The following is a 138475-nucleotide window of genomic DNA, read 5'->3' on the forward strand; positions in this document are numbered from 1 at the left end:
CTTGTTCGCGAACGCTCGTTAAAATTCGCGAACATGTTCGTGTTCACTCGATTATTAAACGAACACAAAAATTCGTTCGTGTTCGTTCGTTTAAGGCTTTCGAACGAGCCTTTAACGAACACGAACGAGCCGAAACGAACCGAGCTAACGAACAGTTCGGTTCGTTTAACAGCTCTAAAAAAAAATACCTGCAAATGAACACCCTCAATTCTGCAAACTCTACCCACCAGGGTTGGTGTATTTTTTTTTTCAGGGATACGATAAATGCTATTATACACCTGCTCCTACTCTACATTAAGAGGAAAGGGTGGATTCAAGGTGGTTAATGAAAAAAACAAAAGAGGTTGGTAGATATAAACAAATCAAAATGACAACTGGATATTATTTGGATACAAATTTTACCTAGTGTGTTGAACTAGAGGATGGATTGGAAGGAGATATGTATTGACTACATTCGATGTATTTGTGTGAATTTATTATCGGTATACAAAACTAATTTGTATAATTGAGGAAGTTAAATATATGGTGAGGCAAAATTTGGTGCATGAATTATCCAAATGAATGAGACTAATTGTTTTGTAGCATGAATTTTTTTCCTCCAAATTATAGGCATTTGAACCCTACGCCCAGAAGTATCATAAGAATTTAAATTAATTTTATATACACTATCATGGTACATGATAAATGTTCAAAATTTAAATTTAAAATTTAAAATTTGTTTATATATCATGTATCCAATCGTTGTGACAGTGTTTATATTGTTAGTTTATATAAGATTACTCTAAAAAATTTATGTAATAGTAATTTGATTAAAGTTGTATGTGTGTATGTATATATATATAGACACTAATACATAATTTGTATGTAGGTTTTTCGATTGTAACTAATTTCTTTAAAAAAAAGTTTATTTATTTATTTATTTATTATTATTATTATTTTTGCTCTACGGGCTCAAGTATAGAAGAACTAAACAGGACGTTGTCGTTTTTTGAAGTCAATTGGATTAAGTAAAACTAAATAAACACCTGAACTCCGGCCGCCACTTCCCCCGTCACTCGACTTATAGTCCTCCCGCCTCTCAGGGAAGACGTCGGCGACGATGAAGTTCCGGTACGCCATGGTATGCTCGTCGAATCAGAACCGGAGCATGGAGGCTCACTCGCTCTTCAAGAGAGAGGGCTTCGACGTCTCCTCTTACGGAACTGGTCAACACGTTAAGCTCCCCGGTCCTTCCCTCAGAGAACCCAATGTCTACGACTTCGGCACCCCTTACAAACACATGTTCGATGATCTACGACGCAAAGACCCCGACTTGTCCGTATTTCTCCTGTTCCTTTTTTTCAATTACTCCCCTCCCACCCCACCTTTTTAGCTGCAAGGTTTTCTTTTTTTTTTTTTTGTATTTTTTCCCACCTATACAGTTCATTTTTTCCGATAATTCGTTCTAATTGAGCTTAATGATGCTAAGCTTTAGTTGTTTGATGTTTACCAATTTATTCTGTATTACCTGAAAGAAAAGTAAAAAAAAAAATTAATTTGGTTATATTAGGAGCAGTGGCCTTAATTTTTACTGTCTCGTACAATTGGGGTAGGTATAGGGCTTTAATTAGAGTGGAGTGGTCGTCTTTACATGAATTTATTGTGTACTTTGCTAGCATGAATTTGTGTGTTCTATGAGGGAATTGTGGCTGATAATTGTCGACGCCGTTGGTCCATTATGATTTTTGTTGCTTTATTTATTTAAGTAGGGAAATCTTTTGAACATTTTAGAAAATTGGTTATGCTATCTCTTGGGTTTTTTGTTGGCTTTTTTGGATAAATGAGTGAAGGAATTTTTAGTCTTGACTCTTAAGCCACAGTTTTTATGGGTTTGAGTTTAAATTGACGTTAATTGGGTAATGTGAAAATTCTATATAATTTTGAATCGAATGTTGAGAACTATTGGATGTTTTCCAGGTATAAGCGAAACGGGATATTGCCAATGCTTAAGAGGAACTTGGCTGTAAAATCAGCTCCTCAGAGATGGCAAGAGAATGCAGCTGATGGCTCCTTTGATGTTGTGCTTACGTTTGAGGAAAAAGTTTTTGACATGGTTATTGAAGGTTGGTTTGCTTAATATTATGAGAGTCCCTTGCATGTAACATAATATGTTAATCAGTTGTCAAATCTATTAAGTTTTTGAAATTGATTGATCTGTGGAACTACTGCCCTGTTATCTAGGATGACAAGTATTTAAATGTGTTGAAGAATTTTGATACCTGGCAAAGTTCAATGAAATAACAATTTGGTTGGCTGCTTATAGCTGGATCGGATTAAGTTTTTGAAATTGATTGATCTGTGGAACTACTGCCCTGTTATCTAGGATGACAAGTATTTAAATGTGTTGAAGAATTTTGATACCTGGCAAAGTTCAATGAAATAACAATTTGGTTGGCTGCTTATAGCTGGATCGGAAACACATGAGTTTTGACTTGTGGTCTAAACTGCATTAAATAACAAGTACTTAACAGACAAAATTGGTACAATAACCCCTGGAAAGCATATACCTTTGATAATTTGACATCTAGGAGTTGTTCTAGATATGTTCAACTTTTTGCTTAAATTGTCATACTTATTCTGCCATTATATGGGACTTGTTTGAATGTACCATAAGGTGCTTGCATAGAACTCTGTTTAATCATTTCCAAACTTTGCATTTGTTTGCTGATTTGCTTCTTATATCCTAGTGTTTTTCTTTCATTATACTTCAGATCTTCACAACCGAAATCATGTTCTCATGAAGCCTGTGTTGGTAATCAACTTGGAAGTAAAAGACAATCATGAGGAAGCAGCCATTGGAGCTAGGCTTGCTTTGCTTTTGTGTCAGGAAGTAAGCTTCTATAATAGACTACTGTCTCCTCTGTTCTAATTGTCTGGTACTTCTAATTATATATTCATTTTTCTTTATTTCCGTGTCAGTTCAGGGAACTGTTAATTTTTTGTATTTTTGGCCCATTCTGTCAGTCCCTTGGATGGAAAGAACATGTTCAGTAATCTTTTATTTTCGTTTTCTAGTCAATTAGCTTTCTTTCTGTGTTATTGTTGCTCTTTCTGAAATTGAATAATAGAAGTGCTGCAATTTTTCCTATCACAGGAAACCATCTTAGTACTTGGATCTTTGGCATAGTTTTCTATAACGAGTAAATCTTGTGGGAAAGCTGGTTCTGTTTTCTGTCTAAATTTTTTTCAGTTCATTGAGAGCTTTTCACACTATATAAAAACACTGTCATTAAGAAATTATTAGATCCGCAATAAGTAATGGCTGAAAACAAGGTTGTCCATAGTTCTGAACTGAAGAACTTGCAACTCACATGTTAAGCTATTTTATTCATTTTACCCTTTTCTCCTGTATTGGTGTCCAAACCTAACTGTTTTTACATGAGCTGCATGTGCATATGAATCGCTTCAGGAAACACGAAGCTGTGGCCATAATTACTTCTCTTTTTGACACTGCATGGGTGAGGAATCCATTGAGCGTGACGCCATGTAAGAACAAAATATGTGCATTTTGCTGCAGATTTGAACTTATTGCCAAAAAAAAAGTCATTAACTTGTTTGGATTGCAATTTAGGAATTTCTGGATTCATGTCTTCTTTATTTGCTATTTAATCATTCCAAGCGGGTTGTTTGTTCATGCTATGTCAATATGATTCCCAATTATGCATCACTCTTTCAAGTTTCATTGAACTTTCGCTTCCTTTTTATGTGTGCTTCTCTGTGCAGCTTGAATCTTTTGAGGCTTGGGAGGAATCAATCAATATGTGCTTGCTCACGCTATAGTTATATGAAAACCCAATCATGCATTATTACTCTTTCAGGTCCCACTGAATTGTTGTATACTACTTCTCTGTGCAGCTTGAATCCACTGAGGCTTGGGAGGAATCAATTGATGATCTTATCACTAACTTTGAGAGACAACATCGAAGGAAGCTTTTATACAGTGTTTCCTATTATTAATTTTGACCCCTAATTATTGGAGGAGGAATTTTTTGTAGATTGACCTGAAGTTGAAATTTGTTGATATGCCAATGATGGCCTTACTCAAGAGTTGTTTTGGTTGTCATAGCTTTGGATACAATAGGAAGCTCCCCTTTCTCCACTCCCCACTCTTTGTCTCTTTGGATTCTCATCTGCTACTTATGGCGTTGTACCATTTTTAAGTGTACTTGTTTTTTTTTTTTCCATCTATTTGCTTTCTTCCAAAACCGAGGTTCAGCATTCGGTTGCCCTTTGTAAGTTGTAACTAACTAATTTCTTGATTGAATACATAGCCAAAAATTTCTTACCTTTTATTAATAGCCAAAAAAAAAAAAAAAACTAATACGTACAATTGGCCTCCAATTTCAGGTAGCCTTTGAAAATGGTTCGATAAAATAGTCAAATTATATGTAATACAAGAGCAATTAAGTACTTAACATTGCATAAAAAAAAAAAAAAAAAACTGGCTGTGGCTGAGTTTTTTTTTATAATAGAATGTAGGTGTTTTTGCTTGGCATGTTTGCACAGACAAAATTCGCAAATACAATAACCTGATATAATTGTACAGAAAATATATCAAAAAATAATTTAAAAAAAAATAATGTGTTTTTTGTGCACGGAACATATCTATCCAGAAAAAATAAAATAAAATGTAGTTGCTCCATTCCATATACTTGGAAATTGCGACACCCGAAATCGCTGGCCCAGAAGCACGACTCAAATGGAGATAGGCAAAGTCGCTGCCCGATGAGCACGACTCTTTGGTGTCAGCTGATTTAAGAGCCTCACTTCCAGTTGCGCGTTGATTCAAATCTCCGGAAATGGGCGAAGACGAAGCCATTGCCAAGTCTTCTGAGGATCAAAACGACGACGGAGTAAGCGAATCGAAGGCCGTTCCAGTAGAAGATAAAGAAAGCATAAACGACGAAAATGTGGAGAAGTTTCTGGATTCCATGGATGACTACTTAATCCTCGTCGATTCCTTGTCCTCCATTCTTCGCCAGGTAAAACATCAGCTTCACTAATTTTATTATTGCGAAAATGTAAATTGCGATTATAGTCGATAAGTTCACAAGATATCAGTGGATATAATCGCCGTTCCTTCTGAGAGCAAAATTTTAGCAGGATTAAGAGAGTGTAATTTTATTTTAGGAGATCGATGCATTGAAGCAATCTTTAATTTGGTAATTTGAATTTGATATTTAGTCATGTAAGAATAATTTGGTGATTTGACTATAAATAATCACTTCGAATAGTAGCTTCTGAAGTTTGAAATTTTTTTTTTAATCTTTTTTTGGGGGTAAAATTGAGTTTGAAGGATGGTTTTTCCTAAAGAACTATTAAATGTAAAAGATAAAGGATTGCCTAGGAAGATAATTAATTAGGTGAGCCGCTTCTTTCTACATTTTGGGCCCAGAAGAAAAAAGGTTGTTATTCTCTCACAGGGATGGTTAGAATTGGCGAGTGCTCGGCATTCCATGGGAGCGTCACGCATAAGTGCGTCTTCCTATGACATGAAGTACCATTCAGCTGCTACTACATTGCAACTGCAGCATGAAACTGGTACGTTGATGCTTCTTATTAATTATTTTAGTATAGTTGATTTTTTTTTTTTCTCTTTTGTAGGGCACAAAAGTAGCAGGAGTTTTTGATTGGTGATTCTAATGCTAAAATTGCTCATTTTTACGTCATTTTCTTGCTTATATTAGACAGAATTTTGAATGGGAATCTGACTTGATTCAGCTTTAATTTTTGTTGTTGCTAGCTAGCTCTGATGTAGGGCAACCGCATTTTGTGTTGCGCAAATGGGAATCCTCGGATAGTCCTAAAAAAGATCCTTCGGATAGTCCAACAAGAGATCCTTGCGAAGCAAAACTTGAGGAGGATAAATGGGTACAGAGTGTATCTAGTGGTCTAAGGATCAGGACCAAGGGAACATCCGAAAGTTCTGGTAAATGCTTTTCTGTGTAAGGAGATATAATTGACAATACAACTCATACATTTGAGTAAAATCGTTGTTCAGAAGTCATTTCTAATTTCTGCAATGATTGTCTTTTAACCAAGTAGATTGGTCTGTAAAAGTTATCTAAGGCGTTTTAGACAGCGTGTGTCCTTATTTTTCTTTTTGTAGTCAGCATTATAAACATATACTGAGACTCTGCTTTTTTTTTCATTTTTTCCTTCTTGTCTGGGTCCAAAGAGAGTAGGGAGAAAAAGGCGGAAAATACTGGATCTCCACTTTCTGTTGATGGCCATGTAAGTGTCTATATTACTACCAATCCCTTGTATTGAGTAATGTGAGTTCACAGGTACAGGTGTAATGTAGCTCTAGTCTTATGGTGACAAATTTTCTTTTAAAGAAGATATTTACTTCTTTTGTGTGTACTAGTTTCTTCATGGTAGTGCTATGTTAACACTATTATGGGCTTAATTCAGATCCCTTGACAAAATTTTTAAGTTCATGGAAACTTTTGTGTGTGTAGAAGATCTTTGGCTTATAGGATCATCCATCAATCTCATTTCTTCTCTTTCAGGCTCAAAAAGAACGACTCAAGGCACTCTCCATGTTTGGAGCATTGGCTCCTCCTAAACTTCGAGCTGCCCAACTTTCATTTGAGACAGGTAGGGGGAGGAAAATATATAACAGGAAGCTACAATAAGACAAAAAGGAAATGATGCTTTTATTTCTTTATGCAATGCTTTTTGTTATTTTAAGTTATGTATATGAGCTTTGTTTACATCTGGGAATACTTTGCCTTTGTTTCTTTCAGTAGTCTGTGACCTATGTGGACTTGCCTCAAACACCTGTAGCCCTTGGGTAAAATTTTTCACTTTTTTGGAAACCAAGGGCAGTGAAGGAGCTGTTTCTGATTAATGCTCGACTCTTGGACTTTGGATTAAAAAAAAGTCCTTAGTATGACAGTGTCTACTCATTTAACTTGATCCATTATGAAGTGCTTGTGCTGTATTAGTTGAAGATATGGTTGTGAAATTTTTCTCTTCTAATCACTAATGGACACCTTGCATCTTTCTTGTGCTATGCTATCTTGAAAAAATGTCAAACCAAGACCCTCTTTGTCCAGGTGATAGATATTCAACTCACTGCTAGTTCATGGACACTTTTCCACCAAGTGCCCCTTCTCCTATTCCCTTTGCATTCGATTTCATATTTATGTCCTTTTCATATATGCGCAGCCCTGGAAACACTTGCAGATATAGCAAATGTGCGAGCGTCATTGCTACGTGCTTATGAACAAGTGCAAAAAGAGATGGAGAGCCCCATACAGTGATGAAAAGTTAGTTCACAACCAATGCAGCCTTGTGTTCCTCAAATACATGTTTGTGACTGGAAAAAGATTGTTTTGTAGTTAATTGATTAGTCTATGGATTTTCTTAGGTAAAAGAAACAAGTATAGGGCTTCTTAAATGGTCTTTTTCTGCAGGAAGTGATGACAGCTTTTGATGTGTTGTAATCTTGATGGTAAACCACTATTGTATGCTGTATCCATTTTCCATTTTAAATGGGAAATGAATACTGCAAATTGATTGTGTACATCCTTTTGTTACCATCAAAGTATTAAATTAATGAGAGAATGCTTCAAGGTTGTTTGATGAGCGTACAAGATTAGATATTGACTTTATTTCATATTGTTGTTAGTTCAGACTATTTTGCACCCGCTGTTTTCTCTTGGCAGTGAACTGCTTGCTTATTCTGAACAATATATTGTTTATGAATTGTGGCTTTAGGATAATTTGTTGCACAAAACTAATGGTGGTTCTGGAGTTGGCAGGTGGACTCGAACAACCACGTATGTCAGAAGGCTTTCTAAGTCGAGACGATGCTATCTAGTTCAGAAATGACGAGAGATCCATAACAGAGAACTCTAGCCATCAACATATGTCCTCAAAGCATCTAATCCAAGACCAGTTACTGTAAGTTAGTGAAGGATCTTAAGCATGTTCGCTAGAAAGTTTCACTAATGAAATTTAAAGCTCTGTCGTCCATGCCAGAGTTGGAGATTATAGAAGCAAAGAGGGTATGCAGTCCTAGAGGACTCATACACCCTTTCCTGACTCTTTGGCCCTGGCCCTGGCTCTGGCTCTTGCTCATGCATAAGAAATGGTTCGTACCTCTTCCCAGTGCTGTTGTAGTCCGAAAAATGACATCAAGATGAGGGTATTGCAAGAAAAGTATCTAAAGCTATTTGAGAGAGGAGGGAAGCCTATCCCTTCCAGCAAGGAATTATAAGGAACATTAATTAAGACTTGGAAGGGGTGATAGGTAAGGCCCGTGAGGCAATGCGCTGGAGAGAGAGAGAATCTCAACTACGAATAGCAAAACAAACTCGTGAAGTGAAGACTCCCAATATCCGCCTCTCACTTGCAAAACTTCTTCCTTTTTTTTTTATCCTTCTTCCTTCTACTGCGGGAGTTTTTGTTGGGAAATAGAAATAATTTAGGCAACATAAAAATAAGGCGAGCAATAGTGGGGCCAAACAGGTTTTAAATCCCACGCCTCTCATGCTTTTTGAAAAAAAAAAAAAAAAAAAAAAGAGTTCAGCAATAGTAGATATTGTTGTCAAGAGCCAAACTCACAGAATGATCTCTATTCGTTTAGACTTGATAGTTTCAAGAAACATGATTCTGAAACATTTTAAATACGTTTGTCAATCATTTTATTTATTTCACGTACGCATTTATTAATGCGCTGTCATTTGAAACAATGATGTCCAATTATCACTATATGACTAAATCACGTTCTTGTAGAAGGAAATCAGCAATTGTACATTTGGCACAAGTGATGCTTCAATTAGGCCGCAAGTTTTTATTATTTTGCTCATTGTCTTTATCCTATCATGTAATTGTAGCTGATATTAAATTTTAATTTTTGACTCGATGTGTATTTGATTCTCATTGTTTTTATATCCCCAAAACTCAATACCCCTTCCCTTCCTTTAACATAAATTTTAGAATAAATATAAACACGGGATCTTCTACCATGTGCTGTACCACATTTGTGGTGTATCTCATGAGTTTTTTCTTTTTCCTTTTTTTTTTCACATTCTTGTTTCGACAATAATGTCATTTACCACAATCACAGCCACGTTGTACAATTTCCCATGTAAGTACTTCGAAAAAAAATTTATAGACAATTTTAACAATTTGATCTTTGAAAAATAAAAATGATTATGAAAGATCAGGGTTGAAAACTACCGTTATTTGCCAGATATCCTAAGAGCACCTCCAATGGCAACATCGGTTAAAATTTCATGGTGCAAGTTAACGTTCAATTTTTTTTTTTAACGTTCAATTTTTGGTTCTCTCTATATAAATACACAAGAAATTTTTTTTCCATATCTCATTATCCTATTCTATTATTTTCCAAATTATCCAAATTTCTCATTTTCTGGTATTCTTATAAATGTGCAAAATTATGCATATCCCCTAATTTTATCCACTTCCAACCATCCATCAAATTTCCAAAACCCATCAAATTTTCCATATCCAATTCCCATGTATCCACCACCTACTTATTTTAATCCGACCATGAAAAATCACTACACATCATACTATTATATCCTTGGTATGGATTGTGGGGGTTCAAAAACTCCGTCAAAGATAAGGACGTTGGCCAGCAAGAAAATGCAACACCAAGGAAATCAATGTCGGGCTCTCAATTTCCACCGCATTCAACACAACGTATGGTGGAAAATATTATTCTCGCGAATGAGGTGGTGGAAGAACCCGAATGAGGTGGTGGAAGAACCCGATTGTTAACGCATTCCATGGAGATGATGACAAGATGCTTGCAAGTGCTTGATTTATAATTTTCAAATGCAGCATTGTGGGTAACTTAAAAAATAATGAAATTATTTTTAAAAAAAATTATATTATTTATTTAAGAGATATGAGTTGTGTATTATTAAAATAAAAATTTGATTTAATTATGAATCCATACTATGATACTTTGTGGAGTGTAATTTATTATAAGTTAGAATGCTGATATAACACGTCGATCACACCCGAATGCCCTAAGCACGACGAATTGTCGAAGTCGAACACATACTGACAGGCAAATCTATGATTCACCTCCCTTTGACTTGTGACCGCTGTCACATCGGATCCTCTCAGGTTTCCGTTCCTTACTTCGCTCCTTTATTTCCGCTTCCCCTCGTGCGAAGAAAAAATCCAAAACAGCAACAAAACTATACTTTTCCACAATCAACCAACCTCAAACCACCACCCCTTTAATTAATCTTTCCTCCAGTTTTAAATGGTACTTTCTAACCAACGGACCCCATTTGATCAATTTTCCAACCCCATCTCCATCACCATCGATCATTCTGGGAAAAAAATACTAAATATGGCCGACCAAGAATCAACACCTGGAGAATCATCGTTGGAAATGCACCCAGCTTAATCAAATTTTCTCTCTTCACAAACAATGGCCGCTGCAGAGTTGAAAAATCAAGAATCATCACCAGCATCATCAGCGGAATTGTCCGAATCAGATGCTACTACTGGTGCTAGTACTAACAAATGGGAGGAGCTTCTCCGGAAAATGCTACCGGCCGGAGCTCCGGTACCGGACGAGGACCACCTAGACTACTCTATTACAGTAGAATATCAGGGTCCTCCTCCTTGCTTACCTTCTTCTACTTGTATTAGTATTCCTAAACCTCTCAAGTTTTCCTCATCATTTAAAACCCATAATTCCCTTTTGATTTCTCGTAAAAATAGTAACTTAGTTTCTAGCATTGCTCGAAATCGTGATAGTTCTGATGAAAAATCAAGAAGCTCCTTTTCATCTTCCTCTGTACCCGGTAATTTTCTGTTTAGTAGTTGTGATACTAAGGTTGATGACGGTAAATCTGTAGATTTTTCGGCTAATTTTGATACTAATGATAGAATTGATAAGGGAAAGATTGGAGCAAAAGTTAAGCGTTGCAGTAGGTGCGGAGAAGGGGGGTGGTTGATTTTGATTAGGGAGAAGAGGGAAGTGTGTATGGTGTGTGGTGCAGAGTACTGTAGGCATTGTGTACTGAAAGCAATGGGTTCAATGCCTGAGGGAAGGAAGTGTGTGGGGTGCATTGGCAAGCGGATTGATGAGGCAAATAGGGAAAAATTGGGGAGGTGCTCGAGGTTGCTGGCTAGTATTTGTAGTCCTTTGGAAATAAGCCACATTATGAAGGCAGAGAAAGAATGTTCTGCTAATCAGATTCGTTCTGAACAGGTTGTGGTCAATGGCAGGCCGTTGAAGGAAGAGGAGTTGGTGGAGGTTATGGGATGTGCCCATCCTCCATGTGATTTGAGACCAGGGCGGTATTGGTACGACAATGATTCTGGACTTTGGGGCAAGGTGAAGAAAATGAGTTTGATTTTTGGTATATTTGTCGTCGTATATGAGATATGATGTTTTGGCTGATTACTATTGTTTGTTGATACAGGATGGAGAGAAACCAGTTAGCTTTATAAGTGCAAATTTGAAAGTTGGTGGAAAGCTTCTGAATAATGCCAGTAATGGGAATACAAAGGTTTATATTAATGGCCGAGAGATCACAAAACCTGAGCTCAGAATACTGAAGGTATGGTCGATACACTGGATAGCGTGGTATTTGTCATTTAGGGGTGGATTATTTTCTTTCTATTCTTTCCCAGTTGTTGCAAATTAGTACGGCTTCGCTTTGGATTCTAGTGACCAACTGAATAGCTCTTGGTACATAGTCAGCTTTATACACAGTTTAACATTTACAATTGAAGTTTTATCACCTATACAATCTTGTTTACTCTTCTGGCTTCGTGGAAGTGCACTATCTATCTGACAAGATTGGTCTTGGTCATTCCTTTAGAGGGCTCTTGAATATAGCAATTTGAGTAAGAAGTGAGAGAAGTTTAAATAATGTCTGGATGCATTCCAGTGAGCAGTATTTTCTCATGCTTTAAATTCTTAAATTGTACAGAATATTTTTCTACAAATTAATTATTTAATCAAACATGACTAATTTCTGCTAACTTTTTTAATAAAAAAATTTGGTTATTGGTGAGCTTCCTTCATTGACTATTGCCATGAGATAAAGCTCTTAGCTGCAATGCATCACTACTATTGTCATGAGATAAAGCTCTTTGCTGCAATGCATCACTAAGCACCACATTTTCCTATGAAATTCTCGGATTTGATGGTTAGATATATGTAATACACCTAACATTTAGAAGTTTTGCTTCCGTTACATCCATAGTATATGAGGCTTAAACTAGAAGAACGTCCCTTGATTCCTTACTCTGCCCAGCCTCCCTTTGCCTTCTATCCTCATAGATTGAATTTCTTTCTTAGAATTTGTTTCCATGGCTTACTCTGGTGTATTTATCATAAAGAGGGGGAAACCCTAGGCCTCATGCTCCTAAAACTTGATTTGTGTTCTTCTGTTTTTTTCAGCTAGCCAATGTACAATGTCCTCGTGGTACTCACTTTTGGTTGTATGAGGATGGTAGCTATGAAGAAGAAGGCCAAAAAAACATCAGAGGAAACATATGGGAAAAGGTTCTCTCATCACCTATGGAAAAATATTTTTTTTCTTCATGTTAATTTTCATAATATGCTGGTTAAAGGTGACAAAATTAATAGTTATGAGTTGAAGTGGGTTTTTTTTAGGCAGGCGACCACACGTCTGATTTGTTCATTATTGTCGTTGCCTGTACCATTTGGAAATGCTCGTTGGGCCAAGGAAGATCAGACTACTTTTTCAGGTAGACCTGTGGGTAAGTACTTGGAGCCAGGGAAAGTTCATAAACTTCTGCTCTTGGGGTTGAAGGGCTCTGGGACAAGCACTATCTTCAAGCAGGTGTTCTCCACATTTAATTCTGTAATATTATTGTTTGTTTATTTACAATTAATCTTTTTACTTGTTTTAGGTATCCGTGATCAATCTTACAATCACAGAAGTTAATGATTCTCCCAATTTTGAACATTTCATTGTCTTCTTGTATTTATTCTAGTCAAAGGCATAATGTGAAGTAAAACTCAGGAAGATGGTGTTTCATTCATCAGTCATATTATTCTTTGTTTATTTACAATTAATCTTTTTTACTTGTTTTAGGTATTTGCGATGAATCTTATAATCACAGAAGTTAATGATTACCTCAATTTTGAACATTTTATTGTCTTCTTGTATTTGTTCTAGTCAAAGGCATAATGTGAAGTAAAACTCATGAGGTTGGTGTTTCATTCATCACCCAAATCTGACTTACAACAGAAATAGAATTCTTCAACTAAGGGAGCAGGAAAGACCTATTACAATGTAAACTCTATATATTGCAACTTTGAATGTCTTTATTCTAAGTTTTAATAGGGAATGCAAAATGGCTTATGTTTGTTCTCTTGTTATTTTTGTGCTACATGAGAATCAGTTTAGTATTGAAGTTTTTGATGGGGACTTGGTCATTACAAGAAAAAAATAGATTCAGCACCTTGCAGAGGATTAGTTTGCCTCAATAGGTTATACACATGAAGCTAGGAGCTTCCTGGTGGTTTTTCTGTTCCTCTTACCAGTATACTGCTCTTCCTTTTTTCTGTGCCCCACCTACTGGTCCTGCAAGAACTGCTATAATTGATAGACATAAAATTTGGCATTAGTTTGCTTCCTAGCTTCTATTGTTTCTTGGCGAGGCCTCTGGCATTCTACCAAATATCACGATACCTTCATTCAGAATTTTCAAGTTCCTTTCTCAAGGAATTGTTTTCTCAGTGTGCATCAGTTGTATATCGTATAGTTGTTTGGTTCTACCTAAGGCAGACATGCTTAAGAGTAGGACTGTTAGCCTAAATTTGGTACTCTCTGTGTTTCCACGCTTTTTTGACTTATATGCCTTCTATGATTTTTCATGTAATAGATGAAGTTCATATATGGAAACCAATTCAGTGCTCAAGAACTACAAGATATCAAACTTCTGATTCAAAGTAACGTATACAGATACTTGAGTGTCTTGCTTGAGGGGCGAGAACGCTTTGAAGATGAGGCCCTTTTGGCAGAAAAGGCTCAGGGTTTGACTGCTGAAGAGTCCCTCCATTCCAGTGCTGGTATGTCTTTTTCTTTTTCAGGGTTCTTTAAAAAAATAAGCATCACATGTTTGAAGATGCACATTCACTTTGCTGAATGCCTAGTGGACTCTTTTTCCACTGATGGTGGCCTTGATGTTTCATCTTGTCAAGCTATAACCATCATAAATGTTAAAAAGGTCCAGACATCCATCCATGAGGTTCACAGCTTTGGCAGTATCCTTAACCTAAGATAGTTTTTTTTTTTTTTTTGATTCAACTTGAACTGATCTTCTAGTTGTCTAACAAAGTTAGATCTTTCTAGGTGGTATTTTGCCTGATAGACAAAGAAAGTCTGTGTATTCAATCGAAAAAAGGTTGAGGAATTTTTCTGACTGGTTGTTGGACACCGTGGCTAGAGGAGATTTGGATACTTTCTTCCCTGCAGCAGCACGCGAGTATGCTCCTATTGCAGATGAAGTTTGGAAGGATCCTGCCATTCAGGAAACTTACAAACGAAGGGAGGAACTTCACTGTCTCCCAGATGTTGCAAAATATTTCTTAGATCGGGTATGATAAATTCTTTGGTCTGTTTGTGACATGATCTTTGAGTAAATCTGTGACATCAAACCATGACTCCAACTTTAAAAATTTACTTTTTCTTTTTCTTGATTTACATGTTGGTAGATGCACATTTTAGTTGTAGGAATTAGGGACTTTTATTATACCAGCTTAAACACTAATACTAATCTTTTTCTGGTTCTGTAAAATTTATTGGTTCACTTGACTGCTAATATCTCTTTTTTCCAATTTTTTGCGTTAAGTTGCATGAAATTCCCCAGTTCATCTGTGTCAGAACTTCTTGTACTTTTTTTAATTGCTTTGTTATAGACTTTACCGTTCCCTTGGTAGAGGTTACCAGAATCATGGTGCTTCAAGCATGCCATAATTCATTTGCTCATATTAATTTTGATATCCTTTTCTTATTATATACCAGTGATCTTCAAATGAAGAAATCATCTCATTATATGTTCTTAGGCTACTTTCATTAACTGAAGGAGTGCTGAATTGGTCATCAATCTGGAGCAATTTCCTTGGTAGAAATTTACTACCTATTGATTTATTTATCAATAGTATGTTTAGCAATATTTTCTTAACCTGATATTAAATGAAGTTACAATTGGCACATTTTTCCTCAAATGATTCCCTGATATTATGCTGCTTAAAAGCAAATCAAATTGTAACATTCCTTGCATTGGTTACTGACACTGAAATCAGTGAGATGGTCACGGTAGATAATGAGGTTTGAATGGTGAATAAAAACAAAATTTTGCACAGCGACTGGATGTTCGGTTGGCTTAAGCAAGAGGGAAGTAAAACCTTCTTTTCCAATGTTTAGGTACTGCTTTTGTAATGCTCGGCAAAAGCAATTTCTTGAGCAATGCTTTTGTAATGCTTGGCAGAAGCAATTTCTCTAATAAATAGATACGGAAGTCTGACTTGTCTTGAGTATTAAGGAAGAGTTTGAGCATTAAGTAGTTCCAGCAAAATAGTCTGAACCATGTGAGTTCCCTATCTTAAATGATTTTAAACAAGAAGGAAGCAGAGAACATATATGTGAGTTCCCTATCAAGACCTTCTGTCATCCCATCTGCCTAATTCAGAGTACATTCAAAGTTATTACATGACCTGGATTGGATCTCGTGATAACCAAGAGCTCCAGTCCAAATTGGTCTGCACTTTTTGATTTGAAAATTAACTACTCTGTATCTCAAAACCTACTGGTCTATGACATTTGACAGGCCATTGAGATATCAAGTAATGAATATGAACCTTCAGAAGAAGATATTTTGAATGCTGAAGGAGTCATTCCAAACAATGGTCTTGCCCTGTTTGAATTCTCATCAGATGATCACAGTACCATGTCGGAAACAGGCAATGACAACTCTGAAGTACACCCTCCATCATCCAAGTAATCCCCTCGAGAAGTTCTTTTATATGGTAACAAAATTCTTTTTGACATTACTGCTTCTTCTGAGATAATCTCTCTTGTTTTCTTTTACAAATTTATTCAGGTATCAACTGATCCGTATCAGTTCCAAGGGATTGCTTGACAGCAGCAAATGGCTTGAAATGTTTGAAGGTTTTAGAGCCCTAGTCTACTGTGTTTCCTTGAGTGATTATGACCAGATGGTGGCTCATGATACTTGTCCTTTCTCCAACAAATTGTTGGCAAGTAGATATTTGTTCGAGAGTTTAGCGAGACATCCTTCCTTTGAGGACATCCCTTTTGTGCTTCTCCTAAACAAGTATGATGCCTTCGAGGAGAAAATCAACCTGGTTCCGTTATCAGTTTGTGAGTGGTTCTCTGACTTCAGCCCTTCGAAACCTCATCACAACAGTCAATCCCTGGCACATCAAGCTTATTACTACATTGCTGTCAAATTCAAGTTGCTCTATACTTCAATCACCGGAAAGAAGCTCTTTGTCAGGCAGACCAATGGTCGTGATAGTGAATCAGTTCATGATGCTTTCAAGTACATACGAGAAATCATCAAGTGGGATGAGGAGGCTAGAAATGTTTATGGGATTTACGAGAACAATTCATTTTATAGTCCAGAAAGGAGTTCATCTCCTAATATTAGGGGAGGCTGAGACTTTAAAACTGTACAGAAATGTCTGGCTCAGCCCTTGAGAATTCAAGGAGACCAGTTGACGAGTTCATCATATTGTTCAAAAGAAGAACGTTCGTGCCCCAACCTTTATTAGTTGACAAGTTCATATTGTTCGGGAGTTTTACTGCATTCCCCCATCTAGGCCTGTCAACGGGTCGGGTCTAGACCCGGATCCGGACCGGATCCGTGAAATTATTGCGGGTATGGGTAGGGATTTAATTCCGTTTTCCGGATCCGGATCCGGATCCGTTTTGTCAAACAAAAAAACGGGTCGGATACGGAATATAGTATTCCGGCCCGTATTAGACCCGGATCCGGATATAAATGAATTAATAATTTTAAATATATATATTTATCAATATAATTTGATTAGAGTGATGTATTTTAATAAAGTTAATTTGATTTCTTTTCTTATTTGGTTTTTTCTTTGCATTAGTTAAAAATTAGTTTACAAATATATTTTTTTTCATTTTTATTAGAAATTATAAATTTTGCTAAATTTGTTCGGGTAGACCCGGATCCGGATCCGGGACCCGCCGGACCCGCCGGATCCGGATCCGGAACATAGAATAAAAGACCCGTCGGGTAAACGGGTCGGATCCGGGTCCGGCATAGTAATTCGGGTCCGGGTCCGGAATAATGAATTCCGGCCCGGACCCGGCCCGTTGACAGCCCTACCCCCATCATTCATGAAGAATAAAAGCCCGGATTCAGAGTTCCCTAAATTTTAATATAAAGTCATTGAATAAATAAATCATTCTGGCCCACGAAGACACAGAATCGAGAAAAAAGATGCAATGAAACAAGTTTCCGTCGTGGGTCAGGTGTTAAAAAGCCTCCCAATGAACTGTAAATGAAAGCTTTCAAGCGAATTAGGAAACGATAGACAAACTCTTCCATTACAAGCATTCCTGGGTAGGGGATGCTAAAGAAGTGAAGGCACTGAAAAAGAAAAGAAACTGGCTAACGTACAGTAGAAATTTATTTGTTTACTGTTATGATGACCCGTGCATAATTTGGTTGGTAGACTAGTTCTATTTGCCAGCATTTTGCATATCAAGTTTGCCAGTAGAGCTTTTATTTTCCGCATCATGCTTCCTTCGTTAATCCAGAAACAGGAGAAAGCATGAAGATGGCATTATCGCTAAGACACAGTGAATTGACAACGAACAGTACACAACTGACTCTGGTGCTCTAGTCACCAGTGATGTCGAGTTTCAGACCTCAATGCCCGATTAAAGGGAGATTTAGCACAAAAATTTCAATTCAAGAAACCTACTGAATACCGCTGTAATAATAGTAGTATAGCATGGGAATTTCTTAATTGTAAATCTGTAGTTCCACAGAGCTGGAAGAAGCCTGAAATGTTCCCATCTAAGCTGAAGTAGAGCGTGGCATGATAAGCTATTCATCTTTGTACCTCCTCTCTACCTCCTCCATGCTCTGGATGTCCTTGTAATACTTGCAAATGCGGTAGATACACCTGCACAGATACGAGGAAGAAAAGGGAATGACTTCACCGCTGAAGAGAAACAGAGAAGGACACAACAAAAACATGGAGCAAGGTTCAGGGGGTGCTGTATGCACCAATACAGGAGGACAGCTGCAGCACACAGAATCACATTCCTTTGAGCCTTGTAGATCTGCAGAAACCAAAAAATCCACAAATTAGAGATCCAAAAGAAACTGGCTTCTTCTGGGGAAAGTGTAAGCATACATGGAGCTTCTTTGAGCGGTAATGCACACTCATACAAAAGCACACGGAGACACACACACACACAGAGCGTGTGTTACAGTAGGTTATGTTCACCAAACAGCTAACACATAGGCCAATTACACTACAAAAAGCAATTGAAGCAATTGAAGTAATCTAAGTGGATCAAAAACAATCCGAGGAAACTCAGGCAAACCAAAAGCATTTCAGCATGAAAGTACTGGAGTTTATTGCCATAAGAAAATAATGGCAGGTCCAGATTTTAGAACATTATGGACCAAGATGTGCACAAGTTTCGGTGCCAGGGAACAACGTAGGAGACCTAATGAAAACTTGGTGGTGGTTTACATGGGATCAAATCCTCATTTGTCATCAAACACTAGCACAAATTAGTGTTACCGGAAAGACAACAAATTCATAAAACTTTCAGGCACCCTTAATAGGTAGTTTTTGCACATTCATCAGAAACAAATTCACATATGATGTTCTAGTCCATCAGTGCTATCTGAAATACTATCGAAGCTTGATCAGTGCCAATGTAGAACCAAATGGTGTGACAGCCATTGGAATACAGACTAGGACACCAATCCATCAGGAACAAGAGAAAATTAGTGACATGTGAGGGACAAGGCAACCTGAACCCTGCCTAAAACTCATTTAAATAGTCAATAATTCTTAAAGACATTTCATATTTACATATAAATAAAAATTTTCCAATTAATGTATAACTTGGTGGATCACATCATGACCAGTACAGGGTAGAGGTAGTATGAACCACAATGAAAAGCTGCTCTTCGAATCTTGGCGAATGTACTTTACCCCTTCTTGGTCTTGAATTAGTCAATTCTATTTTCAATGCAGCTTTGAGTGAAACAGCCGTAAAAAATGAAAAGTGAAGAATCAAGATTTTTCTCAGCCTACAGCAACATCACTGTTAGTCCACTTCATTGCATGACATACCTCATGCTCTCCTATACCACCGCAATGAATCTTAAATGCTTCACTCTCTTTCAACACTTACTAATCTAATATATACAAAAAATAAATAAATAAATAAACAAATAAAACCCAGTTCCACATTATGACATTTACATGCTTTAGAGAATCTACATAATCCGATTTCCAGATAACAGAGACCCAATTTCCAGAAAGAACTACATCTATCGCTCCTCCTAACACTCTACCACTCAATTCCAAAATTCAAGTCAGTCGTCCGGCAAAAGAGGCTCCCACAGAGAACTCCTAAAACCAAATGTCCCAAAAAGCTGATCAAATGATATACAACAAACAAACTGCAACCAACAAAATTAAAAGAAACCTAAAATTTCCCATCCACTATAAACCCATTTGGTCAATAAATTCTCACATTCCAAGCAATCACATCCAATCTAGTAAACCAAGTATAACAGCCCACAAATGGCGCAAGTAAAACAAACACTCATATCCAATCTAGTCTTCAAAGTAAATTCATTAAAAAAAAAAAAACATTGTTACCGATTTCTCATAGCGATCCCTCTCAGAAGCAGTGCAGGTCTCTCCAGTACACATCAATCTGTGCTCTTGCTTCCAGTATATATCTATCAACATTTTCAAAATAAAATTGAAAAATAAATAACCCGAAATATATAAGCTCAGTGGAAGCAAATAAAAACTAAAAGCGAGTACGAAATTATAAGCAAATAAAACTGCTAAACAAATGAGAACAAAGCCCTCACCCATGAGCTGGAAAACGGAGAAGGGGACGATGAAGAGTGAAGGCTGAAGGACAAGGGAAACAAGGGATACCATCTTTGATTTTATGAGCTTCGGCGTCGGTACAGTTAAAAGGATCGCCGTCGCCGCCTCCGCCGCGACAACGTACGTCAGAATAATCCATTGCAGAGCCATTTTCCACTTCGATTTTTTCTTTTTCTTTTATTTGGTCTGTTTTGGGTTTTTGGGATTTGCTTCGCTTGCTTAATAGCCAAGTGTAGAAGAAGGTTCTTTAGACTTTGCAAGATTAGAATCATAAAAAGAGCCAAAATAATAATAATGGGAAAATAAAAATAATAAATGATAAAGAGATGAAGGATAGTATGGGCCTTATTGCCTAAAGGGAGTGGGGATCGAGCTTGCTTCAAATAGAGCTTGTCCACTGAGCTTGTTGGGCCTAGGGACTCAGTTCTGCTCCACATAAGAAGCAACCTTCAAAAGATGGCTAGTACTTGGGCTCGTAATTGGGTGTGGAATAAGCACTGACAAGCCACCCGGCCCAGTTATTTCTTATTTATGTTTTTGCCGTTAATTATACCGTGTTGTAAAAGATTATTGGACAATTAGTATCACTAATTTTCATAGTGAACGTTATGAGAGAATATTATTGGAATTCAATTGTGGATGTCATATGAATAATTGTAGGACCAAATTATACATTGAACTTGAAACTTAACCTCTGTCCGTGAAAAATCGGAATATATTATGTGTTTCGATAGGAGATTATTTGGAATAATTTTTTTAAAAAAATTTGCTGTAGTACTTTTTTTTTTTTTTTTAAGGTATGTAAAATAAAAATGTAAGTTAAAAATGTGTTTATGATGCAAAGGGACAGATTTAGTGAACAATAGTCCCTATTTGCTGTATTTCTTTTAGTCCAACTGAAGCCCTTCACTATCGGCACATTACGTCCCTAGCAGGCTGGTAGCCTCCTAAGTAGTAAATATATTATTGCTTTTGTCTTTTTGTAAATATTGCTCTTGATGGCTATATATAAACGTATGCCATCCTACGAAAAAGATGATAAAAATCTTTGACAAGAAACTGATACGTTTTAATTTTTTTTCCAGAATTTCACTCCATGCAAAATCAGAATGAAGACAAGTACCAACTGCATTGTCAACGAAGAACAAACGAGGAGTTTATCCTAAGAAGTCAAAAGTGTTACTTCTCACATCATTCAATGGGCAAGCAGTTTTCCTGGTAAGCACTTTTAAAATTATAGACCAAGTCATGGATGATAACATGTTTCTGGATTCTTTAACCTTCTACTTCTTGATTTGTTTGCCAGGTACCCAGCAAAAGTCTGAGACAGGGCAGCGGTCGAGGGGAATTGAAGAAGGATATTTGACTTCTGTTGATGCTTCTGTTTTTATGACCAAATCATACATACTCTAGTATTAATTTTTGACTACCATGTCTAACTACTTTTGCTGATGTTTTTGATGTGGACGGAAATCTTCTTCTTATATACGCTATCTTACTCGAGACGATACTTGATCAAAAAATAAAAAATAAAAAATTCCCGTCAATATAAATTGACTCAATTAGTAAATACGAATTATTTTTTTCATAAAAAAATTGTATGTTCGAATCTCACTGTTACCGTGCGTGTGAGGATTGTGTCAGTGAATAATTTGAAAGGACCCCTGCAGGCGACTTGGCAATTGCTTTGGCTATGGTTTCATGGTGGTAAGTTACCCAAGTCCAGTCCAACTTTTTTTTTTCTACCCCAAAAAGACCCAAAAAAAAAATTTTTTTTTTCTCAAGCAATGATGGTTTATTAATTAATGGGAGCTCATTAATTCGATTTGTTCCTTTTTTTTGGGATTAATAACCCGAGTTTTATGACTCATTAAATAATCCTTATCAAGATGAACAAAGTCAGCCTAAAGCCAGCTCAATCCACTGATACACATTAAGCTCCTGTAAACAGCCGCGTTGAAACTGGGGGATTGACTCGGCCAAACCTCAAAAGTCAGCCATCCAACTTGGCCGTACTCACTATACCAACCTTAATTGCTCCAACCTGAACAATAACTCTCCCTTCCTATATTTCAGACGACCAAAATGGGGAGGATAGACAATGCCCCATCTCCCAAAATGAAGCATTTCAGCCACCCTCACGAGCTAGAGCTATGGAGCGGCACTACTTCTTTCCAATCTCATCAGCGAACCCTAATGCCAACAGACTCAACAACAACGACGACAATTCTTCGTTGTTCAGCTTGCCAACTTCCATCAACCGAAAACATGTACATTTGTCGCCCCTGCAACTTTTCTCTCCATTTAAGCTGTGCCCAATTTCCTCGAGTCTTCAACCACCCCGCCCACAAGAACCACGTCCTCACCCTCCTCCCTGTCGCTGCATATGCCGGGGGCATATTCAACTGCGATGCGTGTAACCGACGAGGCAATGGGTTCAGCTACCATTGTGGCAGCTGTGAATACGATCTTCATGTTTTGTGTGCTTCTAAGCCATTAAGGTTCACTCACCCGTCCCATTTTTGCGAACTTGAGCTCACTTTTACAAACCCTTATGGAAATGCCAAAGGGTTCTCTTGCGATGTTTGCCACAAGTTTGGATCAAAACAATGGCTTTATAGGTGCAGTGCATGTGAGTTTGATGTCCATTTGGATTGCACCACCGTCCCGACCCCGACGACGACCGCGCCGACACAAGTAAGTGCCCCAACGTCGTCGTTCGGGACGGTGGTTCAATTTCAAGGTCAGGGCATGACACCAACACCTACGCCTACGCCTGCCGGTGCACCCGTAAGTGCACCGGCATCCGCAATGGCGAGTCATTTTCCAGAGCATCAAGGACCGTTTCCTACTCGGTATATCCATAGCCAAGTCGGCTTAGGTCAATCGGCCGAACCAACCCATCAACAGTACATGCATAGCGCAAGAATGGTTGCAGTTGCAGATAACAGTACCCACCGACCACAGATGGGGCCGACAGATATGGCCTTGATGGGGGATATGGCCTTGATGGGGGTGGGCCCGGTTTTGAGTGGGCCACCGATAGCGGGGCCTGATGTTTCAATGCCCAGTGCAAGTACGGGGCAATTGGGGAACTATTGGCCAATGGGGCAGGTTATGGATGGGCCACCACTTGTGAGGCCTAATGTTTTGATGCATAGTGCAAGTGCGGGGCAGTTGGGCTATGTTTCGCCGGTGGGACATACGACGAGTGGCCTGATGAATTCTGCGATGCAAGGAATTGTCGAAGGTGGAGGACAACAGGTGGGGCAAAATTTGGTGCAAGGTGTGATTGGTGGTGGCGGCAGCGGCGGTGGCGGCGATGGTGGTTGGGGAGGGGATGGAACTTCCATCCCTGGGAGCCTGTTTGAAGACTCATTGTATACACAAAATTAGGAACTTATTTTTTTGGAAAAGTAAAGAAGAATTTTAGCCTAGAAAGTTTTTCTTTTTTCTGAAAGAAAAGTAGTTGTCCATTTAGTATGAAAATAAATGTTCCAAGAGGCCAAGTAAGGAATAAATTAAAGTACAGAGGATAAACATTTAATAGACAGATAATTGATAGGACACCTATTAATGCTACAAGGAAAAACAAATGATGTGATAGATACAACCCAAACTATTATTGTTGGAGCAGCTATCTTTTTGGCAACTTGTAAATAACCAAACTATTCTTATCAATGAAGTGTGAAAAATACAAAATTCAATACATGCTAGTCAACTACCACTAAATATTGAAGCATGAAATAGAACGAAAATGTGCCTGTATGTATACGATACAATTTGAAAGCAGCAGGGCTACAAGAATAATAGACATACAAGATTGGTACGGGCTAAATCCACACCCCTACGCTCTAAATCCATACCGCTAATGCATTAATGACTTGTATTACGAGCACTAAAAGTATTATTAAAAGTTATATCAAGTGTAGAATTAGGTTTCAGTGATATGGATTTAGCATCATCGAGAGAGATTTTACACGTTTAAATCTTAAAAGGCATAGTTAAAAGAGTGGAGCCATCTTTTTTACAATTTTTTGACAACTACAAAATAAACAGAACAAAATTTTAGTTTTCCAATATTACTTCACTTTTGCAAACCCCAAAAAAAAAACCCAAAAAACACAAAAGTGTTAAAACATATTTCACAAGCTACTATTATTATACTACTTCTACTAAATTTTGTTTTCTTAATATTAAACTTTATTTGTGTGTCCAGCCACAAAATTGCAAGTGAACCAGTGAAAATTTGACCATGTACTTCCTCTGCGAATCTTATACATAGAGGAATCTAATATCTTGTAACCTTAAGCATACTTTTGAGCGCTTTGCAATTTTATTCTATTACTTGACGTGATAACTACTACACATCATAAATCACAAGCTGTATCAATTTGTTATTTTTATAATTTTTGTAACATGGAAGAAACTGGTGCGCGTCTAGTAAAGTTGTGAGTTGTCACAAAAATCCACAAACCATGTATTGTAATTTGTAAGTTGAAACTAAAATTATTGCATCCCGAACAAAGGTCTTGGTTCTACTACTGCATGGTTTATGTACGTTTATCTATGGTGCTTCATTAACTAGAAACAAATTTTGATTATCAGAGATCATTCTAACATCAAGAATTTTGCCACCATTTTCTGATAATATGCAGGAACCATTGTGAACTTTCAATTGTTCCTTTGCGGTTCTAATGAGATCATCCATATTCTGTGGAACCCATATAACAACTCCAGTTCTTCTGCCATCTAAATTATCCCAGGGATGAGAGGGGAACACTGTACATTTCCTTTGTTCTTGCTCTATTATAACTGAGCCTGCAAAGGAGCAAAGAAAGATTGGATGAACAACATAGAATTACACTTAAAATCAAAATTATGAGAGAGAGATCCTGATAAGGTACTTACTAAAATTTGGTTATTGCATCACCTTGGTTTCTTTCAGAGGATTCAGAAAATTCTGATAACTGAGCACGCTTTGCATTCTCCAGCAGATTAATTAGGCTCTTGTTTCCACCCACTCGGGCTTCATCTACTGGAGTTTTGCCCCATCTGCAAACAACACATTGCCCCAACTAGCATTACCGATTTGAGAGATGACAAAACTGATATCAGAAGACAGCATTTGTAAGTTAGGGGAAACATGGATGCCCTACAGGCAGAGATCAATACACTGTGTTGCAGCCAGGTTACTTGAGTATGAACTTGCCACCAAAAATAATACTATCTTTAATTTGCATATATTTTGTTGCCGGAGTTGTTCAAAAGGGCTATAGCATTAGCAGGAGTTCTGCATTAGTCATTTTAGTAATTCTCTAAGGTTGGTTGCGACGAGAACCAACTTACAACTGATTTTGAAAAGAATGGATACCGTTTAACGTGCCAAGAAGCTGTCAGAAAAATAATAGATGGTTTATTAATAGCTGAAATGCTGAATACTAGATGGCAAAGCCAAGCTTTGAGGACATGTTAGGCATTTGTTTGAAAAGCAGATTCTGTTCGATGAGTGATTTAGTCTATGGATTGACAATGCTTTTTGTTGGGATCATTCTAGATTAGTGAAGTATGTAGCTCAAGACGAACTTGTGTCTTACCTGTCTACTGAAAGGACACTGGCTCCAGCTTCTAAAAGTAAGACTGATGCTGGATATAACCCTTCTGATGCAGCAATGTGCAGTGGTGTCCTCATGTCAAAATTTTTGGCATTAGGATTTGCACCATTGAACAATAGTCGCTTCAGAAATTCTAATTCTCTGCTTGCAACTGCCTCACAGAGAAAAGTTCCAACATGATCTAGCATTAGTGTTGCCCCAGCATTGACGAGCAAGGAAGCCACTTCATCGTGCTCATTCCTGACTGCTTCCAGCAGCGGGGTGTTTCCGAAATAATCTGAGGCAAGATTTGAGCTAAAATGAGTTTCCCTTTCTTCAATCTTTCATAACAAAACTACGACAATTGCGAAAGGAACATTTGCAAGAAGCTCACCTTTGGCATTGACATTTGCAGCCTTTTCAATAAGGAACTGAGCTATATCTTCATAACCCTTCCGAGCAGCAACGTGCTGTCACGAAAACATGCAATATTTTTTCAAGTCATACATATATCATTATCAGAGTCCTTTGATTGCCCAATAAAGTTGCTTTCTAGTTGACGACGCTGGAAATTTCGCAAGAAAAGCCTCGCGAAGTAACAGATAACAAGTTAGTAAAAATCAACATACAAGGAAAACGCAAACTCTTGTTGGCTTCTGATAAGGTTATGAAATCCAGGACAGAGAAGATTCCAATTATACAATATTGTGATATCAGGGCATTTCGGTGTTAACTTGACATACCAGAGGTGACCTATCATTGTAATCAGACATATTTGGATCTGCTCCTGCTCCAATAAAACACCGTAGTCGATAAAGATCTCCATCATATGTAGCACAGTTTAATTTCATGGCCAACTCAGATTCATGTTTTGCAATATGAAGTGTGGTCTTAGATTCCTTTATGATATTTTCTATGTTTGATTCCTTCCCCTGAACATCAAAGACAATACAAAATGTTAAATTCTTCTTTCAATATTTAGAGAATTCCCGGAAAACAAAATGCAGAATTTGGGATCTCTTATAGGCAGACTAAATACTCTCCTAAAACTAACACGCATGCCGGTTCCAAACAGCAGAATCAGGGAAAAAAAAATCATGAACATACCTCAAATGGGAAAGCATGAAGCCGTGTTAAGAACATACCTCAAGGAGATTATTGATGATTATCCGGCCATCAAGAAAGTATGTATCAAGGATATCCAGGAAATGCTGCTTGTCAATTCGCAGTAGTCTACATAATTGAACAACTCGGATTGTGTATGGTATTGGGACATTACAAAGAACCGAAACTTCACCAAATGTACTGTGAGTTTCAAGACTCAAGAGTGGTTCCTCTCTTTCGTTTTCATATCTTCGAACTTCATCCTACAAAACGTAAGACTCTGTTGATAAAGGATATAAAAACTATCTTTTGAGAGAAATTTGAAGGTTTCTTGTCGCATAGCCTGACTTAAATGCCATGACTCTTCCTTGTATTAGGCATGCTATTTAGAGTACTGGCGTATGGGATTTGTATATATTGATGATACCTTTCTGCAAAATGCAGATTGTCAATATCAACATAACACTATAACTTGCAAATTATCTCTTATTTGCTCATTGAATTTGAAGGTAAGAGGCACTTTTTTCCCACATGCACTATATACGCTGGCAAACTCACACAAAAATCCAGCTGGCTATTTCATATTTACTTCTATTTCATCCGTGATCATATATACGTGAAATGAGTACAAATGATAAATTGCTGAACAGTAAAAGCCATACCAGTTTCCCGTGACAAATGAAGTACAGTTGATCAGCCATACTTCCTTGTTCTATAATCAGTTCTCCTGGAAGGAAAAATTCTTCATGGACATTGAGGGCCTGCAGGATCAAAGAAGTGAGAAATGCTAATTTCCCCAAACTTCACACAGAGATTGTTTTTTATCTCCTCCATTTAACAAAGATTTTGCTTCCACTAAGCTATTATGTGAACGCAAAGAAAGCAGACAGATTAGGCCTTTGAGCCCAAAGAGATTAGAAACACATTGCAAAAAATTATACTTTTACCTCCAAGTGTCCTACAATCTCAGAACGCTGATTTTTCATGGTAATTTTCGAAGGGTTTCGTTCTGTCAATCATCATTTTTCCAATATTCAACAGCTATAAGTGACTAGTGATTGTCAGAGAGAGGGCATATTAGAACTGCACGAGACACCACTTCGAAGATGTAGAATGACAGGACATTTGTAGCATTTGTAATTTTGTATAATAGCATACAATCTAGAGAACTTGACTTACTATATGATTGATAATCTCATCCGAGCATCCTTTGAGAAGAGGAACCTTTCTAATATACGGCTCATATGACTTTTGTGAAACCTGTAAAAGAGAAACTGTTTTTGTCAACAATCATTTAAGCTCAAGACATGCAGTTTATCAGTTTTGGACATGACTTCATGCGTTACACATACAAGTTGCCGAACAATGTCAAGAATAGAGATATGGTTTGGACGATCTAAAGTCTTAGGACAGGTAATTGAGGCTTTTAGTGATGAAACAAACTGCAGATACCTTAGTCCTGATAGATACCGGAAGATCCTGAAGAGCAGAAGCACTAGTATAACCACTCTCGTATTGTAATCGAACATGTCTTTCTATCTCCATTCTTAGGTCCTTTCCGAGCCTGTTTCTGTTCATGAAACTAATGAGATCAGCCATTGCATCCCTGAATCTCTCAGTTTTGGATCCTTTCACTATCAATGCTGTCATGTTACCCAGCAAATAAGCCCCCAGAATCATGTCAAAAGAAACATATATCATGACAAATATCATTTCTTTTGTGTTGACAGCATGAATATCCCCATAACCTGTGGCACAAGTGACAAAAGAAGGATTTAGGTCAGTAAGTCCATGCAGAGAACAACATGAGCAAGCTTGATAAAGGAAAAGCAACACTAAGGTTTACAATTCAAAAGAGGTAGTAAAACTACAAGCCAAAGTGAATACGTTCAGATGAACTAGCAGTAGATCAGAACGTTTAACCAACTACTCAAGAAAATGCATGATATACTTAATACACGGCATTACTATTCAATGAGATGAAGAAAGAAAACCAAGAGGGTAGCATACCAACAGTAACCATAGTAACAATAGCAAAGTAAAGTGAGGTTATATAACGGGTCCAAAGATCAATCTCTCTGAAGTGTGTATATTTGTAGCTTCCCATTTGTAAACTTCCTATCCATGTATAACCTTCCTCTGATGGAGGCAGAGTGGTAGCAAGATAGTAAAAGATGCAGGCAGCCGTATGTGTGCAATATAACTCAACAACAAAAAGGTTTATGATCCTGGCGAAAAGATAATTGATGCGGATGTCTTTCTCAAGCTTTTTAAAAAAATCTGTCACTCTAAGCGCCCTGCTAAGCCTGATCCATAGCAGGTACCTGACTGGCTCCTTTCTCCCAGAAGCCTAATCATAAAAATAGGTTACTGTGATCAGTGTATATATGCATGATGGCTCCAAATATATAATGCTCAACATTGCAACAAGCTTTATGAGTATGAGGATCATTAATATTAGTAAACTGCAACATCCCGATCTGCTTCAGATTGGTCAAAACGTGGTCCTATTTTAGGTTCAAAATCATTTGGATACGAAAATCAAGTAATTAAACTTGGAAATCTAGCAACAAAATCAGTTCAGGAATCAAAAGTTCTATTGGTTAAATGAACAAGTTCAAAAGTATTAACAGAACTTATAATCACCTACTAATGGAGAAAGAAAAAATGTAGAAATTAAGGGGAAAAAAGAACACACAATAAGAGGATCGCAAATATATATGCAATAGATGAATTACTGAGTTAGTTATTACCTTGAAAATGTAGTCCCATGGAAAGCAACCAAGAAGATCAAGCATAAACTGGGATTTCAAGTAGCTGCGTGAATGTTGCAGTTCATCATATTACTACATACACAAATAAAGCTAATTCAAAGTGATCAAATAAATGTACTTTGATGCATTTCATGGTTGACAAGTGAAAATTCGTTTTATCTCAGTCTGTTCAGCTGTCTTATTAATAAACGTGCTTGCTTCAGATCTGACAGTTCAATGATTGCCAAGCGGGGCTATATATAAATTTGGAATTCATTATATAGGTAATGCAGAAAGGAAAAAGAAGCTCCAGGAGAAAATGATATTGCAAAAAATGCAGAATTACTTATATGCACTGTAAGTGCTTAGAACTAACCGTATAGCAATGCGGCTGTGACTATAGACCATGCAATGAGAGTGTGGTTGTCTGTAGGCAACAAAGAAGCGTACGACAATATCTATAAGGAAAGCAAATTGTCCAGCAATGTCTAGAAGAAAGAGGTTCTCAGGAAGACCTCTGAAGAAGGCAAATTCCAGGGGTGTGAAGAAGGATGAGTACACTGCCCATAACAATATGAAGTGTGTCCACAATTGATACCACCTGCATTGAATTTGTTACCTTAGCTTCCTATTTGGTTTAAAGACAAAAGATGATGAGAATGATTTAGTTTAAACAAAACAAAACAAACATGGAAAATGGAAGTTCAAAATGCCAAAGCAAAGCTTTGCATCTGAGTTTACAATACTTTGATCAACCTCACTTTAAAGCAAATCACCTTGAGAATTTAGGGCCTGAACCATTCTTCTCTATATGGAAAGTATGAGATTCAGAAAGGGCGGCATTGCACTCAAGAAGGTCAAGAAAAAAAATCAGATTTGTTGCCAAAAAAATTTTGTTCCCAGAAAATATTTCCGAAATAGTCTAGTTTTACAGTTTCCGACCAGATCAGTAGTTCGAATGGTTCAAAATCAAGCGTACATTTGCACGTACACTCAACCATGCAAAAGGTGAGCAATGACTCAGAGTTTGCTAGACACACATATGTATCAGATTTACATATGTTGTCTGCCTCCGTGAATGCAATTGCAATGTTTATAAAAACATCTGCATAACAAATTCCAATTTCGAACTAATCCTAGAGTTACTCCGTCTATCAAAACTATTAACAATTGTATCTACCCAAGTCTTAAGTTGATATTGCATATTTTTCCACAACAAATTGAGGTGTTTGGTGTGATGTGACCTCGTATGAGCCTCGTATTATCCAGAACAGTTGCTTTCCCCACTTTTAAGGACTACTAATATTTAAGACCACAAAATCATCCGCCATCCACTACCACCATACAGGCGAAGTTAAGATGTCTACAAAGTACATATCATATATCTCCACCACACAAGCCCAATTGCAGAAACTTGAACCCTCCAAAAAAATATTAAAACGATAAGCACACAACAGAAAAAGTTAGATCATACCTGTTGTTAGGCTCAATGACAAATCCATGAGAATGGCCTCTACCTCTTGTGGTGATTTCTCTTCCATTTCCACTTCTACTGTTAATGGACTGATCAAGTCCAGAGCAATTCCAAATCAACCTGAAATAGTTCTTCCAAGTAGATTCGGTGGACTCCTGAAGGTCCTCCACTTCAAACTCTTCATCTTCTGACTCAGCACTTTTACCACCTCTACCTATTCCACTGCTACTCTGCATTTCCATATATCACAGCTTTCCTACTTCTTGGACGACAAAAAAAATATATATATATATATATATGGAAACTCCTTATTAAACTGATTGTGCAACCCAAGAATGCCTGAACCAACCATAAATATGTGAATATCAATGCATTGCAGTACCAGGAATATATCCTGGCTTATCATGATTGAGTTTCCTTTTCACTGACTCGACAGGCGATAATGAAAATGCCTACGTTGTTTTGAGCCCATGATTCTACATTCATGGTGTCGGACTACGTTACACTTTTCTTGTGGTGGTTAAAGAATACATGAATAGCCTAGTCTGGACTCTGGACAAGGAATAAAATCTTGATAAGTCAATAATGTTTTCTTTTGTTTCTTTTTCAAAAAAATTCCTTCCATTTTTCTTCATTTGTGCAGTAAAAAGGAATATCAAGATCAAGTAAACCAGCTTAAAGTGATTCCTCGAAGGTGCTATTTAAGTAAAGGGCTCAAGCTTGGATTCTCTTCTCCTAATAGCAAAGACAATGGATTCCATTTGTATTCTGAACAAAAAAAAAAAAAAAAAGGTAAATCATAAAATAGTTGGTAAGGCACACTCACGGTGTGCTTGCAACTAATAAAAACACACTATTCTATAAAAATAATAATTATTTATATGAAATTAATTTTAAATTTATGCAGAGAATTTAAGAAAATAAAAATGTATGGAAGGGATAGCGATCCAATAATTACTTATAACTATTAATAAAATTTAAGAGTTTTTATTAGGTAGTTATTAGTTTAGTGTAGGTTGAAGCTTCCGGTTGTTTGTCTAGTAACTATACTCTTCTAAGTAATCTGCTAGAACAGTCTAATAATTAGTCCACTGTCTCAAATTATAAGGAGTATAGAGTTAATTAGTTATTAAGAAAGTTCTATAACCGACTTTAGGCAACTATAAATATAATAAAGAGGAGTTAGATTATTTAGAACAATTGAGGTAAGTTGGCTCTTTTGTGTAATGCATTGTGCTGTTGACCATTACAAGCATGGAGTGGAATAACTGTGGCTCTGAACCAAGTCAGAATAATTTAGAGAATAACTACTCTGCTTTAACAAAGCCAAAAGAACTGTATATTCAGACTACCTTCCTGGTCAACCTCTGTGAACCTGTTATGAATAATTCACAAAGTCATGGGCCAGTCTGGTGAGGGCAGCGAGTGCAATTTGGAGACCTCCACTCCGTGTGTGGGTGCGCGCGCGCGTGTGAGTTTTTTTAATACTAGTAAAATTTACATATATATATGTAAATTATTTATGTTTATTATTTTATTATTTATTTAAAAATTAATATTTTACAAACTTGACTCGGTTCAAATTTGAGACTAAACTCAAACTCAACTCGACTTAAATTTGAGATCGAGTTTGAGTTTTATATTGAGAGTTCGTTGAATTAAACTCGAGTTCAGTAAAATTAAATCGAGATTCGATTCGATTAGGTCAAAACTCAATTTAACTTAGCTTCTTTGCAACCCTAGTTTAGCCCTACAAACGAGATATTGAAACTTAGATGAAATCTAAGCATTTCAGATTTCAATTGCTGTCATTATTCGTCTTCTATTTTTCTTTTTATTGCCCCAAAAAAAAAAAAGCAGAAGGTTCTATTTCGCTTACTGCCATTTTACAATTCTTGCTGGCTAAAATCATTAACTGTTACAATTCAGCCACATTTTCTTTGCTCTTTTTTTTTTTTTTTTTTTTGAAAGCTTCAATCACATTTTCAATGCCATTTTTTTCCTCATTAATCATCCTGCCCATTCTTTAAGGATTATTTGCATTTTCCTCATTCCCAAGTTAGTATTCGTACGCTGTGGTCACCACCATCCTTTGATGGTGATTTTGTCCTGATCGATCAAAGTAAAATATGTGCCATACTTTTTTGGACTTGTATCAAAACGCAATCTTTGAAGTTAAAGAAAGAATTAGAAGCTTTCAAGAACCTTTGGGATTGCATTAGGGTTTTGAACTCCAAACTCTTCTTTGGTTCTTCTTAAAGCCCAGTTATTAATACTTGACACAGAGTTTTGAAATCTCAGTCAATACTTGATAGAGGTCACAGTCACACACCTAGGAAAGAATGCCAAAATTGAAATCTTGACCTCATTTCAAGTTCATTAGAGACCAAAGAAGAGCATGGGAAATTCACTGAATCCGTCACTATAAATAATTTACAACACCAAAGTGAAGATTAATTGGCAAATCAAAGCAGTTTTGCAACTTTACGGCACGATTAGATATCTTGATAAATTGTCTGTTTTCACCAGCTTATTGGTTGTAAATGTTCTTCATCATTGATTGGCATAAGGGACAGGCTCCAATCCCTCCACCTTCTTCTTCTTTCTTGGCCCCAATCCTCTCCGGAAAAATCACACATTTTCAATGCCATTCTGTCTCATCAATCATTCCACTCATCTTTTCAAATTGTCATTATTGGCAGATTCCTTTGTATCCCCAGCTGTGGTCACCATTTTGTTGATGGTGATTTTGTCCAGAATATAGCACTGATTTTTTTTTCTGGTAACAATAACAATTGTATAATTTTTTTTATGCTTAAGTTTGTGTGTTAGGCAGCAATAAGTATGCAAACTTGATTAAATCAAGAGAATGTTATAACACCATCCTTGATTTTTTTTTGCTACATATAGAATTTGAACCCCCCACTTACCGGGGCCAAGGAGGGACTTAAGTACGCAACGGATCTTCTGTCTCAAATTTTGTGCCATTTTTTGTCCCACTTTTTATTATATTGCTATTTCTCCTTCATAAATATCATGTTTTAGTTCTTTTTTATTTTCTTAAGATCCAATAACTATTAATTCAGTAAAAAAATAATACAACAGTTTCAAAAAAGCAATATATAATAGAAAATTAAAAAATACAACAGAAAATGCATAAAAGATCTCATTTTTTATGCATTTTGATTTTTTGAATTTGTTAAATTTTGTGTATTACTGAATTAATAGTTATTGGATTTTAAGAAAACAAAAAAGAACTAAAACATGATATTTATGAAAAAAAAATAGTAATATAATAAAAAATGGGACAGTGTGGGACAGAAGATCCGTTGCGACTTAAGTCAAGAGCTTGGCTCAGTGGTTCAGAGTACAGCGCTGATCGATCAGCAAAGTCCGTTGCATGTTAGTACTGATTCTGCCATACCCTTTAGGACTGCTTTGTAAATGTTGAGTTTTTTTTTTCTTTGAAACAAAAAAACTATGAATTTAAAGAAACAATTTACTACTAATACACTTTCAGCTGCATTTGGGTATGCAAATTGCAAAAGAAAGTTCACTTTTATGTACTTTGCAAATTGCACCTACTTATACGTGAATAAGCTGCCACCTACATCCGGGGAAACTCAATGCTCTAAAACTTAAAAAGCTTCTGTAGTTAAGATGACTTTTAGGAAGGGTCGGTACCTAAAATTTATTGTAGGGGGCTGGAGATATCTTAAGAAACAATTAAGAACTCAAAATTATAATCAAGATATTGTTTGCCATCCATCCACTTTGATTGTTGTGCTCCCCCTTTTACCTGTTTTTATTGGTTCTCAACATCACACTATGATTTCAGCACAAGGAAATCTCTTCATATTTCTTCTATCGACCATACCAGTGCAATATCAGCCAAAACATGGCACTTCCTCTGCTCAACCTAAAAGAGAAAAATCCAGACGATCTAGGAGACGCACAACTCAGGTTGCTAGGGGTGTGCATCGAATTCGAAATCGGTAATTCAAAAGTTTGAATTCAAAATTTTCAAAATTTTGATATCTGATAATTCGATCGAATTCATCAATTTCGAATTCGAATTTGTAAATTTATATAATATTCCGATTTCACCGAATTCGGAAAAATTTATATATTATTATATAATATAAAATTTATATAATATAATATTATATTATTATATTATATAAATTTTATATTATATTATATTATATAAATTTTATATTATATGTATAAAAAATATATTTATATATTAAAAACGAATTTGAAATCGGAATTCGAATTCCGATTTCGAAATTGAAAATTCCGATTTGGAAAACTCCATTACCGAATTTGAACCAAATTCGAAATATATGAATTCGGAAAACCTGAATTCAATTTCAATTTTTGATTTACCGATTTCGAAAATTCCCTCGATTTTGTACACCCCTACAGGTTGCAACCACAAAATTATTACTGTCCATCCGATTAGGACCAGTAACTAACTGGCGAATTCAACCGTGTCCAAGTGCCAACCATTTGTCTGCTGGTCACCCTTTCATCAAGGAAGATCAAAGTGCTCTTGTTTCTGATTTAGACCATGATTCAATTTCCATCCCCTTTCCAATAATGCAATCATTCCATTTCCTTTCCAATAATGCAGGTTCATTTGGTTCAAGAATCTCGAAACGCATAGGTTCTGAATTCTAATCCCATGTCGCGCCTCCTCATTTATTATTAAATCTCATTCCACCAAGCTCACTGTCAAAAAGAAAAATTGGTTCAAGAAAACCAATTAGCAACGGATATAACTTCTATACAAGCTAGTGTGGTGGTGTCAACCTAATCCCAACTGTCCTCTAGATTGTTGTTACCTGCAAGATATAAATTGTTTCCAATTGCCACCTAATCCCAATTGTAGGAAACGTCTTTAATTGCTGATGGTTCAAGAAATTCGTCAGTGACATGCCACAAGCAAACATTTTTAGTGCATTTTACACTGAAAATGCATAAAAATTCATTGAAAACATGCCCTCTCGGGCTAACACAAGCAAATAGGCAACAATTATGGAGAAAGGGAAAAAACAACTTAGGTCCAACAACATAAAAGCTTGACAAGGATGGGGAGCTGCATTTTGCCCAAATTAATCCTAGTTGCATGCGTGGCCCTACTGAGTCACTATTTTAGCAGTACTGCTGCAACTGTGGCGTGGCAGCTACAAACAACAATTAGGCAGGCGTCTTCTTAGAAGGATCAGAATTCAAAACCCAAAATAAATCAAAAGGCTTTGGAATTAGAGATCTTATAAATAAATTCTACATTTGAAATTTAATCGTACTTAACGGAATCCGGCAAGTTTAAAGGGCGAAACCGTCATTTTCGTTAAATTTAACGAATTCTGTTAGTTTACAATTTAGTTCAAAATATGAGGCGTCATTTTGTATATTTTAAATCTACGCTAGATTTTTCTGTGTATTAGGTATACTACCGGGGACTTTTTTGTTTTCAACCCTTAGTCATATCATACTGCATATGCATATTATATACTACTGTGTTTTTCAGTGAAACAAAGTTGAATTGTCTCTGTTCAATGAATAGCTGACCAGATTAGCCTGGAATCAATGGGTTGCGACAGATTCATCAAATTAGCCGCCTCTGTCCTTTTTCCATTATATATATTCAGTTAGTTTCTACAAAATTTGTATTGAGGATAAATTAGTTTATCTTGTGATTTAATTCTAATCATTTATTTAATCCAATATACGTTGCATGATGTCAGGCCTAACGACAAATCTGACACGCACAAACAAAATACAATTGAAATTCAGAGAAGAAGGTTTAATATGACGGAACAAGTTTTAATCAGTATGCATCATCATCTGATTACTTTTCCATAACATGCTTAGTGCTCTTTAGATTAAATCTAAAAGGGGGGGAAAAAAGAAAAAAAGAGTGATGTTGATTGGGCCAACCTAGTAAAGGATTTAGGTATTTATTAGGTGGAATAAAGAAAAACCGTTCCAAGTTTCCAACCCCCTTCCTCAATTATTAACGTTCATTTAATTCAAATTTGATCAGAGGCAGGCCAGCCATGGTAAGTGACTTGGTTAGTACCAAAATCAGGCAGTCATGTCAAGACAAACCACTTGTTTACTTGTTTTGGGGGAAGGGGGTCGCCACAGAAATCATCCACTTGCTTAATAATAACATTATAATACTAGCTCTTACCAAAAGAAAATTCCTTGTTTGGATTGCAACTTTTCGTCGGAAAATTACGTTATTTTTCGTGATCACATTTCTCTATTACCTTTTTCCCTCACATATATTAAATCGTTACAGTAATTTTTCCATGAAAAATCATGAAAAATACAATCCAAACACAACCTAAAAGTATAATAGCACTACAAATTAATTAGCTAGCCCCCTTTTCTTTGCATCAATCCAGTTGGCTTCATCACATGTGACAGGCACACAGAAAGATGTGGATGGTTACTTATTAGTGAATCCATCAACAAAAGGGTAATAATTTAATCTCGTCGGTCATTAAACTATTTTATACGAAAAATGATGATTTGATAGTCAAAAATAGATACAGAAGAAATAATTTAGTGATCGGCCAGATTTTTAACGAACCCGTGATACAACTACAAGGAAAATGTTTGTAGCTCCCCTAATTATTTTATATTATGCACTTGGATAAGAACCAAATGATGGCTAACTGCAATAGTAATGATGAATTTATTCTTGTTCAGACACTAAATAAAAGACTTGACCTCTACTGCACGTAATTACCTATTGCCCATAATCCAAGAAAGTATTCTTCCGTATATAAGCCCTTAAAGAAGACACTAAATGATGGCTTGTGCATTTTTTTTTTTTTTAAAAAAGAAATTTTTAATGTTGCAAGACCTAAATTTTGGGAAGCATTATAATATTGGCTTTGTTTGGATTGGAATGAGGATATAGAATTCCATTAGTCAGTCCTCAAATCAAAAAAGTATAGCATTTGATTTTTGTTCAAGTTATCGTAAATAAGTATTTTGTACATGTCAAGTAAAAATGTACAAATTTGAGATTATGAAGAATCAAGAAAACAGACAAGAATTCTCACCTAAACGTATATCTCATCATCCAAATAGTAGGATGTAGGACCCTTCTCCGCTCTATCCACACACCTTCCTTCCCTTTGATATCTTTACAACACGTGCTTTCCTTCTCCACTTATATAAACACCCACTTTTCCATTCCTCTAACGACTAATCAATCCAAAACCTTCTGCTCCGCTGCTCTAGTGTATAGTATCCTAATGGCCTTGGTTAAAGACCGCCGCCAATTGAATCTCCGCCTTCCACTGCCAGAACATTCCGAACGCCGCCCTCGATTTCCTTTACCGCTCCCTCCTTCCTCCCTCTCCACCACCGCAACCACCAACACCACAACAACAGCATCAACCACCACCACCATCACCGCTGCCGACATCGAAAAAGTCCAAGTCCTAGGCCACGGTAACGGTGGCACCGTATATAAAGTTCGTCACAAACGGACATCAGCCACTTATGCTCTAAAAGTCGTCCATGGCGATAGCGACCCCATAAACCGTCGCCAAATCCTCAGTGAAATCTCAATTCTCCGCCGGACGGACTCTCCGTACGTGGTGAAATGTCATGGAGTCTTGGAAAAATGGGGTGGGGATATCGCGATTTTAATGGAGTTCATGGACAAAGGCACTCTAGAGAGCCTAGTAAAATCTGGAGTCCTTTTTTCGGAACAAATGGTCGCTAAAATAGCATATCAGGTGGTGCAGGGGCTGGAACATTTGCATGCTCGCAAAATCATTCACAGAGATTTGAAGCCATCAAACCTACTAGTCAACGAACAGATGCAAGTCAAAATCGCGGATTTTGGTGTCAGCAAAATTATGTGCAGAACTTTGGACCCCTGCAATTCCTATGTGGGCACTTGTGCTTACATGAGCCCGGAAAGATTTGATCCCGATACTTATGGAAACGATGGGACTTACAATGGATATGCAAGCGACATATGGAGCTTAGGATTGACTCTGTTGGAGTTATATATGGGACATTTTCCATACTTGCCTGAAGGACAGAGGCCGGACTGGGCGACATTAATGTGTGCTATATGCTTTGGCGAGCCTCCGAGCTTGCCAGAATATGTCTCTAAAGAGTTCAGGAGCTTTATTGGGTGTTGTTTGCAGAAAGATTCAAGTAAAAGATGGACTGCCACTCAGCTTTTGTCCCACCCTTTTTTGCAAAACATAAAGGGTTGAATCTGGTTTAGGAATCTGCAATTTTGTGACGAAATCTGCAGAGTCTCAGACTCTCAGCTTGCTGCAGCTTGTACAGACGAGATCGATGGAACTTTTTTTGTTTTTGTTTCATTGTATATTCTTTCTCCTCAGCCTTTTGTAGGTATAGAAATTGCTCCATTTCAACAGTAAATCTGCTGTTAGAAATTGGGATGTTTAATTGATTAAGTTCGTTCCTTCGTTTCAATAAATTCATTTCTTCTTTCCATTTGGTGAAGAATCAGTCAATCAAGAGCATACCCTGTTGATGTTCTTTAATTTTCTCGATCATTTGAGTTTTTACCAAGACGTACAAGATATAACTCACATGTCAGTAGTGCATTGGCAACAAAAGACGAATCATTGGATCAGGAAGCACTAGATCAAGAGTAGCATTAGAGTAAAAATCTTGATATTGAATTTTTTCTGGATTGAGTTACGTGGTTATGTAAACTTATGGTGGCTGTTTTCCGAAAAACTAGGCAAGAAATTGACAAAACGAGGCTCCAAGCAATATCGACGGGTCACCTAAAGTTTACCAAATGCTATTATTAAAAATATATGGAAAGTTACACATTATGACTTCCTTAGCAGAAAGAACTATAAACAAACAAGAAGTGGGCTTTCAAGTTGATGTTTCTAGGAGGATTCCAAATTTCTTGAACCTCACTAAAAGCTTCTGGCCCTTCCTTTTCCTTTCCAGCTCCGTGAAGGGGATAGATGCAGTTCAATATTTATTGCTTATAAGATCTGGTTACATCAACAAATTTTTTATTATTGAGTAAGCATTGGATATCAGTATCAGTAGCATAATCTCCAAAGAAACTTGATGTATGGGAATATATTATAATATGTGATATGGGGCTAATCATTTCAACATATAGTAGTGTAATTTAACAAAAGACCGTTTCCTTACCATGTCCATGGATGCAAGCTGCAAGTCAAGACAGAGTCTTGCAACCATTTTTACTACCGCCAAATGAGCAATCTCACCACAAAAAGGAAAGGATTAATTTCATCTTGCACCCTTTAATTATATTTGAATTCTGATTTTGATCTCTTAGATTTCAAAATGGGACACTTTAGTTTTTAAAATATAAAATTTATCCCATTTAAGTAAAATCATTGATGAAAGCAAGGTGGATTTTATATTTAAATGAGAAAAAATTTATAATTTTGAAGACTAAAGTGGGATAAAGCTTATATTTCGAGAATTAAAGTGGGACTAATTTTATACTTCAATGACTAAAGTGCTTCACTTTAAAACTTAGAAACTAAAGCAAAAAATTTGAGAATAGTTTTTTTTTATCTTTTGTTTTTCTTTTATGTAACGGTACATCTAGTTTAATTTAACATACTCTTACTCCTATTCAGGGGTGGGGGTGGAGGGGAGGGGGCGGAACTTACTCTAGAGGGTGGCCCCATAGTTGTCAAAATCGCGATCCGGATCGTAGGATCGTACGATCCTACGATCCGGATAATCAAAATCGATCCGGATCGTATGCAGAATCGCAAATCATATTAATTTTTTGCAGGATCGCATAGAATCGTAGCAGGATCGTGCAGGATCGTGCAGGATCGTAGGATCGTAGGATCGGTAGGATCGTACGATCCTACAATTTTTTTGTAAATTTGTGAAATACGAAGCTCCATTTTACAAATAAATGAAAATATTTGTGGTATATTTGTAATTTATTAAAGAATTGCAACCTTTAATTGCAATTAAGAGCTTTTGGTAGGATCTTACGATTCTACGATCCGATCCTACGATCCGATCCTGTGAAACTAAAATCGATCCTACGTAGGATCCCGATTTTACAAACCTTGGGTGGCCCAACTGAGTCGGGGACGGGAAATCTGATGGGGACTGAACCACCATCAGATCAGACGGGTGCGTGGTGCACCCGTATGAATTTAGAACAAATCTCATATAGAGGCATATTGGTGGGAGGCAAGGTTTGAACTCTTAACCTTCCACTTCACAATTAATGTGGAGGTCAAACTCCTAAAATTCAAGAATAGTCGAAGAGTGCAAAGTGAAATTAACCCTTTTCAGTATTACCACCCCAAAAAGAAAGAGGTTGGGGGAAATACAAAAGCATTCATCTTGGAAAAAGTTTTAGATAATAACCGATGCAGCTTCCTCTGCTTTCCTAATCTAGGTGATAGCCACCAATCTAATTTAAGAATAATCAAATCACATTAAATCAAATTAAACCACATGGCCCACGTGCAATTCTAGGTTAGATGCGGTCGGCCAATTCAACAAGTATTTCTCAGCTTCCTTATCAGTTCCGCCAGTTGCGTATTTCCTTTTATGATTATTACCCCAATGGCCATCTCAGCAGCTAACTTGAGCCAAAACTTTGCCCCGTTGCTCTCCTAGCAATAGAAATTTGTCATATGACCAAGCCGCAAGCCCTTAATAACTACTACATAATACTTCCTCCGTCCCACTTTGATAGTCTTATTTTCCTTTTTCGTCGGTCCCAAATTATAGTCCACTTTCCCATTAAAAAATATAGTAATCTTTTAAATTGTCTAAAATACCCTTATTAAATATCTTGTTATTAATACATTGTTATTAAATACTAACCCACTACATTGAATACATTGAGTTTTTCCAATACTAACCCATTAGCTGTAACTAATATTAATTGGCACTCTTCGTGATTAGCATAAGGGTATTTTAGAAAATTATTAATCTAAATTTATGTTTCCAACCAAATTAATTACACTTTCTTAATCTGTGTGAAAAAAAAATCAAGACTAACAAAACGGGACGGAGGGAGTAATAATGTTCAGCATTTCTATTCGAGTTTTGAACTCTATATTAAATTCTAGGTTCACTTCTTCACTTACTTTTTCTCTTTTAAAAAATGGGTTGAAATTCAGATGAACATAATAGTCGCAAGCTGTGTTCAGTGTTGATGGTGATCTATTATTCAATAATGTATTAGTACAAAATTGAGAATCATTCTTGTTGAACCAATTACGCTCAAGTCTTCCAATACAATTTATAAACAGATATTTACTTATGAAATTTATAAACAGATATTGATTTATGAATCATCAAAGGGTTGTAACTGAATGGCATATATGTAGTACTCGTGTAAATTTTGCTACTTGTGACTTTTGACTAATTATATGTATTCGTCTCCTAACTTTTCTTTTTCCGGAAAAATTCGGACAAATACCATTTTTTTTTTCTGCTCAAGGGAGAGTCCGGGTCCTAGAGGGGAGAAGGGAAAGGTAAGAATTTGAAAGTCGAACCAATATTCATATTCATGGGTATCTTACTAATATTCATATTCGTGGAGTTTGATTTAGTGGCCATAAATTTCAATTAACCATATGATATGGTTCCATCTGGCCTTGTTCGTTCTCGATTGTTTTAGATTTTATAAAATTTGACTATGAAAAATGTTTATAGAGAATAATCAGAATCAGTAAAAGTTACTCATTGGGTGACTATATATTTTATCTTTTTTGTCATTAAAAAAAACTTGTAATCAAAATACAAAAACAGTGGAAAACATCACAAAAATCGATTTTTTAAAATTAAATCTATAATCAATTAAAATAAACAAACGAGAACGAGTCGATAAGATTCTTAACTACATTGTGTAAGTAATTGGTACAATCTAGCATGATGAGATGGGATAGGTACAAACTCAAGTGGGCATTTCTTGATGGGTTCCTAAAGTAGGAATAGCACAAGTGGGGCTTCTATAATTGTTTTATTAGCTCGCAGCGAAAATGATGGAAAGATGAGTCACCATTCGCCACGCCAGCCAAATTAGCAGTATTGAAAGGCAGCCTAAGCGATCCGTCTTGCAAGAGACCATGCTGATGCATGAATGTGACCACGTCTGCTTTCAAGCAAACAATCAAACAAAGAAGGTGTTAAGATCCAAGGGTCCACTGCATGATGTCATACGTCAACGTCGTTTTCTTCCGTTAACTACCTGTAGAGGCTAATGAGGTCAAGTTAATTAGGTGGAAAGCATCATATAATGGTATCTTCTTCTCTTTTTTTTTTTTTTCTTGTTTTGTAGGGCAACCGATAAAACCAGCACACTCACCAAAGCTAATATATGATTTATTATATGATGAAAACTCATACACTATATCTAGAGAATTTCAAAAAACACTAAGGCCCCCTTTGGCAAGCGAATTTTTTAGGTGTTTTTCTAAAATTTTACTGTAATATATACTGTAGAAGTTTTTTAAAAAATTTTTGAAATATATAGTTTAAAAACTTTGAAAAGTTTTTTGAGATTACTATGGTTAAAGTTTTTAAAAAACTTGTAGCAGACAGATTTGGCAAAAAACTTGCCTGCCAAACAAAACCTAAGTATTGTAGAATAATACTTTTAAAAGTGAGGTGTTTCTTCAATAAAAAATGTTGTAGTAGATCATGAGACTTCCATTTCAACCTTAATTACAAAATTAATCAACATTTTATCGAGCTCTAATGGCACTATGTAATGTATCACATCTAATCGTATCATTTGTACCACTAATTAATTCAGATTATGTCTTATTTTTAAAATGGTTTTGCCCCTTTAAACAAATTCTCTAACGATAAACATCCATTCATATGATTTATTTTTATTCAATATACAAGGAGTATTTACTTAGCCAAAGTGTTTTGAAAAGCATTAAAATATGTATGATGGGAGGATGTGTTTTCTTCTTTGTGGCAATTATATGATATTGGACATTCATGTCTTTGAAACACCAAAATCCATGTTTATCCAACCAACCAATGTACTTGGCAACCATATTCGCCATTTAAATCCAAACACAAATTCAATCCATGAATGTTTAGTGAAAACTATATAGTATTTATTAGTAGAAGTGACACTCTATATAGAGAAGTGACTCAATGAGATCGATCATGTTTGTGAAATTGAATAGAGAATGGTTGGCAAGAGAAAAAGAAAGATCTCAAAGAAAAGAAAAAAAAGAAGGTACTTGATTCAAATCCTCTTTTTTTTTGGTCATTTCCGATTCTTAAATTTCACCTCACTTTTGTTAAGAAAAATATATTGGGAAATCTATTTTTTTTTTGTATTTTTTTTAAAAAAAACGGCTGCTTGGTTCCTTGCATCTGCGCGTGATTAAAAATCATCATAAGAGTGAAAACGACGGCCACTATTTAGTAGAACTATACGTATACGTATACGCATTAGATAATTCTAGTATGCGTCTCGCCCCACACCTCATTTTCTTCTGCATTTATTTTTCAATCGACACAGCATTTTATAGACTGAATAGTTAGCTCACTGTCCTTTTCACCACACCATTTTATATTTGTTCTGTTGGGCTGCAGAATATGAAGTCCAACTAAAAGAGCCTGGACTGATAATGAGATCAAGTTAGTTGATAAGAAGAATATGGGCCCAATATTAGATTGTTCTTAAGACTCAAGTTAACTAGACACATTAGTTAATCCACCTTGAAATTTTTTATTCGACTCTCAAATTCTCTTCCTTCTTCTCTCTTCTTGCATGTAAGATTTAGAGTCTTTCTTTGAATCAACAACAATAATGATAATAGTAATCGAACAACTATATGACAATTAAGAGAGGAAGTTTGAGATTGTTTGTGTGTAATTATCATGTGCATACATACGATATGGGGTTCTGGGCCAATGGCTCAGTGGCTACCAGGGAGGGACTTAAGTCCCTCCTTGGACTGTTGGTGAGGTTTGAACCCTCACCAGTAGCGAAAAAAATTTAAAGATTGTGTCATAGCACTCCCTTGATTTAGTTGGGTTTGTATACCCACTAACCCCTACAACAGCCTCCGTTGATTCAGTGGCTACCAGAGAGGGACTTAAGTCCCTCCTTGGACTGTTGGTGAGGTTTGAACCCTCACCAGTAGCGAAAAAAATTTAAAGATTGTGTCATAGCACTCCCTTGATTTAGTTGGGTCTGTATACCCACTAACCCCTACAACAGCCTCCGTTGCTGACCAAAAAAATATATATATGGGGTTCAGAAGACAAAATTGTTTCAAGCACGGACGGAATCGGAAACGGCCATGGACCATCAATATCTGCTTTAGACAGTTAATATTAGATGTCCGCACCTTAATCTACATATGTGTTTGCCTTTTGATCATTATCACCGTTTATCAATTTTTCTTTTCAGTTCATTTCATTTTAGCACTCCAAAGGAATTCAGAAAATGTAATTGGAAAGTGAAAAGGAAAGAATATACTGGTCCTACCCCCGTTACTAGTCGTATATAAGGTGATATGAATGAAAGGGACATGAATCCAGAAGGGAAGCCCAGATTTAATGATTTTCTGACAATTCATGCGCCTCATTTAATGATTTTTTTGGAACAGGTCTACAGATAGACGACTAGAGTTGAACTGCCCTCATTTAATGATTTTTTTGGAACAGGTCTACAGATAGACGACTAGAGTTGACTCTTTTGCAGCCACACTTACCGACACATATAGGATTTCAGGATTTAACTAATGGAGTATTATTTAACAGTAGTAATCTTGTAGAGGTTTTAATTTACTCACGTTTGTTACTCTTCTTGTACTTTCTGTAGCCTATTCTCACTTTCTTTTAATAAAATTAACACACGAAACTCTTGTTCATGACTATCTTCAGACAACAGTTGCACAAACGCTTGCTCTTCATTTGCCTTGAGTCAGCCCGTGCTTGCAGAACTAAAGAAATTAAAGAGTAGTCATTTTGAGTGTGAATTAATCTATTCTACGCTGGCTGACAGTATATATATATTTGCGAGTTTGAATGCATGACGATTAATTTTAATTTTAATTCTAAATTTCAAATTTTGAATATGTAACATGCATTTACTCGTGCTATTATATATCAGCATAGAAAAGACTTGTGCTTATGTACGTGCTTACGGCCTACCTATCCATATCAAATCAAACAAAGTTACTATGTTAATAACATTCAAAATGATTTGGTTATTCAACAGCCTTCATTTAATTCTGTCTAGCATGTACCATTTTTTTGGAGGGGCATGAGATGGTTTTTGATGAGGTGCTGGTGTAATTGCACCTGTAGGGTAGGCATGTTGGTTTAGTTGCGCTGGTGAGAGGTGGTGCAATGATAGAAGTAGAAAGAAAAATAATAGTAAAGGAGAGGGCTCTTAAAATTCTTTTCATTATAAGTTTAGGATTCGAATGTTATACTCCCTCCCTTTTTTTATAACTGTCGTTTAAGGAATTTGCTTTTCAGTACTTTTATCTGTCGTTTTACTATCCCTATGCAGCATTTATTATTTTTTCACATTTTTACCCTTTTATCTCTCTTACTCCTAGTAATTATTGCTTCTCTCTGCCCTTCCATATTCTTTCTTCTTTTCTCACAGTATGTTGAACCCCTTTGTTCTTCTCCATCACCGCCTCCCTCCGCATCAAGAATTTGAATGGACCAAGAATTTGAAGATGAGTTAATTAAACAAGTGGTTGAAGATTCTTTTGAAGAAACAAGAGAGGATGAAGATGCAGAAGTTGAAGTCGAATGTGCCAAAATAAATAAAGCTCCATTATGTATTGATTTGAATGAACCTGCAAAGTTTGATTTTGACTTGAACAAAATCCCTGATGAAATAGGAGAAGAAGTCGCAGAAAAATAATTTGAAGAAGTGGTCAAGATCATGTTAAAAATTTATCTTCCCAATTTCTACTAGCTTGTGATCGGAAGGGTGGCTCTGATCAACTATGGCAAGGAATACGGAAAGCTCATCGTCATCGTCGACGTCATCGATATGGGTTAAGCTCCTTTGCATCCTTTTCAACTTCCAAGAATGATCCAAGTCTTTTTGATGAGTTGATACCCTCATGGGTCATACGGCTGAAACATTATTCAGATAATTGAGAACTTCTTGAACCACATGGAGATCACATTTCAATTGATCGGGAAGCTGACCTTGCCTTTCTAACATTGCTTTCTTCATGTGCATGAGTTTATACCTGTTGCAGCCTTTCGCTTTCATAACTTCTGTCATGCATGACTGTAAGGTTAAAAATATCCTGTTAACCTTTGTTGTTGGATAGTTTTCGTATGCCTTAGCAACAGCTCCAATAAGCTCATCAAAAGTTTTAGTTGACTCCCTATCTTTTATTGCCTGAATAGCACTAAAAAATCCAAGATCCAAAATATTTAAATCTGGAGAGTTTGGAGGTTGACGCATCAAACGAATATCGAAACCATCTTGCGTAGCCGCTTGAACAAATTCAGATAAAAAATTTAGGTGAAATCCTTATAGCCTCTCAAAATATTTGGTGGGAGTTAAAAATGTTTAAAATTTCAGATAAAAAATTTAGGTGAAAATTTTTGGTGGGAAAGTTTTTCATTTTAGAAACATTTAGTTTCATTTTAGAAACATTTAGTTTGGTGAGAGTTAGTTTGCATTGCAAACAGCACCATTTAATACAGTGAGAGAAAACATGGTGAATGAAATAATTAATAAGGGTATAAAAGGGAAGTGGTGTATAGATTTAAGCAATGAAAATTTTTCTTAATTGACGTGCAATTCCTTAAACGCCAGTTATAAAAAATGGGAGGGAGTATTTAACAGTTGTAGGTCGGAAAGATATGAGGAGCGATAGGAGTGTAAAAAACAAAACACACACACACACACAGAGACACGATGGGGGCAAATTACAGACCTAGTGTAGTTATAATGAATGAGGACTCTTCGGTGTAAATAGGCAACTGGGAATCAATCCAAAAATCAGCGCGAACAGTCACAAATTGCCTGAATATTGTCAGACTTTTGGATCTAAATAAGTGGATGCAATTTTGTTGTTTTTGGCTGTTAACGAACTTCTATTAATATGTAGAAATCAGTACACAGGGGGTAGAACCTAAAGTACATCCACACAGATACACTATGCAATGACACTACTGAAACAAAGCTAAAACAGCATCCTCAGAAGAACATGATCCAATAGCCAGAAGGATTGAATGAGAGTCCCCACTCCCTACTCAACAGCTGGCTCCCAATTTACCCTGGTTCCCTTGATTTTGATCCACTCCAAGGCGCAACATGCTGCACTTTATCCAATAACATGCCCCAGAGTCACATTAGTGGAAGGAGTAGCTTGAGATCTCAGAGTCATGGAGACGAGTCGAGTATCACTGAGCAATTTGGCATACAATATGAAAGTCACAAACAGCATTGAACGTGAAACCCTTTTATTTCTAACCATTTGCCGCTGACTGGGCTCAAACTCAAAATCTCACCGTCATGGAGACGATTCCAGAAACCCAACTAGCTTATTGGCATGCAACATGAAAGTTACTTGCATATAATTACACACCCAAAGAACTTCCCATACGAATACTTGGTAATTAAGGTCTAACAAAATATAATAGCAACAGAAATACTAGAATTCAGGCTCTCTGCAATGGCAGGTGTATTTCAGAGGGTTTTCACCCTAGATACTCGTTTCTGTGGAGGATTTAATTTGAGTCTTAAAAGCCAAAGACGCTGATAAGTGAATCCCATATGCTACTGCTATCCACATAACCATAACCGCTCCCCTGATCACCTCCAATAACATTGCCAAGTATGGCCTGCCCCACAAAGCTCCCTAGGCGTAGTCCAATAACTTCAGCAATCCTTTGAGCCAAAGCAGTCCCCAGACCAGTTGGACGCCATGGTCCAACCACGCCTCGCACGGGACTTGGGTTGTTCGAGCAGCAGCTCAAATGGACATCAAAGTTACACGCACTACATCTATAATGCCACACATTAGACGGTATGAACATGCGGCAAATGTTGCAGGTAGTAGTAACAAAAGGGGCTTCGAAGGTGAGTGAAAGACGGCAGGGATGGGACTGGTGGGTGAAGTTGGAGGGCATATGAGCACATATAGCATGAAGATCATAGGAACAGTGGCTGCAATGGTAGTTGAAGCCCCTACCCGGTTTGCCGCAGGCGTTGCACTTGAATTGGCCGGTGGGATATGCAGCGGTAGAGAGGAGGGTGAGGGGGTGGTTGCCGTGGGCGGGGTGGGTGATGGAGTTTCGGAATTGAGAGCAGCACAAATGGAGGCAGCCCAAATGGAGCATGAAGTTGCATGGCCTGCAAATGCATATTTGTCCGGATGGTGCAAGTTCGCAACATGAACAAAGGGTTGGTGGATTTGTTAGGCCTTGTGGAGATTGAAAAGTCGAGAGCTCCAACGGATGAGGATGGCTAAAGTGCTGGATAAATCTGTGAGCACCAGCCATTCTATTCTCGACACTAGGAAAAATTATGAATGAACGGCGAAGGCTGCCAAGGAATGAGTTCAACATATATAGGGGAGAAAAGCCCCACTATGACTATAGAGCCCCTGACCAACCCTCACTCTAAAAAATCCTGAAACGTGTAACAACTCAATTAGGAAACCAGCACCCCTTAGGTTGTAGGTTTCATGAGGTGGGAAATAAATCCAAGGTAAACTTGTTTCTAATTTTGATAGCGTGAAAGGTTTATATGTCTAAAAGATACTTTTTTTTCTCCTTTACATTTTACAAACGCGCAAAACCTCTTGATAATCGCAAGTAGAAACCATTTAAAAGATGTTCCATCTTTTTTGACTGTAACCACTCTCAAAAAATTGCACACACGTCAGCTCATATATAAACTGTTAAATAGACAATTTATATTTTTCAATCATCTTTTGTTTTCACACTTGTATACATTAGAAAAGAAAAGGGAGAGACTCGTACACGATGCTAATGAGTGTAATGAGATGCCAAAGTTTCAGCCAGCAGCTCCATGCTAGACAACGCATACAATTCTCATCTTTGTCTTAAATCCCAAATAATAAATTAAAACATTAGCGATTCTCATAACTGTTTGTCGTAATTCAGATTCAGAAGATATTCATTTTCATCTTCATTGGTTCTACGGTAGAACTTCTACCTCCCTTCTTCTCCGACTACATACAGCTACTAGAATACAAAAAACAGTTAGCAATATATGGAAGATGGTATCTCGAGGTAAAATTGGGCCATTTAGAACCTAAGAATCGTCACATTTTTTCCATTAAAAACTAACACAAAAAATGTAAGTTTGACTGTAAATGTGTAAATTATCCGTATTAGTAATCTTTTCTCTTCCTTTCTTTTCGACTACTCCCAAGTAATATGAAAGAATCAAGAGATTTGCTGCAACTACAGGTGAGCATAAAATTAGTTAACTGTATTTTCAATCAAATTAAATAAATTTGGTCGATCAAATTCATGTATTTGATTTTGGGTTTTAACCCAATCTCGATTTCATTTTTTTTATTATCTAGTTTTTGCATTGCTTAGCTTACTATGGATACATGCATATGTACATTACACACAATTGAAGGAAAGTACTATAATGCAAGCTTCCATCATGATGCCATAATTTTTTTTTTTTGTTGGAAACGACAACTGTTATATAACCTATTTATCCTAAATTAAAGGGGAGGGGGAATCTAAAGAGACTTTGTGTTAGGGGCTAGTAGGTACACAGACCTTATTAAACTAAGGGAGTGATTTGACACAATCTTTGAATTTTTTTGGCTGTAAATAGGATTTGAAACCTCACCTATAACCTAAGCAGAGTCTTAAGACCCACCACCTTGGTGGCTACTGAGCTTAGCTCAGTGGTTTCAAGATGCCATAGTTGGGCTTCCACAAATTCAGCTGGGAGCAGATTTCATGTGCCAACAGGCTCTATTCGAGTTGTTTCAAAAATTTGTTACACATCCAATTTGATGTCAAGGAATTCGGAAGTTATATCTCTATATTCTCTGTGTCCATGGAAAAATAAAAGATTTGTCGATAACTAGCTCATAGTTTTATTTCCCCTACCTATGAGGCATTGATGTTTACTTTTGACACCAATTGACTTTTTGAATTTAATATATCGCAAAAAAAAATAAAAAAAAAAGAATTTAATATATCGCAATGAGTCTTGTAGCACACAAAATATTTTGTAATGATCATTTTAGTACTTAACGTTTGAAAGTAACAAACACACAAAAAAAAAAAAAAAGAAGAGAGAATACATATATATATATATATAATTAGAAAGAAGTATATAGTTATTTTTTAATACCATTAAGTATTGTCGGTCCGGCTACCTCGCGAGACTTTAATGATTCGAAGCAAGCATGGCGTAGTTGTCTTTGGGAATTTGCATGTGATGGGAAGAATAACTCTTGTATTTTCACTATTTTGTATATGTGATCGAGCTGCTACACTATATTTTATTTTGGTAAATAAATTATTGGGTTAATTGCATTTGTCCTCCTAAAGTATGCAATTTTAGCACTTTGTCAATTTTTTTTTTGAAGTGTAAATTAGAGGTTTCAAATCCAAGATCTTTCACGTGTACTCTCTCTCTTCGTACTATCTAATCCATCCTTCCTCTGCAACACATGGTCACCTGATAATTGTAATATCTAAAACTTTTAATTTCTCAATAAATAGTGCAATAACCTATTAATCGAGTAAATTTATCAAGTCTTTGACAAGTAAAAGTGTCATTAACCATGCGTTTGTGCCAATGTGTTTGCGAGAGAGAGAGAGAGAGGGGTGCATTGTTTATGAATCTTCCAAATTCCCCTTTCAGAATAATGACCTAACTATAATTTATTTTCTCACTTAATATCTCAAAGTTTGTGTTTTCTATAAAGAAATAATAATCTAATTTGTAGAGTAACCATAAAATAGTGATTAAGTGGGTACTCTGAAAAGAGCAATATGCTTAATTCACAAAATTATGGTTACTTATTGTCTTTAACTCATAAGAGGTGCCAAATATTCAGTGATGTTCAAGTTGCCAAAAAAAAAAAGTCCATTGAAGAAGGGCAAGAAAGAAAAAGTACAAGAAATAATGGGAAAATTTTGAAAGAAAGGAGAATAGAAATGTCAAGATATTTTTTTTATGAAGCTCAGGGGAGTCTATTGATACAAAAAAAATAATGGGGGGCATTTTAGAAACAGGGGTGATACCGGAAGGGGTTTAGAGTAATCACCTTTTTGTCTCTTTGTCCAACTCAACGACTACCTCATCTGTCAACTTATCCAATTAAATATTTCATTAAATCAAACTCTGTTGTTTTTAAATTTTGAGAGATCATTAGATTAATTATCACGCAAACAATTATGACTTAAAAAAATATGGTTAATCATACTTAATTCCCTTAAGGCAGCTCCAATTTTTCACTTTATCCCTAACTTTTTTGTTCTCTCACTTTGTCCTCCATTAGATAAAATTACCCCTCTATTATCCTAAATTCTTTTTTTTCCTCTCTCTTTGGTATTTTTTTTTCTTTCCCCTATTTCTCTCCTTTATTTTCTTTGTCTCTTTCTTCTTTCTTTACTTCTTGCTCTTTCCCACAAGAAACTTCATCTTAATGATTAAAGCTAAAAAAAAAGGAATTGCAAATATTTATTTTCTCCTCAAATGGTCATTAAATATTCAAACCTCTTCCCAAAATAGCATTTTTTGACTTTTTAATTCTTTTGCCTTTTCCCCTTCCTATCACAATTTCTCATTTTATTTTCAAAAAAAAATCGCAAGATGAATTTGTGACTTGATGAATGATCATTAATTACAATTTGTGACACATGGTATTGTATACAAAATTGAGATTAACATTTGATGTCTTTCGAAGCTTCACCTATATACTGGATTTTAAACTCCAGAAAAAGTTTTATGTTGAGATAAAAAAGTTTTATGGTAAGAAGGATGAAAGAGAGAAGAAAAAAGAAAGAGAAAAAGAAATAAAGTAGAAAAAAAGAATAAATGAAAAGTCAAAATAATTGAAGAATAATGACAAAAATGACAAAATAATTTTATGACAAAAATGACAAAATAATTGAAGAATAATTTTATCCTACAAGGGATTAAATGACAAAAATGAGAAACAGGACGAGGGGATTAATTATAATTAGGGTTAATTACATTTACCTCCCCTAAGGTTTGACCATATTACCAGTCAATCCCTGTAATTTGTCTAAATAACGGTCTCACCCTTTGAATGATCAAACATTTAACAAAAACCCCCTTAATGCCGAAAATGCCCCTTTTGAGGCCATATTGCATTAAAAAAAGAACATATTTTTATTTATTAACCTTCAAGTAATCCAAAAAAATAGAAAAAGTTTTTGCTTATTATTTTATAAAAATCATATCTTTGCTTCCATAAATAGTTTTGAATCAATAGTTATTTTAAATCTTAAAAATGAATATTAAAAATTAGATAAATTGAAAGAAAAATAAAAAAGAAGCAATTATTTTAAATCCTCAAGTATGGTTCGAATTTGTGGTTCAAGACATGTTGCGGAGAGCACAAGGCATGCTTTCCTCAATTTGAACCATACTTCAGGAATTAAAATAATTTCTTCTTTTTTTTATTTTTCTTTCAATTTATCTAATTTTTCATATTCATTTTTAAGATTTAAAATAATTATTGATTCAAAACTATTTATGGAAGCAAAGATATGATTTTTATAAAATAATAAGCAAAAAACTTTTTTGTATTTTTTTGGATTGCTTCAGGATTAATAAAATAAAAATATGTTCTTTTTTTAATGTAACATAGCCTCAATAAGGGCATTTTCGGCATTAAGGGGGTTTTTGTTAAATGTTTGATCATTCAAAGGGTGAGACCGTTATTTGGACAAATTATAGGGATTGATTGGTAATATGGTCAAACCTCAGGGGAGGTAAATGTAATTAACCCTTATAATTAACCCCTTAAACTGAGATGCCAACCCCTGCCAGCATTTCTAGCACTATGACGTAATGCGATTCTCGTCTTTGTCTCGAATTCCTATCCAATCCCAATAATTTACTTCTTTATTTCTTCAGAGTTTTATTAAAGTAATAAATTCAGATTCCACAGATATTCATTTTCATCTTCATCCACCGCCTTATTACTATATAAGAAAAGAAACCCGAAACAGCGAAAGAATACCAAGCTAACGAGAAAAAAAAAAAGGGAAAGCTTCAATTCCTTCTTGGATATGGCGTCTCTCAGCGGCTTGACTCAGCAAATCAGCAACAGGAACTCGGTGGTCGAGTTACCGATGACTCATCGGCCACGGCTGCATAATTCGATCAAGAAGAGCTGCAGAGTTGGGTTCCGGGTCATGGCTTCTGAGAACAATGCTAGCACTTCTGAACTGGATCTTAGTGTAACTGTAAACGGGTTGAAAATGCCCAACCCCTTTGTTATTGGGTCTGGTCCGCCTGGAACTAATCTTGCCGTTATGAGGAAAGCTTTTGATGAAGGCTGGGGAGCTGTCATCGCCAAAACGGTAACTTTTTCTATTTTTCTTGAATACAAGTTCTGTCTTCTTATGCCTGTATTCTTTTAATTTCTTTTCCTTTTCAATCAGCATTTTTTGTTCTTAAATATGATTACAAAAGATGTAATTTTGTAGCTTCTTAATTGATAGTTTTTTATTTGAAAAGGACTAACTGAAATAGTAAAATATGGTTTTAAGCGGGCTTGATCCAGTTCATCACTCCAATGGTGTTCAAGCTGAACTTGAGATGGAGGTTGTACTTATGATCCAGACAAAAACGAAGAATTTATGGTTAGTTGGAGATAAGGTTCCATAGAATTTCAAGAAGCCACGTAGAAAGTTCACGGCCCTTCAACTACATTATCAAACTATGGTTTGATTCATGTTCAGAAAATAAGATAAGAAAGAAGGCTGAAGAACACAATTTTCTTTTCATATACGGTAGAGTTTTAGTTGGACAAGCATGAAATTATTAGTTTTAGCTAAATTAGGTTTGTTCATGTAAAATGTTTGATTGCTGCGGAATCTTCTTCTGATAATAGTTTACTATCATTGATTAGTTCTGCACCCAGTAAGAGAAAGATTCATGAAATCAGACGTATATATTTGATTTACTGGTGATGTTAAACTTTGTTTGTGACAATGTGCCCTAGGTATCACTGGATGCTGCAAAAGTTATAAACGTGACTCCCAGGTATGCCAAATTGCGAGCAGGAGCAAATGGCTCAACCAGAGGAGAGATCATTGGTTGGGAAAACATTGAACTTATAAGTGATCGGCCTCTTGAAATAATGTTAAGCGAATTTAAACAGTTAAAAAAAGAGTACCCAGATAGGATCCTTATTGCTTCAATTATGGAAGAGTATGACAAAGCTGCCTGGCACGAACTTATTGATCGTGTTGAGCAAACTGGAGTTGTAAGTGAACGATCTTGTGTGTAGTGCACAAATGTTTTTAGAATCTAATACAAACATGTTCTCTTGTGTTATATTTGATAATCTGCATCTTGACAATGTGGTACAGGATGCTATTGAAATTAATTTTTCATGCCCCCATGGTATGCCAGAGCGGAAAATGGGTGCTGCAGTTGGGCAAGATTGTGCACTGTTGGAGGAGGTATGTGGATGGATTAATGAGAAAGCCACAGTTTCTGTTTGGGCAAAGATGACGCCAAACATCACTGATATAACTCAGGTAGCTTATTCTCTTCTTGCTCTTGGGTACTGTATTGAAAATTTTGACCAAGTACAAGACAAGGATCTTGAACATAGGCACCGTATGGTTTATGCTCTATGCTGAAGCTTGAGAATTTATTAGGCCAGGAAATAGCTTCTGTATTATAGTATCAAAATCTGTTTTTGTTTTCACTTTCCTTTTTAGTTTTTGTTGCCAAATCTATCTGATAAACTAAGATAAAAAAGAAGTGTTTTCCCTTTGGTTGGATTTGGACATTCCATGGAGCATATTTTTGAAATAGAAGTGTATCTGAAAATGGGTATTGCTTATGAAGCCTATTTATGTTTTTGGGTTTTGATTGATTTAGGTAAATTTCTTGATCTTTTCTCTTTTATATATAATCTTCCTGCTTTGCATTTCTTGTAGCCTGCAAGGGTTGCTCTAAGAACAGGATGTGAGGGAGTGTCAGCTATTAATACAATCATGAGTGTCATGGGAATCAATCTCGACACTTTACGTCCTGAGCCTTGTGTTGAAGGGTTAGTATTTGCCAATGAGCAACATTTGTGTGATGGGCTGACATTTTACCCTCTTACACTTTCTTTGGATGTTTTGCTCTCAGATATTCAACTCCTGGAGGCTACTCTTCAAAGGCTGTCCATCCTATAGCCCTTGCGAAAGTAATGAGCATTGCGCAAATGATGAGGTCAGAATTTGGAGATAAAGATTGTTCACTTTCTGGTATAGGAGGTGTTGAAGCAGGTGGTGATGCTGCTGAGTTCATTCTTCTTGGAGCAGACACAGTTCAGGTCATATTAGTTGCAATTTCTTTCCCTAATAGAATATATGCTTGTATGAAGCTGCAGAAAAAAATTGCTTTAACAGCATGCTGGTGAGAAGTTAGATAATGTGCCTTTGAAGCTTTGAGAAGTTTGATTTAAAGAAAAGGGACTGTTGTTGCATGTTTTGTTCAAGTTGTTCTGGGTAATCCTGTATCATGCCCTTCATATGTCCATATGGGAGTTCCTTTAGTCACCTATCTTGTTTGTTCATCTGTCTCGGGAATCATCATGGGAAATCTTGGGGCATACATCTATTGCACTCATTTTAACTGTGGGACTTTCTTAATCATAACATTTGTTTGGTTATCAATATTTGTGTTTACCTGATGCAAATTTGAAGCTGATACAATAGAATAACGAGTATCAATTTATAAAAAGATACTTAAAAGTCCTGGATCCCATTCATATAGTAAGCTTGTTTTGGCTATGAACAACATATTAAAGGACATGGAGTTTAAGTCTTCATGTGGAACTCAAAACTTGTGTATGCTTGTCTTGGAAATATTAATTGGAATGATACCTTATCTGTCTTTTGCCGTATATTGGAATTTATTGCAGGTCTGCACTGGGGTTATGATGCATGGATATGGTATTGTGAAGAAACTTTGCTCTGAGCTGAAGGATTTCATGAAAAAGCACAACTTTTCATCCATAGATGATTTCAAAGGGTATATTATTTCGTTAAGATGTACTTTCAATTGCCAGCAGAGTTGTGTTCTTGCTAAAATATTTGTAGGTACCATAATCTGTTTTTGTTTTTGGTGTTATGCCTATCCTCAGGTTGTCACTGGAGTATTTTACAACTCATACGGATTTGGTAAAAAGACAGCAAGAAGCAATTCGGCAGAGGAAAGCTATCAGAAAAGGTTTAGCATCTGACAAGGACTGGACAGGAGATGGTTTTGTACAAGAAACTGAAAGCATGGTTTCCAATTAAGTGCCCAATACCAAAGTGCAACTCTGTAACATGTAAAAAAGATGGATATGCCTCTGATTGGGATGTTGGGGGATTCTCTAAAAGTTTTTCAAAACTCAGTTCTAGCTCAATTGTAAATGTTGATGGACTTTGTTTCTTTCTTCCTTGTAGCACTTCCTCAATAAAATGCTGAATGAGTAACCATGGATTCTCATAGCATGTTTTGTCATTCTATGACAGTAACTGATGCTAATACAACTGTGTAGCTTTTTATTGTTCAGAACGCCTTGCAGTTGCGTTAAACAATTGCTTTGTTGTCCATAATGATGTTTTTCTTTTGGATCATGGAAGATTTAGGCATATTTTTTTGCTTCAAAAGCACTCGATTCTTCGAGTTTTGAGGTTGATACTATGTCTGTCTATTTCCTCATAAATGATCGTAGCTGGTTTTAAGAGAGACTGTAAATTTAAGATGTAAGAGAGCTAAGATATGACCATATGAGATTTTGATGTTGGGGATAGACTCACAAAGTCACAATTTTTGAGACTCAATACATCTAAAGTACTAGTCCCACATCGAGGGTTGGGTTGGGGTTTGTTGGGTAGATAAGTCTCCTGGGTCTGCTCCAAGAGTTGCCGGCTTATGGAGTATGATCTGGGATTAAGATTTGTTTAGTCAGTAAAAGTCAATTGACTTCTTGAAAAAAAAAAAAAATTCATCTAAAGTACTCCATTTTAGAGCTTTTTTTTTTTGGCGTATCTATGTCCTTGTAAATGATGGTAACTGCATTTAGTATAAATTTTAAGAACCCGTTTGGATTATGCATTTTTTAGACAATTTTTTGTAATATTTTCCATACATATTTTTAAATTATTTTTTTATTTCATATATATTACATAGTTAAAGTGTTTTCTTAATTGCAAAAAAAATGCTCCTAAACACTATTGAAAAATCAGTCCATGGTGGGTACTTATTGAAACATAAGGTAATATGGCATTGGCACAATGCTGTATGCTAGAATGTCTCGCGTAACCTCTCTGAAGACCGCTGTCTTTAGTATCCGAAAGGTGAACAAACTGAAGATTGAAGAAGCATGATTCCCAAGGCAGATGACATGTATCAATTGAGTTAAACAAGAAGGGCTAGCTAGCCATTGGCCTTGGTTCAAACCCCGTTCAGGGCATCATAAGGAAGCATAGAGGCACCGTATGCTTCGTTGTTCTTAAAAAATTTATTTATTTGGAATGGTGATTCATCCCCTAATCCCATATAGGCCTAAAAAGAGTTAAACAAGGGTTAGCTAATAAAGTAGTTAAGACACATGGAGAAGAACTGCAGGTTAAAATTTTATTCATCAACAATCATTCAAAATTGTACATGATTGATTAATTATGGGCTAATTCTATTAACTTTTAATAGAGTTTGTTATTTAAACTTGAAATTTTGCTCAAATAATTTTAAAGTTACTTGAAAAGTTTGTTTAAACTTGACTCAAATAATATGTAAGCAAAGTTCTAAAAAGTTTTATCATTATACTTATGTTTTGTTCATTGATTATATTTGTTTTATTGTTAAAATTGCTTAAGCATCAAACTGTTTTTTAATATTTTACTTTATGTTTATATTTTGGCTGGTCTTTTTTTTTTTTAGTGCATAGACTATCTAAGAGCTCTTAAATTGTTCTAAGCGTCTCAAATTATTTTTTCATCTATCTCAATCATCTATTTCAAGTTTCGAATTAGCCTATCAAAAAAAAAAAAGTAATCAAAATTTAGGCAAAATTTGATGAATTCAACAGTGAACATAGATTGAAGGATCAAAATTTGATAATCTTACATTCTAGTGATAGCGGACCAATTTGAGATTTAAAATAGATGGAGGCCAATTTGAGATAATAAGAATAATTTAAGGGCTTCCTAGGTAGTTCACGCATCTTTACATTTTGGTAGGAGGTCCTATATTTCGTCGAAATTACACGAAAACCCATTTGACGCATGGATGCGGGTCGGGTACCCGTTCCATTCACCATTCGATTGACTCGACCCGCACCGTGCGGGTCAGTAATTTTCTGACTTTTACCCGCCTCATATATCAGCGGATACCCGATTATAGGGTACCCGCTGAGTAGGGTTGGGTCAACGAGTACTCGTCTCGCTCCATTTATCATTTAAATTTTTTTAAAAAATAATTTATATCAATTTATTTTTATATTTTACACATTCATCTAAGATTTAATAAATTTTTTTTTAAAAAAAGTTTCCCATCAAGAAACAAGCATGTAAAAAGAATATAAGATAAAGGAAAAAATTAAAAGAATTCAAAATCAATAAAAATTTGAAATAAGTAGCAAAGTTTTTAATATGTACGTTTCACATTAATTAAACTTTTTTCTATAAAATATAAAATCATGATTTCTACAAATGAATCTTGTAAATAAACTATAGTCTCTTATATTTATAATGTAATTTGTTCAATAAAATTATTTATTTAGTTTTACATTATTATTTTATAGTATCTATATGAAAATAAAAAAAATATATATATATATATATGTGGGGCAGATCGGGTACCCGTGACTTTTTAATTATGTGATTCTAACCCGCTCCACATCTTAATAGGTACCTGACATTTTTTTGACTCAATTAAATAATAAAAATTAAATATTCTAATTTTCGAATTGAATCGAATCCGATACGACGGTTTTCGAATTATCTATAATTTTGCCCACCCCTACCTCTCAGACTAGAGCTCAAAAACCCTAAACCTCCTCTTTATCTCTACTTCTCAGTCTTCTCTCTGCAACAGAGAAATGGCCGTCGGGTACTCTTTCTGATCTCTTTCTCTCTCACACATTCACGCACTCAACCACTCTATTATACTCCCTGACATTGATAATAATGGTTTCCGTGTCTCAAATTTTTTCTTTTAATTCTTATAGTTTTTGATACTGTTTTTCCAGGAAGAACAAGAGGATTTCCAAAGGCAAAAAGGGTGGAAAGAAGAAGGCGTAAGCATTTTATTATTTCTTATTTCTTTATATATATATGATGGGTAGATGGATATAAAGTTTTTCTTTTTCTCTTTTAATTGATGTTTTTGGTGGTTATCTAGCTGACATGATAAGTTTTTGCAATATTTGATGTGATCTGTGAACGGCCAATAAGTGGTATGGCTAGTTTTATTGTGACTAGTTGTTGAAGAAATTGAGATAAATTTGGTTGATTCGAAATGGGGTTGGTTTGGCTGGTTGGTTGGGCAGGGCTGATCCATTTGCTAAGAAGGATTGGTATGATGTAAAGGCACCGTCTGTTTTTGAGGTTCGAAATGTTGGAAAGACTCTTGTTTCCAGAACTCAGGGCACTAAGGTTAGAACTCCCCTCTGCTTTATCTCACTTAGTTTGCAATGTTTTTGCTTTTTCCTTGTGTTGTTTGCAGGTATTGATTCGTTTATTTATTTATTTTTTGTATTTGAACCTGTTGATGCATGTGATTGCTCTTTTTTACTTCTTGTATGGATGAAAGAAGAATATTGGAAAAAGTTGGATTTGTTTGTTATAAAAGGACTTGAAGGCGTGCTGTATTTTTAAAAGCGGGAAGTAATTAAACAAGGAAAAAAGTGTTAATGAGGTCCTGGTTATCAAAAAGCATTCAACGAGATTCTAGAGTCGTAAAAAGTGATGAAGTCTGTAAGGAATCTTTCTCCTGTGGGGTTGGGGGATTGTAGGATGGCTTGTTTGGCGGGTTAAGATTCAGTGAAGCCAGAAAATGCCATTAGTCGTGTTTGCAAGAAATGGCAAGGAAAGTATTGGGATACATACAATTATTATACAGCCTAATAGCATTTTTGTGCTGTCTCCATAAGAAAATTAAAATTGTTGCTTATTCAGAATGAACTGGAGATGTTGTGGTTATCGAGATCTAAATGACTTGACAATTTGATATCTGCACGGTAGTGGGTATTCAGTATCAACCTGTTTCCTCTTATTGATGTACTACTTTTGTAGGGAAAAATGATTTTTTGTTGTGATCTTGTGGATGATGGGAAATATGGATCATACTTTCTCTCGCCTCCCTATTCTGTTTTTATTGGTAGTCTCAGATGCCACTATTTTATGTTATTTGCAGAATTTGGCCATTTCTTATCTGTGGCTGTTGACATTTCTTATCTGTGGCTGTTGATACGTTTGCAGTTTAGAACACAGTATTCAAGTTTTACCTAGTTGTTGCATGCTAGGACATCTTATGTTCCAGCTGTAGTCCCTTTAAGTTAGGCATGTTGTTGATTGTGTACAAATTGTTATGGTAATCAAAATAAGCAGGGTGCTTTGTGCATGTGTGATTTGGACTTAATAAACTTGAATCCTAGTAACTTTGTCATCTGCCCCTTTCAGGAATTACGTGACGTGACAGAAAGTTTTTCATCACTTGCGATTTTCGCTTGTTTAATAAGCATTTTATAGTTCATTGATTTTCATTGTTGCTCCTTGAATTTATCTTTCCTGTTTGGGCTGTAATGTGAATTTGTGCTATGTCTGGCTCCTGTTTTTGTCTAGACATGCTCAGTAGCTGCTGATGCATTTGAATTTGACGATTTGTTCATTTCCTTAGATTGCTTCTGAAGGGCTAAAGCATAGAGTATTTGAGGTAAGCTTGGCTGATCTTCAGAAGGATGAGGATCATGCATTCAAGAAGATCCGTTTGAGGGCAGAAGATGTGCAAGGCAAAAATGTCCTCACAAATTTCTGGGTGGGTTAGATACTTAATGGTGCAACATCTTTTTGGAACTTGGATGCATTTTGCTCACTTCAGGTCTGTTTTTAATTTCCAGGGAATGAATTTTACAACAGACAAAGTCAGGTCCCTGGTTCGTAAGTGGCAGACATTGATTGAGGCTCATGTGGATGTCAAGACAACAGACAATTACACCCTAAGGATGTTTTGCATTGGATTTACAAAGAAACGTGCAAACCAACAGAAGAGGACCTGTTATGCTCAGTCAAGTCAGATCCGTCAGGTTTGTTTAGGATTTTTGGTAACTCGCAAGCTCTAACTTTGATACCATGCTTTATATCTAACTTGGTCTGCTTAATAGTTCCTTGAACAGTGCAACACACAACCCCCCCCCTCCCCCCCCCCCCCCCCCCCCCCCCCCCCCCCCCCCCCCCAAAAAAAAAAACCTAGGGTGCTCCCCTGATATCGGTTTTTTTCCCACCTTAGATTCGGAAGAAAATGGTTGAGATCATGAGAAACCAAGCAAGTTCCTGTGATTTGAAGGAACTGGTTGCCAAAATCATCCCTGAGTCAATCGGCAGAGAGATAGAGAAGTCAACTACAAGCATCTTCCCTTTGCAAAATGTTTACATTCGCAAAGTGAAGATCCTCAAGGCACCCAAATTTGATCTGGGCAAGTTGATGGAGGTAACTTCACTCCCTCTACATTGACCTTTTTGCTTCAAATTGATTATTGTTTGATTGAGAAGAACTTTTTGGTGGTACTCTGGTGCATAAAGATGATTGCCATGTGCATTTGCCCAAGAGCTTTTGCGTTAGTAGTGAATTATTTGTTGTGTTATGGAAGGAAATGCTTCAGTGATTTGGTATTTGATGCGATCTCTGGTTTCAGGTTCATGGTGACTATTCAGAGGATGTTGGCGTGAAGTTGGATAGGCCAGCTGAGGAAACAGTAGCAGAGGGAGAAACTGAAGTTGTTGGTTCGTAATGTCTTCAGTATTATGGTTAATTACTAGATGAATTTATGTCAATCCTTGAAACCAGATTTTGGTTGTTTAATTTAATTAAAGTTTTGCCTTGTGTTTGTTGACATAACGGGTCGTCTGATTGTGAAAACCTAAAAGGATTTTATTGCTGATTTATCAAATATAGATTCATATATCATGGCCACCTCTCTCTCTCTCTCTCTCTCTCTGCGGTACACAAACAGTCATTCTCTCGGACTAAGCATGTATCCTGACCCAAGTCTCAACTGTGGGATGAGTGGAGACTGCTCTGCTCAGGTTAAATGCTGACTTGCATCTTACTTGAATGCGGACGCGGGGCTGGAGCAGTTGTCAGAACAACCGCTCCGGAAGGTGTAACACCATTTGTACATGGTGTAACATCATCTGTACAAGATGTAACAATTGAACAACAGCAAGTAAAATAAAACAACATTTTTGTGGGTCCCACACGGCGTGAAAATCGAGTTACAAGACGTGATTTGAGCCGCACAAATTTTTGAGGTTTCATCCAAGCCGTGAACTGTCTGGACCGTCCAGGCCCCTCGTCCCTTGAATGCTGTTCCTGCTGTATTCAGTCATTTGTGTGGGGGGGGGGGGGGGAGTAACAGCTTCTAGACATTCTTTCTCAGGGTCACCAAGATTTTGGAGTAAAGTACATCCATAGTACACGTAGTTATTTATTTTCAACTTGAAGATTGTATTAAATACACAATTGATACTTAAAATGACGTTAACAATTTAACAATTGGGATTCCAAAGGAATTTTAGCACTCGCTGTTTTTCAAACTAATAAAATTCTAGAAAACTAGGAGTAAATCAACTTGCAATTGCACTAATCTAGGGCAAGGCCAATTGTTACGAAATTAAATTGCCCTTAAGAAAAATTTAGCGGTTAATCCCTGTTGGTTTTTTGGGGCATGAACTAAGAAACAACACCTTAGTGTTGCAAAAAAAACTTATAAGAGACTTGTATTGAAGGTGGAAAATGAGCTTATGTTCTACATTCATTAACTCACTATTTATAGTGATTACATGAAATAAACTAGCAAAATATCCAACTAACAATTATCCTAAAAATCTCAACAAAATATAATCTCCTTCTACTAGCAAATCTTATCTAAAATATCTGTTAACAAACCAACATGATCTTTGGTTAACAAATATCCTTATTTTTCTAATAACTAAATTATTTTGATATTAAACATAATCTAGCAAAATATGTAGGAAAAGTTGCATATCCCAACACTCCTCCTTGTCACTTTTGCTGCAGGTTTTCAATTGTCTTCTCAAATCTTTGAATCTTGTTTTGGACGAGACTGTTGTAAGAAATTCTGCAATTGATGATTAGTCTTGCAATGAACTTCTTCCTTTGGGTTTTTATGCAAGCTAAATATTAGTCTTGCAACGAACCACTTCTTTTGTCTTCTCATGCCAAACTCCACATAAAAGATGATTTTTTTTAATATTTCCAAATAATCTTCTCATAGGTTTAAAATGGAACATCTTTTGACGATATTTGAACCTATACAGAAAATATAAAATTCTGCATGGTTCTTCATATTGTCATCACCATCAAAATCTGTAGACTCAAAAACAGAAATGTTATAATCTTGATAAATATCAGGAATCAATTTGATACCTCCTGACTTATCAATGATCTCCTCCTGAATTTTTTCAGGATCTGAATTCTTGATTTCATCATCATGTTCCACTTTAGAATTGTCAAAATCTGACCAATTCATAGTGAAACTTCTCCTTTTTATTTTAATTGAGAATAATTTATTTTCAATCAAATCATTAGCCATTATCCTTGTGAAAACAGCATCAAAAACTGATATGTGAATGCTGGCCTTGGATCTCTGTCTAACTGCAACTCTGTGGTCTCTAATTTGTGTATCCATCAGCTCTTCAAATACTGATGAAACAAAATTCGTCTCTACCATATCTCGTAGATCATTGACTACCAAATAAGTCCAAAATTTTATGGCCCAAATTTGGTAAGTTTCACCACTAAAAGTTGAAATGTTTGACAAAAAGTTCTTTCTTGTCATGGCTTTGAACTTATAAAGGATCCTCACCAATGCACTCACTCTAAAAAAAGACTCAGGCCCTTAAGATATAGGCTCTTGATATCACTTTGTTGGTTTTTTGGGGCATGAACTAAGAAACAACACCTTAGTGTTGCCAAAAAAACTTATAAGAGACTTGTATTGAAGGTGGAAAATGAGCTTATGTTCTACATTCATTAACTCACTATTTATAGTGATTACATGAAATAAACTAGCAAAATATCCAACTAAGAATTATCCTAAAAATCTCAACAAAATATAATCTCCTTCTACTAGCAAATCTTATCTAAAATATCTGTTAACAAACCAACATGATCTTTGGTTAACAAATATCCTTATTTTTCTAATAACTAAATTATTTTGATATTAAACATAATCTAGCAAAATATGTAGGAAAAGTTGCATATCCCAACAATCCCGCACTCTTCCAGTCTAAATCGACACAATGCACAAATTTCACTACTAATGGTACAAGTTGCACGAAAGGTGATATGGTGTGGAGTGGGTAATGGATTTTGATCCCTAAAGGGGAATGGCATCGGGTCCTTGGCAGCTAAAAAGCAACATTTCCCAAGGAAAGGTTGGGAACAAAGGACAATCTTTCCGAGCTATGATTTTTTTGATATACTAATAGTTAGAACCGAAAGCAAATACAAACAGCTGAACTTAATGCGAGAGAAAGATTCTGAATTATTTGCTGGTATATGTTGTGACATTGATTCAACTTTTAGGATGAGTCTTGTATACAAAGGAAGGGAAGGTTTTTGCTATTTGTATTCTCAACAGTCAAATGGTTTATCATATTGTATAAACCATACCAACCTCCAAAAGAGCAGCATGTGGAATGTTCAGGGCAACCGGAGGCTCCCTAGAATTTTTGTCAAGAAATACGTATACCATGATGAGCAATTTCTTCAACAAATTTGAGCCCCTTCGCAATGACAAGTGGGATTGACCCAAGAAATAGGCAGTGCCACTTTCCCTTGCATCAACGAGTTCTTGTAGCTCCTTCCTTACTGAAGCACTCATTTCAGGACTATTCTTGGGCAGCATAAATCGAACCCTTTTTCTCCTGACGGCCGCAAAACTAAGCTCTGCTGGATCATCTGAATGGCTCCTTTGAGTCAAGGTTGGATGACTGTTGTCTGAACTATCTGCAGTAAGAGGAATCAATGCATTTCCATCTCCCATTGATCTTCCCAAGACCATCATTCTTTCTGGTGAAGAGAGGGATTCATAATCACGTTCCTCCCTGGCAATGAATTCTCCTATTGAACTGATTATATGATCCTCAAAATCATCGCTGTCCCTTGTATGGTCACGATATCCATGTAGAACAACACAACGATAAATCTTGTATTCTTTAGGTCCAACCCGGCCTATAAGGTATCGTTGATCCTCAGAAATGTAGGGGACTGGCAAGGACTTGAAAGATACAAATATGAGTACTTGGTGAAATGCAGGAAGATTTGTAATGAAATGGGAGAAGAAAGCTGGGATTCCAGATGAAATATCAGTGTATATGAAGCCAATGCCAGGTACTCTAGAAATCCCCAGACCAGGGCTAAGATCTGTTAGCCATTCCACTGAAACCTTGTTCTCAACATCAAACTGATATTTTTTCACAGTGCCATAGTACCAGGAAACCATGATTGTTAAGAAAAGTAATAATAGGACAGTTATAAACCATGCTCCCCTTGGGAAGTTCAACAAGCAAGATGATAAGTATGTTGCCTCCAGTGAGCCGAAGAATAACATAAAGCAAGCAGCAATGAACAAACTCTTCTCCCAGGATAAAGCAATCACAAGTGACATTAAACAAGTTGTTACAAGCATCCCAGAAATGATAGCTAAACCTGTTTCAGAGTTGAGAGAGGAGAGGAAAGAAAAGGATATCAACAAGATCACAGCAGTCTATTGCTTTTAAATTTCACCTAGAAATCTTCCCTGTTTGCACATTAGTTAGTTAATTATGCATATAGTGCCAGCCTACTGAAACATGCTTGCTGCATCCAACTGATGACACTAAATAGAGGTTTTAACTGTTCGATGTGAGTGATTTTGGTACTTTTGCCTTTTTAAAGTATAATTCATTATATCTTTTGGACTGTTTCATTTACTTGTATTCAATCATGAATAGTGTATCAACATTTGGGCATGATATAACCAAGAACCATGTGAAACAATTTCAGATTCATTTTTTGATAAAGCATACCTGTTGCCTTCCCAATTGGTGCTATGTCACGGAAACCAACAGTTATTCCTATTGAGAGGGTCATAAATAACCAGTTAACATCTGGTACATAAACCTGCCCGCGAATCTTATCTGATGTATGGACAACTTTAACTCTGGGAAAACAACCGAGTGCTTGGCACTGGTTTATGATGGAAAAACTGGCAGTAATAGTTGCTTGGCTTCCTACGGCTGAAGCAAATACTGATAATACCGCAAAAGCATGATGCAGATTTTCTGAAATTTCCAATGTGCTTTTCACCAGTAAGAGTTGAAAATTTGTAGCTGAAGTAGTCATGCAGACTCCAAATGTACATGTAAAACAAGAGAAACAACTTACTATTGGGTATTGATTCGCTAAGATTAACATTGTCATCCTTAGTGCCCAAGTATCTGGAGATGAATGCAGCTTGACCAGCATAACAGACAATGAGTGCGGGATAAATCAAGCAGACAAATGTAACCTGCATTAGAGACATATCCAAAAGCATGTCTTTACTCTCGTGCATTTGCGCAATTGATGCCAGAATATAATCCTCCTATATACCTTTAGAGATCTCTTTGAGAAGTGACCTAAATTTGCAAACATCACCTCTGATCCTGGAAACTATTAATTCTTGTTACTTGATGGAAGTTTGGCAAATCAAAGAATGCAACCAATTCGAAAGCACGAATTTCTGTAATTACAACTAACCTGCTGTACATAAGATGATACTCCCCAATGCTTTCCAACTTATGATATCAACTTTCTTAAGGAACCTGAGCATGTATGTTGGGGAAATGGCATAGAGGATATTGTGATTTTGAGCGATATTGTAGAGACCAATACCACTGATGAAGGTCAGCCAGATAATAACAATTGGAGCAAAAACGAAGCTGATTTTTTGGGTCCCATAGTGTTGCAAGGTGAAGAGGCAGACCAGTATAGCACATGCCATTGGTACCGGTACTGAAATATCATATTAAGGAATTAGAAGCTTTGAGAGGTTAATGACATGTCAAGGAATTAGAAGCAAGAACTCATTGTTATGGTATTGGTAATTGCTAATGTTAAACTGGAAGAACTGTAAATTATGTAAGCACAAGGGTAACCTTTACAACCACCTCAGGATACGGAAAGCAAGATAAATCTTAGCACAAGTTACTACAAGGTAGAAATCTAAATGAGAAAAGAAAAAAAAAGAAGGTACTATGTAATAGGCAGCATACTATGTTTACTAGTATTTGATACAAGAGTAATGATACTAAGTTTGGTGTTCTGTGTGAAAATGCACTCTTTGTATTCTGTGGGTGCTGGAATCATCTTTTGGTATCTTGCTGAAGTATTAGTACTTACAATTAGAGGAGGAAAAATGAAGAGCTAACTTCAGAGCAAGAAGTATCTTCTTATACAACTTGAATGAGTTGATCAAATTTCTTGTGTGTCTTAAAAAAATAACATGTTTGTCCAAAGCAGAAGTTTTGCGTGTGAACTTAGCTGCAATCTTTTATCATTCCGAATTTTTTCAAAATAACGCTCATCTTTAATGTAGCCGGTCTTCATTGAGCCAAATTATTTATTGGTCAATGAAGAACATAATGCATGTCAACAAGTATGGCTACGAATCATTTTTGTAATTACTTCATGAATGTAAAAATTGGTCGAAAGAACCAGCAAAAACAAAGTAGATCCAGTAGTAAATATTACTGTGATTGAAGGACTTACATCTCGTTAAAACCTTGTCCAAGTGTTCTCTGATTTTTTGGGAAGAGATCACTGGAAAAATCAAATTATAAGTACGTCAAGCCATACTTGAGGATCGATCATTACTGGTAATAGCAAATTTATTAGATATGATGTATGTCCTCTGGTATTTCTTACACCGATGAGACAACTTTATCATTGATCTTCCAAAGGTGGATGTTGCAGACAATACTGATGTGAGGAAAATAGAAACTTGTCAATAATTTTTAGTGCTCAATTCTGATATATTGAAAAACAGGCAATGTAATTAAGCAAAAAGGACAAAGATTCACTAACCAGAAACAGAAGGGGTGAGCACTCCATCACTTATAATCATGCAACAGCCAAATAAAGCCAGAAAAAGCAGAAAATAGTGACCGGTTTTATATTTTTCAATGCATTTCCTTGTTGTTGAGGGTACCTTAATCCTGGGACTTCCTCGGTCATGTTGTATAATTTCACTTGCACTTCTATCATTTGGAAGCAGTCCCAGTTTAGCATGCCTGCAGAGTAACGAGTATAATGGAAATGTACCACCTGCAAAGATCGAGGAGAGTTAAGAAGGTCCCATGGTGCCATCTTTAATCAAGGAATGTCAAAAATCATTCATTACCTTCTCCGTCATCATCAGCACTCAGAACTATAAACGCATATTTCAGCAAGGAAATCAGGGTTAAAGTCCAGAAAATGAAGGAATAGAGTTCGTGTATCTCCTTATCAGATTTGAGATCATCTGGAAGAATCGATCCAAAAACGTACAAGGGTGCTGTGCTCAAACGACCATATACTATTCCAAGACTTTGAAATGACAAAAGGATAGTACGCCGCCATGTCTCTTTCTCCCTATTTTCCTAACAAACATAAACTTAAAATTCAGATGATGCCCTGTGAATTTCCCTGGCAGTAGTCATAAGGCATTAAGCAGTAGCTATGAAGAGGAATTGTTAAACAAGCTCAAAAGTATCTAGTGTTTAGATAGTTAATTCACCAAATTAACTGCAAGTTAAAAAATGATGAGAATTAACATTTTCCAGCTCTGTACATCCATTTTCTTACAGCTCCAATATATTCAAGCTTTTCTTCCATAACAACCAATTCCATTTACTTTTCACATACATTTTCCCCTTGGTATCTTGTTTCCACAGGGAATTGCTGCTTTTCACACATTAACAGTTCATCGATTGACTGTGCGTGAGAAAAAACTCCAAATTCCTAAACACAATCTGACACGTTAGAAAGCAAATTTTGAGCACACAGCTGGCATTGGTCCCTTCAAGATTACCTAGCTTATAAGGTATAATGAGGTTAATTGAATCAACCAAAAAACTCAAACTTATCACGCAGCCTATCATCATGATTGTTTGTTTCTTGTTCATCTGACGTTAACATGATTAGATTACTTAGCATACTAACAAGGTACTAAAAATTCAACATTTCAGAACCGGTAAACGGCTACCTCATTCAACAGAACACAAAAAGATGCAGATTATTCTGCTATTTGAATATCCCTTTCTTTAACTAGTTAGTACTTACACTATGCCTCAGCTTTCGATCTCTCAAGTCCTCTCTAAATAACGAGTCCTTGATGTTGGAAGTGTGAAACTAATTTATGAAGTAAACCTTAAATGAAGAAAGAAAAACTCGTTATCGTCTACTTTCTTGAAATTATAAATTTTGGTTGTTGGCTCTGCATTTATTACCTATGTGAAATGAAGCAGTCAAGCAGAGGTCAGGATAAAAGCAGTCGTTCACCACTGCAATTCTCATCAGTGGTTTGATGCGTTTTGCAGAAAAAGATAAACTTGAATTTGAACCACAAATATAATAAATATAAAGGTAATTGAGAAAACTTAAACAAAGTGAGATTGTGACTTCTCTCCCAAAAATTTTGGTTTGGCTGTTAACTTCCGAATTGATTAACAAAAGAAGCACCTTTTTACTCAACAAGTTATCTTCTTGCTTTCATTTTTGCTTTTCAGATTTTGTTCCTACAAATTCCCAATAAACTTGTGATTCAAATGGAGAATCAAGTTCCCAAGACTTAAACCATTCAAGCCATTGCTTCTTAACTAAAAGGTCTGAAAATGAAGAGAGAAAAACCAGAAAAATAGCATAGATCAAACAAGAATGGAAATTGACCACAGAACAAACAGTACATATTAGCTAATAAGAAAAGATTGCAGTAACCTTACCTTAAATTCATTGGAAATGGTCTCAGACCTGAGTGCAGGATCCATAGGAAATTTAAGGAAGTGATTAATAGAAGAGAAATTTCAATGAAGAAAACCACTAGAGAAATATGCTCGGTAGCCTGCACTAGGGAACAGTCCAAAAACTAGCTCCTTATGAGATTGACCCACGATTCCTGTGAGGTGTCCTAGACGGAAAAACCAAGAGCTTAACAATGTAGACTAAAAATAGAGGCAGAGAGGCAAAAATGGTAGGAGAGTTTGATATCAAAATCCAATAGCATTATTGTATTTGGAAGCTTTTATATGTGCATGCATGTGTTTGTCATACCATATTTGTGACTTTGGTGTTAATGTTTGGTCTGTCTGTCTCTCCGTTTGTAACCATGTGATGCACGTATGTGACTTTTTCGCACTAAAAAATTTGTTTTCCTACCCAGAAAGTATATACACTGACTGACATATCGATATCTACTAGTGTTTACATATACTGTCATATCGATATCTATTAGTGTTTTCATATACTAAATTATCGATATTTACTAGTGTTTATGTCGTAATATTGAAAAAATTAATCCTTAGAAAAAAAAATACCATTCTTTTGTACGTCAATTTTGATTATACACTGCATGTTTAGCATATAAAACATCACAATTTATTAACTTGATAGGCAGTTGCATACTGAGTTATTAGTTGCGCAGATAATTGCGGGTTATTCAAGAAATGTATGTATTGACTTGTACATCTATTGTGCCACTATTACCATTTAACTGGAAGTGTAAAATAGATAGACAAGTGTATATAAGTTGAAATTTCACCTAACAACATTTAAGCTAAGAAAATTCAGGAAGACCTGAGAAATTTGGATAATCATCCATTATTAAATACATTTGGGGTAATTGGATCTGAATTTGCACCTACCTATTTTTCGAACCGAATGTGTGGGCGCTAATACTCCCTTTCCTGTGTTCCTTCTTTCTGCTGAAAAAATGGGCAAAAGAAACTCAACCAACGTAGTTAACTCCAATATCCCATTCAAGCCATAGCCTTTTTAAGTTGGAAAACGTTTGTATGTCACCATCCATTAATGTATGATGTATCCTAGTTAATGATTTCCCTGTTTGAACTATATTTTCCCCTTAGAACAAAGTATTGATCGTTTCTGTAGTGCAGAAATGATGATGTTTTGTTTTTGTCAGTAGTAAGGTGAGCAGTAGGAGGAAAGTGAAGGGCAATTTGACCGGGACGGCTCAAGGTGCTCGAAGTCAAAGGTGTTGTATGTCCAAACAAAATTGTAGCTGTGTTGGCAGCTATTGATGAATTGGTTCTATGGCCTCCATTTGTGCTTAGCTTTCCGTCTGGGGTTGGTTTTTTTTTTTTTTTTTTTTTTTTTTTTTGTATAAAAGTTGGTTTTAGTGCCTAGCTAGTGTCAAACATCTCAATTTTCATGATTTGCTTTTTTTTTGAAATTTTATAAAATTTAATCTTTTATATACCACAGAGACGCCTTCGTACGAATAGAACTAAATGCATGCCACGTATACATAAGAAGAATCTGTAATTCGAATACAAATTACGTGTCATGCATTCAAACTTGTTAGTGTACAAAAAAAATAAAAAATAAAAATAAAGATCCACCAAATGTGCAAGAAAGGTTAATTTAATTTTATGTTGGTTTGAAAATCTTTTTAAATATGGTTCAATGCTCATTCAAGACTAGCAAACAGAAGAAAATGAAAAACCCATTAAATGGTTATCTTTCTTTCTTTCTCATCCTACCATTAAATGTGAAGTATACCACATGCAAGTTAGTTCTAGCTAATTTTAGGCATTAATTACTTACTGATTAATGCTACATTAACAATAATGTTAGATGACCTGATTTCAAGGTCGTGTTTGTCTGTGCAGTGATACTGGTAAGCAAGTTAATGAAGCATTCTCTTTGTATGGATTGCTGGGATTGCTCCATTTCCAAACTGGTGCACTGTGGTTTGGAAAAACTCTCACATTATTGTTTATATTAAATCCAAAACTTGAGATCGAAATCCTACAGATGTAAGACCGAATCCTTTTGCTTTTTATATTATGGACAAGTTACAAATATGAAGCAAAAGATTCAGATCAGAATAAAAGAAAAGGTATGAAGCAAAAGATTATGGAACGATTTGACATTAAAAAAAAATGCAGGCATCTTCATACTGTGAGAAATGAGATTGAAAAAAAAAAGATTATTTAGCAATTTTATATTCTTTTTTGTTGCTTGAATGCTGCAAACAAGGGAAATCCCAAGTCAACAAACTAGTAGTACTTCATTAATATTACGGCTCAAATTAATTGTTCTAGGCTGGGCCAAGTTTTTTTTATAAGCCTCTATCTATAACGGGTATAATAATTACTCCCTCCGTCCCACTTTGTTAGTCTTGTTTTCCTTTTTCGTCCGTCCCAAATTGTAGTCCACTTTCCCATTAAGAAATGTAGTAATCTTTCAAATTGTCTAAAATACCCTTATTAAATATCTTGTTATTAATACATTGTTATTAAATGCTAACCCACTACATTGAATACATTGAGTTTTTCCAATACATTGAATACATTGACTACATTGATTAGCATAAGGGTATTTTAGGAAATTATTAATCTAAATTTATGTTTCCAACCAAATTAATTACACTTTCTTAATCTGTGTGAAAAAAAGACCAAGACTAAGAAAACGGGACGGAGGGAGTATGTTCTAGATGGGTATAAATGGTACCTACTTTTTGCTGTGACATCCCCTCAGGCCCTCACCAAACCTTTTCTATTATTTTCTTTTCTTAATTTGCCAATTGATAATTTAAGACGGGCCAAGTGACAATTTCCACTCTCCTTTGTCATTTTTGTGATGCAAATTGATTTATTCTGCACAAGATATTAAACCTTTTGCATCTTATTTTATGATTTTTTTTTTTTACCTTCCACGATCTTATATTGTCTCGACATCGGAATTATGTAACCCTTTAGTTAAACAGTTGAAAAAGTAATTAGATAAAAAAGTAACACCAAAGATAATGACTTGCTAATAAACAATGGGTTTACAAGCAAGCCAATAAACATAGAGATAAACTACCGATTAGTGAACTCCATAAAAGCTAACAGCCTCTTGGGCTGTTAGTAAAAGTTTTGGTGAGGGTCGGAGGTCAAGGATTCAACCCTTGCCTCTCACCTTGCCACTTAATTGTGACTTCCTTCTACTGAAAAATCCCTCCGGCTCCCCCTTCTCTTAAATTAGATTAGAGTAGAGTAGGTTATACAAATGTTATCATTGCGAAAAAAAAAGGAACTCCATAAAAAACCAGCAGACAAATTTTGGAGAACATTTTCATTTATTAGAGGATCCGGTAGCTAAATAATCCCAAGTTTTTTGAATTTAGCATTGGATCAATCTTGGCCCAAGTGTTTCAACCAAGGCTCCATCAAACGCAATTGGACTGATATGATGACCATAAGTTATCTCTATAGCTGACATTTGGGCCGTAGGCATGCCCAATATGGCAGCACTCTCCTCAAAGTAGTTGGAGTATGTATCTGAACTGTGTGGGTTTGTGACTGGTTTTATGGTCCATTGGAGGAGGAAAGTTTAGTGTATCTTCTGTTAGCGCTTTCCTGGCGAAACCGTGCTTACCTTCTTGGAAGCTTTTGACTATTCTTTTGGTCAAAGCCGTCGTGTTTAGCAAGAAAGTGCCTTGCCTTGCACGGCAGTAATTGTTTACTTTTTCCCATTGGGGAGTAGGCGGGATTAATATGTTTATTATAATATATTAGCTAGAATGCATGGCAATTAATTACAACTTGTTTTTCAAAATTTGCACATGTAACACACATTAATCTCCCTTATCCTTGCTTTAATGTATATGTTATCAGCGTAGGAAAGATTAATTATTGAATAAAATGAGAATAATTTGAGTACTGGGTATGTTTGGATGGCAAACTAAAAGGAAAAAAAATTTTTTTTTTTGCCGTAGCATAGAGGTATAAACTGTATTTCAATCACCTCTTTTTTTTTTATGTATATTTTTAACCACTTTTCCATTTCATATGCTAACACATCATATCACAAAAACGCGAAAGTCAAATCTTTCCACATAATTTCAATCCTTTAATTGTAAAGTTCTTTTTGGTCCAAATTGAAAATTCAAAGACCACCAAAAATATAGGTTCATTTTATTTTTGGTCCTTTGAAATAATAAATGAATGCAAAGTGCAGTTCCCTTTAAATAGTTTTATTAAGTACATTAGTTTACTACCCATATTGAACAAAGATAGTGAGTTATTACAAATATAATAGTAGAATTACTAGGATACCCAATATATATAATCTCTCAATAAATAAATTACCTAAAAAATAATGCATATAATTTTGAAGGTTTTAGCTAATAGGTGCTCGATAAGCACTTGATAAAAAAGGGAATTCAGGTGTTACTTTGTCGCAAAATTTGAGTTAATTATTAGGAGAAGTATCTAAAGGTGCAATAAATATTGATATGTGCATGTATTCGCATAATAAGTTGGGGTAATTTAGGTTCACTAGTAACATTCAAAAAAAAAAATATTTTTTCAAATTCAAAGTAATGGAGACAATAATGGTTGTAGAAAATCCTCAAAACAAAAGGAGCAGAGCAAAACAAAAAAAAATTCATGTAGAAACGTGTGAAATGTTTGGAAAGAACAGGGGCCTTGGTCATCTTCTTTTTTTTTTTTTTTTTCTTCTGGAAAGGGAACCTTGGTCGTCTTAGAATATTCAAAAGTTGATCAAGCACGTACAAATTGAACGAGGAAGCCAATCCACAACGGTCCACCTATAAACCGCGCGAACCTTAGGTACCGTTTGGAATTAACGGAAATAAACGGGAAAGAAATGAGAGTAAAGGACAGTAGGTTTTATCCATCTTGGTTTAGAATAAATATATTTCCATATATAAAGTATGAGGAAGGAGTTTGGTGTTAAAATTTTGTGCCATTTTATAGTTGTTTTAATTTTATCTTCACAAGAGTAAAGATTTACTAAAGATAGCTAACTTAAAATTTTAGTAACTTCTAACAATTTCTACTTTCAATAACATTTATTATTTTATTTGTTTGCCAAAAACAATAACAACTTCTTTATTTTTGCAAAAAAAAATCTAATAATTTTCATTGGCTTTAGTAAAAACAACTTAATTGTTTATCAATTTGCACACTCATAGAGTGTGTTTTTTCCAAAGTAGAAAGAAAAGAAAGTAAATATTTGATGTGTTATTTGGATTGAGGAAGGAAAAATTCAATGATCACGTAAATTGAGAAGATTCAAAAAAAGAATGTTTAAAAAAAATTAATTGTTTCATTTAAGTTGATTCCTTTTTGCTCCATTCCTCCCACTTTTGGAATGAATTTTTTTTTTTAAAAAGGAAAAAACTAGACCCACTCCCTACCTAACCTTTCCTTTCCCTCCTTGAAACATAACGTAAACAAGAAAATTTTAAATCCTTCCAATTCCACTCCTTTCCTTTCCTCCATTCCTTCAATCCAAACGGTGCCTTAGAACACCCAACCAATGCCGTATTTCATCTTCCCATCTTCTAGGCTGCTTCCTTCCATCTCCAACTCTCCCGGACAGCCCTTCTTATTCTTAGCATGTCTCTCAGTTCTATCACCAATATCAATATATACAAACCATTCCATTTCCTTTAACTTCCACAAGAAAGCACCAAAAGAAAAGGTTCCAAGCAATTATAATTATAACACTCGATACTACAATTCGGTTACAGAGCTGACTGCATTCAGTAGCAATGGCTGTTTCAGAGATGTTTCAAGGGGCGTCTTTGATCCCATCTTTTCTTTATTCTCCTTCTTCATTGTCATCGAGGGGATTGATTGATGGGGAGAGCTCTTTTCTGATGTCTAGTGCTTCATTTTCGCCCTCCAATGTTTCATCAGCAGCAGGAAATAAAGAGATTGTTAAGAGAGAATTTGTGATTCCAGCGCCTAATGAGCCCGCTGAAAAGATTAAGATGTTTTCACCGGCTTATTATGCTGCTTGCGGGGTTGCTGGAGCGATTAGTACTGGGCCAACTCATTCGGCTGTCACCCCTATTGATCTGGTCAAGTGTAATATGCAGGTAAATCACTTAATAGATGATGATGATGATGCATTGTTCCCACCGCCCCCCCCCCCCCCTTTGGCTTATGTCTCAGGCTCTATTTGTGTTGGAATCAATATAATACCGTATCCGTGAAAGAAATGCGACAAAGGAAATGTTGTTAGAGCATTTAGATTAGCAGTAAGTTCAGGTTTTAAGATCTTGGTTCTTTATTGTATATGATGACAAATTGTTAATTTCTATGGTGGGTCAAAAAGAAAAGTTTAGATGCATAACTAGAAGTTTCATACTGAGAAAAATATGTAGGTAAATCATATAATTCCTTTGGCAGTTTGGCCTATTCGTTGATCCACTTATTGTTTGAATTTGTAATAAGATGCATTAGATATAATAGTTTTGTCTATTGGAAGAAGAAGTCATGGTATGTCACCAGAGATCAGCCAGAAGACATCAGGCATTATGCATACTAAATATTTATTGTTCTTCTATAAAGCTAATGGTGTAGTAATTGAATTAACTTGATAATCCTTATGTATTCAGATTGACCCTGCAAAGTACAAGGGCATTACTTCTGGTTTCAGTGTTTTGCTCAAGGAGCAAGGCGTAAGAGGACTTTCTAGGGGTTGGGTACCAACCCTGCTTGGTTATAGTGCTCAGGGAGCTTGCAAGTATGGATTCTATGAATTCTTTAAGAAATACTACTCTGATATTGCTGGTCCTGAGTATGCAGCCAAGTATAAGACTTTGATCTACCTCGCTGGCTCTGCATCCGCTGAATTCATTGCTGTTGTTGCCCTTTGTCCCTTCGAAGCAGTTAAGGTTCGTGTCCAGACTCAACCTGGATTCGCCAGAGGCATATCAGATGGACTTCCCAAGTTTATCAAGGCTGAAGGTCCACTTGGGTAAGGTTTTCATTGCATGTCAAGTAGTTGATACAGTTTCTTATTCTGCTGATACATTCTAAAGCCATTCTTATATATAATTTATATTTTTCCAGGCTTTACAAGGGGCTTGTTCCTCTATGGGGACGACAAATTCCATGTAAGCTTCCATGTCTATTTTCTTTCGCTATCTTTACATCTTAATTCTCAAAGTGTTATTCTTGGTCATTTGCCTATTCTGTCATGGACATGCTTTGCCAATTTACAGCTCTAGCTTTCTGATTTTCTCAATGACATCATTGAATAATTTTTAGATCATCTCCAATTGCTTTTGTAATAGTCTTTCAGTCTTAACTTCAATTAGAGTTTTCAGTAGTGACTCACAAATGCAGGCTATTTATTCAATCACAAAATACTAGGCAATCTATTTTCCTGATAGTATATTGAGCAACAAGTATAATTAGCTTGAAGCTGCCGTGTGCAGAAACTAGTTTCTTCTGCAACATCTTCAGTTACCGCGTGTCCCCTGCACAGACTTGAGGTTACAGATTACCTGCTTTTCAAGTCGATCCCAATTTTGAAAATGAAACGTTAGACTCATTAAAAAACACACGTACATTAACTGCATTATCATGTTTTTTTTTTTGTATTTGCAAACCATGGTTATCCTCAGAAAAGGGCAATTTCATATACTATCACTATAAAAAATTTTTTAAGCTCCATGTTATGATGCGATATGTACACTTGATAATGTAGACTTTAGGTGTTGCAACGCATTTCCAGTTGAGTGATTTACTTTGGGAACTTAATCATAGGTTTAGATGAAAGAGTCGGTATACATCTATCCGTTACACGGAAAATCCTTCTCTGCTACTCTCTAGTTTTCTGAAAATAAGCAAATGAACAATGAGGTTTGGATATCAACAAGCAACTTTTGTAAAAATTATTCTGCTAAAAACACACATCTTTTTCCATTCCTTCTTACTTGGTAGTTACTTTCTAGATATACTCTCAGAAAAATTGGTAGCCTTGTATTTGCCAAATAACCAGAATGATATCTTTGCAGACACAATGATGAAGTTTGGATCTTTCGAGACCATTGTGGAACTTGTGTACAAGTATGCCGTTCCAACTCCTAAAGAGCAGTGTAGCAAACCTTTTCAGCTTGGAGTTAGCTTTGCAGGTGGTTATGTCGCTGGCATTTTCTGTGCTCTTGTCTCACATCCTGCTGATAACCTGGTCTCTTTCCTCAACAACGCCAAGGGGGCGACCGTGGCTGATGTAAGTAAAGATATATAGCAGTATTACTTACTGCCCTTAGGTTGAAATTGTTATCCATCCTGTGTTATTTCTCATATGGTTTCTGCTACAATTTATTTGCTGCAGGCTGTAAAGAACCTAGGCTTGTGGGGTTTATTTACTCGAGGCCTTCCTCTTCGTATATTCATGATCGGTACCCTTACTGGAGGACAATGGGGATTGTATGATTCTTGCAAGGTTGCTCTTGGATTGTAAGTTACTCATTAACCTTTGCTTCTGGAGTCACTTGCATCTTATTATTGTTCTTCCTGTATATCCTTTTCAGCATTTGCATTTTCAAGTCATTAGTCCTTTTCATGAATTGATAAGATCTCTCTACTTGTGTTTTAGTTCTTTCTCTTGTAATGATATGTTGCTCTTCCTCCTGCAGACCAACTACCGGTGGTGCTGCTCCTCCTGCACCAGCAGCAAAAGCTTGAGGGATTCCCTGATGATCTGAGAACACAAGTTCCTTATCTCTGTAGTCAGACATTTTTTTGTAGGCCATTCTTTTTAGGGATAACATTCAAATTGAAAAGGTCAGAGCTGCCTTCCTGGTTGGCATTTGATCTTCTGGGATTTGTAATATCTTCAAAGACATCATTGTATTTGCTAAATCTGTAATAATATGAAAACTATGTAATAATAAGAGTAAACGTCGGAGAATAATTTTTTTTTTCGAGAATTTTCTTTCGAAGTAACCAATGTCTCGTACCAAAATCCCAAGCCAGTTGAAAACCTTTACATGTCCCAAAGTTCTGCTGTTACTAGGAGTGTGCAAAATTGAAAAATTTTGATTTATCGATTGAATTCGGAATTTTCAGAATCGGTAACTCGGAATTCGACATTGAAATCGGAATTTTCGATTTCAAATTATGTGAATTTGGTTCGAATTCAGTAATGGAGTTTTTGAAATCAGAATTTATGATTTTAATTTTGTTTTATAATATATATTTATAGATATATTTATATATATAATAATATTTTTTATAATGTATGTAATATAAAATTTATATTATATAACAATATATCGAACAAAAAAAAGGGGAAAAAAGGTTTCGAATTCGGTGAATTCGGAATTTATCGAATTCGAATTGAATTCGGAACTGGTGAATTCGAAATCGAATTCGATCAGTAATTCTATGTCAAATTTTCAAAAAATTTCGAATTCGAACTTTCGAATTACTGAATTCGAATTTGTTATACCCCACTAGCTGTTAGGCTGGCCGCCGGCCCAACTATTTCAACTATGCCTCATTTGATAAGACTGAAATATGATGTTTGAAGTTTGAAAGTGTTGAATTAATATTAATAAAATTATGCTCCATTTAGTTGACAACTAATAGAAATATAGCACTAAATTAAAATATCGCACAAATATTATATTTTTATCTTTTATTAAATTGAAACATTGCTCCATCTATTATCAAGCATGTTGAATTCAAAATACTCCAAGTGAATTAATTTTCAACCGTAAATAGAGAGTTATGAAACAGGCCCTAAGATTCCATGTACCATTTTTTAACTTTACATATTTGACGCAATAGCAGATCAACATTTTACTTCTTTGTACATAAAAGGCGTGTTATAGTTTGGTGTAGACTTTTTTTTTTTTTTTTTGGTCACTTTTTAAAAAGCCCCACTTTACTCTCACAACAAACTTAATTTTACATTTCTAATCTAATCACATAACCCTCCAGAAGCCTATATTAATTGTCAACCAACACAATCACAACTGAGTTTCACCTTCACTATTCAAATGCTTTTTTTATTTTTTTTTTGAGGAACTGTTCAAATGCATATTATTACCTGCATAACTACCAATCAACATTATAATCACGAAATTAATTTTAAAAACCTATTCAGAAAACAATTATGAATCAAGGGTTTTTTTTTCTTTTTTAATGAAACTGTATACTCAATTTTTTCATATAAAAAATAATTTGTTCTAGAATTGCACATACATTGAACAATAGGGTCTAAAAAAGAACTCAATTATAGAACTTGTCACACAAAGAAGTTCCATGCTCATTTTGTACAGACAAAGAAGTTCCGTAAGGTTTCCTGACTGACTCTGGTCCTTCGGGCTCGGGCTGCCGGTGGAAATGTTGCTAAATCTTATGTCAGCGCTTTAGTGGCTAAACCGTGTTGTCATACACAAGGAATTATTTTACAAAAAATTTATTTATTTGCATTATAATCATATTTTTAATATATTTTTTAAATATATTTTTATCTCACATATATTATATTATAAAAAATATTATAATAATTATTTTAAATAATTTTTCAAATAATCTCTTATCCCTGACATTTTGTAACATTTGTTATCGTGAATGGCATCCTGTCGAGAAGAATGTAAGTATAATCTAACTAATATTACTAAAAAAAAAATATTTTCTCCCAATTTAATTTTTTTTATTTGATTGGAATGATGGATAAATTTTTCAAAATGAAAAGAATTACTGGAGAAAAAATTGTTCTACAAAATCCTTCAAAAAGAAAAAGGAACAAAGGGGAAAAAAAAAATTCAGGGACAAAGAATGAAGACTTTGTGAAGAACACGGGGCGTCTGCAATCTTAAAATATTCAAAGGCTATTCAAACACAGGTCAACAAAAAAGAAAAGTCAAACTCAAATACGGAACGAGTGAGGAAGCCAACTCCCTAACGGCCCCTATAAACCGCGCGAACAGTGGACTGACACCCCTTACAATCCGCAACCAAAAAAAGGCCTTGTTTATTTCATCTTCCTCCCCTCTTCCCTCCCTCTCCAACTCTCCCGGACAGCCCTTCTTCTTTTTCTTGGGATTTCTCTCAATTCTATCACCAAATAAATCTACACAAATCACTCCACTTCCTTAAACTTCCCAAAAAAAAAAAAAAGAGTAAAAAGTAAGCCAAAAAACTGGTTTCAAGAAAGAATAACGCTTCAGTACTACTATTCGATTGCAGAGCTGACTGCATTCACTAGCAATGGCTGTTTCAGACAAGTTTCAAAGGGCATCTTTGATCCCATCTTTTGTTTATTCTCCTCCTTCGTTGTCGTCAAGGGGATTGATTGATGCGGAGAGCCCTTTTCTGATGTCTAGTGCTTCATTTTCGCACTCCAGTGTTTCATCATCAGCACGGAATGAAGGGATTGTGAAGAAAGATTTTGCGATTCCAGCGCCTAATGAGCCCACTGGAAAGATTAAGATGTTTTCGCCCGCTTATTATGCTGCTTGCACTGCAGGAGGAATTTTTAGTTGTGGGCTAACTCATATGGCTGTCACCCCTCTTGATCTGGTCAAGTGTAATATGCAGGTAAATCACTTCATTCATGACGATGCACTGTTTTATTTTTATTTTTTCATTCTCCTTTTCGGATTATCTGTTAGGCTCTATTTTGCTTTGGAATCAATGTAGTAAGGGTGTCCGTGAAAGAGATGCGAGATAAGGAATTTTATTAGATTTGGTAGAGAAATTATACTAAGCAGTAAGTTTAGACTATTAGATCTTGGTTCTTTATTGTAATTGTTATTGAATTTTATGCATTTTATTTTGTACTATATTAAGTGAGAAATATACTTGCGATATATTTACATTTATCTTGTATTTAGCTTTTTATCAATGATTCCAAAATGTAAGAGAAGAACTGAACTATCTTGAGCACCAAAAAAAAAAAAAGAGCCTTTTGGGGATTTCTTCATTTACCTTTCCCTTCCTTTGCTTAAGGTAATAGCTATCGTTACTTTGTTACTGCATTCTCAGTTCTACGTTTGTACATGATCAGAAGCAGTTGTTTTCTCTGCTGGAAAAAAATGATTAGATGCAAATATTGAAACAGAAATTTCATTGTTGTGCAAATATGTAGGTGAATCATTGTTATAGGAGTACTTCTAAAGCCATGCCATTTGCCTCTTTTGTGCTTCTAATTTGTGTGGCATAATCTTTAATCCACTTATTGTCTGAATTTGTAGTAAGATGCATTAGGTATCTTAGTATTATATATATATAAAAAGAAGGTATATTAGTGTTTGTTTTTTGGAAGAAACAGTGGTGGTATGTCACCAGGATTCAGCCATAAAACATCATGCAATTAATTAAATCTTTATTGTTCTTCTGTTAAGCTAATGGTGTAGTAATTGAATTAACTTGATAATCCTTATGTATTCAGATTGCCCCTGCAAAATACAAGGGCATTACTTCTGGTTTCGGTGTCTTGCTCAAGGAGCAAGGTGCAAGAGGTTTTTTTAGGGGTTGGGTGCCAACCCTGCTTGGTTATAGCGCTCAGGGAGCTTGCAAGTTTGGATTCTATGAATTCTTTAAGAAATACTACTCTGATATTGCCGGTCCTGAGTATGCAGCCAAGTATAAAACTTTGATCTACCTTGCTGGCTCCGCATCTGCTGAATTCATTGCTGATGTTGCCCTTTGTCCCTTCGAAGCAGTTAAGGTTCGTGTCCAGACTCAACCTGGATTCGCCAGAGGCATATCAGATGGACTTCCCAAGTTTATCAAGGCTGAAGGTCCACTTGGGTAAGGTTTTCGTTGCCATGTCAAGTAGTTAATGCAGTTTGTCATTCTCCTGATACAGTTGAAGGCCTCTTTTATGGATCATATAATGTTACTCATAGATAATTTATATTTTTTGCAGGCTTTACAAGGGGCTTGTTCCTCTATGGGGACGACAAATTCCATGTAAGCTTCCTTGTTTATACTCTTTCATTATTTTTATATCTTGAAGTGATATTCTTCGACATTGCCTATTCTGTCGTGGGCATGCTTTTGCCAGTTTAAAGCTTTAGTTCACTTTTTCTAATGAACTATGATCCATTTTACTCTGCGTCTTAACTTGTAGTAAGGTTTTTAGCATTCACAACTGCAAGCTATTTCCAATACAAGAATACTTCCCAGTCTATTTTGCTGATATTTTTCTGTAACAAGTATAATTAGCTTTTAGCATGAGGCTTTCATGTGCATGCCATAAACAGTTATCTTCTGTAACATCTTTATTTGCAAAAAATGTGTTCCCATGCAGAGACATGAGCTCGCTGATAACCTGCCTTTTAAGTTACGGTCAAATTTGACTTGAAATTGAGAGACTCAATTGACATACAAATTAACTGCATCATGTGTTTCTGTTTAATTTATGATCAAATTTTATCCTGAGAAAATGGCATTATATGAGCTTCCAGTAAAAATTCATTATTTAATCTCTACATTATGATACGATGTGTACATTCCTTGCATTGTAGAATTTGGGTGTTGAAATTGCGGTTGCACCATTTGCTATACAAACTTTATTCTTTGATTTTGATGACAGATTAAGTGTACATCTTTTAGTATAATGGAACTCCTACTCTAACATCTATGTAAGAACATTAAGTCCTATTCTGTGAGCTTGAGTATTGAGAAGCATTTCGCCCTGCATTACATAAATAGTCACTAGATATATCCCAGGCAAAGTTTGGTTCTTGATATAAATATCCAAGAAAGGTTGGCAATAATTGGAATGGTACTTTTGCAGACACAATGATGAAGTTTGCATCTTTTGAGACCATAGTGGAATCTTTGTACAAATATGCCATTCCAACTCCTAAAGAGCAGTGTAGCAAATCCCTACAGCTTGGAGTTAGCTTTGCTGGTGGTTATGTGGCTGGCATATTCTGCGCTATTGTGTCACATCCTGCTGATAACCTGGTCTCTTTCCTCAACAATGCCAAGGGGGCAACCGTGGGTGATGTAAGTAAAGATTATCACTATCCTTAAATCGAAATTGTTATTCTTCCCCTGCAATTTCTTATATCATTTCTGCTACAATTTATTTGCTGCAGGCTGTAAAGAACCTAGGCTTGTGGGGTTTGTTTACTCGTGGCCTTCCTCTACGTATAGTCATGATTGGTACCCTCACTGGAGCACAATGGGGAATCTATGATGCTTTCAAAGTTTTTGTTGGATTGTAAGTTCTCTACTTTTGCTTCTGGAGTCACTTGCACCCTTAATTTTCTCTTTCTGTATATCCATCCATTTTCAGCAGAACCATACACAAGTCATTGGTACTTCTCATTAATCTTTAACACGTGTGGTTGCATTTAATTTCTTTTTCTTATAATGATACGTTTCATGAAATGTTGCTGTTGCTCCTGCAGACCAACTACTGGTGGTGCTGCTCCTCCCGCACGAGCAAAAGCTTGAGGGATGACCTGATAATTTATGATCATAAGTTCCTTTGCTTTCTGTTTCAATCATTTTTTTGATAGGTCATTCTTTTTAGCAAAATCAGTTAAAAGGACGAAGTTACCTTCGAGGATGGCATATGATCCTGGTGGGCTGTGAAATCTGTTCAAGGCCTTTCATTATATTAGTTGCCATTCTCATAAGTTTTGTAGTTATAACTTTTTTTCCTGAGGACGAGCTTCAGTCACCCTCCAAACAACAGAAGGCTATACTTACAAGCAGTAAAGTTCAGTGTTTGCTATCAGTTATATAGATTTGATTTGACATTGCATTCATTTTCTCCTTGGAATGCCTAATGACTTAACATTCGACAGAATGAATTCCTCGATGTAGTATAATTTTGCTCGACACCATATGCAAGAACTCCCCAACTCAACTGTGGGTTTTTCAATGTCTCAACATTCTTGAGATGTCTAGGATTTGCTACTTTTAAAACATCCCCTCAATCATACTACATAAAAGTTCCCATGACTCAGTTGGACCACTCCCTACAATAGGCTCCACCCCACCCTACCCCACTCCTCGAGCAGAAGTAGAAATAAACTAGACTAGGTTAAATGTGCCGTTACGTAAACAAAAAAAAAAATACTACATAAAGGTGATTCTGCAAGCTTCTTCTATGTTACCCTTACAAGAGTTCAGTAATCCAACCATATAAAAAGTGTTCTGTTTTAGGTTTATCATCAGATATTTTAAACTGTTTTACTAGAGGACCATTTATGGATAACTATCAAAACATGACCCGACCCATCTACCCATTTTCAAAGCTTCTTTAACAAATTATTCATCAAATGTAGAACCAATTGTTATAAAAATAATTTTTACAAATAACTATACCTTTTGTTATACAAATAAAATGTGCCTTACTAGTATAATAAGGTAAAAAGTAGGGGTGACAATTTCTGACACGACCCGAAAACACGATACGAACTTAATACGAAATTAATGAGTTTGGGTTAAGGCTTCGGGGATTCGGGTTGAACCCAATGAACCCGAAAAAAAAAACAAGTCGATTTCGGGTCAACCCGTGATGATCTGATATGACCCGATATAACCCGTTTACGAATTAAAAATAATTTAATACACATAAAAATTATTTTATCTAACTAAACTAAATCATTCTTTTTTTTTTCAAAGGCATTAAATCATTAATTACTTAATCCTAAATGAATTTATTTAACTTGCGTGAAGTTGAAATTATTATATTTAGACAAATAATATATTATATTATTTTTTACTTTTAAGCTAGTTTAATTTATTTTATATTTAGTTTGGGATAAAACACTTTTACAGTGTTTAATTTATTTTATATTTGATTTGAAATTATTTATTTAAATTTTTATTACTTGATAACGTAATTAATTTTGTCAGAAATTGATTTTATTAGAAATTACAGTGATAAATTAATAAATTAAAATTAATTTTCGAATCATTTCGGATCGACCCACCAAATTTCGGGTTCGTGTCAAGTATCCTAACCCGTTTCAGGTTGACAGGTCAGATTCGGATCAACGGGTTTTCTATTATACTTGGACATCAACCCGACCCGCCAACCCGAACCCGACCTGATTGCCACCCCTAGTAAAAAGGGTTTACACTATTGTTTTTTTTTTTTTTTTTTTTCATTCCTCGGGGCAAAACTTTGCCTTTCCAGCTATGGGAGAGAATAAGAGCAAAACCAATCTTTAGGTTTTCTGTCGTCTAATATGCAACTACTACTGTTTGAGGTCTATAGGGTACAAGGCATCAAAAACAACTCGTGCGAAGACATGACGAACTTCTTGTAGGCTTCCCAAAGCCAACAACTCATGATGAATCTTGCTTCCTTGCTTTGGCACAAATCCCCTCTCTTTTCCAGCTCGAACACATTCAAAAATCTTGCACACCTTTAGATATAGAGCTAATGGGATAAATACCTGCAGGGGAAAAGTAAAAATATTTCAGCATTGGTCTCACCAACTCAAACAATTGGAGCTCATGCCTCTAGTTTGACTAATACCAGATCATGCCCGTGCAGAGCAGACTTAAAAACACATTGATTTACAATATTGACTTCAGTGAAGCATCTAAGACTCCCAAATCACCATTCAAACCCACATGAAACTCGTAGACAAGCTTCCACTCAGCAAAGAAGACAGACATCATATGCTTGAGGGAGAAAAACGAGGATTTACTGCTTACAATATCTGAATATGGTGCCTTGGGATATTGAGCCATTGCCCGCGAAACAGAGTATTCGTCGGTCATATTAGCAAGCGTGTCCTGAACTAAAGCAGCCAAATGCTTAACTTCTGCTACTAATGAATCGAAGTCAAGATCCTGAGGTTCTAATAATTCAACGAAATTGGTATCATGCCGTCTTGTGATCCTTTTTGCAATATCTGATGCTTCAGACAAATCTCCCCCATTGTTAACAGCAAGGCAGAATGCGGCAACTACTGAAGGGTCACTTGGGTGATCAAACAGTGCTCTGTGGAATACTAATAATGCAACCCTGGAACACAAAGATTTCATAAGAGCTCATTGCAGGTCAAGTAACAAGATCCTAAGCCTTTTAATGCATTCCTCCCTCCACCACTACACCTTCCATTAACATAACATTTTCTACCAGGTACTTTTCCGCCGACACTCATAAGACATCTATCTAGTAAAGCAAGACAACATGATCTGCACTCTCATACACCAGCTGTATAAAAATTCTAAGAATTTGAAACGATGGCATGAAAGGAAAAGAAACAGAGAGAACTTCTTTTATCCAAATAAAAACTAATTTGAAAAAATGAGCCCTCGCAGGAAATCTGCAGTTTAGTCCACACAGGTTTGATTTCACCCCAATTGGCTCCTATATTATGCAAATTAGACAGTTTTAGTCCATTAACTATTTGATGCTCTTTTACTGAAGATTCTTGAAGGTTGGGTTTGTCAACAGCAAACCGAATGTGAAAAGGCATCTCTTTACCAGCAGCTCATGTTTTAGATTGATAATTAAATTAATTATTTATCATACACGTTATACTAAACCACAATAATATTTTCTATTTGTATAAAAGCTAATAACATTAAAATTATCATTTGCTACCATAGAATGCAATAACTCAGCTAAAGCGCTTAATAAAAACCTTACCATAAACTACTGTGACAAGGCCTGTCTGGTGCCAAACATTTATCCAGGCTGGAAAATATAGACTGCAAGAAAATCCACACAAAAAAGTCACATACATGTATCCATATGTAAATGAATTCAGGAACAAAAAGCAACCGAAAATCACGACATACCCAAGCGACAGACACAGAAGTGGGAATAGCTAAAACTAGAAGGTGGGCCATCGTTTACTTTGTTTCTATTGCATAGTGTATTGCTATATCATATGATATAATAATATTGGAATCATGCAGTCAATCATTTTTCCAGCCGAAAGGGGTTGTCAACATCAACAAAAATTATCAGACATTTATACTACACTGCAATTAGGCATCTAGCAACAGGCATATTATATTTGATATAGTTAAAAAAAACTCCTTTTTTGCATACTGCAAAGAGTGACAAAATATATATAAGTCTAAAATAATTATAGTGTTCATCAAAATCAAAAAGTGCTCAACAAAGAAGTCAAAAGGAACGAGTATAATATTTTCTTGTAGTCTGTAACTACTCAAGAAATGAGCGCGTGCCAATTTTTCTTTCCAAAGAACCCAGGAAATGTTTTCATTAGCCTTTGTACAAAATCAAAATTGAAAAATATAGTTCGAAAGGGCATTTTCAAGGAATTGGTGTTGCCAAGTCTGCAGGTCAAATCCAACACAGGGATAAAAAGTTGGAGATGGCCTTTCCACAGTATTCCAATGTACCAAATGGGCTATTAACTTCTAAAACTGCGACACTAGAAAAAGGGACTATATGTTGTCAAATGAAAAGATAACAAGCCGCATTGAATCTATGTAAAGGCATTAAAACTTCAAGTTCCCTTGAGTCTTCATTCTAACTCTATCAGGCAGCAGGTAGTTTCAATTCCTAAGCAACTTAAAAAATTGACAAAATCCATCTGAGTTATAAGGTTTGAAAACCTCACCCACAAAATAAGCTTGCATCGAGAATGATACTATTCTAGAAAGAGCAAGAAACAAATGGTAAAACAATTTGTAAATGTTAAAGAAGATCCTAAAAATTTCTAAAAGAAAAAAGTACCAAAAGCATGTTGGACCTCTTGTCGCGTCTACGGAATCCACTATCGACAAAATAGGCTGCCTGCATTTTGAAGCTGCTTTAGAAATATGCTTCCCATGGATACACCTAAAATGTTGGCAACTTCAAATTTATACCTGTATTGGTAAAAGAATTTCCAAAAGGCCGAATCTCCATAATAACCTTAATGATGATTCTGCAGAACCATAAGCTAACATGTAGTTCATCTCCATAAGGAGCCTTCCCTAGGAAAAATTGGAATTAAGAAAGAAGTCATAATACATTTCGAAGTGAAAAAAAAAAAATTAGAGAAACAAGTAACATGCCAAAAACACATTCCCAATACCCTGTCCAGCCTTAGAATTGAAGAAGTCAACTTTTTAACAGAAAGAGCCGTGTCCTTTGCAAATCGAAATTGTAAACGTGCACCAATTCTAATAGCACGGAGAATGCGAGCTGCAAACGTAAGCAGAAATTACAACCAATAAAAGGAAAAAAAAGTGAGGCAGAAATGATGCTGAGGTCAAAGACTAACGTGTTGAGTTCCAATGTGCAAATTCAGAAATTCACAATGATTTCCATAGAGATACTTACCACAATCTTCAGTCAGAGAAAAACTAGCAGGAATGATAGTTCGCACCTACAATAGAAAATTTGATGTTAGATCACTGTGTAAGGGTGAAAGTTAGTGGATGAGAAAAATGAAACTCCTCAGAGATACATGCACACTTTAGCTTTCCTAATGTCTTCCACTCCTCCAATATAGTCATATATCAACTTTGCATAAGGGTCAAACATCAATCTGCAAAAATGAAAAAGGAGAAGAAGGGGGTTTTAGATATAAAATGGAAGTAAAGTAGCAAATTTGAAAAGTCCTCAGTACCCTCAGCCTACCCCAAAAAGAAAAACTGCAGGGGGGTGGCGGGGTGATTCTTCTGACAAAATTTATACTTATATTTCAGAAAGTAATGGTCAAATCCAAAACCCGTTTATTGTGAAGTCTCTTTTCAAGCAATTTCTCCAGCGAATGTAGTCTTTCTCGTTACATCCGACAGGCTTTTCAAAAACCAAACTGAAGTCCCTTCTAGAATTTCTTCCACAAGTGCTAAAGCTTGAAACCTGTTTTATTGAAATTAATCTGAATTATATCAAGAACATTTTATTGAAAAAGTATAAATGATACATAAATAGCTGATATACTTTGTCGCTTCTAATAAAAAACCAAATTGTCAAACCTCTACAATATTGTCACCAATATGAACATGGCAGATAGGAAAACGTTTCCCAATTATTTCACATCGTGAAAATGTTCTCATCACCTGCAAAATGAAGGCTATTATCACAGTGCAAATTTTTTGTTACTGTATTGACAAATAAGTGCATAGAGGGAGCTATATTGGCAAAACTTATTCTTTATGTTATGAATGCAGTATTTTTAAATTCAGTGAGGACCTACAAATAGATCCTCAAAACTTCCACAAGGCTTGGAAATATTAGCAGTTCAACATATAGCCTACTCTTTCATTGCACAGCTATTGTCTAGTTTGACTACTCATGGTTTTCCAAGAGAAAGAATAAGCCGTACTAAACAATGACAAATCACCAACATATGACCCAGAAAACTTTCAGAACCAATGCAACTTTTGCATATGTGTAAATTGTAAAGCAAGTAAATGGTACTCTCCATTTTTGAGAAGCAGATATTATTTCAGATAATCAAAGCATGAGAATTGCATTTAAATTTGAGATGGTACCCAATAACATTTTTATTTCTGACATTATGCTGTAAGAGGTAAATACAAAATTTTCCTGGCACATCACCAAATCCACATTATATCCATAAGAGTCTGGGGGTCAACTTATCAGCCTTCTGGTACCTTGGCTAAGGCAAGACCGACTATTAAAAGCCCACTAGAAAATAAGCTGAATGGTCATGAACAGAATGAAAACCAGAGGAAATGAAAATCCAAGATCAAGAGAGTGATGCCCTACAGGAAATCAAGCCATTCTTATTGAGCTAAACTTGTTTTTGAAAGTCCACTTCCTGATATAGAATATACAAAGTTTGAAAAGCCCATTGGTATTAATCACAGAAAAAATGGCCGTTAGCAAAGAAATACTCCTTGTCTAACATGATACAAGGAAGAGAGAAGTCAAGACTAACCTCTTTAAGTTCAGCTGAAGTAATGATATCGAAATCCTTTGGAGTTTTTCTCAATATAAGATCCCTTACACAACCTCCCACGAGGTAAACTTCAAATCCTACAATAAATGTTAGGAGGATTTCCTTAGGAAAACTAGAACAGTACTGGAGAACGTGTGTGCTTTTATCAAATGATACATCACCACACACATATGCAGACAAAGAAAAAAAAAAACAAATAAAATACCAGGAAACGGAGTGCTCTATTCATGATATCAAATGTCGAAAACAACACAAATAAAACTGATGAAACCTAAAACTCTATAATCACCCCCTGTCCACCCTCACCCCCTCAAAAATAAAAAAAAAATTATGACATTCAATTGTAATTCCTCTCTCTCTCTCTCTCTCCGTGTGTGTGCGCGTTTTTTTTTATAAATATTTTGACAAAACAATTTCCAAACAATTTCCACAATTATCATCTAGTGTAGTGTCAGTTGATGATCCTAAAAGCTGAACAAGTTGTCAGATTCTTTCATCTACATAGCAATAGTGAATCACACTTGAACTTTTTTACCCCAGCAAAAGTTGTCAAGATCAAATTTCTGAGCTAGCAATGTGCATTTGAATTCATTCTAACACTTGAACTATAAATTCCCAATACAATACAAAGCCCATTTCAGTTATACGCACAAAATAGTCGCACCTTTTCTTTTGAGACCATTAAGAACCGCCCTCGTTGTCCTTGGAATCATCGAACTACGAATTCCGAGGTCCGCAGAATTCAACTTTTTCCATTGGGATGCCTTCTGACCATCTCCACCAATCCTTTCACTATCTTCATTTCCACCAACCCAACACAAAAACAGGGGGGAAAAAGACAAAATAAAACTTCACAAAGAACAAAAACCCACCAATGAAAACAAAAAAAACAAAAAACTAATCATACATAACCATCATTGAGAATTAAAAAAAAAAAGAAGAAAAGTTTAAAAAATTACTTCTCTGGTTTTCTGCCTCATCAATTGTCTCCATTGCTGCTGCACAGCTCAAACGTACCTACAGAAATTCAAAAAAAAAAAAAAAAAAGAAAAGGGAACAAGAACAAAACTTTAGCAATAATTAAAGATAAAAACAATTATTAAATAAATAAATGAAAAAATACATATATATACTACTTGATGAAGGCAAAGGCGGAGAGGACAGCGGAGGGAGATATAAGGGCGACAAGAATATCCGAAAGCAGTAGAAATTGCCATTGATGAAATGTGTTTTTTTTTTTTTGTTTTGGGTTTAATCAAAAAGACATTTCTTTCATTGTTTTAGTAGGAATTCAATTTAGGGGGAATCAGGGTTCAGGGTTTCAGAACAGTGAACTGCTGAAAGTAAAGGAAACTTTGAAATTTTGATGAAAAGGGAGAAAATGAATTGGAGATAAGGTTTAAGGAAGTGGTTTGGGCTTTGATGTTTTTTCTGGGGCTGGAGATGGGCTTGACAAGAATTAAGAAAACTGGTTTTTAAGCACCTTGGGCTCATACTATCATGGCTTTAGGTGTATTTGCGTCCATTTCTATATTTGACTTGGGCTTTTAAAGTTGTTTGCCCAACTTAGTAAAGTGTGTTTGAGTGATTCATTTCAATCTGGGCCTCCATCTCGCCCAAGAAGAGAATTGGTCCTCTATGTTTACAGGCTAGTTCCAACCAGTCTAGACAGTTGGGATACGGAATTTAGACATTTAGGCAAGTGGAAGCGGAATCTCACTCTTTGCTTGCTTGGAATTCATCTCATTCAGAATCTTGGCTAGTGCCAACACAAGTTAATTCAGTTATGAGAGGGTTGAATTAGGTATTAAGGTGAAAGGAATTATAAGTAAAAAATCTTGTATTCAAAACATTTCACTTATTAAAAAAGAAAAGTAGGCTCAATTGGTAAAGATGAGCCACTTTCTTATAAAAGGTTACATGTTTAAATATCACTGCTAATGTGAGAGCTGTATTGATACATGATCCGTGAAAACTCTTGTAAATGACCTCCCTCATAAGTAACCTATAGTCTCGGAAGCATGCCTTAATCTGTGATTATGATTGGAGTCGAATATACACGAACTTTATATATATATATATATATATATATAGAGAGAGAGAGAGAGAGAGAGATGTTGACAAGGATCATATAGTCATTTCGATTTGGCAGGGAAAGTTAGAGAGTAAATGTATCAAGATTGGGAATGCCATTAAAACGCCTTTGGCACAAAGGTAACATGTGTGCAGATATTCTTGCAAAGACTATTCTTAATTTCTAGTTGGAGTTGCACTCTTTTCAGATCCTTTTGATGTTATCAAATCTCTCTTAGGAGCATATAATTAGATGTTGGTCATATTAGCGAATTTTAGCTGTGTCTTAAGGCATTCCTTTTGATCCACTAAAAAAAAAAAAAAGAGAAAAAAACATAGGTAGTGATGAATCTGCCAAATGAGTATGATTTATTTCTACTAACAGTACCTAAAGTTTATCTTAGATAATAAATCCATGACGCAGGTTCAAAAAATTAACGCTTAAAAATTTTGTTAAAGGTTGAATCATCTTACACCCTGCGAAATTGCAAGTTGCAACTAAAGTACAAAATATTTGTCGACCGAAAATGAAAGATGTAAAGTGCAAAACTAACAGATTCTCACATTGAATTTTGTGTAAAAGGAGACATTGTTAAACTGGGTAAAAGGCAGAATCGACCAAAAGAAACAAAGCTAAGTATAAGATTTACCACCCCTAAGTCCTCTCAGGGATTTGTGGTAAAATGTTACCACGTCCCAAAAAACCAAAAAGATCAGAAGAGAAAAAGCAAGAAAGGAAAAAGACCAGTGCGCTGAAAGGACTGAAAAATTGGGCTCAACTAGAAGACTGTCACCTTTCACCTTTGTTGTTTTTGAATTTTTCTTTGTGGTATCCAACTGTTTTTTCCGTTAGTTAACATAAAAAAAGAAGACCAAAGTACGAAAGCACGGAACTTTGTTCTTTTCCAAAAACAAAATCTTTTTGATATCTCTCTAAACCTGTATCATTATCAATCAAAATTGACATGCTTGTTTGGTCATTCTTCTTTTTTTACGATAAAAATTGATTTCCCGGCCAACTCTATTCATGTTGCATGCGACTTCCAAGTTGCAATCACAAGGATAACAACATTTTTTTTGAATAACAACATTGAATCTGCATTCCGCGTACTAGGGATAAGGTTTATAGCTGCATGCATGCATGAAAGATTGATTTGACGGCTTGAAATGGTTTCATCTCTCAGGACCATTTTCGTTCTTGATTTTGGCTGCCTTTGAAGGCAATTTCCCAGAAGAAGAATTTGTCACTATAGTTTTGTCATAGATATGTCTTGGACCACTGTCTAGAATATTTTAGGTACGTACGGGCAAGAAATATATGCTGCCTTCTTTCAAATCAGATGTATATGTTTGTTCCTTCTTTCCCATCAAACATGTCACGATTTTCTTTCCAGAAACAAAAAAAAAAAAAAAAAAAAAAAAAAGCAACTGCTAGGGTTCTAATTTTCAAACAACATCAAGATACGGAGAACAGAAGCTAGGCTATACAGATGATACCTGAAGATGCTAGTAATGGAGCAATGGAGGTAGCATGCTAGTTGAAAGCTATTAGACTGTAGTATCTTTAGTTTCAATCCAAAGATAATAGCTAGTAATTAACAATATTCTGTACTTGACTGGCACAGAGCAGGCAGGTCAATGAGCCTCTAGATAGATGGACAAGAATAAAGATCAACTGCATGATGGAAAATACTGCTGATGTCAACACCTATTTACTCCTCTAGCTAGCTTTTAAATCTACGAAGAAAAAGTTGTGGAATACGCACTTGTTAGCATTGAGAGGATAATGGTAGACTTGTTTGGGAAAAAAATAAGTGAACTTGAAACACTCGAGTGTGAGATTCTCTCTTGTTGCATATCATCAGTGGATAAGATTCTCACTTGCTTGGTTTCAGCCCCTCTAAATTGGATAACAATATGTAAGTTGGAAAAGAAAAAAAGGGACAGATAGACTGCAAACAATATAACAGTAGAAACTCAAGTCGGAGTTTCGTTATTAAATGTTCATGAATGAATTTTGGACGGTCCAATAGGTTCCAGGCACTTGACATTTGCGCATGAAATTTCGTTATCCAAGGAGAACTCTGTGTTCCTGCAGCAAATGCCAGAGATGTTCCATCAGCTGGATGCATAAATCTACTTCTTGTCCATGTCTGTGTATAGTTGTGTGCACGGTGGCTGCTAAGAGTTGGTTTCCAATTTGCCTTTCTTGTTTAAACTTTCTATGCATAGAGCTTTTCGTATTCGTACGCATCCACCAGATGTTACAACTTGAAGAAATTGGTAGTAACAATTTACAAGTGAATTTCCTTAGCTAGAGATTTTGATGGATGAATGACTAACAAGTTAAGAAAGAAAATTCTGGGCATAACTTGGAAGTACGTGATATTAGGAAAACCTGAAATGATGTGTGGCTTCTGCATTATATTGACGGCACAGGCATGTGTGATTAGCTCATAGGTGAAGAAGCTTGGGCACCTTTAGGAGGGCCTGAAGGGCTGAACTCAAGTTGGGCTGCCCCGTTACTTGTCCGCCTGCACAACCTATCTCATCTCACGTTAATAAGTTGTGGAAGGCCAAAACTAAATTTGGTACAATAATATGAGAAAGAAAAGTATATAGCTGATATTGGTCGATTTTCTTACTCATGCATGAAATGAAAGAGAAACTACTAGATTAGTTGCATTCGATTTGATGTTGGTTCTATAAGATTTCGATTGAATTTAATTTATCATCAACTAATCAAATTACACGTCAACAAACATTAGTTGTCATTGAAGTTTTCGAGTACAGCTTGAATTCAACCCGACAGACAGAGCATAGTACTGTGAAACTTATATGTTCAAAACACTTGAATTCAGTTTCGTAAGAACATGTTAAACTTCAATCGGTTAAAGAAAAATCAAATTTATTAAGTTGGTTCAAACCCTTATCCTTAGCCATTGACTTGGTTAACAACTGGTCCATGTGCAAACTAAAAGGAAAAAATCTATAAGAAGCAGGGTAGGTTCACCCACATCCTGTGATATTTCTCCTACATAAACATCACGTTTTAGTTTTTTTTTTGCTTTCTTAAAATTCAATAACTATTAATTGAGTAAAAAATAAATACAGTAGCTTCAAAAAAGCAATATATAATAGAAAATTAAAAAATACAGCAAAAAATTCATAAAAAAATCTCATTTTTTATGTATTTTGATTTTTTGAGTTTGTTAAATTTTGTGTATTACTCAATTAATATTTATTGGATTTTAAGGAAACAAAAAAAAATTAAAACGTGATGTTTATATAGGAGAAATAACAATATAATAAAAAATGGGACAGAGAATAACACAGAAGATCCGTTGCGAGGTTCGCTCCATCCTTTTTGTTTTTGTTTTTTTTTTTTTTCCCTCTGTTTCTCTCCCTCTCGCCGTCTTCTTTTTCTTCTAGTTATTGCTTCTGCTCCTTATTTCGCGCTTCCTGTCCCGGACCAATCTTATCCAAGAATGGCCATTGTTGAGTTTCCTTCTTCCAAATTACTTCCCTCATTTTTCTCATGAACAAATTTGCCATTTTGTCTTGGTCTTGAATGACAAAGCATTTATCCAGGTCTTCATCGAAGTCTCTATATTCCCATCTGGCTAGCACCAAAGTCTTTGATTGATCCCAGAAGTTTGACAGTTTTATGCCAGCCAATGCAATTTATCCTGGTCTTCACTTACTGAGCTTTAAATCTGAGGGCCATTTGAGTTCTGCTATTTTCTGTGAGCATGAGGTTGACCCTTTTAGCCCGAAAATGTGCTACCAAACAATTCATAACCATCAGAAGTTTCGTTATACTCAAGATAATCTACTCCTTTTCTTGAAACTTGAGATAAATGGGGCCATTAGGTCTAGAATTTCATTTCAGTCAGGTAATGTAACATTCGCCTAAATGGAAAGCTCTCCCTTCAGAACCATTCCAATAATAAGATAAGACAGTGAAGACCACCCCATCAATACGCTTTGGTAGAATCATTTAAATTAAAAAAATTTCTTTTTTTTTTCCGGTGCATTAATTGGGATTCATTGAACTCTTTCCAAAAGTTCACAATTGATCAGTTATCCAAGTTTTAGAAACTCTGTATATAAAGTCTTCAAAGTCAATTCTATAAATCAATTTCGTTCATTTGGACCCTAAATCTTATCTCTCATTTCATGCGCACTCCACAAAATATTTTTAATGAAATTGATAATCATTGTCAAAGAAGATCTAGTTACACATCACAGTAAGACTTTATAATTAAGTGAAGTATATATGCATTCGAGGTAGAGAATCCATTGCTGATAATTATAAAGCTATATTTTGTTTCTTCGATTACACTTTGAAGCTATATATGCGCTTGTAATATCTGATACACAATAAGATTTCCGGTCAAATTTTAATTCTCATTTTGGTATAGGAATAGGAACCAATTGATCGACTAAATTACTCCACTGTTTAATATATAAGACTTAAATGAAGAGAAATTCAAGTGCAAGAACTCAATGTTGGAATATTGTGAAACCAAACCGCCAAGGCTCTGTTTGAATAGAAGGAAAGTTATATGGGAAAGTGAGGTAAAGAAAAATGAAAATAAGTTTCCCATACACGTTTGGTTACTAAGAAAAATACTGAGAGAATATAAGAAGTTAATGACGGTTAGTAGCAGCAGTTATTAAAACTTCTGTTAGTAACTAAATATTTTCCTTCAAAATTTGCAAGACAGGAAAGTGCAGGAAAATGCAAGAAAATTTTTCAACGTTCCTGCCAACCAAACATGCATGAAGAAAAAAATAACTAACTTTCCTTCACTTTTCCACACTTTTCCCTGCAAATAAACACTATGTAAAGGGACTTCGTTACTAATTTATCCTCTACTTATTTCTTTCTAAAATACTAGTGATTATCCATGTCATTTCCGAGTGACAACCAAACAGGTTCTTTTTTTTTTATCGCAACGATATGATTCCTATAACCTAACCTAGTCTAATCTAAGAAGATGACTCGATATAAGTAGAAATTCCATCGAAAATAGTCAACGAAGACTGTCACATATTGTGACAATTTTGGTTCATGTATTGTGACAACCAAACAGGTTCATGAAAGAGTCTTCACAGCTTATACTGCATCGTATCTGTATACTACTAACCATAGTCATGATATCACAGGAAAAACCAACTGCATTTATATATGCGAGCGGCCAAATATGTTCTGTCCATTTTGTTTCTCTCAAAAATGATAAATCTAGTCTTTGGAATAAAAAATTAGAGCATGAAAATGCATGAACAAGGAACTCCAAGGCCATTGAATCCAGGATCACTCTAAAGTACCATGCACTTTAGAATTTTTAGTTTTGTCTCTTCAATTAAATTTGATGGAAGGTAAGGTATATGTCTCTTCGTCAAAGAGAAAATGAGTAGTTGAAGAAGACATGTTAATTAATGCTCTGTTCTTTGTGACTGCTGACAAGAAATTAAAAGGAAGGTATCCCATTCACTTCGGTGCCGACTACCTACTTGTTTTCAATAGTCAAACATGCTTCTAACTTGTGCCCAATTATATCCCTTGTGTTTTTTTCTTGTTTCTGTTTATGATTTGATCTTGGACACTGAAAAGTAGATGACAACAACTTATTTAGAGTAAATGGCAAAAAGAGCACTACATTATTTGGAATTCTTTGTTTTGATCACTAGACATTTTATCTTGCCAAAATGGTCATTTAATTAATAAAATAAGGTATATTTTGTCACTCAACTAATAAAAAAAAAATTACATTTTCAATCACTCAACTAATGAGACTAGATAGATACACCTTTTGATCGCAAAATGCATGTAGTATTAATTAGTTGAAGGGCCACTTTGGATAAATAAAAAGTTTAATGTCCAAAATAGGGAATTTTAAATAGTGTAATGATAATTTGTGACATGTGCTTAATTATCTTTGTCACTGGTGCATTCTTGATACGCGTTTCGCAGTAAACAATGATCCCAAGTTTTGTGTATCATTACTGCTTAAAAGTTGTGAATAAAATCCTTGGCACAACACATTGGCTTGAGGAGGAAATAGATTATCAATAAAACCACGGTGGAATCCTCATCTTTAATATGAGAGGTCGATGGAATCGTCGCTTATCAAACATTAACAAGTGGACGGGTAGATGAATTAACAAAATAATTTGAGTTAAAGATTCTAAGTTCGAAATCTTCTACTTATACTAAAAAAAATTAACAAAATAATCCCAATTAAGGAGAAATAAAACACAATGACCCCATGTGGTGACATTCGATTGCGGAAGAACTTCTTTTAAAAGCTAATTTATTGTTCTGATAATGGGCTAATTCGACTTTGACCAGAATTCTGGTGCCATCATTTGTCATGCATACATAACCAGTCTACCACTCCGTACTCTCCAGTTTCCTCTTGATAGGTCATGGTCGCTTACCAGGCTGAAAAAGGAAGGCCCCAGTCCAAAGAAGCCAATTTAACCTCATGTCAATCAAGCCTTGGTCGGTCTACCCAGATGAAGTGCATAAAAGATTAAAGAATGAGCTCAGAAATTTTTACCTTTTAAGTTTTAACCAGACAAATCAGTAGAACAAAGCCAAGGCTTCCTTTCCTTAAAAGATTAATGTACAATATGTAGCAGGCAACGTCCTATATTTCAGCTTGACTCCATTATTGGGATTGGGATATGTTTCTAACTTTAGGTTCTCTTTTATCTCAGACCGGTCTATGACAGTAAAATAAGTGAAACCGCTGGGATTGATCCAATGGTCAGAAAAAGAGCTCTTAGAACCGTCTCTGCTGCTGCTGCTGGATTTAGAGTTCGAATTTTGAGTGTAATAATTGAGGGTAGGAAGAGAATGAGGATTAGGTTTTTGAGGTTAATTCTGGGATTAGGTTTATAAAACAACAAAAGTCTGATTCAGGCTGTTGAAAAAAGACAAATTGCCTCAGGGTTGAAAGGGTATTGGGTGGTAGTATCCCACTTAGCAGCAGGTCCCCCCTATAGGTACATTTGTCCCACATCGGGGTTGGGGTTGGGTTTGGGTTGGGATATAAGTCCCTGGGATTGCCTCAAGAGTTGCCGGCTTTTGAGGTTAATTCTGGGATTAGGTTTATAAAACAACAAAAGTCTGATTCAGGCTGTTGAAAAAAGAAGAGAATGAGGATGGGTGGGAGGTCAAAAAAAAGGAAAGTAAAATAAGAGAAAGACTAAAGCTAGACAAGCAAACCAAAGTAGCCAGCGCAGTTTGGTAACTTGTATTTAACAACTCCTAATAGATACTCCAAAATTTATTCATTGAGGCACAACTTTTTCAACGCTAAAATAACGTTGATGTTGCAAAAATTACTATGAGTAATACATAAGCAAGCAAGCCTTAAAAATGTGCTGTATTTGTTGATGTATCTTTGGTAGTCAGCTTAGTCATCATTTTTTTTTTTTTTTGTTCGATTAAAGTTTGTGTACTGTCACTTTCTGTTACCACCATGGGCTAGATTAGAGTATATCAACGAAACAACAATAGTCCGATTATACATTATTCATCGATACAGTTTTCATATTGATAATAAAATTCAAAAATACAATTTTTTTTTATTAAAAAATCGTCAGCGCTCATCAATTGATCTAATTTATCCTGACAATCAACTTAGTCACCGATACAATAATTTGGTCCTCGAGACTACAGTCGCGTTGGCTATGAGATTCCAGTTGTCAAGCCAAGGAAATGTTGTGCGTGCGAGTAAAATTCAATTTTAAAGATCAAACACAAGTATCAATGTATCAAATTAGTCATCGATATACAATGATGCTTGTCTTAGGTCTTTATCATTGAATTTTCCCTCCATGCAACACATTTCGATGCCCTGGACAACCGGAATCTCATAGCCTTTGCAAGACTCTTTTTCGTTTGAATACTAACCATTGCCAGCCATATTATCAGCTTTTAGAGATTTTCCAACGTCTTTCCACCTTGAAAAACTGTTCATTTGGAATTTGATTCGTACCTAGAAGTAATATTAGGACTTGATCGAGCATAAGTTGCCCCCACCAATTGTGTGTATCTCATTAGTCGTAATATGTGGCTGAGCCTTCTGGTCCAAATTTAACCTGTAAAGGTAATTTGACAGCTTACCCCTTTGCGTTTAGTAACAGAGCGTACATAAGGACAAAAAAGAGGGGGCTGGGGGAAATAAAAAAATAAATAGAGTACGTACGGCCACGTTAGGTTACTGCAAGTCTTGGAAATTGGAATGGATACACATCCCCATTCATTCAGTTCTTCTAGCCTACCAATCCAAACAATTAAACAAGAAGAAACTTGCATTGCATTGATTGATAGATTGATTGATTGATTGATGTATCCTTCGACATGGGTATAGAAGGAGAACAAGAGATTCAGTAAGGAGCCTAGTGGTTAATCCAGGCTTTCTTTGAATTGTTAATTGAGGTCTCCTCTACTGACATACTAGATTAATTTTGCTAATTTTGGCACACATATATATATATATAGGTGAATTTTGTTCAACAATCTTGTAGTGTATATGCATGCACGATAGATCTACGGAGCTTTCTTACCACATTAACCACCATTCTATCCTCAAACAGCAACAACAAGAGTCATATGTACCAGGACGAATGTGTCACAAAACCATTGAAACTTCCATATTCAAAAGGTGCAGGCAGGTACGATAACACATTAATGTACTGCGATTCATGAACCTGTTTTAGATGTTCATGAAACATGAGAATAATAGTTTTTTTGACTGCCGTTGCCACGAAAACCACATGATCTTCTACCCTAGGCTCTTTCATTCTCAATTCTTCAACTAACAATATGATTTTAGTTTCATACTAGCAAAGCGTAGGCGTGAATGCATTGAGTTGACAGATAGCTGGAATTTCCATCCTGCGACGTATCAGAAGGACCTCCTTTTGAGATCGTGAACATATCTTCTGAAAATAGTGAAAACCATAAATGAGGGAACCCGTGCCCAAAGAGTGAATCTTATATATACTGACAGTATATACACTATCACGATTGGATGCATGACACATATACAAAATTTGGATTTCAAATTTAAATTCGAATTATATGTCATACATCCAATGGTGAAAGTGTATACGCTGTCAGTATAGAATATTAATTAATGCTTAAAACAATGGTTGAAAGTGAAAATTTTTGTCATCCAATGACAAATGTTTTTGTGAGAAATTGGTCTCGAAATTCAGCAACAGTTTTTCTTTTGTTCCATCCAATTTATTGCTTTCATCTGATTGCATCATTAGCATTTAATCAGATAAAGTTTTTCTTACCAAGATGAAAAAGAAAAAGAATTAATATCGTCTCTTGCGTACCAAAGTTTTTTTTTTTTTTTTTTTTTTTAAAAAAGAGAGCAGTGTTCACTTGTCAATCTTTCCTGCCAAGTATGATATCTCTGACTATGTTAATCTAAAATTTATAAGGACTAATGCTTGTAAAAAGCAATGTGGGCGCAGAAGTTTCCGACCGTGTATGAAAATTTTGATTAATCTCTATATTAGACGAAAAAAATGAGGAAACAGGAGACGTATGAAATGCGATGTATGAAGAATTATTCTTCTTTTTCTCAAGTCCTAATTCTATGTAAAATTGATACAAAAGCATCTCTAATATAAGGGGCAGCATTTAAACATTAAGCACTTTATATCGATAAGATCAATTTTGCTTCTATTCCATCCGAATACTTTTTCTTTTTCCCTTGAACCGTGGGGATGGTATCAAAGCCAATGACCGTCGAATGATGTAAATAAGGTGGTCCAGACTTCTGTACTTTTCTCTTCTAAGTTTCATCCCAATTGTACAGGAGTAGCTCATTGAAAAGACTTACAAAAAAACCGTAGTTCAGCGGATAAAAATTACTCTAAGGATAACAGGTTGACCTTCCCCCAAGGATTCATATCCACGGGAAAGTTTGGCACTTCAATATCAGGACTTCGCCACCTAAGGCTATAAGAGTTTGGAATGTCATGAAACAATTTAGTACGTTATAAGAGTTTGGCACCTCAATATTAGGACTTTGCCACCTAAGGCTATAGTACGTTATAAGAGTTGGACTGTTCGCCCATTAAACCAATATGTGAGCTGAGTTTAGAACGTCATGAAACAATTTAGTACGTTATAAGAGTTTGGCACCTCAATATCAGGACTTTGCCACCTAAGGCTATAGTACGTTATAAGAGTTGGGACTGTTCGCCCATTAAACCAATACGTGAGCTGAGTTTAGAACGTCATGAAACAATTTAGTCAATAATCGGGGTGAGCGTTAGAGCATTGTAAAGACATTTCCCTAAATACAGGAGCGATTTCCATTTACTATGAAAAAATAGAACAGGAACACAATATCCATTGGACTTGCATTCCTTTCTCTAATATAATGAAGCTTTCCTTGATAATTAACTAATGCATTCAAAGGTTTCAAAATAAATCATGCGCAATATATACTTATAAGAAAATAAATATTTCCTTAAAGATGATATCATGAAAGAAATGCACGTACATACACATATACGTGTATCATCAGAGAACAGATACACGTGTATGTATATATACACGTATATGAATATTAAAAATGTGCAAACAACAAAATAAGAATTGTTGTCGAAGAAATCATGCAATTTTCGTATGAACAATCACGGCCCCTGTTCCCCGCCTTTTGACACGGGGGGCTACTAGTCCGTAGTGCATGTTTTTTGGCTCCAGGTGCTTCTTAGCATAGGCAATTAGGCATGATTGCTTGCCCAATTCACTACTGTAACAGATAGCTGGGCGACAGGCAAGTGATCACAGTTATTTATAATTTTCTTTGTTTTCAATTTACAGTGATTTTTCCTTTCTGTCAAGTAATCTGCTTCAAAATTTGCATTTTGTTTCTTCTGTATACATACACGAAATTGACATCTAGGGTGTTGATTGAGAACAAACAGTATACTGAACTTTTATGATATAAATATTGTAATTTGTAACTGCATTATTGACAAAAAAATGCTTCATCAATCATGACAATTGACAAACGAAGCTCCAGGTTCTTATAGAGATTTCTACGTTTTTCTTCAAATAGTGAAGCTACTATAGCAAGCAGAAGCGGGTGGGGACTATTTCTTCGAGTTTTCAAATCCACCCTTTTGTACACCTCAAAATGACTAAAGTGAATTTGACAGATGGTTTGGCCCTATCGGGGTTTCTATCCCACATCGGCTTTGGGGGGTTGGGATTTGGGTAGTTAAGTCCCTGAGAGCAATCTAAGAGTTGTCGGCTTTTGGGTTGACTTCTAAGATTAGATTTAATTAGTCAAATTTCGTTTCTCGAAAGAAGAAAAAACAATGGCAGTAATCTACCGGCATCAGCAAAAGACAAGAAACTTCGGCTTGGGTCGTCTTTCTCTGGGTTTGTGGGGGGTCTTCACCGCTTAGTAGCAGCGGGTCCAATAGGCTTGGCCCCTGTCGGGCTTACGCTAATATGACCCATTTGAAGTTACGGTGCTTTAATTTCAAAAAAAAAAAGGAAGCATTTTTAAGTATCAAAAGCACGTTTTAAATGTTTGGTAACTAATTTTTTTTTTTGTAATTGAAGGAGTCTAACTTTTGATAATTTAAAAGCATTTGTATCAGAAGTGTTTCTTTATAAGTTACCATAACCTGAGATGTAGCCTATGCCAGGACAACTCCAAGCATACCCTTATCACGTTTCTTCTTTTCTTTCATGTTAGTAGGTTGAAACCTTGGAATATAGGAGGGCTGATAATTTCATTAATTGACAGCCAAAAGAAGGACATTTTGGATAGTGTATTATTTGAAATATTATTTGGAATAATTACTGTAGCACTTTTTGTGATGTAATGTATGTGAGATAAAAAGGTAATTGGGAATATAAAAAAATGGGTTGGGAAATGTGTTTATGATGCAAGCGAAATATTATTTGGGATTAAAGCACTATCCAAACAACTATTTTCAGGTTGAACACTTTTTCTAGGGCTTTTTCATATTTCCTGACAAATTCTTTTAATATTGCAAGATATATATATAAAAACTAAATACAAAACTTGTGGTTCAAAAGTGTAATTCTCGTCCACAGCCGACCCTGTAAGAAAGAAAAGAGTAGGCTTCTTATTATTTAAACGGCCTCTTTTTAACCTGCTTCAGAAAACAAAAAGTTTTCGAAAAAAAATATTAAAAAGAAAGTACATTAAATAAAGTACCGTAGTGAAAATGGATACAGGCAGTGAAAGTTGTCGGTGATATAAGGGATGAGGAAGGTGATTTTCTAGAAAATAGAGAACTACAGTAAGTTATAAAAAAGTTTCGAAGTAAATATTCAAAAAAAAAAAAAAAAATACACCATCTAAATGAATGTAAAATGTCTTGAAGATGTAATCCAAGGGCAAATCTAATAAGATAAAACCAACAACAGCTCAATCCTTCCAAATAATCAGTATACTCTATAGTATACACATGGGTTCATTTGTCTCAATTCTGCAGATAATAGTAGCATACTGAAAAATACATGCCTGTCTGGTTAAAGTCTGTTTTAGGTGATACATAACGAAAACATGCTCGCTACTTCCCCGTCACTCTCTGGTACGTGAAGAAATGCTTCCACCACGTCTATAGCATCTGATCAGTGATAGTTGAATAGTCTCGGGAGGGCTAATCTATTCTTTTCCATCTTCAGCCACCAAAACAATATCATATTTCTTTGGCTCAGCATTTTTCTACGTTCTAAAGATAAGAGCATTTCCAACAGCTCTGGCAAGTTAAAACATTCGGGTAAAATTCCAAAAAAAAGTATGGCTTTTGGGCCAGAGTTTCAGAAGAAACTTTTGTTAATTGCAAGTACCACTCTCAGAACCAAGTGTTTTTCAACCCTTCACACAATCAACCAATTTGTAGCCCCGAATTGCACATTATTTCATCAAAAGACATCATCACCTATTGTGACAAAATAACAACAAGCCCTCAAAAAATCAACCAATCATTGATTTTGGAACAGAAATGTGGTCAAAATCGGATTCAGTTGTCAGCTGCCCTTATCGGAAATAGGATTGATTGCCGATTCCAACGGAACTGGAGTTACATCTCGTTTCCACAAATAATTCATCTTGTTGAAATTTGCATTTTTTTTTTTTTGGCTGCAACCATTATTGTTGATTTCATTGAGGGTATGTTTGTATCTTCATTGTAAAAGGTGTCTCTATAGCACATGACAAGGTTGCTGTTGCTTTTGGGGCTGCTTAGTTGATTAAATTACAACGGAAAAATTACGAAGACTTTACAAGCAAAAATTGATTTAATTGAAGAATGAATGAAAGAAATAAACCAGGACCATTAAGTCTTTTGAGGGTGTATTCCATAATTAACCCAAAAAACTGTGAACAACTTAAACAAAGCTACATGAAATATCACTTTTTACCATGCACTCATTTTTTGCCGGATGTTAATCTCAACCACAGACCAAAAAGGGAAAAAAAAAAAAAAAAGAAAAGAATTTGTGGGACCTAGTTCCATGACCACGGTTAGAAGTGTTTAACTAAGAGTGAATTTAATAAAACTGAAATTTGAATCCGTTTAAATTACTGAGTTGTTAAATACTAAATTTGATATAATTGAGTGCATGTCACATTAGTAATAAGTGAATAGTTTATCACTTATCTTTTGAAACAATTTTTGCCTATGAAAGTCATTACTACTTAATCAATTTAGATGTTCAATATTTAGTTATCAAACATGTTTAAACATATTAAAATTTATATCCATTAAGTTTAAGTACCGAATTGGGTTATCAAACAAGACTTAAGAATACCTGTTTGTATTGCTATTCTCTAGAGAAAAATATACTATAATGATTTGATATTTATCAGGTAAAAAGGTGTTTGAAAAATATGTTCATAAAAAACATAAAAATTTTTTAGATAAATTTTACTTTCCAAACAAGGACGGGTTTGGTTACAAAAGGAACAGTGTAAAAATTGAGAAAATACTACTAGCTACTAACCAACTGTTATTCATTAATTTTAACCAAAAAAAAAAAGAGATAGTAAACTACAACTAGGGATGGCAACGGGGTTGGGTTGGGGTGGGGGAACGCCCTTGGCCCCACCCGCGGGACTAATAAAAATTTGTCATATAATTTATTATAGTCAAATTTTAGCAAATAATCAAATGTTAAAATATCAACATATCACCAAATTATTATCCATTATAATTTTACAATTGAAATTCATAAAAGTAATTAAACAAAAGTTATTTGAATACAATCCAACACGATAAAACAAATATAACTAAAATAGTCAAGACAAATACAATTACTAAGTCATTATTGTATTCTTTTGAGAAAAAAAGTGTTATTGTGTTAAGTATAATTAGAAATTTATTATAAATGTATTAGTAAATTTAGTATAACTAATTAATAATTTCTATTAGTAGACATGCATAATTATCAGTATCAATTATACTACAGCATAATTAGCAGTACGCTCACCCCAAACCCCGCTCTATTAACTCCCGTGAGGCAGTTGTTCGCCCCAATTTCCATCCATAACTACAGTCATTCGTAAGATTATTAAAGCTGTGGAAGACCCGACTGCCCCAGTCTATTTAAATTCCAAAATAACTCCTTTGGTTGATTATTAAAGCAGCCGCATGTCAATTCTGTCTTTTTCCTGGCGGCAGAGGGCCTATGTTGAAATCCCTGATGCTGCTCAATTATTACTGTGACTGTTCTTTCAAATTAATTCATCTGAATCATGCGCAGTACATGTAGTATCTGATTCACTGAGGCTAACACAGGGTCATTGAATAAAAATTAAAATAGAATGACCACTGATAAAAGTTACTGACAAATTTGTTGTAAATTGTGATCGTTTTACTCTTCTCTTGGCCATAGGATTCATAAAATAATTAAGCTAGTACCCATGGCATGGAGTTGTCTGGAGATACAAGCTCAGATCTTTGATAGCCCCCACCTTCGCCATGCCTTGAACTGTTCATGCACAGGGGTCCGACCATGAAGGGGCGTTGAGTAAAGCAATTCTGATACGGATGAATTCGGGGGTTTGAGACAGGTACGTATAGTTGAGATTTTGGTACGATTTTGCAACTTTGGATATTTTACATGATTTAGTATAAATTAACTTTGTTTTGTATATCTACAATAGCACACTGTGAAAGAAATATAACAACCGCACTAATTGTACCAAAAACCAACCGCAGGCGACTCAGTCCATCGCAGAAGACGGAGTGGTAGAGGGGATAACCAGCCACTCCCTGCTAAATTTTTTTAAAAATTTTAATTTTTATGCTATGTAGTTTTAGTACTAGCTGTAGCTGTAGATGGAACCTCGTGAAAACAAAGCCTAAAGGCTGTGCAACTTCGAAAAGTCAGTTGAATATGGTATAGCACCAAGTCATGTATGTGATAGGTTAACTTAATTTGTTACTGAGACAAAAATCTTGCACACTTTTGCATTTGCATAATGACTCGCCAAATTTTCACAGACCATAATTAATTACTCAACAGCCATGCACTTGAGAACCTTAGTGACAACGAAATCTATTACAGCCTTCTGTATATCATGCCACCGCCCGAGAGAGAGAGAGAGTGGATAGGACCAGTCAAATGTAGTAGAAGTGTGAATGCATGGAATGAGTAGGATGAGCTAGAATGGTTTTTTAGCTAAGTTCTTGCTTTGCTCTCTCTCTCTCTTCGAGTTTATATATACCTGACCTGACCTTTGAGATTTGTCTCAGAGCCACAACTTTTCCTTGACTGCAGCAACATCAGTCTTCTCTTCAACTAGGAGTATCATTCACCAACACTACCATCTCTTCTCCATCCGTCTCTTCCATCACTTTCTTGAAGCCATTCATTCATTTCCAATTCCAAAGCCATCAATGGCAACTTTTTCGTACCAACGCCAACAACAACCTTTACATCTTGAATCATCATCAGGACTGTTTTTGCAAAGCAGCTCCCAAATGAGGATGTCTGCAGGCCTTCTTGAGGAGCCAAACATGACAAGAATGACCACCACCACTACTTCTTTCCCTCAATTCTACCAGCCTGATCATTTTCTGCATCAGGAAATCCCTTCCAAATCCTATGTTAATGAAAGTACTTGTTCCATCTTTGACCAGAGCTGCACAAAAGTTGCTCATTTTAGCAATAATGGGCCGTCCTTAACAAACAAAACTTCCACTGATTCTTCATCAGTAACTGATAAACTTGAAAGTGGGGAGCAAGTTACTCAGAAGGTACATGCTGCAGCCATGGACAAGAAGAGGAAAACAAAGAAGGGGCCTCTTCCTGTAAATTCTGCTCAATCAAAAGTACTTAATCCATTTTTTTTTTTTTCAATTTTTCATCATGGATTTTCTATCAAAACTGTTTACTCATATACATCTACGAGCCCTTTTTCCCTTTTAATTTAAAGTTTCAAGACTATATGTCTTATATGTTCTTTAATTAGGCTATAGGAGATCAATTAGCTAAAGGGAAAAAGCAGAGGAAATGTGGCAGAATTATGAAAGAGGATGAAGACAAGAAGTCTAATGAGGATAAAAAAGTTCCAGAGAAAGCTGCTGAAGAAGCTCCCCCCACAGGCTACATTCACGTAAGAGCAAGGAGGGGCCAAGCCACGGACAGCCACAGCCTAGCTGAAAGGGTACAATTCCATTAAATAATCATCACTAGTTATTGTTCTTGAAAATAAAAACCCTTAAATGCTTACTTTTCTCTGACATAAACAATTAAGGCAATAACTATATTGTCTAGTACACAAACCATGATTAAAATTTTGTCACATGTACCACTCAAAACCAAAATTACTGCAGTTGGGATCCCAATAGTGCCAAGTTCATGTATCAGCTAAATTTTTACTGGAATTGATATCAGGTGAGGAGAGAGAAAATCAGTGAAAGGATGAAAATATTGCAAGCACTTGTTCCAGGTTGTGACAAGGTGAAGTTTTTCATCAGCATCTTGTCTTTTTTTGTTTGTCTCGATAAAGTTTTTTTTTTTCTGACAATTTGAAGTGACTTTGACTGATAAACAGGTAACCGGAAAGGCCCTCATGTTGGATGAAATAATCAATTACGTCCAATCCTTACAAAATCAAGTTGAGGTAAAACTTTTGACAGACTTGTTATTTGGTAAAGTTTTTGAAGCTTGCTGTTTTATAATCCATGCAAAATATTTCAAATTCTTGCAGTTTCTATCCATGAAGCTTGCTTCTCTAAATCCGATGTTCTATGATTTTGGCATGGACTTGGATCCATATATTGCAAGACCAGAACCGGTACATGCTACACAATGTTCTAACACAATTGTGTACCAAGTTGTTATATTTCAGAGAATGTTTCACCATTGTCGTCCATACTTATCCTGATGAATTATGTCTTTTTTTCCTTTCTTTCTTTTATGATGAGATCTTCAGACGCTGAGTAACATGGCATCACCGGTTCAAAATATGCAACAATGTGATCCAATGCAGGCACCAATCATTTCTGCCACAAACAATAGCTTGAGAACTGATACTGCCAATAACTATCCTCAGTTGGATTCTTCAGCTTCAGCATTATTAATTCAAGAAAGCCACCACATCCCTCAAATTCTCTCTCAGGTGCTTTTAACTTTTCATGGCCGCCAATAGTAGGATGAAAAGCATATATTAATTGATAAAATTAAAGAAACAATAAAGTAAAAGAATATTTTCTTTCTTCCATGGAGAAATAAATGCTCAGGTCGGTATCTTTGTGGCTTAGACAAAAATATCACTTTCAGGAAAATGGACAGCTCTTGTGGGATGTGGATGACCGAAGACAGAAACTTATTAATCAGACGGGGTTCAACAACAACTTGTGTTCGTTTCATTAATTATAAGACCAAAGGGCAAGAGTTGCCCTACACATATCTGGTAAGGCCTCAATTGCTGTCTCAAATAATACGAGCAAATGCTAATAAAAATTAGTGACAACTGCGAATGAGCTAAGAGACATATGTACATATAGTCATTATCAGAAATGCTTCTTTTCATTTCATGCCCCTTGATTTGAATTTTTAGTACTTTTTCCTGGCTTTCACACCATTTGAGATTTGAGAAATCTCAGTTGGTTATTTGGGCCGTATGCCATTATTGTTTAGCATAAAGCAAACTAATTAGAACGGACGACGTGCATGCATAGGGCTTAATCACTTGGGAATTAATTACTTAGGTAGATTTAAACTATTAAACCAACGTGCCTTTTTTTTTTTTTCTTTGTACTTTTTTTTTTAGTGTAAGCAAGAGGTCTCGAACCCGAGATCTCTCACTTACACTCCCTCCCCCCGTATCACCCAACCCAACCCTCCCCCAACCTACATGCCTTAATTGCTCTTACCTTTCCAGATGGTATAAATAATAATGCAAATGTTACAATTATTTAAAATACCCAGTCTGCAAGATCAAGTCCCCAACTGAATTAGTTCACTTATGTCGACGAAATATTTGTTGAACACCTGAGTTTCTCTGTAGTCCACAATTGTTTAGAGATAATGCGACAAGGCACACTGAGTCTCATATGGTCCTACGTACTACCTCCATGTCTCATTCAATGGAAGAAATGTTTACATGCACGAATTATCCGAAAAAAAAAAAAGGAAAAGAAGAACAAATATAATAGATACAAGTATTAGCTATATAACCCTAAAAAACAGAGAATTGTTGCAGGTTTTGTATGTTTTCTTCTTTTGGTAATTTTGCTCCTGGTTTTTTGATGAATGACCACAGGTTTGTCAAGATTTGTGAAGGGCAAAAAGGTAGTGCCAGACAAATGTTACTGTAGTTTTTTATTCCTTAGTATCAATTCTAATGGAGAAGGGTTTCAGCTTTCATATTGGTTTGATCACCTCTCAAAGCTCGGATTCTGAATTCATTGGAGGAATGGGGTCTTCTCTCTCCCTGATCACATGAATAAAAAGAAAAGCAAAGTAAAGGGCATGAAGAGGATAGCAATCAATGGACACACAAGGACAAACACAACCGACCAAATATGACTAGATCTTTTTCAGATCCTTTGTTCCTGTCTAATTTGACTCCCAACTGTCAGAAGCACAAATTCCTAGCTAGAGACTTGGCTTTACATATGTACTTAATATGAGGTAAATCCAAGAAAATATAATGTAAACAGTTGTAAAAGAATCTGTTAAGGTATCATAATACTGAGTTGCATGTAACTTGCTGGTAGTAGTCTAGTAGTCCCGCGTTTCTTCTTCTTAGTATTGTCACTGTAATTCTGTTATACTAGAAGATAGTTTTTACCGTTGTAGTTTTCTTGTCCCTTTGTTACATTGAATTGCACTGCGAGTCTGCTACTATTACTGTTTCATTTTTCGGTACTGACGTGACAAGACTCATCCCATATCATATGGCTTCGTACGAAGGAATCAATTCAACTGTGTGACTGCGCGTTGATAAATGAATCATAGTAACGGACCTAACGGTTATTGACAGGTCCATGAATTATTTCTCTCACCACTGAAAAGACAGAAACCATGGGAAGCATGAAAACAAGTAAACAACCAATTGATTCTTAATCTTAAAACCGACTGATAATCTATAGAGATTTACCCTGGAAACGAGTGCAAGAACCCAGATTAATGGACTTTAAAACCACCCCGTATAGCAATGGTTAGAAGAAGAAGAAGGGAAAAAAAAAAAAGAGCAAGAAAGGAAATTTAATATTGTATGTGTATCTTTCTGTTATGGCAAACAAATTTGTCTTGGTTCCACCATCATATAAATTAGTTAACCTGATAAGTCATTGTAAAATTACTGAATGATGTAAAGAAGTTAAAACCCTAAACATGCATCATCCAACTCTCTAATAATCCAGATCTTCATGTAGTAGCAGTAGTAGTTTTTATGTCTACTGATTCTTCATTTCTTTTCCAAGCTAAACTGAACTAAGATTAATTTGGAGCAAATTGCACTAAGAAACTTTGACGGCATGGTGAAAAACAGCATCTGGAGACGTACTGCTTGTCAAGACAGCAAGCGGCAAGAATGGGGAAATTGTACATGGTGGACCTAAAAAATCATCAGGTGGAATAATTTTAAGTCTTTATTTCCATATCAGACAAGGTAAACTGAACTGCATTGCTTCATTGGCATGACCATCTGACTTTCATGTTCAATAGATTGACATGGTCAAGTGGAGTGGAGTCTCTTCGGACATTCCATGTGGTACCTGTGTTTCTCGTGTTATTAATAACTGGCTGGTTGGCACCGGTTGTGAGCATTTTACTCTGATTGATCAGTTATTTACATTCTCTCTTGAAGAATTACTATCGTTTTCTTAACCAAAAAAAAAAAAAAAATTTGTCATGCATTATTATATTTGTCTCACTAGAAATTTATTGCAATTATGCCAATCTTCTTTTTTTTTTTTTGTGTGTATATAATGACCATATCAATCTAGTCATAAATAATATCATCACAATTTCTTTTGACATAAATGACTTGTAAAGTCTTTGGCACTATCATAACTACCTTTTTGAAGTTCTAGATATAGTAAGGCACCGTTTGGAATGAGGGAATGGAAGGGAAAGGAAATGAGAAGATTGGAGGGATTTGGTTTCTATTATTTGGATTGGTATTTGAGAAGGGAAAGAAAAGGATATGGAGGGCTAGTTATTTTTATTGAATTATGGTTTTCGTTCAAAAGTGGGGCAAAAAATAGAGGAAAATAAAACTAAAATAATTTTTTTTTTAAAGATCAATTTTTTCATATCTTTTCCAGTAAAGTAACACTTGATCTATTCCTTTCCTTTCTTTTCTTCTTCAATCCAGACAAAAATTCAATATTTCTTTCCTTTCTCACATAATTCAAATAAGATGGATGAAAACCACTTTTCTCTACTCTTCTTTTCTTTATTTTCTATTGGTATCCTTTCTTTTCCTTCAATTCAAACGGTGCCTAATAAAAATGTAGATCATAATAGTGTAGAAATTATTATCAAAAGTGAAGTACTGTAAATTTTAGAAACTTTACATTTTTCCTACTATAACAAAATTTTTTTTTTTCATGGTAATCCAAAACATGCTCCGACCTAAATTCTTTGGATCCAAACCGACACACTAAACAGGAGGGCAACGCTGCAACCCCACACAACATTTACCCAAGTGAGTCACAGGATGCCTAGGGAGCAATTTCGATGCTGAGACCTTTGTGTTCCAAAGAATCGCTGTTATCACTGGATCAATCTGGTGGCGGCTACTTTAACAAATTTGCAAGAGAAGTCGGCAATATTTTTTACGTGGATTTTTTTCTTTTAATCCAATCCAAGAATGTTCTACTAAAGAGAGTCTCGTTATCCACGAGTCATCATAGTTTTACAATAATTATTATCATCTAAGAGCTTTTAGCTACATTTGACGTGTTGCTAGCTTCTCGGCCTTTGCTGCTCCTCCAGCTGCCGATATTTCCATGACTAGGGTCCCAACTATTTCTTCCTAGAGATGAAAGATAAGACAAGTCAATGAACAAATATGGCCCCACCAATCTATTTCTGCAAATTTTTTACTCACTTTAATACGTTGCAATTGTCTTAAAAGTGCACGTCTTATCATATATTATTGTTGTTCTTCTATTTCTGAAAGAAAAAAAAAACTAAATTAATTGTTTAAAAATAGCATAGTACTGCCAACTGGATTGTAAATGTTTCCATAATCATTATTGCTTCCAGGCCAACAGCTTCTTCTTGGGCTGTTGGTAACCCTGCCGTTGTTTTTGAGTGGCTTCCTTGGACTGAGTTTCTCCTTGATTATACTTTTCCTCTTCCTAAATTAGATTAGAATAGACGATACAACTATTATCGTCGCGGAAAGAAAAAATTGCTTCCAACATGTGTGCAGTTCACCGACTTATCAATATGTTCATCATTTGGTTCCATTTTCTTGGATTAAGTCAGACTGCTGTCCGCTATTGGTTGAACCAAAAACTTGCTTCTTTAAGCTTTCTGGCCATTATCATTGGCTCAGATTGGAGTCTAAGAATAAATTTATGAGGAAATTATATTTCTAATGTTCATATAATAATACAAGTGAATTCCTGATTTGGATCGGTCGAACATTAAAGCTTGGTTAAGCGCTTGATCGAGGCAGTAAATGGTTCTTAACATTGAAATTGGAAAATAATCGTTTAAAACGTTTTTGATTTTGAGAACCACGATGACAATTCTTACGAAAATGGATCAATTTCTCTTCGTTTATATCCTTAATTATCCTTCTTTAACGAGCCACACCTTTTTCATGTGAACAAGGTCTGCACCACGCATCGTGGCCACGTACTAGCTTAAGGAAAAAAATGGATGCTCCAACTTTTTCAATTGTCTTTGTTAGAAAATTTCCTTAAACACGAAGAAATTGGCATCAATTATTGTTTGCTAAAAAAAAAATAAAGCGGCTATGTGTTTGATACGTTCAATTCCACCACCGGCCTGAAGCCGTTATATTTTGCCAGATTGGATTCTCTTGCAAGTCAGCGACAAAATTGTTTTGGTACAAATTACCTTTGACAATAGAGTTGCAATTTCGAGGTACGAGCTTTATATTTCAAAGAGAAGGATTTGATTAACTGCAAAGTTGATAGGCTGGAGGGATTTGGTATTCATGGTTCATGCACTTCCAATTTTGGCAAGTGACATTAGTGCAAATCAAAATAGAATCCACAGTGATAGATTCATTGTTACAAGCCGAAATTGTTCAATAAAACTGGACAAATTAAGCTAAGATCCAAAGTGAAGGGAAGTTGAGAAGAGCAATCACGCCAAAGTTGAATAAGGGTATCAGAGAGTCTATTAGAGCAAATCATGAGCGTAAAAATTATTGGCGAACGGATGAATTAAAGATCTAATACCAGGACATTAGTTAATAACATGCACAGAAGGGTATTCTTTCTTTGAGTTCACAATATTGCATTCAACTTGTTGAATGTTAATTTTATTATTTGAAAACAAAAATTAGATGGTATTTATATTATTTATGAACTCTACATATTTTAAATACATTTTTATTTTAGTACGTTCAGAAAATACCCGTGGATGCCCACTGGATACCCAGATCCATAAGAGTCTGGGCATGGACTTACTTTTTCAGACCCTTTTTGGGTCTGGATGGATCTAGGTGTGGGTCTAACTAAATTAAATGAATTTGGATCTGGATCAAAGGGATCATCCAACCCAGGCTCCACCTATTGACATGCCTGCTACTATTAATGCATTAATGTAAATCAAATCATAATAAATGATTTCAAACAATCTGCTAATGAAATTTGCTATATATATGGTGTCATAATCATCATCGTTCTCTCATATTTTTACACATTTTCATGAATATTTGAATGTTCATCTTCTCTATTTCAAAAATACTAAGTTGAGTGAGGACAACTGGCGACGGAGGACAATTGTTAAATAAACCCTTGTCCTTTGAAATTGCCAATCTGAAACAAAAACAAAGGAAGTAGCAAATCAGCAGCACAGGATATTAAGTACTTTTCTTGTGTCTTCTGGAAATGCAATAAAATGGAGATTGACATTTCTTTGTCAGAACTTAAAGCCTGACATGCAATTGAGAGTCTGCAGAAAAATTTCCCAACCTTCTTCTAGTATTTGCGATTAGCTGCAATGTGCAAATCAATGACCGGTCATTTCCATATTAAGGCTCGACAACATCCAGGATAAGAAAGTACTAAACCATAGATGGAATACACGTTGCGTTATTAAAATCACCAATCCTGGCTTCTTTGATATTTTTTTCCTTCTCTTTTTCATCTTCTTTGTACTTTCCACTCAAGATGTCCCCTGATCAGAAAATGAATGCTTTAGGCTTTATATTATTCTTTCTTTTGACACGTCTGCATCCACATATCATCTGACGTGGAAGCAAAGGATGTTGCAAAGTGTCCTGTATATTAATTTGGATTGATATACAGACAGAACCCAATCAATTATCAACCTCAACCCCACTATCTTGTGAGCATTACTTTAATGTCCTTTGTTTTTCATTCTGATGATAAAATTATCCGTTAATGCCATTAATGCCCTTTTCACATACATAAGAAAAATAAACGAGTTTACTAGGAAAAAAAAAGACATGTCAATTGTTGAAAACATATAATTTGACGAGACTAGGGTGGACCAAACTACGATTTTTTTTTGCCAACTGAACAGCATACCATGCAGAAGCATTTTGTGTCTAGAGAATTCTGCCATATTTTTTCGTTGATGGTGATGAAGTGTGTAAATATGACATGAAAAGTCATTGTTGTCCATAATCCCACTTCTCCTAGTCATTTATAAAGGAGAGTGTTTTTGACGAGTCACGATCCCATGTCATGGCCCATGAGAAGTATATATGTGATGTGAATTTTCAGTTTTTTTTCCATATATATATATATATATATATCTTGGCTGGCCAGTATTAAAACTTAATCTGCAAGTTCTGGTTTTCATGAGTTTGGCCAAACATGTATAGATCATGATCCCTGAATTTTGACTTAATTAAAACGAGCGTTTCCTTTCATATGATGTAGATTTTCTTGGAAACTTGATGCATGAAACTTAAAAGGTCGAAAAAAGGAGATAGATAAAATGAAGTCCGTGGGAAAATTTTTTTTTTTTTTGAGCAGCAAGAAAAGTTTGGGTGGAAGGAGAAGACCTTTTAGAAGAGCTAACAAAAATGACAAACTCAAAAATTCGCTTGGATTATAAACTACATATGCATTTGAAGATACAAACTATTAAAACCTTCAACCTATTATGTGGACCAATGTTAGTGGTTTCCACACATTTTAAACAAAAACCAGAAAAAGATAGTAGGGTCTGGTTCAAAAGTTAGGATAAAGAATTTTCTGTACACCAAAAAGTAGTAACAATTTCTAATAAAGTCAGATTTTTAGCAGAAAACAACATACTGCCCTCAATCTATTTTGCTCATCTAGTTTGTTGGATAAGATTGTTCCTACCCTAATTAATTAGCACTTTCCCGGAAATGCTAATGGAGCAGTTTACCTGAAATGAAGTTCGTTCTGCAAGTGACAGCGTGAAAACAAAGACAAAGTCAAGGATACAAAAAATGAACTGAAATATAGAGAAATTTAGGGTTACGTTGTTTTTCCTTTCGGTACATAACAATCAAACGAAAAATATATTCTCCTTCTTCCCAAGATTCTCTTTCCAGCTGCTGTCTTTTCCTGTGTTAAATCTCTCCTTATTGTCCTTTTCATTTATTTCTTTCCATTGGCAGAAAAAATACTGAGTTAGAAAGATCCACAGGACTTAATGGCACAAGCAAACAAGAAGGCTGTTAAGTTCCATCAACACCATCTCTTTCAATCACATAACCGCATAACCACAACCATTTCCCTACAGTTTCTATTGATTTCTTTTCTATTCTTTTTTTCCCCTTTTCTTTCCTTCCCCCTTCCCCCCCCCCCCCCCCCCCCCCGCCCCCACACACACAACAAACAAACATTTCCTGCCAAAACAAGTCCAAGTCCTCACCTCATTGTTGCCTATACTCGAAGCGAATTGAGCAAGAAAATAACCTGGACCACAGCTCTTGCTACTCGGAAGCAGAAGATTACAAACAGTGGGGGCTCGTGTTCTCGGCAGCTCCATACAACGCTTACCCTTGAATAAATCATACACATGTATGACTAGTTTACCTTCATATATAATTATTTTAGTTGGCAATTAAGGAGCACTTTAAGTGATAAAGAATTTAAACTTCCATCTTAAAATTAGTTGGCAATCAGTAGATGGAGTGGCCCAAAATTTTATCAGCAGTATGACTAGAAATCCTTGATATATCAATATGGAGCATTTAGTCTCTTAACACTCGTGCTTGAAATACTCGGAATATCAATGTGACACATTTAATCTCTTAATATTAAGCGAATCTTTTGCAAATTATAACAACTTCAATATCCATATTTAGTGCATTTTGTGAATTTTAGACGTATATTTTCCTTTACGAATTACTCAAAATTTATTTTATGATCTCTGTTAATTATTAGATCAAGGATAAAGATGAGCAGATAAGCAAATCCAGTGTCCACAACATTCCATCCGGTCGAGGAAGGAGCTAGCTACCCCTCATGGCAAGGATCATTTGCAATTGAATTCCCTTGTCTCCTTTGTCCAAAGAGAGAGTGTGATCCCACTTGCTTGACTGTTGTTTCAATAAGGTACGTAGTGTCCTCATGTGTAGCATCTAAGACATGGGCTGTCCAAATCTGGACTAAACTCTCGATCCCACTTGCTTGATGGTTGTTTTTCACTCTTTTCTGTAAATTTTCTTTCATATTTTTTTATGACAAATAATGCATATCATCCGAAAATGTTTTTGCGCCATAAAAATTTTGATTTAAAAGTTAAAAATTTCTTTAAAATGAGGTAGCTTTTCAGGAAGCGTTTATAAAAAAAAAAAAATTTTCTAAAGAAGCAATTTTCTTGATAGCGCAAAAAAAAAAAAAATCACAATCAGTAAATAAGGAAAAAGATCCGTTACTTATGTCCACATTCTGTAGGTTGCTATCAGAACCAAGACCTTGAATTTTGGTGGATTATCTAGCCGGAGGATCCTTAGACTTGGACTCTTTATATTTCCGCGTACACAAACCAATTTTCAGGAATCAAGAGCTGGAGAAATTTAGCCGCGCTGAAGGACCACTATCATTTTTACCAGTATAAACTGTACCAGCCATAATGCAGCCAAAAACACAGTACTGCCATTGTCACCATTATTATTCACAATATGTCACATTTCAAGTGTCATATGATGATTCTAATGAACAGAGAAAAAGATGAGTTTTCAGGCTAATTTTCTAGTGATTTAGGTTCGAGCCTCGTCAGTATTTCTTCGAGCCCCATCGGTATTCATGGTTGGCCTTTATCCTTCTATACACGCCACTTCTCCCGTTCGATAGAACCGCTCAATCCATATTAAGTTTAGGAGTAGACGATGATTTGGCTCCAAGAGAAGATGGAGATGGATGAAAAAGTGAATGGTTTCTATTGAAAATTGCAATTTTCTCAAAATCCAACTCCCCTCAAAAGTACACACAAGCTTAGGTTGTATTTCACTTGTTTTAAAGTACTTTTGGGCTTGTGTAGTCACTTGCTTTCCTCCAACCATCATGCCTTTTGGATCAATATGAAAGCTAAATGAGCTAAGACTAAAATTAGTGAGATCAGTTTATTTCGAATTCCCCTTCTGCTTTTCCGCTTCTTAAATCCACCTCTATCCTGTTAGAGAAAAGAATAATTTAAAACAAAAAAAAAAAAAAAACAGTGGAATCAACTTAATTCTAACAAAAAATATCTAGAGGACATTAAATTACATCAACTAAATGTACAGTTAATGAAACTCAAATTGGCGATAGGAACAAAATAGATTGCCATCAATCACACACTATGTTTACCAACGAAACATTAGCTACAAGCGGCGTTGTCCAATTTGCCGACTTGTCGAAGGCGGTACAGCTTTGAAAGCTACACGCGATGCTCTAGTGCATTGTATCGTGTTCTCTTCTGTTGGTACAAGGCCAAATTTAGCGACCAATCCTGATGAATAATTGGATCTCAACTAACGCTCAGGAAGTAATCTTTGGATTAATCCCAAATTAGTTTGATCAAGATGATAAAACTTTGATTGATGATATTCTCATATGTTTAGCATACAGTAAGTAGCTCTGTCTGTTATTGTAAATTGGGTTTCAAGGGGTGCAAATGAAGTCGCTCATGAATTCATGACTCTTTATGCCAAATCTTCTTCTGATTTTGTTGAATCCCTCTAGTATTCCTTCCCTACTTTTATCAATCATTTGCTATTGGACGATTTCCTAGTAAAAAAAAAAAAAAAAAGAAAGGATGATCATCAGGGAACACTATAGAGGTGCATATCTTATTACATTAATGATTTAGTAGATCAGGGTTTTCTCAAAGACTTGAAAATTTTATTGATATATACATATGAAAATCAAAGAAGACGTTCATTTTTCAGTGGCAAAAGTACATATTATATAGGAGAGGAAAAAATATCTGTAAAGAGTTTGACTGATTGATTTGGATTGTATGAGTTAGGGTTAGGGGCCATACCTTGTTGTTGTGGGCAGGTGACGAACCTATTCGACCCCGGAGGAGGGAGGAGGAATTAATATGTCTGGATGGGACTGTTATCGAGAGCTTTCAGTCCTTAACAGTCCTTCAGGGAGGGACATATGGGGTAGTAAAGCCATCTCTGGACCACCCAATTTCGTGGCATTAAGGCGTGGAACAAACATGCCAAGTTTTTGCTTCTACTCCTTGCTACTTTTAAAACCAATCAGGAGAATGGGCCAGAGGATTTTATAACAACCTTTTTACGTTGGATATTCCTTTGATTTATATATATACATATTCTTTTAAGACTTGATCTAGGTTATCATTCATCTGGCTGGAGTGAGAAAAAGAAAAACAACCCCCCAATGTTGTGGTTTAGCGAATGGGCAAAAAGCCATGTAACGTTTTGTTAAATGACCATAAGCAAATGAGGCAAGAGTTCACCTTTTCATCCCAAGAGAAATCAAACTTTTGTCAATCCACATCAATTGATCCTAACAGGACCAGTAGTTGCCTCGTCAGAAGGAAGATTAGTTTCCAGATTATTTTGCAAGCTTTACCTTCGAGGTGTTAAAAGAAGTAATCTCAACAAGTCAAGATACTTCCTATGCAGCTTGACACAAATTGACCATTCAAGGAGGCAACCTCAGATGTACAAGAGAACAAACAGCATTTTAGCCCATGCTTAATGATCTATTCATTATGAAGACTATTCCACATCACTTGTCAAACAAAGAACTGGATTACTGACAGATTTCTGTGTCTTTTTTTTTTTTTTTTTTTACCTTAGCAAAACATCAGGGACAGCCAAAAGATCGCCATACCTCTCAATGGAGTGTCCAAATCCTGTTATGCACATCTTAAGGACACTTATAGTCGATCCTGGCTTAATGAACGCTGTCTTTCTGCAGAGATTCCCTACCTTTGATCAGGTAAGATATACTCAATTTTCTGGTTAGGCTGCATCCAGTTTGGAATTTTGTTACAACACATACATTATTATTTTGTTGAATCAAGTAAAAAGTTCTTCAGTACAATAGTAGCTCGAAAACATATCTGGTACTTGCTTGTTCTTTACTTTCTAGGTGAATCAACTTCATCATTTGTGTGGAGTCCACAACGTCAAAGTACTAATTTACAGCAAGTTGATTGTTTTGTTGTGGTTATTTGCGTCTTTGGAAGACAAATAGAGAACCCCTAGAGCCTTTTCCCAACCTAATCTTCTCATCTATGTATGTGATTTCTAGCTTTACCTCACTCTGACCACCATACCGAAACTCTAGTCCTCCAACCTTAAGTTCAGGTGCATCAAATACCACTTGTATCCACTTTTCATCCAGGACATTGAGTTTCCCTGCATATGAGACGAAAATTTAGTTAGATAAATGGATGGATTGCAAAGTAGCATAGAAAGAGGAGCAGCCTAACAAGTGCAGTCAGTTATAACTAGTAATAAATCCCATTGTCATTTACTAGCACCAATAAAAAGCTTAATCGTCGTTAACTACTGAATGACATGGCAGTTTCCTTAGTACAGATGATAATGTTAAGCATCTTTGGAAAAGAAAAGCTAAAATGACAATGCCACCAAAAACCAAGAGGTGCAATCCTGATAATCTTTCTTTGTTTTGGGATGGACTGGGGGCGGGGATACAGGATGGGGACAGAAGAAATACCATCTACAATACCCCATAAAGGTGCAAACTGGAGCTAAGAGCCAAATTTTCTTCAACTATTACAAGCACAGGCTCGAGTCAATACATCTCTGGCTTAAGCAAGCCTGTCTCAACCATAAAAATGCACAAAATCATATGCTTAGTCGGATGCCAAGTTTAGGTGCAAGCATCATCTACACCTCTTATTCACAGGCTTGAGTCACTATATCTCTGACTTCAGCAAGCCTTTCTCAAGCATACTATTACACAGGATTTTTAGCTTATTTGGATGCCAAGTTTATGTGCAGTTATCATCTATACCTGTTAGTGACAAAAAAAAAAAAAATTTTTAAATCAACTTGGCTGCAGAAGAAATTGGAGCTTATATGTAACAATGGAGTAGGTCTAAGTTGCAATTGACCTTAGACTATGAGCATCCCTTTTTACTTGTTTAGCATGTATGCATCACACATTCACCAGAATTTTCTGTTCCATCTATTTTCTGATTATATTAATGTGCACCAATCAATTCCTGCAATTCAAATTTGCCACTGCACTGGCTGAGGCATAACAAGACCGCAGAAACAGGATGCTAACTTCTGCCTGGCAGTTGGGGGTGGAAGGGTGTGGGGAGGGGTAGGAAAAAAAAAAAAAAGAAATCCAATTCCTCGACAACATTAGGACACTTAAACACTATTAGTGCTAATATTGGAAAATTTGGACATAATGTAATGTTCCTAGCAGTCTTTAAGGTACTTTCTCAAACAACTATATCGCTCTTATTGTGCGATTTCACATAAAACCAGCTCAAATATTGTAATTACCCAACCAATGAGCCTCAACCATGACTCAAAAGCTTAAATTCAAGTTTATGACAGTGGTGCATTTCTGTGTCTGTATGGGCATTTTAAACAACCATCAAAAATTCATGGCAAGGGTGTCCTATCATACAACTTGAAACGTAACAATAGAAGCTTCACTCTAAATGCATGTGAAACTGAGCATGAACACAACATTATATTTGCAATGACTGAATGTAACATGCTCAAGAATGTTAAAATACTTTTTCGGAAGAAACCCTGAATAAAGATCCAATAAAAAAGTTTCCAGAGTTAGCACAGATAAGGAGGAAGACACAAAATTGAAGAGTAAACCAAGTTTATTACCTTCTAAAGAGACCTCCCCGTCAACAAGCCCTAGAAGTGAGAAGGACACTTTGTTTCTCACTATATCAGGAGCTTCAACAACCTGAATCATTTCTTTTGTTTTGAAGAATAAGCGGCCAATTGCACTCCTATAGCCTCCGCCTGGTGACGTAGGGTTCGAACAATACACAACATCCCACTCTGCAAAGAACTTGGCTCATTATTTGCACATTCAAATGTTACATTCTTAATCAGAAAATATCAAAATTAAATTCTTTTGCTTATTTATTTTCCTACTGCTACAATAATAATAGTAAAATATGCATCAGAATCCAAACCAACTAAATGGACAAGTGGCACCTGTAAATGCATGAATACCATACAACAGAGGACATACATCAGCTGTTCGTACAAATAACACATCAACAAGGATCATTTACCTCCGAAAATAAGAGGGCATTTTACTGGCTCATCCACACAATACTGCTGCAAATCACGCGCTACTTCAGCAACTTTATCATGCTCATTCCTCGTCAGCAATACACCCCTGTCTGTTTGCATAACCTATCATGTAATAAGACTTGTATTGGCCTCATAATGAGCAACTGCAGAATGTTTAATTGTAGTAAATAAGAGGAAAATAGTTCTCTGTCACAAAAACACTGATATCGATATTCATTCAAATATCCACCATGCATAATAAACTTTACTTCTTATTTGATTAAAATCAATCAAATACAAGACAATGAACTTTTAGTAGCATTCAAAATTTTTTTTCCTGCACTAAACTAACCTAAAATTCTAATAGAACCATTAGTCTTATATTCAACCCTAGATCTAAAAATTTAATCTTGCGCAAGACTGTGCGAATCCTGAAGTGAATTTAGGTAAGTTTCCAAAATAAAGAATTTTTTTTTAAAGCGATACATTTCCATTTCCTTCTTCCTTTTCTTCTTTTTTCTCTTCTTATTCCCCATCCTTGAGATTGAAGTATTAAACCATCTTTGACAAATTCATAATCCATATATTCATACAACTACCTAAAGAAGATGACCATACGCTATAAAATCTCCAAGCAGTGGCCAAAACTCAATTAACCAAATCAACTCTGCAAATTATTGAGCAAAAAAGAAAGAAAAACAAATACAGCCCAAGAATGCCAATTCATCCTTTAAACTAAGACAAAGAAATTGAATAAATTATACACTATCATAGCACAAACCTTGGAAAGAATGGAGGCCACAAGGTCATCTGGCTTGGCTGATGACAAAGGCGCTGCAGTTGACAAGGAAGCGTGAATGCGACCAGCGCCTCTCTGGTTCAACGGCAAAACCTTCAAACTTTTATTTGATCGGACGAGCTGCAGCCGGGGAGCTCTGATGACAGCAGCAGAAGCAGGCGTCAAAGCACAAGCAGTCGCCATTGAACCTTATTCTATATATTTTGTCGATATTTTTCACTTCTTTTTCCCATGTTATTCTTCTAGTGGTCGAATGCACTCAATGCAGTGAAGCAAATCAGGAACGGGGCCCACTTGAAATCCTTTTTGTGGATGTGATGGTGCCACGTCGGCTGGCAATGTTCCATTTTATTAAATTTTTTTTTTGGGATGTTCGGTCCGCATTTGGACCTAAAATTTAATTTTCTAGTAGGGAAAAGAAAAAGGCCAAAAAAAAAAAAAAAAAAACCAAAATATAGACCACGTGGTTTTAGCTCACTCCTTCAAGGACCCATGCTGAGAAGCGCCTTGTAGCTAACACTCGCTTACACGCTTCTTCTCTTAAGTCCGAATTCTTCTCGACCGATCTCTCCCCCTTGAGATCTACTGCGTTTCTCTGCTCCCTGAGGAATTCAGACTTCAGTCCCTCGGCTTCTTTCCTCAGCTGTCTGTGCTGGGTCACAGCACCACCGCCGGCAACTAAACGGCGGCAGGACTCATCTGAACTTCCGTCAGTGCTAATACTCTCTTTAGTTATAAATTCATACGCACGTCTCCACAGATCAATACATACGTGTTGTGTATATAGACAGAAGGATAGGAAATATCGAAAAGAACAGAGAAATTAGGGCTAGTGAACTGTGATGAAGCTGTTAAGATTTGCGTTTGCTATAGCTTTAGCTTCTGGATTGGCGGCTATTCTTATCTACTTCAATGGCCTTATCTACATCAATGGCGTCTCCTTCCAAAGTACTCAATGAATGATCCTCTCTGTGGTTCGCTTTCTTAATTTATGTTTTTTAATTGGTGATTAATTTCTGCGTAAATGGATGGATACAGATGCTGCAATTCATCTGTCGGACGAGGATGTGGAGGCTTTACGCAATTTGCGAACTACATTCCAGAAATGTGTGGTTAGTTCTTCTTCTTCTTTAAGTAAAAGTTCTAGGAACGCAAGTTTACTCAGTCTATTAGGCTGTTAGCTTCTTATTTGATAAAGTCTTATTTTTTATTTTTAAAATTTTCGTGTTTTTCGTCCTTTTTTTTGTGTTTTTGTGGGGAGTGTTGTTAAATTCTATTTGGCTGGGATATAAAGACTAAATTTCTGGGAACTGGAATTGACCATGGCAAATAATGGTCTTGGCTTGTGGAAAAAGCTTAAATAGGAACAGGAAGAAACTTTTGATGCTGCAGTCGTATTCTATTGTTGTTGGGAGATTTTGTTGTGTTTTCTATGATTTATGAGTTGAAGTAGTAGAGCTTATCATGTGTATGAACATGCATTTGTGTATACATAAGTATACATCTACATAGGAATTGCATATCCACCATTGCTTGAGTGAGAATTTTGTCAGTATTTTTTGGATTTCCAAGTTGATTTTGTTTTTCAATTGTACACAATGTGTATCTTTCTTGTTCTTTGATTTCATGCTCTGATATGTCTGTTGTTTGGTCATTGATTTTATGCTGCAATATAGATTTTTTGTTCCTGAATTTCACACTTTGTAGCTTTTGGTCATTGATCAAGTGATTTTCATTTTCTCAACATACACCATGAGTATCTTTGTTGTTCTTTAGCTCAATGACTTTTAATTTCCGTAGCTTCAATATTTGGCCTGTGGTCAATGTATACTGATGATATTTTCATGAGTTATTACGTCTTTTAAGCTTTTGTGGACATGAAATACTCGAACCTGTCCTAAGTTTCTCAGAGTTTAAGTTTGAATACATAAGTAACTGATATTGTATCCTATGTAGAAAAACTATGTTCCTAGGATCAGGGGAGAAGTAAATATTGCCAAATATGGTTAAAAAACACATAATGGAAATGTTTTATTGTAGAATAAAAAGATGGTCTTGAAAAAGATAGTGTGTAATGATCCAGAAATGGATAAAACCAGATAAGGTAGAAAAATATCTTTAATTGAAATGGTATATGCATGATTTAAATCTGAAAAGATCTGCTTGGAAAATTTCATCAGTATAACCAACTCTGATAAAAGCCTGGCTTGTGGTGCCAATCTCTCATTGTTTTTGACAGATTTAAAATTTGGTAGATAGGATCTACATATATAAATACACACACACACGTGCATATATATATATATATATATATGTATGTATGTGTATATATGTATGTATGTATGTATATGTATGTGTGTGTGTGTATGTGTATGTGTGTGTATACTCCCAGATCCACGTGGTGTTGATGTAAGATCATGGTTGGAGATCCATTGTTTTTTGGGTTTTCTAAACTTGAGTTAGCAATTTTTGCCCTTATGTTTCTGTGGAGAACTTGGAAAATGCCTAAAATATGTTTTCTTGCCATCTTCTAACTATCAAATAATGCCTCTTCAATTTACTCATCAGACTAATTGTCCATGCAGAGTGCTAATGGCTTAGGATTAGAAGCTCTCAGTGGCAGGGGTTACTGTGATGTTACACTAAGATTTCCTAGTGACACTCTTCCCAAATGGGTAGGTCCCTTCATTTTGCTAACAATTGTCTATCTTTCGTCCGATCCTTGGATATTTTCAGTGCATGGTCTCTTCGGAGTTCAGCTATACTGTAACTGAAAATGTTTTGACAGTGACAAGACAGCTCCATGATCCTATCTTAAGGGCACTAAATTTTTTATAAGACCTCGACGAGATAGTTTTGTATTTGTATATACGGAAACAGTGCCTACTGCAGAAAGAATGGAAACTGAATTTGTTGTAGTTTGATATGCTATCTTGGTAGCTAATTTTGGCTTTTTGATGGATAATTGAACAGAAAGATCCAAAAACAGGGGAACTTGAAGGCTTGTCATTTGAGTTTAATTTATGTGAAGCTGTGGCTACATGGGAACAGGTCAGTATTTATGCGTAATTGTCTGTGATTCATTTTTCTGTGTTGTTTCTCAGATACAAGCTTTGAAATCATTATAGAGTTCTTTCAGAACATGCGCAATTAATCACTTATGGAGATATGTCATGGGGAAAAGGTCAAGATGAGCATATGAATGTAATACTTTACAAGCGACAACTGGAAGAGTGCACAAAACCCTCTTAAGTTACTTTTAACTGGCAAGAATTCCTACAATTCTATAAAACGTTGATGCAGTACAACATGGAAAATGAACATAACATGCAGATAAAAAACTAACCCATCTCAGTGTTCTTGAAGATAGTCAACTCTAACCCAAAAGTTACACTAAATTTTCTGTTTTCTTTAGTTATAGGACTAGTCACAACTGCATGAAAATCATATTGGGAGCATTCGGCTTATAATTTCTTCAGCTTTTGAACCATTAAGATTGTTACTCACCATTATTTTCCAAGTGTATCAATTAACTCCTTTAGCTTAAAAGTCAAATTTTTTTCCTATGTTCTTTGGCTTATCCTTGTCAAGTTGACCTAAAAGATGTTTTATTTAGATTGTTTGGAGTGCTATTTATGTGCTACCATTTATTTGGTATTTAGTGAGATGACTTGCTCAGGTTAGGAACAGCACCACAATACTTACGAGAGAGTTCATTGATGCTTTACCGAATGGATGGAAGGAGTATGCCTGGCGGAGGATCAACAAAGGAATTCTTTTGTAAGTATCTTTAGATTATCGAACTTATAGAAGGATGACCAGCAAGTCAAGGAAAGAAATATGGTGATTAGACATGGATATCAATCTAAAGTGGTGTTGCTGTTCTTCAATGTTGTAGCAATTGTAATATGCCATTAGGAATGAAAATGAGTGGTGTAGATTTATGTATTATTGAGTGTGCATGGATGTAAAACTACCTTCAAGCAATTAATTTGATTTAGCAATAAAAAACATTTATAGTTGCATCAATAGCATGAAATTATTCTGATCTTCCCTTGGAACTTCATAAGATGCTTGTATTCTGTTCTCTCCAGTAATGCTTGTAAAATCTGTTAAAGGATCATACTTTCCCAGTTCTTTCTTACCTAACAAGAGATAAGTTTAGAGAATCTCTAACCTTTGGAATGGAACAATTAGAAATTAATAGGAAGGTTAGATCATCATGGAAAACTTCAAGTTCCTCTGCAAGTGCTTATTCAACATTATATACCTTGTCATATGGGTAAATTATGCCTTTTGTGTTATGCTGGTCATGTAAACTCCAATTTCTTCATGTCTTCTCTCACAGAAATCAATGTGCAAATAGAACACTCTGTGAGGAGAAACTTTCTTTGGTGCTTCCTGAAAGACCACCCTATTTGCCAAGGCAGTTTGGCAGCTGTGCTGTCATTGGTAATTCTGGAGATCTATTGAAGACCAAATTTGGCAAGGAAATCGATGGTTATGATGCTGTTGTCAGGGAGAATGGAGCCCCAATCCAGGTTTGTACAGCTACCTTGTGGATTTTATCCACTTTTGTTGGTATTTTTGTGTTGTCAACTGGTTAATAAAGTGCTAGCTAATACATTCTATTGTTGTTGATCTGCAGAACTTTACAGAATATGTGGGTACAAAAAGTACATTTCGTCTTCTGAATAGAGGATCTGCCAAAGCCCTTGATAAAGTCGCAGAATTATATGGTATTTACTTTGTTCTGCTCTCTGCACGGGCCTTTTTGTTTTTTATTTCCCTCTGCTATTTGCAACTAACTAAAGATTTTGACCATGCAGAGAGAGGAAAGGAGGTTCTCATAATCAAAACAACGATACATGACATCATGAACAAAATGATTCGGGTTTGTACATTTTCTCTTTCAATTAAAACAACTTCTGGTTTGACTTTCTAATATAAATAACATTGGAGTTGTCATCTGTGGAGGTGGATTTGGATGGAGGAATGCTGTTTATCTTTTAAACTTTAGGGGTCTGATGTCACATGAGGAATAATTTATGTATGGGACAAATGGCATGCGATTGTGATGTGACTAATTATATTTAAGTGTATGTGTGGGACTAATGCATGTGACTGATTAATAAATACACTTTGAGTAAAGGTGCTGTTCTTGTTATGAGAACTAATTAGCTTGAGTATAATGATGGCAGCTGTGCTACCTAAAAGAAGACGAATGTCAAGTTCTTCAATTATGAGAATCTTGACAATGATGGTATTGACTACCAATTGTTTGTTGAAGTGGTTTATATCTTAAAAGGACTCAGGTTTTCTGAGGAAGTAACCTTCTGAAAGATGCCCTAGAAAATGATAAAGCTATTTGACATTATGGATTTGATGTTTTGCCCTCTGGAAATTTTTTATGATTGGAATATGTTTGATATCATGACTGTAAAGTTAAAGTGTCTTTAAGATGCCAATCTTACAGATTATAAAGAACAGTGAAAGTCACACAACGAGATGTTTGTGTACATTAATTTCTGCATTTGTACAAGGTGGATGAATGGATTGCATTTTTAATTTCTCTTATCTAATTTTGCATTTTTAAATGGAATAATTCTTTTAAGGAGAGGGATACGAATGGAAAGGCTAGTTTTCACATATGATCAATTAACTTTTGATAATATAATTGTCCATTTTCATGTTTATTTTGCTGGAATCCTCTTTCGCTGGTCCTTTTTTTTCTTGGAACCTATCCTTCCAAATTCATATCATGTTAACAACTTGCTTGATGAGAAAAGTATAGCAGTCAATAACTTGACGTCTTGGACTTTGCCCCTTGTCCTGTTACGCCCTAATATGCTCTCAGTTTTTTCGGTTTTTGTGATCTATAGGAAGTTCCAATTCTCAACCCAATATATCTCATGTTGGGTGCATCCTTTGGTTCAGCAGCAAAAGGTACAGGGCTGAAGGCACTCGAATTTGCACTCTCCATCTGTGATAGTGTAGACATGTATGGTTTTACTGTTGATCCTGGCTATAAAGAGTGGTATGTTGTGACTGAGACACTTGTAAGAGTGGAATTTGGTAGTTCATTGATTTTTAACAATCGTAAGATAGTATTAACTCATGAGTATATCAAACTTCATTTTAGGACGCGATATTTCTCCGAGTCTCGACAAGGTCATACTCCTCTCCAGGGCAGGGCTTATTACCAAATGATGGAATGTCTGGGAGTAAGTCTATAGATTCTTTATCTTTCTAAATTCGAGTTCTTTTCCCTCCAAGTAAAGAATTGCCTTAAGACAATCAAACTGATTTGAGATATGTTTTAATTTTCAAGCTTTTGCAATATAGACTTCATATATGTATCATATGTAGTTATTCTGTTTACTTTTGCCAATAGTGTGTGGTCTGTGAATTAAAATGCGTGAATGCCAAACAACACTGGGCAAAGTGAATCATTCTCCAGGGAAAACTGCTTGCTTGGAAGATGAACATGATTACCAGAATCATATCTATCACTCTGTCATGCTTTAATGTGTGTTTCTCGAGGATATTCCTTTGTTGATCACTTCCATTTTTTTTTTATGTAAGCTTATCAGAATTCATTCACCAATGCGTGCCAATCCTAATCGTGCTGTGAAGTGGGTACCAGACCGTAGATTAATACTTGCTGCCAGAATTGCATCAGAGAAACTATTGAGGTAACCTAACTTTCAGTTGTTTCCTTCTCTTTATCATCTCTATGGTTAGTTTTTGCAGTTGAACCTTTTCTTCTATCTTTCATAGTTTTAGGACTTGTTGGAAGAAAATGATGGAAGGCATCAGCATTTTTCTTGTTAAATGGCTCTCTACGGGCCTTTTGCTATTTGTCTGACAAGGTCTGTGCTAATACTTTCAATATACTAGGGGTGCTGACAACGGAAAGTTTGTTACTGGTTTAGGGTGTATGCTCTGTATTATGTGCCAAGGATCCTTATTATATTTCCCTTCTTTCACCATTTTCTCTAGTTACATTAGGTTTAATGCTATCAACCATGGAACTCAGTTGGATCTCTTTGAATGCCTATACCCTCTTGTTTCTCTACTTCTTTCATTACAAATCAAATGCTTTCAAACTAGTTATTGCAGCAGTTCTGTAATTCAGCATATTGCTCATGTGAATAGGAGGGTTGGGGCAGGATCTGGAGATCCACTCTCTGGGTGTTCCATTATCAAGAAGCAATCATCAAGAAAGGCTACAAGGGATTTGAGCATAAGAAGTGCAGTAATTGAGCATCAAAAATATGCAAAAGCTACCACTATGTATCCTTTGGAACATAATCCAGGACATGGTCTGCTTTGCACAGTTCCAAGAGATTGAGTTCATTGGTTGACTTCTGCGTATCAGGCTTTGACAACGCTGCATGAGATTTGGATGGTCAGGAAAATGAACTACCTGTTCTTTTACAGGCTGCAGAAGTGAAACTGCCATGTTCGCTTATTTTTCATGGCACTCTCCCACTACCGCTAGTTGATAATGCAGATCATTTTGGTCAGTGAAATGCAGATTGTTTTGCTGTGGAGAGAATTTCGATGATTAGAGGGAAGGATATGATGAACGTTGGTGGCTACTGCTTCAGTTTTGGCGCTTGATTTCTGTTGCACTGGTTGTTACAGGTTTGATACTTGTACCCTTATTCGTCCATTGTTTCCTTAGCATAGCCGGTTCATTGCAACTAATACGAACAGCCTGACATGTATGTAAAACTCACACTTACGGATGTCACAGTACTATCTTAAATGTACACTGCCCTTAGTTCCCGATGTGGATTTTTATTTTGTTGGATTGGTCAAAGGTTGAATGTTTAATTACTGCCTTGGGATTTTAGTTTCATGGATTAGATCTCACCTTCCCCTTTGATCAAATTGAAGGCAAATTATAGGCTCTCACTCGACGCTATCTGATTCAATCGGATTACAAAGGGGGGAGTTATTTACTCGCCAATGGATTTGCTTGTAGCTGTCAAAGCAATAAAAACTTGCAAATGTAGTCCAAAGCAATTGTACGAGCACACAGCAAAATATTATTGATTCTAGAGCAAGTTTACTACTTCTCTGGGGGGAAAAATAAACCATAAAGGGCCTAAACCAATACCACCTGGCTGAAACTGCAGGGATTATCAGCGACTGGGAAAATCTTGTTGGTGCTTCAATTGAACATACAAGAATTAGAACTTTAACGTGACTTGATGGAATCAAATTTCTACTCGAACTCAGCTACTTTGTACATTTCTTTTCCTACGCGGTTATGCTTATAAGCCCTTGTAAAGTTTTTTTTTTTTTTCTTTTTCCTAGTCGCAATGATAATATTTGTTTAAGCTACTTTAACCTAGCCTAGGGAGAAAGTGAACCTAACCAGGAAGCCATTTGAAAGTGACAGTCACAATTAAGTGATTTTAAAATCTTGACCTCGCACTTCTGTCAAGGCTTTAAAGTCTTAATGGTTACCAAGAACCCAAGAGGTTGTTGGTTTTATAAGTCCTTGTAAATTTATCCAACATCAAGATTGATATAAGCTATAGTGAAATAATCGCAAGCAAGTTCTATGTTTGGATAGCTCAAATTTGTCAAATAATATTTCGCTTACATCATAAATATATTTTTTAATTCACTTTTTATATTTATAATTATTTTTTTATTTTACATGCATCACGTCACAAAAAATATTACAATAATTATTTCAAATAATGCTCTGTCCAAACACACGTGCAAGAATCCAGTACCAACCTGTCACCCTTATTATTCCCTCAATCAGTTAATTGGAGAAAATTAAGAATTTACAACATTCATTTTCTCACTCCATTTAACTATCGGGGTCGATCCAGCGGCTAGGGAGAAATTTTAAGGTAGCAAAAGGGGCTCAGAAGGCTGTAAGAGGCTAAAAAATAAAAAAAAAAAAAATTTCTTTCACAATCATTCATTCTTATCCCCTCTCTTCAAGAGCACGCACGTGTCATCCGCCCCTTTACCAAAGTTTACTGAACAATAATTACATCACCACCCCCACTATAAATATGAATAAAACACCGTACATCATTCAATTAACATTAAAACCTCAGGCTGCCCAATACATCTCTTTCCTCTTTGAACTCTCTCTTTCTCACAATCTCAGCTGCATAACTCCCTCTTCAAACTACTGGTAGTAGTTACTTTTCACCTTTCCGATTTCTTCACTTTTTCCACAAATCCCAATTAAATTAATCAAACCCCAGAACCCCAGTCCTATACAGTTTAATCTAAAGTCAACATTTTCCTGGAGTAGTATATTTTATGCAGAGATTAGGGAGGCTGAAGAGTTAATTTTATAGGTGAGAATAATGGCCGAGCTAAACCCACTTGACGGACAAATTAACGGCGGCGGCGGCGGAGGAGGAGGAGCAGGAAATGGGGAGACGATGGTGGGGACGGCGACGAAGAGGCAGAGAAGGCCGAGTGTGAGATTAGGCGACATTGGAGGCGACCCACCACTGGCGGCCTATGAACACCTGCACCAGCAACATAGGAGGGCCTCATCCAAGCAGCAGCTGCAGTATCAATGGAAGCAGCAGCAGCAGAAAGGTTCGAGATTGAGAAATAATGAAACCCTAGCGGTGGATAAGAATGGGATTAGCAATAGCGAAGATGGGATTGAGGGTTTTGTTAATGAAGGCGAGGAAGGTAATGAAGGGGATATGGATTTGGATAGGGTTGCTATTGGGAGCTGGAAAACTTTTCGGGATTCGTCGATGAAATCGAAGAGGGGGAGAGGGGGTTCTATTAGGAAGAGGGTTAGGTCGAATTGGGTTTCGTCTAAAGTTGATGAAAGTGGGAAATTATTGACCAGTGGAGGTGAAGGGGAAGGGGATGGGGAAGAGGGTTTTCATTTGGACAATGATGATGGGATGGATAGGGATTTTGCACGTGAAAACTCTGATGAGGAGGTGGACAGAAATGAGAGCCCAATTCGTTCTTTTGAGAATAATGATGAGGATATTGATGTGGAGAGAGAAAGAGGGTTTTTGAAATTAGGGGAGAAAAACAGGAGAGTGACTACTAGGGTTTCTGATGAAATGGAGGGGCCTAGTGATTCGGTAGAGAGAAATGGAGTGAAGGCTTGGTTGAACCAGTTGGGCTTAGGGAGATATGGCCCAGTTTTCGAGATTCATGAGGTGGATGATGAGGTTTTGCCAATGTTGACACTGGAGGATTTGAAGGATATGGGAATTAATGCTGTTGGGACGCGGAGGAAAATGTATTGCTCAATTCAGAAGCTCAATAAGGGATTCTCCTAGATGATGAAGTTTCTGGCATGTGGAAAGAGAAGATTTAGCATCAAGAGTTTACTAGGAGGGTTGGGCGGTCAGCAACCATTTGGGGGTATCTTCTTTGCAGCCTAACATAATAGTTTTGCAGAATTATGGTTTTTGTTTTATGAATTTCCCTAGATTTTGTGTTTTTTTCCTAATCGATGTCCGCTCATGGTATATATTGTTCTAGTTAGTCTTGACTTTGCTGAGGTAGTTCATAGTTAAGCGTATGCCAATAACTGTTTAACCGCAAGGTCAAACTGAGTGATGATACATTTATGTGATAATAGTTGCTGTAACTTCTGTGATGAGACTCTCTTTTGCTTCAACAAAATTCTCCTCTCTTTTTATGGCTTTTTCTTCTGAACTAGTGCTTGTGATGGCTTTTTCTTCTGAACTGGTGCGTGTCCTCTGCATTATGCATATTGTTCAACTTAAGTATGCTTTATGTTGCTAATCTTTTTATTTCATACTTAAGCACTAGAAACGAGTACCTTTAATGCATATATATAGTAATCTTTGATTGAAAGTAATATGATTGAGTTTGGGCCAGAATTAATAGCATCTTGAACTATTGTCATTTTCCGGTTTGTAGTCACATTATGACCACAGCAGTGTAGGCTGGAATATTTCAAGATTATGACTTGCGCAAGTTGATGAGCAAGTTCTCCCCTCCCCCACAAAAAAAAAAAAAAACACACACACACACACACACACACAAAACTTACAAACTTGTCTGCAGTAAAGAAGCTCACAAAGAGTCCTCTTCTTACTTGGCTCAGCTAGCGGCTGCTTGTCTGCTTTTAAGTGGTTCAGTTTCAGTTTCTTTGTGATTGTTGTGTGCACCACACTTAGGAGAATAATTTGGCTTGAAGATCAGGTTGCAATTTATTGCTACCAAAATGAATGAGGTGCCTTCTACGATTTTCTGTCGTAATTAGAATTTGGTTGCTCTGTGGGCAACATAAGCTGGAAATCAAATTTAGAGAGAATAAAACGTCCGCAATCTAGTCTATTCTAGTGAGGGACCCTAATTTACATGTCCACTAGTTATAACAGAGCAAATGACTAGAGACTTTACCTGCTCAAGGGATGTTTAGCCTTGGACTAGGCTCTACAGATTTGTGATGAGTTGAGAAAACTGGGGATATACATTGAAAGCCTTATTGTTTTCCCCTATAACCTGGTTCATTGTGCTGGTGCATGAGTGTGGGGTGTACTCATGATTGGATTCCTCTGATATTGAAGCCTGAAATTATCCACGGCCAATAGACCTAACGAGTAGAAAATTTTGTACATAGATGAGTTTTATTGGACCTTCCTAGACTCGACAATTATTTGCTTTTGGCTACTAAATGGCGCTAATATGCTCTTTGTGAGTTGGGATTGGTGTTAATATTTTGGAGCATTCTT

General features: G+C 35.9%; 16 protein-coding genes and 1 long non-coding RNA gene across 32 annotated transcripts; 11 read left to right on the top strand and 6 right to left on the bottom strand.

Moving 5' to 3' along the window:
* Window positions 1-983: 983 nt before the first annotated feature.
* LOC113738768 (uncharacterized) lies at window positions 984-4223 on the top strand. 5 transcript variants are annotated; one of them, XM_072045873.1, is made up of 5 exons: window positions 984-1314; window positions 1957-2102; window positions 2751-2869; window positions 3449-3525; window positions 3763-4223. In XM_072045873.1, the coding sequence occupies exons 1-4, from the start codon at window positions 1100-1102 to the stop codon at window positions 3485-3487; spliced, it is 519 nt and encodes a 172-aa protein (XP_071901974.1). In that variant the 5' UTR covers window positions 984-1099; the 3' UTR covers window positions 3488-3525; window positions 3763-4223. The 5 variants fall into 5 exon arrangements, with proteins under 5 accessions (XP_071901974.1, XP_071901975.1, XP_071901972.1 ...); XM_072045874.1 differs by having other exon boundaries at window positions 3895-4223; XM_072045871.1 differs by lacking the exon at window positions 3449-3525.
* Window positions 4224-4708: 485 nt separating this feature from the next.
* LOC113738488 (uncharacterized) lies at window positions 4709-7640 on the top strand. 4 transcript variants are annotated; one of them, XR_011812977.1, is made up of 7 exons: window positions 4709-5021; window positions 5463-5580; window positions 5783-5968; window positions 6192-6273; window positions 6552-6639; window positions 7213-7313; window positions 7461-7640. XR_011812977.1 is itself a non-coding variant. In XM_072045875.1 (7 exons), exons 1-6 carry the CDS (start codon window positions 4839-4841, stop codon window positions 7305-7307), a joined length of 726 nt encoding a protein of 241 aa, XP_071901976.1. In that variant the 5' UTR covers window positions 4712-4838; the 3' UTR covers window positions 7308-7313; window positions 7461-7640. The 4 variants fall into 4 exon arrangements, 3 of the variants coding, with proteins under 3 accessions (XP_071901977.1, XP_071901976.1, XP_027121525.2); XM_072045875.1 differs by having other exon boundaries at window positions 4712-5021; window positions 6218-6273; XM_072045876.1 differs by having other exon boundaries at window positions 7213-7640.
* A 2683-nt stretch (window positions 7641-10323) lies between these two features.
* Window positions 10324-16809, top strand: LOC113738703 (extra-large guanine nucleotide-binding protein 3-like). Of its 2 annotated transcripts, none has more exons than XM_072045877.1 (8): window positions 10324-11377; window positions 11466-11603; window positions 12452-12556; window positions 12654-12857; window positions 13906-14092; window positions 14376-14620; window positions 15853-16022; window positions 16126-16809. In XM_072045877.1, the coding sequence occupies exons 1-8, from the start codon at window positions 10463-10465 to the stop codon at window positions 16703-16705; spliced, it is 2544 nt and encodes an 847-aa protein (XP_071901978.1). In that variant the 5' UTR covers window positions 10324-10462; the 3' UTR covers window positions 16706-16809. The 2 variants fall into 2 exon arrangements, with proteins under 2 accessions (XP_071901978.1, XP_071901979.1); XM_072045878.1 differs by having other exon boundaries at window positions 12672-12857.
* A 1054-nt stretch (window positions 16810-17863) lies between these two features.
* Window positions 17864-20441, bottom strand: LOC113738484 (uncharacterized). Its single transcript, XM_027265715.2, has 4 exons — window positions 20155-20441; window positions 19934-20016; window positions 18313-18368; window positions 17864-18208 (listed from the first exon to the last, which is right to left on the bottom strand). The coding sequence occupies exons 1-4, from the start codon at window positions 20324-20326 to the stop codon at window positions 18130-18132; spliced, it is 390 nt and encodes a 129-aa protein (XP_027121516.1). The 5' UTR covers window positions 20327-20441; the 3' UTR covers window positions 17864-18129.
* Window positions 20442-24632: 4191 nt separating this feature from the next.
* Window positions 24633-31619, bottom strand: LOC113738641 (potassium channel SKOR-like). Of its 4 annotated transcripts, XM_072045883.1 has the most exons (14): window positions 31102-31240; window positions 30143-30228; window positions 30004-30054; window positions 29628-29691; window positions 28885-29224; window positions 28327-28622; window positions 28054-28134; window positions 27537-27635; window positions 26916-27137; window positions 26514-26702; window positions 26165-26240; window positions 25774-26068; window positions 25110-25231; window positions 24633-24997 (listed from the first exon to the last, which is right to left on the bottom strand). In XM_072045883.1, exons 2-14 carry the CDS (start codon window positions 30193-30195, stop codon window positions 24744-24746), a joined length of 2142 nt encoding a protein of 713 aa, XP_071901984.1. In that variant the 5' UTR covers window positions 30196-30228; window positions 31102-31240; the 3' UTR covers window positions 24633-24743. The 4 variants fall into 4 exon arrangements, with proteins under 4 accessions (XP_071901984.1, XP_071901981.1, XP_071901982.1 ...); XM_072045880.1 differs by having other exon boundaries at window positions 30004-30228; window positions 31102-31619; XM_072045882.1 differs by having other exon boundaries at window positions 24762-24997; window positions 25088-25231; window positions 30004-30228; window positions 31102-31617.
* Window positions 31620-38312: 6693 nt separating this feature from the next.
* On the top strand, window positions 38313-39629 carry LOC113738431 (mitogen-activated protein kinase kinase 9-like). Its single transcript, XM_027265634.2, has one exon. It carries the CDS (start codon window positions 38382-38384, stop codon window positions 39360-39362), a length of 981 nt encoding a protein of 326 aa, XP_027121435.1. The 5' UTR covers window positions 38313-38381; the 3' UTR covers window positions 39363-39629.
* A 14648-nt stretch (window positions 39630-54277) lies between these two features.
* LOC113740030 (dihydropyrimidine dehydrogenase (NADP(+)), chloroplastic-like) lies at window positions 54278-57892 on the top strand. The gene is made up of 7 exons (XM_072045884.1): window positions 54278-54684; window positions 55329-55592; window positions 55699-55869; window positions 56278-56390; window positions 56474-56660; window positions 57252-57361; window positions 57474-57892. Exons 1-7 carry the CDS (start codon window positions 54391-54393, stop codon window positions 57628-57630), a joined length of 1296 nt encoding a protein of 431 aa, XP_071901985.1. The 5' UTR covers window positions 54278-54390; the 3' UTR covers window positions 57631-57892.
* A 2402-nt stretch (window positions 57893-60294) lies between these two features.
* On the top strand, window positions 60295-63500 carry LOC113740261 (small ribosomal subunit protein eS1). Its single transcript, XM_027267818.2, has 7 exons — window positions 60295-60430; window positions 60570-60617; window positions 60870-60975; window positions 62219-62356; window positions 62439-62624; window positions 62828-63028; window positions 63234-63500. Exons 1-7 carry the CDS (start codon window positions 60420-60422, stop codon window positions 63327-63329), a joined length of 786 nt encoding a protein of 261 aa, XP_027123619.1. The 5' UTR covers window positions 60295-60419; the 3' UTR covers window positions 63330-63500.
* Window positions 63501-66078: 2578 nt separating this feature from the next.
* LOC113740431 (potassium transporter 25-like) lies at window positions 66079-71849 on the bottom strand. 2 transcript variants are annotated; one of them, XM_027268057.2, is made up of 10 exons: window positions 71566-71849; window positions 69987-70224; window positions 69671-69910; window positions 69512-69565; window positions 69356-69406; window positions 68345-68599; window positions 68198-68250; window positions 67991-68114; window positions 67633-67680; window positions 66079-67273 (listed from the first exon to the last, which is right to left on the bottom strand). In XM_027268057.2, the coding sequence occupies exons 1-10, from the start codon at window positions 71608-71610 to the stop codon at window positions 66216-66218; spliced, it is 2166 nt and encodes a 721-aa protein (XP_027123858.1). In that variant the 5' UTR covers window positions 71611-71849; the 3' UTR covers window positions 66079-66215. The 2 variants fall into 2 exon arrangements, with proteins under 2 accessions (XP_027123858.1, XP_027123857.1); XM_027268056.2 differs by having other exon boundaries at window positions 67633-67887; window positions 71566-71848.
* Window positions 71850-77180: 5331 nt separating this feature from the next.
* Window positions 77181-80543, top strand: LOC113740432 (mitochondrial phosphate carrier protein 3, mitochondrial). Its single transcript, XM_027268058.2, has 6 exons — window positions 77181-77696; window positions 78219-78580; window positions 78676-78719; window positions 79626-79840; window positions 79946-80070; window positions 80250-80543. Exons 1-6 carry the CDS (start codon window positions 77367-77369, stop codon window positions 80296-80298), a joined length of 1125 nt encoding a protein of 374 aa, XP_027123859.1. The 5' UTR covers window positions 77181-77366; the 3' UTR covers window positions 80299-80543.
* Window positions 80544-82586: 2043 nt separating this feature from the next.
* LOC113739441 (mitochondrial phosphate carrier protein 3, mitochondrial) lies at window positions 82587-86350 on the top strand. The gene is made up of 6 exons (XM_027266655.2): window positions 82587-83163; window positions 84017-84378; window positions 84497-84540; window positions 85370-85584; window positions 85677-85801; window positions 85992-86350. The coding sequence occupies exons 1-6, from the start codon at window positions 82834-82836 to the stop codon at window positions 86035-86037; spliced, it is 1122 nt and encodes a 373-aa protein (XP_027122456.1). The 5' UTR covers window positions 82587-82833; the 3' UTR covers window positions 86038-86350.
* Window positions 86351-87746: 1396 nt separating this feature from the next.
* On the bottom strand, window positions 87747-93831 carry LOC113738472 (uncharacterized). 2 transcript variants are annotated; one of them, XM_027265679.2, is made up of 14 exons: window positions 93584-93831; window positions 93407-93464; window positions 93112-93243; window positions 92427-92524; window positions 91498-91581; window positions 91248-91381; window positions 90992-91064; window positions 90857-90902; window positions 90609-90718; window positions 90400-90507; window positions 90266-90325; window positions 89204-89265; window positions 88261-88573; window positions 87747-87995 (listed from the first exon to the last, which is right to left on the bottom strand). In XM_027265679.2, exons 1-14 carry the CDS (start codon window positions 93662-93664, stop codon window positions 87795-87797), a joined length of 1560 nt encoding a protein of 519 aa, XP_027121480.1. In that variant the 5' UTR covers window positions 93665-93831; the 3' UTR covers window positions 87747-87794. The 2 variants fall into 2 exon arrangements, with proteins under 2 accessions (XP_027121480.1, XP_027121482.1); XM_027265681.2 differs by having other exon boundaries at window positions 93112-93239; window positions 93584-93665.
* Window positions 93832-95963: 2132 nt separating this feature from the next.
* On the bottom strand, window positions 95964-96474 carry LOC140004902 (uncharacterized). Its single transcript, XR_011812717.1, has 2 exons — window positions 96287-96474; window positions 95964-96195 (listed from the first exon to the last, which is right to left on the bottom strand). It is a non-coding gene; the product is annotated as an uncharacterized lncRNA (long non-coding RNA).
* A 13826-nt stretch (window positions 96475-110300) lies between these two features.
* On the top strand, window positions 110301-113867 carry LOC113738674 (basic helix-loop-helix protein 80-like). 2 transcript variants are annotated; one of them, XR_011812978.1, is made up of 9 exons: window positions 110312-110891; window positions 111032-111226; window positions 111457-111522; window positions 111617-111685; window positions 111773-111859; window positions 111998-112183; window positions 112345-112477; window positions 113330-113358; window positions 113428-113867. XR_011812978.1 is itself a non-coding variant. In XM_072045885.1 (8 exons), exons 1-7 carry the CDS (start codon window positions 110457-110459, stop codon window positions 112435-112437), a joined length of 1131 nt encoding a protein of 376 aa, XP_071901986.1. In that variant the 5' UTR covers window positions 110301-110456; the 3' UTR covers window positions 112438-112477; window positions 113330-113867. The 2 variants fall into 2 exon arrangements, 1 of the variants encoding a protein (XP_071901986.1); XM_072045885.1 differs by having other exon boundaries at window positions 110301-110891; window positions 113330-113867.
* A 9813-nt stretch (window positions 113868-123680) lies between these two features.
* Window positions 123681-126982, bottom strand: LOC113738599 (probable plastid-lipid-associated protein 8, chloroplastic). Its single transcript, XM_027265843.2, has 4 exons — window positions 126726-126982; window positions 125944-126067; window positions 125525-125704; window positions 123681-124057 (listed from the first exon to the last, which is right to left on the bottom strand). Exons 1-4 carry the CDS (start codon window positions 126924-126926, stop codon window positions 123867-123869), a joined length of 696 nt encoding a protein of 231 aa, XP_027121644.1. The 5' UTR covers window positions 126927-126982; the 3' UTR covers window positions 123681-123866.
* Window positions 126983-127224: 242 nt separating this feature from the next.
* LOC113738391 (sialyltransferase-like protein 2) lies at window positions 127225-134610 on the top strand. 2 transcript variants are annotated; one of them, XM_072045886.1, is made up of 13 exons: window positions 127225-127691; window positions 127782-127855; window positions 129329-129418; window positions 129717-129794; window positions 130423-130523; window positions 131092-131284; window positions 131392-131482; window positions 131573-131637; window positions 132626-132780; window positions 132886-132967; window positions 133329-133438; window positions 133524-133615; window positions 133902-134089. In XM_072045886.1, the coding sequence occupies exons 1-12, from the start codon at window positions 127586-127588 to the stop codon at window positions 133609-133611; spliced, it is 1233 nt and encodes a 410-aa protein (XP_071901987.1). In that variant the 5' UTR covers window positions 127225-127585; the 3' UTR covers window positions 133612-133615; window positions 133902-134089. The 2 variants fall into 2 exon arrangements, with proteins under 2 accessions (XP_071901987.1, XP_027121377.2); XM_027265576.2 differs by lacking the exon at window positions 133524-133615 and having other exon boundaries at window positions 127228-127691; window positions 133902-134610.
* Window positions 134611-136093: 1483 nt separating this feature from the next.
* LOC113738886 (uncharacterized) lies at window positions 136094-137047 on the top strand. The gene has a single exon (XM_027266160.1). It carries the CDS (start codon window positions 136094-136096, stop codon window positions 137045-137047), a length of 954 nt encoding a protein of 317 aa, XP_027121961.1.
* Window positions 137048-138475: the final 1428 nt, after the last annotated feature.

The sequence above is a fragment of the Coffea arabica genome, chromosome 4c, assembly GCF_036785885.1.
Source record: "Coffea arabica cultivar ET-39 chromosome 4c, Coffea Arabica ET-39 HiFi, whole genome shotgun sequence".
Taxonomy (NCBI): domain Eukaryota; kingdom Viridiplantae; phylum Streptophyta; class Magnoliopsida; order Gentianales; family Rubiaceae; genus Coffea; species Coffea arabica.

Excerpts from the sequence above, each read along its gene's own strand:
- LOC113738768 (XM_072045870.1), top strand. The coding sequence starts at position 1,100 with ATGAAGTTCCGGTACGCCATGGTATGCTCGTCGAATCAGAACCGGAGC. Across the intron at positions 1,315-1,956 it reads CGACGCAAAGACCCCGACTT|GTATAAGCGAAACGGGATAT; the intron begins GTCCGTATTTCT and ends GATGTTTTCCAG. Across the intron at positions 2,103-2,750 it reads TTTTGACATGGTTATTGAAG|ATCTTCACAACCGAAATCAT; the intron begins GTTGGTTTGCTT and ends ATTATACTTCAG.
- LOC113738488 (XM_072045875.1), top strand. The coding sequence starts at position 4,839 with ATGGGCGAAGACGAAGCCATTGCCAAGTCTTCTGAGGATCAAAACGAC. Across the intron at positions 6,274-6,551 it reads CACTTTCTGTTGATGGCCAT|GCTCAAAAAGAACGACTCAA; the intron begins GTAAGTGTCTAT and ends CTTCTCTTTCAG. Across the intron at positions 6,640-7,212 it reads CCAACTTTCATTTGAGACAG|CCCTGGAAACACTTGCAGAT; the intron begins GTAGGGGGAGGA and ends ATATATGCGCAG.
- LOC113738703 (XM_072045877.1), top strand. The coding sequence starts at position 10,463 with ATGGCCGCTGCAGAGTTGAAAAATCAAGAATCATCACCAGCATCATCA. Across the intron at positions 14,093-14,375 it reads GTCCCTCCATTCCAGTGCTG|GTGGTATTTTGCCTGATAGA; the intron begins GTATGTCTTTTT and ends AGATCTTTCTAG. Across the intron at positions 16,023-16,125 it reads GTACACCCTCCATCATCCAA|GTATCAACTGATCCGTATCA; the intron begins GTAATCCCCTCG and ends AAATTTATTCAG.
- LOC113738484 (XM_027265715.2), bottom strand. The coding sequence starts at position 20,326 with ATGGCTCTGCAATGGATTATTCTGACGTACGTTGTCGCGGCGGAGGCG. Across the intron at positions 18,369-19,933 it reads GGGATCGCTATGAGAAATCG|ATCTACAAGGCTCAAAGGAA; the intron begins GTAACAATGTTT and ends TGGTTTCTGCAG. Across the intron at positions 18,209-18,312 it reads GCAGCTGTCCTCCTGTATTG|GTGTATCTACCGCATTTGCA; the intron begins GTGCATACAGCA and ends GTATCTGTGCAG.
- LOC113738641 (XM_072045880.1), bottom strand. The coding sequence starts at position 31,343 with ATGGAAATGCAGAGTAGCAGTGGAATAGGTAGAGGTGGTAAAAGTGCT. Across the intron at positions 29,692-30,003 it reads CACAGCCGCATTGCTATACG|CTACTTGAAATCCCAGTTTA; the intron begins GTTAGTTCTAAG and ends ACATTCACGCAG. Across the intron at positions 28,623-28,884 it reads TGTTACTATGGTTACTGTTG|GTTATGGGGATATTCATGCT; the intron begins GTATGCTACCCT and ends CTTGTGCCACAG.
- LOC113738431 (XM_027265634.2), top strand. The coding sequence starts at position 38,382 with ATGGCCTTGGTTAAAGACCGCCGCCAATTGAATCTCCGCCTTCCACTG.
- LOC113740030 (XM_072045884.1), top strand. The coding sequence starts at position 54,391 with ATGGCGTCTCTCAGCGGCTTGACTCAGCAAATCAGCAACAGGAACTCG. Across the intron at positions 55,593-55,698 it reads GTGTTGAGCAAACTGGAGTT|GATGCTATTGAAATTAATTT; the intron begins GTAAGTGAACGA and ends AATGTGGTACAG. Across the intron at positions 56,661-57,251 it reads TTGGAGCAGACACAGTTCAG|GTCTGCACTGGGGTTATGAT; the intron begins GTCATATTAGTT and ends AATTTATTGCAG.
- LOC113740261 (XM_027267818.2), top strand. Across the intron at positions 60,618-60,869 it reads AAGGGTGGAAAGAAGAAGGC|GGCTGATCCATTTGCTAAGA; the intron begins GTAAGCATTTTA and ends TTGGTTGGGCAG. Across the intron at positions 62,625-62,827 it reads AGTCAAGTCAGATCCGTCAG|ATTCGGAAGAAAATGGTTGA; the intron begins GTTTGTTTAGGA and ends TTCCCACCTTAG.
- LOC113740431 (XM_027268056.2), bottom strand. The coding sequence starts at position 71,610 with ATGGATCCTGCACTCAGGTCTGAGACCATTTCCAATGAATTTAAG. Across the intron at positions 69,911-69,986 it reads TGCTGATGATGACGGAGAAG|GTGGTACATTTCCATTATAC; the intron begins GTAATGAATGAT and ends CGATCTTTGCAG. Across the intron at positions 67,888-67,990 it reads TAGCGAATCAATACCCAATA|AAAATCTGCATCATGCTTTT; the intron begins GTAAGTTGTTTC and ends TGGAAATTTCAG.
- LOC113740432 (XM_027268058.2), top strand. The coding sequence starts at position 77,367 with ATGGCTGTTTCAGAGATGTTTCAAGGGGCGTCTTTGATCCCATCTTTT. Across the intron at positions 78,581-78,675 it reads AAGGCTGAAGGTCCACTTGG|GCTTTACAAGGGGCTTGTTC; the intron begins GTAAGGTTTTCA and ends ATATTTTTCCAG. Across the intron at positions 78,720-79,625 it reads ATGGGGACGACAAATTCCAT|ACACAATGATGAAGTTTGGA; the intron begins GTAAGCTTCCAT and ends ATATCTTTGCAG.
- LOC113739441 (XM_027266655.2), top strand. The coding sequence starts at position 82,834 with ATGGCTGTTTCAGACAAGTTTCAAAGGGCATCTTTGATCCCATCTTTT. Across the intron at positions 83,164-84,016 it reads TGGTCAAGTGTAATATGCAG|ATTGCCCCTGCAAAATACAA; the intron begins GTAAATCACTTC and ends TTATGTATTCAG. Across the intron at positions 85,585-85,676 it reads AGGGGGCAACCGTGGGTGAT|GCTGTAAAGAACCTAGGCTT; the intron begins GTAAGTAAAGAT and ends TATTTGCTGCAG.
- LOC113738472 (XM_027265679.2), bottom strand. The coding sequence starts at position 93,664 with ATGGCAATTTCTACTGCTTTCGGATATTCTTGTCGCCCTTATATCTCC. Across the intron at positions 91,582-92,426 it reads CTTCAGCTGAACTTAAAGAG|GTGATGAGAACATTTTCACG; the intron begins GTTAGTCTTGAC and ends TTCATTTTGCAG. Across the intron at positions 90,719-90,856 it reads TTCTCTGACTGAAGATTGTG|CTCGCATTCTCCGTGCTATT; the intron begins GTAAGTATCTCT and ends TTACGTTTGCAG.
- LOC113738674 (XM_072045885.1), top strand. The coding sequence starts at position 110,457 with ATGGCAACTTTTTCGTACCAACGCCAACAACAACCTTTACATCTTGAA. Across the intron at positions 111,227-111,456 it reads GCCACAGCCTAGCTGAAAGG|GTGAGGAGAGAGAAAATCAG; the intron begins GTACAATTCCAT and ends AATTGATATCAG. Across the intron at positions 111,523-111,616 it reads TTGTTCCAGGTTGTGACAAG|GTAACCGGAAAGGCCCTCAT; the intron begins GTGAAGTTTTTC and ends ACTGATAAACAG.
- LOC113738599 (XM_027265843.2), bottom strand. The coding sequence starts at position 126,926 with ATGGCGACTGCTTGTGCTTTGACGCCTGCTTCTGCTGCTGTCATCAGA. Across the intron at positions 125,705-125,943 it reads ATGCCCTCTTATTTTCGGAG|AGTGGGATGTTGTGTATTGT; the intron begins GTAAATGATCCT and ends AGTTCTTTGCAG. Across the intron at positions 124,058-125,524 it reads CGGGGAGGTCTCTTTAGAAG|GGAAACTCAATGTCCTGGAT; the intron begins GTAATAAACTTG and ends TCTCATATGCAG.
- LOC113738391 (XM_027265576.2), top strand. The coding sequence starts at position 127,586 with ATGAAGCTGTTAAGATTTGCGTTTGCTATAGCTTTAGCTTCTGGATTG. Across the intron at positions 127,692-127,781 it reads CAATGGCGTCTCCTTCCAAA|ATGCTGCAATTCATCTGTCG; the intron begins GTACTCAATGAA and ends GGATGGATACAG. Across the intron at positions 129,419-129,716 it reads GTGACACTCTTCCCAAATGG|AAAGATCCAAAAACAGGGGA; the intron begins GTAGGTCCCTTC and ends ATAATTGAACAG.
- LOC113738886 (XM_027266160.1), top strand. The coding sequence starts at position 136,094 with ATGGCCGAGCTAAACCCACTTGACGGACAAATTAACGGCGGCGGCGGC.